The 136,548-nt window shown below is 55.5% G+C and overlaps 8 protein-coding genes and 2 long non-coding RNA genes across 41 annotated transcripts in view; 4 read left to right on the forward strand and 6 right to left on the reverse strand.

Annotated features, from left to right (window-relative positions):
- Positions 1-7,056: 7,056 nt before the first annotated feature.
- On the reverse strand, positions 7,057-17,090 carry Midn (midnolin). 7 transcript variants are annotated; one of them, XM_087557000.1, is made up of 9 exons: positions 17,012-17,090; positions 15,065-15,695; positions 13,944-14,031; positions 13,700-13,762; positions 11,640-11,768; positions 11,226-11,543; positions 10,888-11,026; positions 10,020-10,283; positions 7,057-9,086 (listed from the first exon to the last, which is right to left on the reverse strand). In XM_087557000.1, the coding sequence occupies exons 2-9, from the start codon at positions 15,298-15,300 to the stop codon at positions 8,809-8,811; spliced, it is 1,515 nt and encodes a 504-aa protein (XP_087413126.1). In that variant the 5' UTR covers positions 15,301-15,695; positions 17,012-17,090; the 3' UTR covers positions 7,057-8,808.
- Positions 17,091-19,552: 2,462 nt separating this feature from the next.
- Positions 19,553-22,637, reverse strand: Atp5f1d (ATP synthase F1 subunit delta). The gene is made up of 4 exons (NM_139106.2): positions 22,455-22,637; positions 21,289-21,442; positions 20,067-20,155; positions 19,553-19,925 (listed from the first exon to the last, which is right to left on the reverse strand). The coding sequence occupies exons 1-4, from the start codon at positions 22,593-22,595 to the stop codon at positions 19,803-19,805; spliced, it is 507 nt and encodes a 168-aa protein (NP_620806.2). The 5' UTR covers positions 22,596-22,637; the 3' UTR covers positions 19,553-19,802.
- Positions 22,638-25,641: 3,004 nt separating this feature from the next.
- On the forward strand, positions 25,642-34,141 carry Cbarp (CACN subunit beta associated regulatory protein). Of its 6 annotated transcripts, none has more exon segments than NM_001388507.1 (11): positions 25,642-25,884; positions 27,562-27,661; positions 27,782-27,921; positions 28,021-28,085; positions 28,214-28,267; positions 28,465-28,609; positions 29,262-29,439; positions 29,544-29,672; positions 30,008-30,215; positions 31,495-31,675; positions 32,429-34,141. In NM_001388507.1, coding segments are annotated over 3 exon segments (1,296 nt in total). In that variant the 5' UTR covers positions 25,642-25,884; positions 27,562-27,661; positions 27,782-27,921; positions 28,021-28,085; positions 28,214-28,267; positions 28,465-28,609; positions 29,262-29,439; positions 29,544-29,672; positions 30,008-30,064; the 3' UTR covers positions 33,393-34,141.
- On the reverse strand, positions 33,490-50,265 carry Stk11 (serine/threonine kinase 11). 7 transcript variants are annotated; one of them, XR_015623963.1, is made up of 11 exons: positions 49,155-50,264; positions 39,951-40,034; positions 39,216-39,305; positions 38,645-38,777; positions 38,441-38,577; positions 38,031-38,158; positions 37,678-37,735; positions 36,652-36,848; positions 35,049-36,334; positions 34,662-34,868; positions 34,015-34,464 (listed from the first exon to the last, which is right to left on the reverse strand). XR_015623963.1 is itself a non-coding variant. In NM_001108069.3 (10 exon segments), coding segments are annotated over 9 exon segments (1,311 nt in total). In that variant the 5' UTR covers positions 49,445-50,265; the 3' UTR covers positions 33,490-34,464; positions 34,662-34,674.
- Positions 50,266-50,616: 351 nt separating this feature from the next.
- Positions 50,617-51,543, forward strand: LOC134479811 (uncharacterized). 2 transcript variants are annotated; one of them, XR_015625074.1, is made up of 2 exons: positions 50,617-50,733; positions 51,345-51,543. It is a non-coding gene; the product is annotated as an uncharacterized LOC134479811 (long non-coding RNA). The 2 variants fall into 2 exon arrangements; XR_015625075.1 differs by having other exon boundaries at positions 50,617-50,728.
- Positions 51,544-57,327: 5,784 nt separating this feature from the next.
- On the reverse strand, positions 57,328-61,816 carry LOC148004451 (uncharacterized). Its single transcript, XR_015625076.1, has 4 exons — positions 61,703-61,816; positions 61,397-61,503; positions 59,665-59,893; positions 57,328-59,517 (listed from the first exon to the last, which is right to left on the reverse strand). It is a non-coding gene; the product is annotated as an uncharacterized LOC148004451 (long non-coding RNA).
- A 2,746-nt stretch (positions 61,817-64,562) lies between these two features.
- On the forward strand, positions 64,563-108,376 carry Sbno2 (strawberry notch homolog 2). Of its 5 annotated transcripts, NM_001108068.1 has the most exon segments (33): positions 64,578-64,670; positions 80,081-80,253; positions 81,992-82,065; positions 83,679-83,790; positions 86,271-86,439; positions 94,340-94,501; positions 97,219-97,302; positions 97,525-97,621; positions 97,795-97,949; positions 98,030-98,163; positions 98,242-98,332; positions 98,435-98,578; positions 99,375-99,492; positions 99,846-99,951; positions 100,204-100,357; positions 101,442-101,618; positions 101,702-101,799; positions 102,214-102,293; positions 103,189-103,380; positions 103,614-103,783; positions 104,195-104,326; positions 104,522-104,657; positions 104,737-104,849; positions 104,931-105,002; positions 105,085-105,193; positions 105,347-105,421; positions 105,508-105,651; positions 106,459-106,553; positions 106,624-106,716; positions 106,811-106,942; positions 107,032-107,108; positions 107,220-107,410; positions 107,502-108,375. In NM_001108068.1, coding segments are annotated over 29 exon segments (3,855 nt in total). In that variant the 5' UTR covers positions 64,578-64,670; positions 80,081-80,253; positions 81,992-82,065; positions 83,679-83,790; positions 86,271-86,373; the 3' UTR covers positions 107,960-108,375.
- Positions 108,377-109,025: 649 nt separating this feature from the next.
- Gpx4 (glutathione peroxidase 4) lies at positions 109,026-111,844 on the reverse strand. 3 transcript variants are annotated; one of them, NM_017165.4, is given in 7 exon segments: positions 109,026-109,275; positions 109,358-109,417; positions 109,502-109,526; positions 110,254-110,405; positions 110,566-110,710; positions 110,802-110,896; positions 111,695-111,844. In NM_017165.4, coding segments are annotated over 7 exon segments (594 nt in total). In that variant the 5' UTR covers positions 111,779-111,844; the 3' UTR covers positions 109,026-109,242.
- A 13,676-nt stretch (positions 111,845-125,520) lies between these two features.
- On the forward strand, positions 125,521-129,395 carry Polr2e (RNA polymerase II, I and III subunit E). Of its 4 annotated transcripts, none has more exons than NM_001109614.1 (7): positions 125,521-125,653; positions 126,577-126,751; positions 127,705-127,901; positions 128,165-128,223; positions 128,511-128,589; positions 128,732-128,803; positions 129,029-129,395. In NM_001109614.1, the coding sequence occupies exons 1-6, from the start codon at positions 125,597-125,599 to the stop codon at positions 128,795-128,797; spliced, it is 633 nt and encodes a 210-aa protein (NP_001103084.1). In that variant the 5' UTR covers positions 125,521-125,596; the 3' UTR covers positions 128,798-128,803; positions 129,029-129,395. The 4 variants fall into 4 exon arrangements, with proteins under 4 accessions (NP_001103084.1, XP_087415295.1, XP_087415296.1 ...); XM_087559169.1 differs by having other exon boundaries at positions 125,543-125,766; positions 129,029-129,389; XM_087559170.1 differs by having other exon boundaries at positions 125,543-125,766; positions 129,196-129,389.
- A 4,238-nt stretch (positions 129,396-133,633) lies between these two features.
- Positions 133,634-136,548, reverse strand: part of Arhgap45 (Rho GTPase activating protein 45) — a 15,061-nt gene continuing 12,146 nt past the window's right edge. For 4 of the 5 annotated variants that reach the window (XM_087556986.1, XM_087556987.1, XM_087556988.1 and 1 more), the window contains 3 exons: positions 136,475-136,548; positions 135,541-135,628; positions 133,634-134,407 (listed from right to left, as the gene is read on the reverse strand). The exon at positions 136,475-136,548 is cut by the window's right edge and continues 137 nt beyond it. In XM_087556986.1, coding sequence (XP_087413112.1) covers positions 134,091-134,407; positions 135,541-135,628; positions 136,475-136,548 — 479 coding nt within the window. In that variant the 3' untranslated portion in view covers positions 133,634-134,090. 5 annotated transcript variants of the gene reach the window in all.

The following is a 136,548-nucleotide window of genomic DNA, read 5'->3' on the forward strand; positions in this document are numbered from 1 at the left end:
CGAGGACAGGTGGGTCAGCGTGCCACGATGACCCTTTGTTTCTTTTGGTGGACGTTAAAAGGGGCTGAAGCCCTCTCTTACACACACCCCATTTTCACCAACGCTGTGAACTCCTGAACCACGGGCGAATCAAAATGGGGCTCCCTTCTCGATAAAGACAGGAGAGGGCGCTACAGCCTCGGCTGGAGTGTTCAGGACTCATGTCCCGCCTCTTTCCAGGCCGCCGCCAGCTGAGTGGCCAGGCTATGACCACTAGACGTCGCCATTGTGGACAGTTATCACGGACAGAAACCAGGACTGTCAGTGTCAGTGCTGGTTTAGCTTCGCTGTGCCCAGCTTGCTGGTGGCTGGGATGCACGCTCGAGGTTTGCTCCTGCGCGTCTGGGCAGAGCACTTGGCCCAGAGTCGCCCATCCAGACACTAGTGTCTGCGCGTAATGGGGGGTGTCTTGGATCCCAAGTGTCTTTTATAAATCCGATGGAGGGGGGGTGAAGGGTGTCAACTGTACCTCTAGAAGGCAAGCTGAGTCAATCTGATCTCGGGCTTAGCCTGCACCCCACTCCACCGCTGGGCGTCACTATGGAGACGATGAGAGGCACCGCCTCCACTCCTCACCTCCAGGTCCCGGTCCACCCGCCGGGTCCTCTTGGACCCAGGCTAATGACCGGGCGGGAGACAGTAATAAGCGTCTGGGTTGGGAACGGGCGTGGCCCGGGATGAAAGGCGCGTGGGGGGGCACCCCGGGGCCGGGTAATTACCGCCCCCTTCTCGGCCGGGCGGGGGCCGGGGACACTGCACCTGGTCTCTGCACGGCGGAGGCGCACAAGGGGGACCGTGATGGAACCCGCCCAGTTGGCCCCGATCCTTTGGGACCAGAGCCAGGGTGGAAGATGCAGCCTGTGTATCTGTTGCCAGGTGTAGCGCACATGTGTGCACGTGGACAGGAGACCCGTAGGGACGTAGATGGAAACGTAGGGATTTGGAGAAAACATCTGGAACCAGTAGAGAGAGGAAATGGGTTTGTCAAATATGTGTGAAGAGGACATAGTCATCTTCGAATGACTGCCCTGTGTTCCCTAAGGACAGGATGGGTGGGCAGGGTGCTGGGACGCCAACGTACATGAGCACAACCTGGATGTAGCTGCTCAGGGCAGGGATAGGTGTGCGTGACTGGGTGGGCCAGCACCCACGGAGGGAATGTAGCCATCTATGCCTGGTGGTGTGACTCATGTTCCCGGGTGGGCACGAGAGGGAGCTGTGTCAGAGGCACCTGGGCCCTCCCTCTTAGTGAGTCCAGAGTAAGGGTTAACTTTGCCCTTTCCTGAGTGGGCTGATTCCTCAGGAGGCACCAGGTGTCTGAGGTCTGGCCCCCTGCCACTCAGAGAGACTGTATTCTGCTTCTAGAAGGGGTCTGTGGCCAGGGCGGTCTAGGCTCAAGTTCCTGTGACTCATCCCTCCCGCAGCCCTGAGTCACACCCCAGGAATGGAAATAGGAGAGCTTGGGAGGCCTGGCCCTTCAGGCTCTTGCCCAGACCTGGGCCTGGAGCAGCAGAGGGACGCCTCAGACAACACATGCATCCTATGACACGCCATGCTGTCCACGTGCACACCCACATCCTCTGTAGCAGACTCCTCAGGCTCACAGTCACAAACGCCACATGCTTTTGGTATCTAGTAGGTCTCGTGCATCCTGGAAGGTCCTACAGGTTTCCCATACCTGCTTACCTGCCTTCAGTAGCCAGCTGGGACTGGAAAACAGCCAGTGTTACTGCACTGAAGCCAGGTCAGGGCTGTGCAGAGCACATTCACAAGTCTGTATCAGATAGATGTCCAAAACCCACCAGCGACCCTACCGTGACGCCCAGCAAACCCCGGAAGCTAGGTGGTTCATCATCCTGGGAACTAACCTATGTGGGTTCCTAAAACTAGTGGGAGGGAGGGGTTGGCAGGCATCTACCCCCAGGGGTCTTCAAATGCAGTTGAGCAAGGGCCTCCTCCACCCCCATCACCCCTGGGGCAGGAAGAGTTACCCCCTTTGTCTGCCCTGTCCACTCACAGCATGCCCATGTAAACACCTATCTGACAGATGTGTGGCCTCCCATGCAGGGGTAACACACTAACGGGCTCCCTGGAAACAGAGGCAGCAGCGAGAAGCTTTCGCCTAGGGCTGGAGGCCTGCAGCACTTCCTATGCACTGTCTTCGCACAGGGACAGTCACGTGTGTGCGCAAATTCCCAGGTCACCAAGCATCTGTCCACCGCAGGGTGCCCGGAGGGTCCCCATGCACGCAGACATCCTGGAACACCTGTCCACCCAGCTGCAGAGGGTCAGCTGTAGCCCACGGGCCAGCTGTCTGGGTAGGCGGCACCCAGGCACCTCCCTGGCCCCATTGCTTCATCTGAGGAGTGAGTGGGATCTGGGGAGCCTCCAGGGTCTGACGGGGACTAGGTCAAGGGCGGCAGCTGAGTCGCCTCCTCCTCTGCCATGTCTTCTCTGGCTGTCAACTCTTGAGCTGTCACCTAACTGCCCCAATTTCTATTTCCAAATTCTGAAAAATTCTTCCTTTCTGTCCTTGTGAGACAGGGAAGCCTTAGGCTGTCCCTCACATCGATATGGACAATGACCTAGAACTCTGATCCTCCTGTCTCTACCTCTCCAGTGCTGGGATGACAGGTCAACACGAGTCACTTTCTTAGGCAGAGCAGGGAGCTCCCTGCTTCTCCTTGGCTGGCCTGTGGTTGAGTCTGAGGGGGAGGCTGCCTTTAGTACTGGGTGTCTTGAGTATTTGCTAGGTAAATACGCCAGCTCTTGGGGCAAGAGAGAGATCCCAACAGTCAAGAGCACTGGCTGCTCTTCAGAGGGTCTGGGTGGACTCCTGACACCCACAGTGTGACTTACAACCATTTGTAATTGCTGTCCCAGGGAATTCAACAGAAGTCCTCTTGTGGCTTGCCGGCCCCTAGGCATGAACATGGTACACACACACACACACACACACACACATACTCACAAAGCACTCATACACATGAAAGAAGTCAATGTAAAACAATAAAAATAAACAAACACCAACTCTTTTTCTTCTTCCTTTTTTTCTGTGGGGAACACAGAACTTTAGGCATGCTAGGACAGCACTTACCACAGAGCCATGCACCTAGTCTGCTCAGCTGTAGGCGGGGTGTGTGTGTGCGTGCGTGTGTGTGCGCGTGTGTCACTAATTGCCCAGGCTGGCCTTGAACTAGCCATCTCCAACCTTGTCCTCACATAGGGACACTCACTAGCACATGTACGGCTCTGGATGCTCAAGAACCAAAATGTGGGGTCAGGAGGAGGTACATGGGGTGTCCTGCAATGGGAGCCTGGCCCACAGTCCTCAGTTCCTGGCTGGAACAGCTGCGCTGACTGTCTGGAGGCCTCTTGGTTAGTGGTGTTCTGCTTAAGTATTGTGGGGCATGACAGCTGTCTGCGGCTGCCTGCTGGGGCGAGGGGTGAGCTCCTTCTTCCTTAAGAGCTGTCCCGCCCACATTCCAGAGGGGTTAGGGGCACCATCTCCTGTTCCCCCGCCTGTTCTGAGGACCTCTGACCCAGGGCAGAACCCACCTCCCTACTCGTCCCCTGGACACTCAGAGCAGCAGCTGGCCCTACGACTGTGGGCGGGGGCGGAGGTTGGAATGTGAGGGGGGAAGGGTGAAGAAGGGGGCGGAAGTGGGGGAGGGGAAGGGTGGGACAGCCAGCGAAAAGACGAAAATAAAGGGGCCTGGATGTAGACTGAAATAGGGAAAACCTTGAAGGGACGGCGCCAAGGAACCAGCCAGCCTTGCACTGGAGGAGCAGGGAGTCTTCCCAGGTGACAGCCTTCCTCCGCCACCTGGCAGGCTGAGCGGCTCACCTGCCCCGCGTGACACCGGGGAGGACTAGGTGGCCGTGGGTGGGGCTGGAATCAGACTCTAGGGAAGATCTCCACGCCCAGCCGTCGCTAGCATAGCCTCCTTCCCAAGGCCCGGCAGGAGGGTGGGGCTGTTTGGGGCCCAATGGGGGCGGCTGTGCCCTGCGGGTACCATCTCTGGCCTCCTCCACGGGTTCTGCTCCTCCTAGCTACCCACGCAGAGCCACCTCCAGACCTCTGACATCTCAGAGTTTACTGCCAGGTCCCCAGGTCCCGAATGGAAAGTGGCCACCCCTCCCCCCAGGGGACTCCAGACTCTGGCAGGAAGCCACGACCCGTAGTGACCTCTTTCTGTCCGCCCCCGGCTGCCTGGTCACAGAGATCTGCCCATCTGCGAGGTTACCCTCTTGCGGCTTTGGCAAACACCACCATTCCTTGTCGCCAGCCTCTACCCTCGTCTTCTCACCCTAGGCCAGCCTGGGCATAAGCACCGACTGGCTTTGACCTTGCAGTCATCTTTCTACCTCAGCCTTTTGAATGTTGAGATGACACTTGTGCGCCACCCACCTCTCCCCGACTTCTTTAAGGGGACCACAGGCCAGGACAGTTGATGATCTGGAGTTACTTAACCGGGGGTCGTCCTCAGCTCATCCAAAGTGTGAGCGTGCATTTAAAAATCTTCACCCTCGGGGCTGGGGATTTAGCTCAGTGGTAGAGCGCTTACCTAGGAAGCGCAAGGCCCTGGGTTCGGTTCCCAGCTCCGAAAAAAAAAAAAAAAAATCTTCACCCTCCCCATCCTCCATCCCTGCCATCAGCCCTCGAAGCTTCTTCCGGATGATTGGAATTTCGTGCACTGCAAACCTGTTCTACTGTTTCTGCCTCCACCTTCCAACCGGTGATTATAACCAGGGTCATGGCCAGGCACCCCGCCCCCATCTACTCAAGTCTAGACTTGGGGGATCTCCTTCAAGGCTCTTACCAGATTTGCTTTTTCCTATCTCGCCCACCCCTTCACAACTTGATCTGACTGCAGCCGCAAAACACCCTATCTCTCTCTTCCAACAACACCGGGCAAACTCCTATTCGTCCCGCAAAGCACCCTCCTACAGGTCGCTTTCCAGCTTCAAGTCCTCCCAAGAGGCGGGGAACTGTAGAAGAACCGGGTGAAGGTCAGTCAACTCGAAGTTGATGCGGCAGGAAATGCCAGTGTGCAAAGCGGGGTGCTCGTGGAGTGCCTGTGTTGGGGTCCACGTGCGACGCCCCCAGGGACGCCCCCTCTTCCGTCCAGGCCCAGCAGCAGCCGTCAAGCCTGCGTTGAGAATCCCGCCCCCAAGTTTGCATACACGCGGGCACTGGGGCGGGGCCGCTCCGCCTCCGCGCTCGCGCAGTCGGCTTTGCCAGGCTAAAGCCCGCCTTCAGAAGGCAACCTGGAGCTATTGGTACTTCAAGAAGACGGAAAGGAGACTTCACCAATGAGACCTTTGCATGGGGGGGCGGGGCCTGCGACGAAGCTCAGGCGGGGGCGGACCGGGCCCCCTCCCCGCGATGACGTCGGGAGCCTCTCCCGGCGCGTTGTCCTGACAACTGCGTTTCCATCTCATCGGGTTTCCGGGGGTTGGCCCCCACCCATTCAGCTTTTTCCTCAATGGGGTATTGTGGGGGGAGCGGAAGGAAGCGAAGGTCCGACCCCGCCCCTCTGCGATTTCTGCAACCATTGCTGTCTGAGCCTCAGTTTACCTCTCCTTACTGCCATTCACACTGGGCCTTTCTACTTTGGGGCTAGGGTGAATGTCCCCTGGGGTTGTTGGTCCATACGCACTGAGCACGAGCTGAGTACAGAACGCACTGTGACGCGATGACCTGGGGGTGTCATAACTTCACAGGGTCGTGACATTACACTCTCCAACACATTTAGGACACCTTTAGGACGACCATCTTAAGGATCACACCTTGAGGTCCCCTGGGACATCTCTCGTCGCCCTGCTGGTGAACTTGGTTGGTGGAGTCCTGCCTGATTGTTGACGGCAGGCGCCTCCCTTCCTGGTCCCTCAAGTAGCCCCGAGCTACAAGGGGCAGCTGCCCCTCCCCCAGGCCTGACACACGGATTCTTCCCACCCTCACCTACGTCCTGTGCCCTCAGATGTCCCCAAACATTTGAGCCCAATGACCATGAACTCTCCAGGGATCAGGCTTGACGGGACATCCGTCTTCTTGGCGTGGGCGCGGGACGATTTGGGGTGACTGGGCGGAGGGAGGGGCAGAAAACCCTTAAGGAGTTGTTCTAGGCCACCCTTGGGGAAGACAGCTTTTTCTCACCGGATGAGGCTCTCAGGGAGAGGACTAGCTTCCAACCACAGGCCTATACCTTCAGGTCCAGTGCTGTGTTGCGGGAGGGGGTGAGGGGGGTCAGTTTTCTGGGCTGGAAAATGGGAGTGTAATTACTCGTGACTGTATACGTGGAGAGCACTGAAAAATAAAGAGAATTAACAGGCTGAGTGATAGATAACTGTTTCAGCGCAGCCACAGAGGAATGGAGGTGAGACACCCGAGAAGCACCTTAGGGGGCAGTGGGGAGCGCCAGATTAGCTTGAGGATGGGGGCAGGAAAAGGTGGGCGTCCACCTTGGCAAGTTCCCAGGCGTAACCGAGATTGTCATGCCCAGATGGGGTATGGCAAAGGTCTAGAGGTGCGTGATCCTCAGGGGGCGGAACACGCGCGAAGGTGTGGCCACCAAGAGGCAGGTCACAAGAGCCTGGGGAAGTCTAGCTCCCTGAAAACCTCAAGTCGCGGCTCTCAACCCCCTCCGGCTGGTGCAACTCCCTCTCCAGCCAGGGGCAGAGCGTGCGGCTCCCACAAGCACTTCCAGTTTCTGGGTTGGAGCAACGCCTCCCACTCCTGGAAGCTGGGAAGCCCTGCCTGCCCCAGCACTGACTCCCAAGTTCCCGTCTTCAGCCCACTTCAGAGCCAGGAACTGAGGGTGAAAGCGTCGCCCAGGGCAAGCCCCAACCCCACGCCCAAAGGGACTTCCGGCCTTGGGTAGCAGGAAGTGGCCGGGCCCTCCCTCCCTCCGCCCTAAGTAGCTTCCTGCCAGTCCCAAGCTGGGCAATGGCCTGGGAAACCGTTTGCGGGAACCAGGGCCTGGGGACTCCGAAAGGAGCAAGCCAGGACTAGAGTTCATGTCTCGTTTTCATTTATTTGAAATTCGGTGCTCGTGTAAGGTTTTTCTTTTCCCCTCAAATTTTATTTCAATAAAAGGAGACTTGGGCGAGGTGGATTCCCCATAGCCGGATTCTCCCCCTCCCCCCGAGGGTGGCTAATGCTATCTGGGGATGTCTTCACAGGGAAGAGAGAACTATGGGTGGGCTCCTGCCTGAGGTCTCCACCCTCAGCCCAGCGGACATATCACAGGCAGCTTAAAAAAAAATCCTAAAAAAACCAAAACACACATTTAAATAGGTATTTCAAGACAGCTTAAAAAATGCACCCACTTTCCCCCCTCCCTTTTCTTTTTGGGAAAAAAAATAGAAAAAAAAAAACAAAACAAAAAACCAAACCGAATTCTCACTTGGCCTCTACCATTCAGGATCCCTTTCCCACCCACCCACCCCAAAAACCTTTACAGCTAGTCAACACACGTTCACATCCCAAACCATTAACGGTTTAAACACACAGTGGGGGAAGACAAGGATGGGTTCACAGCCTAGATCAAAGGAACCGTGGACAGGTGGAGTCTAGACAACGTGGACAGGCATCAGGGGTGGGCACACATCCCATTTATCACAAAAATCTCAAAATGTGGAGGAAAAAAACCCCACAAGATCACCCCTGCTGTATGGGCCCCAATCCGAGGGGAGGGCTCTCATCCATGGAGCCAATGTGGATCAGCAGTGCGCCCGCCCTCCCCAGGGTGGGGTTAATGCAGTCACAGCTCAGCACCTCTCTTCCCATCCCCAGCTGCAGGCTGGGACTAGAGAAGAGGTACAGGGGTGTCTCTCTGGGCCCCTCCTCCTACAAGCTACCCCAGTTTCTTTTCTTTCCCCTAGAGGATAGAAACCATTACTGGCTCAGTCAGAAAAATGAAGTCTATAAATAGTCCCTCAAGCCCCATTGGGAAGGAAGGTTAGGGAAATAAGTGGGTGTGTGGAGGGAGGAGACCAAGAGGCCAGTGTCCAGGGAGGGTGGTGCGAGGCCTAGCCTCCTCTCATGAGGAAAAGGAGCATCCCCCACCTGACTAACAAACAGCCCCCCTGCTCCAGCAGTCTCCATCGAATTAGCTTGTGGCAAGAGCAAGGGCGGCCAGGCATAGTGGCAAAGCCTGTCATTGTAGCACTTGGGAGACCGAGGCAGGAGGAAGGCTGTGAGTTAAGTGGGCATTGTGGACAAAGGTATCCTCTGTGAGTGTATCTAGTAGCTTTCCGGGATGGGAGGGGTGGGGGAGCCAGCTGGCCTGGAATGGTGGCCAAGTCTGCAGAGGGGAAGGGGAGGGGGGCGCACTCATCCTGGGGTCCCCAACCCTCATCTGTAAAGTGCTTGGAGAATCTACATTGAGTTTAAAAACCTGAATTGGGTTATGGAAGGGGGTGGGGAGAGCTAGGCAGAGCGGAAGGGCTGGGGTGGGTGGCTTCCTCCGTCTGGGCCATCTGGGAACAGACTGCTACATATTTGGAACTGGAGAAGGTGGGAGGGAAGGGCCCTGTCTCAGAGGCCCTGACCATGGTAAGGGAAGAAAGACAGGTGGGCACGTGACCAGGGATGCAGGGTAGACAACCAGGGGAGGAGCTAAAAAAGAATCAGAAAGGCTGGTAAGTGGCAATGGAGGTGACCTCCTGCCCCTCCCCCCCAGAGCTGGGCCGCTCAGCGTCCAGTCTGTGTCGTCCTCCTGCCCCGTGTATGGGGTAGAGGATGTTCAGGCCCAAGGGGATTCTTTAAGCCACCACAAACTCGGACTGGATGTCTGGGTTGACTTCAGGCTTCCAAACGGAGTCCTCGAAGTCGAGGCCCAAGCCTGTGGCCTCGCTGGGGCTACCTCCACCCCCACTGCTGCTGCTGTCACTACGACCAGCTTTGCGGCTTGGGGTCCAGTGGTAAGGACCCCGGGCGTCCCGCCGTGCCTTCCTTCGCAGGCGCTTCTGCTGCAGCAGGAGCTGGAGGCGTTCCACTTTGCAGCGTGTGGCACGGTTCTCTGTCTGTCGCAGACGGTCTCCTACAAAAGGAGATGGGCACCTGTTAATCTTGAGCCCCCCACCGTTGGCAGCAAGGACCTGGTGATGTGCGGGGAAGCACAGGGCGCCGGCCTATCCTCCAGTCACTGGAGCATGCTGGGAGAGCAGGCAGGGCTGTGGGCTGAGTAAGTGTTGCAGCACAGGGGTTTAGTCACAGAAGAAATGCAGGAAGTAAGCTGGGCTTGGTGGTGCACGCCTTTGATCCCAGCATTGGGAAGGAGAAGCAGAGGCTGGGGGATGGAAGTGAGTTCCATGATGGCTGGAGTCCCATAGCGAGACTCTGTATCAAGAGCAAATGGAGAGAACTATGCAAGGCATGGCCAGGTCACCTGTCACCAATCATTTAGGAAGCAGAGACCCAAACACGCCAAGTTCAAGGAAACCCTTGTGAAAGTAACAGGGTTGAAGGCTTGGCAGAGCAGAAGCAGCCTGCGTGGCCGCTCCCAGTGAAGGCTGGGGGCCTTGCTAACAAAATACAAGAGCCTAACAAACAAAACCTCTACAGGAACCAGCGTCCAGAGTAAGTGGTACAAAGCTTGTACCTCAGTTTCCCTCCTGTGAACAGGGCTCGGAGACAGGTGATCTAGGTGGGGCACGGTGTGCACCACCACCTCACAGCTTGGGTAGGGATGGGGTGGGCATGTCTGGCGAAATCTGGGGGGCCAGAACTAAGTCAGCCATTCATGGAAAGTGCCAAAGGCCATCTGGAGATGGGCCTGGGGGGGGGGGAGGAAGTGGGGTGGGGGGAGCCCTGCAGGGCTCACAAGGAGACACTGTGTAGCAACAGTTGCCTCCTTTTCTCCTAGCTAGGGAAGGTGGGGGGGGGGAGCAGCTGCCAGCTCCAGGGGGTCCCCCCTGAGCCAGCACACAGAGACAGCCTTGAAGAAAGGCAGGCTGGGCGGGGTGGGACTCACCAGGGGGCTTGCACATTCGGATCTGGCTCTGGCCCTGGAGCAGTGATGGGGTTGCCAGCTTTTCACAGGAGGTAGTTTTGGGGGTGAGGTCAGGGGCTGGTGAGGCAGGTGAGCACTGCGCGTGGCAGCGGAGCTGGGTCAGTGAGGCCGGCATGCCCTGGTAATGCCTTGTGGCACTTAGGAGGTCATTGAGTATCTGCAGAATGGTGCCGATGTCACGCCGAGGCCGCCCACTACTATCCTGGCAGTTGGGGTGCAGTGTGCCTGTAGGAGGAAAGGATCATGAGCCCAAGCAATCAAGTTCCAGAGGGATGTCAGCAAGGGGAGGCAGGGTCCAGGTCTGGTGTGTACACCTGTCAGCTTAGCTACTCAGGAGGCTAGGATGGTGTCTCAAACTCCAAGCCACTGCTGGGCTGTGCTGGCATACTCCTTTAATCCCAGCACTTGGGAGGCTGAGGCAGGCAGACAGATCCCTGCAAGTTCAAGGGCTACAGAGAAACCCCATATTGAAAAACAAAAACAAAAACAAAAAACAAAAAAACCCTCCAGCCCAGGAAGATCCTATCTCAAAATACCAAAAAGCAACCAAAAAAACCCCAAAAAACCCAAAGTAGGCTTGGAGCTTGACTCAGGGTAGAGCCTCTGCATAGAGTCCCCATGAGGAAGGGGCTGAGGGTGTGCCTCAGTGGGAGGCTGGCCTAGGCACCATCCCCAATGTACCAGTGAAGCACACGGAACCATGCCCTATACGTCTGGAACCACACAGGTGCATGCCCCAGATTCCAGGGGAAGATGTTTAGTGAGCACAGCCAGCACACAGGATCTCGAGTTTGAGATGCCAATGCCACTCGTGTGTGGTGACACCTACCAGAGAAGGTCCCTGAGAAGACCCCTGGAGCGTGGTTCACGAAGCTCTCAATGACTGCACCGGGTTTGCGGGATCGGGGGGTGGGGCTGCTGCCTGGGGTGGATGTGGTGTTGCTGCTGGCGGGTGGAGAACAGTCCGTCTGCTGGTGGGAGATTGGCAAATGGGTATTGTTGTGATGGGTCCATTCCTCAGCTCAGATTTCCCCAGCCTCTAGGGCAGTCAGTGTGTCAGGGACTGTCCAAGGTTCCAGACGTGCTGTATCAGCTCAACAGCCTTTGATACAAGGCTACAGCTGGAGCCCTCAAAATCTTCCCCTGTGTAAGTATCTGCATCCTCACCTCAGGACAAGTCGTGGAGGCTGCATGGGATTGGAAGGTGCCAGCGGTGACAGGTGAGGGGGACACAGGCGAAGAAGGGCTGCTGGATACTGGGGGGACACGGGCGGCACTGGACACGGGCCGACAAGGTGAGGATACTGGGGTAGCTATGCTGGAATCTCCCCGGGCAGCGGCAGCAGCTGCGGCAGCCGCGGCCAGCACATGGCGGTGCTGGAGTGGGGCGTGTTGGGCTGCCAGTTGCAATTGTACAAACATCATGTGATCCCCAACTCGCAGGGCCAGGGTCAAAGGCGATCGGCCTGACAAAAAGTCACTGACCTGCAGAGAGACGTGGGGGACCTCATCAGCCAAAGGGGCTCTCGTCGACGATGCCCCCAGCCCAACCCAGCCCAGCTCTCCCCCACAGTGTGTGACCTGGGGCCTCTCGCCGCCCCTCTCTGGGCTCTGGGGTCCCTGTCGGTGCCACGGACGCTTAAATAAAATCAATCTGTATTTCCGGAAGCCTCCTCCGGCAGCCCGGCCTGGCCCGGGTGTCGCTGGGGGCTGTGGGGGGACAGAGGTGGGTCAGATTGGAGACTCCGGCTCTTCCCAGCCAACCTGGGTCCTTTAAAGGGGAAACTGAGACCAGGAGGAGCCCAGCTGATGGTCACTGCCCTCCCTGAAGAATCAGTCACTTCTCCCTTTCCCACCTCAGTCCCCAGATCCCGTCTGCAGGTCACACAGCATGACTGTAGCAGAGGAGAATCCTGGCAAGCTATCTTTCACAGCTAAGCCACACCAGAGGCAAGCTGAATCCCGAGGGGACTCCTCAGATAACCTTTGCTTCCCCAAGATAAATATTTGTGTGTCCTGGGCTGTGAGGAGACAAGGGGAAGCCTGGAGAACTGTCTCCAAGGGCCTCCACATGCTCTGGTAAGCAGCTCTCTGACCTTCCAGTCACTCACACCCCCCCCCCATGGGGGCTGATCTGTGGGGTTACTTGACCCCTGGATACACTGGGCACTCTCTCTCCCACCTCTGAGGACCTGGCTATCAGCCTTGTTCTCCCCAGAGGCATTGGGGGGGGGGGGTGAGAGGTTTCTGAGAAGTGACATAGAGGCTGTGAGTCACAGCACACGGCCTGGCAGAACTCCCTCCCCTGGCTCTGCTGACAGGGGGCTGGAGGAACCTTCTCCACTTGGGGCCCCGTGGGGACAAAGAGCTGAGTGGACAAGGAGGCAACCGACCCTGAACTCCCAAATCCTGCCACAGACCCTCAATCCTACCCCCTTTTCCAGGGAAAGGCCTGAAGTAGCTTTCTGAGCACCGGGGGTCGCCCCTTCCTCCCGTGGGGAGGGCAAATGGGAGGCCAGGTGAGAATTTCCACTGTGGGAATCTCAAGGCTCCACCCATCAACCCCCTCTAACTTCCTCATGCCAGGCACACCCCCCACAGGCCGGCAGGCAAATCTGCCCAAAGCTGGCCCGGAAAAAGCGCCTGCGTCTGGTTTCTGGGACCTCCTTGTTCCCAGGATCCTTCCCTGAGAGGCAGGGCCACCCAGCTCCAGAGCCCTTGTGCCCCCTACACGAAGAAGCAGGGCGGGACACGTTTCCAAACAGGGAGTGAAGGCCTTCCGCGGTTAGGTTTCCTGCACTTAGGCCCAAGCAGGGAGTCCAGGGCTCCTGCCCAGTTCCCTCACCAGGCCAAGCCAGCAGTCTGTGCGCCCCACTCCCCAGAGTAAGCTAAGGGCACCCCAGTCACTGTACTAGAAAAGCTAGGGGCTGCTAGAGAGGAGTGCCCTGTTGTGGCCAAGAATATGAGGAAAGTAGGAGGGAGGGGAAAACCGGCAACAAAACTGGGAGTCCTCCTCAGAGCCAGGCCCAGCCTCCCTCCTGGCTGCTTACTAAATATTTTCTTAACATCCTGCGGAGGCCTCCCTGGCCTAGGGCTGGGTGCCCCTGCCTGTCCCTCCCCTGGTTGGGGCAGAGAACAAAGACCAGAGAGAGGAGGAGGGGAAGATGGGTGACTCCCCACCCCTTTGCACTAGCAGTGTAAGTTCTGTCATCCTGCTTCCAGAAAGGTGTGAACGAACGCACCGACTGAGTTTTTATTTTAGGGGGTACATACTTCACAGTGGGAGAGTTTATGGGGCTGTGGAGGATCCAACCTCCAGTGGGGATGGACCAAGGTCACCCACAGTCAGGGCAGGTCGAAAAGATTAGCCCTTCCCCCCACTGTGGCAGCCACCGTGGGAGAGAAAACTTCTCAAGGTCAGGTGGTCAGGTGCTGGGGGAGGCAGGGAGGAAGAGGAAGCGGGGTGACCAGGCCAAGCTGGCACCAAGGCGGGGCTTTTATCCCCTCCCCCACAGGCCACCAGGGAAGCACAAACAACTGGAGGCTCTCTAAGGGTGTCCTGAGAGTTGCCAGGTTCCTAGGCGTGGCCACTGCCTCTAGTCCCCCCATCCCCTGGTTAGGGCGAGGTGGTGGGTCCTTACCTGGGTCTCAGTCAAACTTTCCAGGGCTTGCATAACGGACTGCTCCGGCCTCGAGGCCTGGGACTACAAAGAGAGGGAGAGTAGAGTAACCTCAGAGTGGGTTTAGAGCAGTGAGTGGGGAGGGGGCCTTGCGTGGTAGGGGCGGTGGGAAAGCTATTTGCAAGGGCAAGATGGTTGAGTCTGTGGAGTGGGGTGGCCAGGGGATTATAGAAGCCTCCAGGGCACGCGCCCCTCAGTCATTTACCATGAGGCCAGCTTCCACCGTGGGCACGAGCGTCAACTTGCTCCCATCCCCCACGCCGAATTCCTGCAGCTTCCCCGAACTGAGCCGGCTGGGGGTAGGAAGGAAGAGGGTGAGACGGGAGACAACACAGAGACGCGGAAGCGGAGGCTGAGGAGGAGGAGGGCTGTGCGTGCCCAAGGAGAGGGGAGGACAGAGGAGCGTTTCCCACCCCACTGCTCTCCAGACCCGAGTGTCTGGGGAGGCCTACTGGTCTCGGGAGCCCCCTAAGCCATGACTTAACTTCAGGTGAAAGCACTAACCGCATCTGCAAGGGACAAGAGACTTCTATCACCTGAACCCCCGTGGGCTCTTTGCCACCCTCCCCCGCGCCTCTCTTCAGGCCAGCTCCTGCCTACAACTCTTCAATTCTTGCCCGGGCTCGTCTTTGTGGGCGCCGCGGGGCTCCGGCCCATTTAGTGAGGCCTTCGGGGGCTCTGCCGACCCAGGCTCCCCCTCCTCCCTCCTCGGCGCAGGCCCGCTGCTCAAACAAAGGAGACCCTCCCCCTCTCGCCCCTCCCCCACTGGGGGCCCTCCGCTGGGGATGGACATTGCATGTCCCCAGAGGCCCGCGAGGGGACGAGGGGGGAGACTCCCTGGCCTGGAGGCGATTTAAATACCAGGTGGGGGGTGTGGGGAACCGAGAACAAAGGGGGGGTTGAGAGACGCAAGTGATGGGGAGACAGCCAGACGTAGAGGGGGCCGCCAAGCAGATGCGGAAGCGGCTAGACCGCCGGCACAAGAGGGGGTGGCTCTGCTTCCCCCCACACCCCCCGTCGCGCAGAGAACGGACCCCTCCTCGTGCCGTCCCGGGGGCCCACAACTCCCCTGCCACCCCTGTATTTCCCGTGCACCCTGGAGGCCCGCAGGGCGCTTCTGCCTTTGTGCAGACCCCGGCGGGGGAGGGGGCCCAAGCAAGTAAGGCCGAGCAGAGGGCGCCCGAGAGCGCGCGGCGCGCCCCCGCCCCCCGTCTGGCTGCCCCCTGCTTCCCCGCGCGGCGCGCTCTTTGTTCCCGCCCGGGGCCCGGGCCCGAGGGGGCGGCCCGGTGCCAGGGGGCGCGCAAGCGGGGGCGGCGCTCTACCTACGTGTCTTTGTGAAGCAGCGCCAGGCGTTCCTTGGGTACTTTGAGGCGTTGGGACAGCCTTTTGCGCAGCCCCTCCACGGTCTCGTCGTGGGGCACCGAAAGGTCGTAGCGGGTCCCCGTAGTGCTGTGGATCGCCAGGCTCATGGGTGCGGCCGATTCCGCGGTCGTGCTCAGCTCGCAGGCGCCACCGGGGGCCCCGCGCCGGCAGCTCCGGGCGCCGCCGGGCTGCGGCTCCATCCCCGGCGCGCGCAGGATAACTGGGGGCCTGCGGGTCGCCTCCAATCCTTGCCGGGACTCCCCCGCCAAAACAAGGTCCTCCTCTGCTCCGTGGGCGCCCAGGGACAAGAGCAGTGCGTGCGCCCCTTGGGGAAGGTCCCAACGTTAGCAATAGAGCCGGCAATCAAGAATCCGAATGGTGCTCGGGGTCGCGTGGGATCCTTGGGTTGCGCCCCGGGGTGGGGTCTGCGATCCGGTTTCTAGGGCGTTTGACAGCGACCAGGGTACGGCACGGGGAGGGTCCAACAGAAACGGGGCGAGCTATCCTGGTTCGCACGGTGCCTGGATCCCTCTCGGGTCGTGCTACCCCGCGCGTCCCTTCCCTTAGCAACAGCCGCAGCCGCTGCTCTCAAGATCTGGGGGTGAAAGTACGAAGAAAAAAAAGTTATCATGTATCAACGTTCCAATGGGCGGGACCACCGCCCCCTCCCATTCACTACTTACTCCGCCGGCCAGGCGGCGGCCAATCAACACACACAGACCGCCCAGTTCGTCGCGCTACCGGGCCAATGAGGATCGCCGCGGGGCTACCCCACGTGGCAGCGAGACCCTCCCCTTTGCTCCGCCCCGTCCCTTCTGTGTCCAATGAAGGTGCCAAGAGGGTTGGGCTGATGCCGCTCCTGACCAGCCCCCGCGACCCCCACCCGCGCCCAGAGCCATTCATAAGGCCCAGAGACCTCAACAAAGGGCGGGCGGGACCTCAGGGTTGCGGACCCGAGTTCGAGGACTTAGCACCTTCACTCCCCTCCCCTCCGCGCGAGCATAACCCCTCCTGTACGCCACCGGAGCGGTCTGGAGAAGAGGGAAGGAACCGGCCATTGTTCCCGACTAAGGAACAGGAAATCGTGGGGCCATCCCGCTGGGTCTGTCCGGGAAGCGACAGCCTGCGGAAGCTGTCGCTTGAGCCTGAGCCTCATGGCCAAGGGTCGCGGGCTGGCCTCTCAAGGACAGGACAGTCTTCCGCCCCCGTGGGTGGGTGGATGCAATGATATTGGAGAACCTGGGCGGGACCCACAGCTTGGGCAGGGCCCTGCAGCTCGGTGACGTGGCTTCGATTAGATCCGTCCCTCCCGAACCAGTGCCACTTCGCGTCCCAACCTAACCCACCCTATTTTTTTCTGCCTCCCCCCTCCCAATCACGGGTCGGCCCGTTTCCCGAGGTGCGCCCGCCCAAGCCGTGACGTGACGCGGCGTCCCCGGCTGCGCCCGCGCGCGCCCCGCTCCGGGCAGCGGTGAGTCAGCAGCCCCGGCGCGCCCTCTGCAGTCCCCGCCCGGGAGCGCTGCCCCAGTCCCGGGGGAGGAGTGCTGTGCGTCTTGGCTAAGGAAAGGGCGCGCCTAAAATTGGGGGTCCGCATGTAGGGAGACTCCGTTGAGAACCTTCTTAGACTTACAATGAGAAGACTAAAACTGTACATAAAGGGAAACTGAGTCCATCTACAACTAGTTCAAGGTCACTGGCTGGGAAGGCGGAGTGCAGGGGGGGCGTGGGCTGCGGTCCCGCCAGGGCGGTGCCCATTGCGCGCGGCCCCTCCCACCACACAAGTTGGAGGGCTCTGTCCTGAGGCACCCTAGGTGCGGACGGCTCAAAGAACAAAGAAAGAGTGGGGCACCCTTAGAAGTTCACGGCTGGTGGAGACCCCTTTCCGCTCCGTGCGGCCCCGCCCCTACTCACCGGGTACCGTAGGTCCTGTGTCACCACTGCTCCAGACGACCTGCGTATGGGTCGTGGTGAGAGGTGGCCGTGCCGGTCTGGGGCCGGCCGGGCGGCCCCTGAGCCTTTATCCGCGCCGCCTTCCCTGGGGTGGAGTTTGGGCGGGCAAGGGGCGGGGGGCCGGGCTATGGTGACGCATCTCCCCCACCCCCCGCCTGCTAGCTTGGGACTGGGACACCCGGCCCTAGGGCTTCTCGGCACCCACAGAGCAGTGGCTCGCGGGTGCCACCGGCTTGGGTAACTCCTACCTTCCCAAGTACTGAGGTGCACCTCACATTAGGATGGGGATTGGGGGAGAGTCTGGCCCGCTTCCCTGCTCCGCCCCCTTTCCTGCTGGCCTGGTGCTTCCGCCTGGGGGCGCCCGCGTGTGGAAGTGCGAGGGGGGGCCGAACGGGAAGGGGTTCCTTAGTCAGCAGCCTGGGTCCAGGAAAACAGGGCAGTGTCACCTGCTAGGCAGTGGGGTGCCCCTGACAGCTGCCTGATAGCCTGGCCTCCGCATCCTTTAACGATGACCTCAGAGGCCATCTCTGTGACCATTCAACCATCCCTGGCCTTGCCTAGGCCAGTCACCTGAGTGACCTCTATGAGTAGCCCAGTCCCTAATGCACCCTAACCCTACACCACAGCATAGCTGGTTCTCGCTCTGGCTCATGGGTCCCAGAAGTCAGCTCAGGTCATTGGGCTTGGCAGAACGTGTCTGTATCTCCAGGCTCCTCTGTGTCAATGACAGAGTACCAGATAACCAAAGGAAAGCCTCCTACAGGAGCCTTCTGCAACCCCACACATGTGGGGCCACACCACAGATGGCCTTTACGGTGAACACTCACCCACCCTCTGGACCAGGAAGTCAGTCCTTTGTCACTTGAGTGGCCTCCACCCGCAGCTTCCTGAAGATGACTGAGTGTGGCCGGACCCTCCATCACTGCCCTATCCTACCACCCCCTGTCCACTTATCCAGCCTCCTGCACTTATCGGGGCTGAGCACCCCTACCACCCTGGGTGCCCCTCCCAAGCCAGTTCCTTCCTAGGTCTCCCTCCTGCTCTGGCTGATCACTCTGGACAGGCATGCTGGGCCCCCAGCACACAGGCGTGCCCGACACTCCCAGTCTCCAAGGGTCATGGACAGGCCAGAGAACACTTGGTGGCCCAGACTTTGAGCAAGGGACGAGCAGGGGTTTGCTCAGGCAGTCCAAACTGAAGCTGTGGAGGGCAGAGGTCAGAGGCAGGGTGGGCCTCCCATCGACCACAGGGAAGGGATGGCTGACACCATTCAGACGGAAAGCCGGTGTAATAAATGCAGGGTGCCCAGACTTCCTGCTTCCTGGCTCTTCTTCCTTTGTGGTCCTTTGTCCTTAGTGTGAAGCCCAAGACTCAGTGATCTGTCTAGGCCGTGCCCTCCAGGAAGGCCCAACCTCCGGGACCTCAGTCCCGCCCTACTGCCTGCTGTCCCAGGACACAGCCCAGCCAGGCTGTCCTGAGGTCAGGCAGCAAGGCTCACACTTCCGTGTAGGAGACCCTCCGTGTTTTGGTGGGAAGATATGAGGGATTCACACTACAAGGTATAACAGCCCAGCCTGGGCTGTTCTGAGGGCCTCCTGTTGACATCTATCCAGCCTGGCCACTCAGTCTGGTGACCTCAGTGACCTCTGGGGCCCACACACTGCTAAACTTGAGCAGGGCAAGGTGTGGACCTAGAATGACCGTCCTGTGACTAGCCTGGAATACCCCCAGGCTGCAAGTGTCAGAACGGAAGGGTTCTAGCACACTCATGCCTAGATAGGGCACACGGGGCCACAGCGAGTCACCCACACAGGGTCCTGATGCGGTGTGACAGGCCACCCAGGCCCCAGCCAGCCCGCTGGTCACTGTCCAGGTGTTCCAGATGATCCAGTGATGGCAGGCTCAGACTCACTCACCACCCTGGAAGGCCTCACCCCCACATTCCACACAGGCTCCTGACAGGGGGGACGGGAGGGCAAGCCAGCATCATACCTGGCCACCATGGGGGTGGGGATGGGGATGGGAGGGATGGTTGTACAAAGGGGTGGGTTGCCAAGGCCACCCCCTCCCAAGTCACCCCACCCCACCACCCCACCCAGGGCCAGCTAGGGGCCTAAGTGCCTAAGGAGGGCCTGGGAAGGTAGCCAGCCAGGCTAGGGCCACCCACGGGCTGGGTGTGCCTAGGGCAGGGCCTCTGTGGGAGCAGGTGGTTCCCGCCTCTTCCCAGAGCCTGAGGTGGGGCAGGGGGCCTCAGGGAGGGCCTAGTTGGGCCTGGTTGGTGGTCAGGGCACTTTGCCTGGCCTGCAGTTCTAGCCACACCCACTCTTTCATGCCCTGCCCTCAACCCTTGGCCATCCCACCCATTCTGGCAGGCAGCCCCACAACAGCCAGCCACTATGTATCCTACCCAGAGTCGCAGGGTGCCTCTGGGGACCCAGTCAGATGGGGGTGAGGAGAGGCTTGACTTTGTGCTACCCAGTTAGAGACAGAACACTCTGTTGGTTCCTGGTATTTAATGCAGATAGGCTGGGCCAGCTGACTGTCCGGGTGGCTTTGAGGGGCAATCAAGGCCAGCTCTCCAGAGGCATCCTGGGGATCCCAGACTCTGGAAGCCTGGGGAAGCCCTCCATGACCTGGCAGGCAGCACCAGGGAAGCTTTAAGCCAGTAACCGGAGCACTGCTGCCCCCTGGTGGCGACTTCAGCCCCCCAGGACCTGCCTCTGTTACCCTGTGGGTGACAGACAAAGTACGCCTACTCCAGGGCCTTCACCAGGGCTTCATTGGCCTCGATCCGGATTTGGATCTCAGCCCGTGCTGCCTCATCTGCTGCCCCTGACAGCTCTGACTGCGCCTTCTCCAGGTTTGCCCGGGCTGCCTGCAGAGGAATGGGCCGGTGTGAGGACCAGGCGGGACCAGCAGCAGAGCACCACACTTCCGCAAGCTGCCTCCCGGGTGTCAGGGGACTCCTGAGCAATCCGCCCTGCCCTGAGCCTCAGTTTCCCCGGCCATGGCTCACCCCGAGGTCCAGCATGTCCAGTGTCACGACTTCTTCAGCTAGTAATTGCACAGAGGAGTCCGCATTCACAGTGACGGAGCCGCTGCTCACTGTGGAGGAGAGAAGGTGTGAGCAGCCTCCAGGCAACAACTGCACAGCCTCTGCCTCCCAAGAGTGCTCAGGGTCACCAGTCCGCCTCCCCAGTCTACTCACAGCCACCAGTCCAATGCCCACTCCAGGCCACTTATCCAGGGCGACCCTGCAGGGATCGCTGGGCCTGGTGCACGCCTGTCATCTAGCCCCTGGGGAGGCTGAGCAGGCTACCAGTTCAAAGCCATCCAGAACAGCAGAGAGTTCTTCCCAGGCGAGGTAGGCATTGTGTTTGCCTGGCATGCAGAAGACCCTGGGTTCAATCCCCAGCAAAGCAGAAAGTGGTTGTGCTGACATAAACCTGTCATCCCCACCACCCAGGAGGTGGAGGACTGGGAATTCAAAATCAGCCTGGGCTACAGGAGACCCTACTTTAAAGTCAGAAAGAAAACCAAGAAGGGGAAATTAAAGGGCCCCAGAGGCAGCCTATAGAGAGCATCCGCTGTGCAGTTAGGAGGATCAGAGACCCTGGGGAGCCATGAGGCCAAGGTGCTGTAATTCTAAGGGTAGGGAGAAGGGCGGGAGGATGTCTGTGGCTCACTGGCCAGCCTGGGTAGCTAAGGACATAGCAAATTCAGGTTCTGCCCCCGTCAAAGGAATAAAGAGCACAGCTTATAAAGAGGACACAACCAATGTCCTTCCTACATATGTGCACACCCTTCCCACCTTACCACCACGCCTACTCTGGCACTTGCCCAGACAGAACCAGACCGACTATGCGGGGGGCCTGGCTCAGGGATGGAGCCCTGGGCTGGAACCCCCCCCAGTGATGGCTGCGGGCTGGATCCCCTGCCTGGAAAGCTTCTCAAGGCTCTGGGCTCCATGGATAGTACTGCTAAACAGTGAGATAGGAGAGAAGACAAGACACAGCCCTTCATCTGGAGAAGTGGGTCCTTCAGCCTGGCTCCTGTCCTACCCTGAAGGCAAGTTCCTCGACAGCACTTTCCCATCTCTTCCTTCCCAATGGAGGTGAGGGCAGCTGTTCGATCCCCTCTGTGCCCCACACAACCACATCTTCATGGACACCTATTTCCTTTGCTTTCTCCCTGCCCTTTGAGGACCCGAACCTCTAGACATCCTGGGCCACACTCACCAAAATACTTAGTTGTGGTGCCATCTTCCGCATGAACCACTACCAGCCCAGGCCGTAGGACCTGTAGTGTGGGGACATGGGATGCCAGGATGCCAAAGGCTCCAGTCAGCGTAGGCACATCCACTTGCCGGACATTGGCACCATCAAAGAACACCTGCAGAGAGTGTACCACACAGAGTTGGCATTGCCCCCGTGCCATGGAGACTGGTCTTTCCTTCTGTACAGTGGGCACAGGGAGGATGAAATTCTGATGGGACGTAAAAGCTACCAAGAGCTGCCGTTAGACTCAGTTTGCCGTTAGACTCACCTGTGAAATGGGATGCCATGTCTAACAGAGGGTCTGAAAGAGGTGACTGAAATATATGGCAACCCAGTGCTGTACAAGCATGCCAATCTGGTGTCTGGGATAGGGTTTCTGGGAAACCCTAAGGTTGTCTCATGACTACTCAGGAAGTTGCTATGAGGGAGTCAAAAGTGTAAAACCAGCATAGGCTTACAAACAGCATGGTTATTAAGCTGTTAAAACCCTGGCTAAGGTCTGTACAATTAAGGGTATTAGGCCCAGGGGAAGCCAACATGACAAGGAACTTGGGTCAGTCCCAGGTGACCTTTCAAGATCTGGGTCCAGGCAATCCCCAAGAAGGGATCCAGGCCTGGGTACTGGTGACTCCTGCTTGGACAACATCTTGGGGACTCCCCCACGGACAGAAACTCTGATCCATGTAAACCCCAAAGGGATTAATCTGTGGTCCATTATGACACCATCCAAGCCTTGAGTAGAGCCTGGAGTTCATATGAATCTCGGGGACAACACCCAAGGATGGGGCCTGAGTGACCAAGGTGTGGAGCCTAGGACACCCCAAAAACAGCAGGACTTGTGGTCCAGGTGACACCAGTACATTAGTAAAATCTGGTTTCCAGGTATAGGTGATCCAACCCCCAGAGGGTGGAGCCTTAGGTCCAGGTGACGCCCTTAGGGGTGGGGTATGAAGTTTCAGTGAACACAGAGAGGTCGAGCCCTGGGTCCGGGTGACCCCATCCAGGGGCGAGGCCTGGGGAGGGGGTTCACGCGGCCCCATGGGGGTGAAACCTGAGACCCAATACAAGTGACCCTCTCCCACGGGTAAAGTCAGGGGCTTGACGACTCTGGGGGCTGTGAGTCGTACCTGCGTCGGGGAGGCGAAGGTGAAGGACATCTGTCCAGGCCCAGCGGCGGGGGCAGGTGAGGCGGCGGCCTGGGCGTACGTACGCGCCTGGAGCACCAGACGGCGCAGACCTGGGTGACGAAGCAATGCGGCGGGCAGCATGGTGGCGGAAACGTCAGTGGACTTTAGCTTAGCGGACAGCAGACACACAGGGATAGCGAGGCGGCCTTCAGGGAGGGCGAGGAGGACGACGCGCGGTGTCTTCTGGGAGGCGCAGTTCCCACAAGAACGCACGCGCGCACTGCGATGCTCCGAAGGCTGCGCGGTGCAGAACGCGCTGAGCATACTGGGAGGTATACTTTGCCTTAGCCACACCCCTTGCAGTGCTGCCTAGAAGTGGGACCCTCCTATGCCTCGTGAATCATTCTGGGAACTGTAGTTTTCTTCGCCTTCTAACAGCAAACGGTGCCCTGGGTCCATAGGACCGTGTTCTGCAAACGGACACCTTCCCTCCGGAGAGTACGTTTGAGCTGAAAAGATGCCGGTTTGATGTCAGGTCCCAACCATTGGAGAGAGGCACTTAGCGCGCATTCAGGCCCAAAAGAAGCAAACCTGTAACGTGTTGGGACAGAAGAATTAAAATGTAGATTACCAGTCAGGTGTGGTGACGCACTTTTGCAATCCGCATTCTGGAAATAGGTAAAAATCTATTTCCAAAAGTGCGCAGCCGAATACATTTTTAAAAAAATCAAATATTAGGGCTAGAGAGATGGCTCAGCGGTGAAGAGCACTGACTGCTCTTCCAAAGGTCCTGAGTTCAATTCCCAGCAACCGCATGGTGGCTAGGATCTGTAATAAGGTCCTGTGTGTCTGAAACAGCTACAATGTACTCATATAAATATAATAAATAAATCTTTAAAAAATCAAATATTAGCCAGGCGCTGTTAATCCCAACTCCCCGGAGGAAGACTCAAGCGGGGTTCCGTGAGTTTGTGATCAACCAGGTCTACATCTTGAGAAGCTGCTAAATAAGTAAATGAATAAATAGATAGATAATTAATTAATTAATTTACTCCATGATGCCGCACGCGGTGCGTGCTAGAGAGAGGTCGCACCAGGAGAGCAGCTCACGGAAGAGGTTACTGGGTGGCATGCACGCCGAAGCAGGCAGAGGGCGCGCGAAACCTGGAGATGTACTTGCTCTTCTCCGCAGTCCCCTCCCTGCGGGCCTCCGCCCCTGCCCGCCACTGACGCAGGAGCCCGTGCGCGGGCGGCCAAGGGGCCCCACTGACGCCAGTTGTGTCCGCGCAGCCTCGCTCTCGGCCATGACATCACCACCCTGCCCCCGCATTCACGCAGATTACAGCCTCCGCTCAGCTCTTGGTCCCCAGGTCCCACCACATAGGTTCACAAAAAATACGGGCATAGAGTTGGTGGGACAAGAAGCCATTAGCTTGACTTAAGGATGCATGTTGGATCTTAGAAGAGCAGCTGGCAGCTTTTGGTAGTGGTCAGTCTTGAACCAGAGCCTGGCGGATGCAAGAGTAATTCTTTTCGTCATTCTACAATCAACAGACTCTGGAGCTCAGGCCTGCTCATAAGCCAGCAGTCCTGGGCCTCAATCCGTCTCTGTGAGAGACACCTAGTTCTCAGTCTCTCTAATCTGGGCATTCTTACTTGCACAGTGGCATCTAGAAACTCCATTCCCTTCCCTACTCCAGCACACAGATGCACACGTACAAACACACACACACACACACACACACACACACACACACACACACACACACTTGCGCGCGGGCCCCCGAGATCCCATATCTACAAAAATGTTCCATGAAGCAAGAACTCAAACCTAGATATATCATGCTCGTCCTGTCTTGAGTATTCTCCTCCAACTCCATGGCCACTGTGTCTTACCAGACAAGTCTTTTTAAAAACAAAAACAAAAAAAAAAAAAAAACAAAAAAAAAACAAAAAAAAATTAAACCTAGGGTGCAGGAGAGATGGCTCAGCAGTTAATAACGAGCACTGTTCTTCCCATCGCCCATGCCGGACAGCTAACAGCTGCCAGTAGCTCCAGCTTCAGAAGAACTGACATCCTCCACTGGCCTTCAAAGTAAATCCACCCCCTCTCAACATGCGCGTGTGCACACAGTATTTAGTATTTGAAAAATCCAGGCCTGCAGTGCTGACAAATGCCTGAGCTTGAGGCCAACCTGGCGATCTAGCCTGGGCGGGTGGGCCAGCCTCAAGTACTGAGTCTATGTGTCAATCCCCTTCACTGAAAAAAAAAAAATCAGTGTAAGCGACCCCACCTTCATGATGACACTTGTCTTGACTATGGCGAAGCCGGGAAGAAGGGCCTGGAAGCTTAGGCTCTTATAATAGGACAGTCCCGGGGTTCGAACCCAAGCACCAACAGAAAGAGACCTGTCTGCAAGGGAAAGGGATATGGGTCATTCTGTAACAGACCTTTATGGATGCAAGTCAAAATGTTATTACATTCATTAGTTAGTGGGCAAGAGACAGCAAATCTGTGGGTGTCAAAGGATAACGTGGGAAGAAGCACTCTTCTTTTACTCTAGGGGACCGAGGGATGACACAAGGGTGCTTGGGCTTGGCCGCAGGCTCCCTTGCCCGCTCAGCCCTTTCACCAATTTCCTTGTTTGAGAAGGTCTCATGCGAATCAGGCTGTGAGGCTGACGTTGACCTTGCACTCCTGATCTACTTGATTTCGCCTTCCGAATGCGGGTGTGCACCATCACAACCAGTTCTGAAGGCAAGTTCTAAGTAGGTGTGGGACGGCACTGGCTATCTGGTGGATCCAGAAAAGAACAGAGAGCAGCACAGGAAAAACAGGCATGGTCGGGGTGTGGGAATGTATCTAGATCTCATGGTTTGTAGACCAAGAGGATCCGCAAACTGGAATTGCACATCTGGAGTGACAGGTGACAAAGTAGGTAGACCAGAGTCCCCAAGACCTGGGATACCCCTGTTAGGTTAGGGGCGTAAGGCGCCCCGCCCGCACCGAGTTCAGGGACGTTGCAGCACCAGGTAGGCTGAGTCGCGCAGGGGTGAGGGGGGCGGGGCTGCGCGCCCGCGGGAGGGGGCGCGGGAGCTCAGGCTCCGCCTCCCGCCCCCGCCGGAAGGGAAGGGGAGGCGGTGGCCATCACATCGCCAGCCAGACGCGGCGGCGAGAGCGGCGGGGGCGGTCAGGCTGCGGGACCGGGCGGTTACCGGGTACACAGAGCCAGGGGCCGGAGCGGGCGCATCGCCAACGCGATCACGTGCGCAGCCCCACCTCTCCTGCGTGCCTCCTCCGCGCGCTGCTCTCCCCATTCATAAATTCTCCGTCGGCTCCGCGGCCACCGAGCTCCAGAGCCAACCGGGAGAGCCGTGTATCTGCCGCCCGCCCTCCCGCCGCCCATGGGCCGCACGCCCCGGCGCTGAGGTAGGCGCGGCGGGCCCTGGCGTACGGGGCCGGGCGGGGACGGGCGGGCGGATGCGCGTGGCCAGGGGATGGCGACCAGCTCCAGGGCCCGCCCTGGCCCACCGATCCTGTCGCGCGCGGCTCCGGGGAGGGAGCAGAGCGTGGGAACGGCCTGAGCCGCCCTGCACCCCGCCCACCGCCTGCAGCCTGGAGAGGGATCACGCCCATGCCTGCCCTTGGCCTCAGTTTACCCTAGTGAGAGGGCGAGAGCGATGTCGCCTTGGCCTCCTGGATCCTCACGAGCCTGGCATCGGGTTCTCTGCGCTTTCCCTCACCGTATCCTGCTTGGGGGGGAGGGGGTCCTGGTGGACGTTCTGTGGGGACTCCATGTCTAGGCTCCCATTCTCGCTGGTCCTCATGATCCCGCCTTCCTCGCCTTGGGTCTCCAGCCATCTTCCTTCCCACCTCTCATTACCATCCTCACCGAGCCCCACCCCCCTCCAGCCTGAACTCATTTTCCGACCTACATATGCACCCCTTATCACCCACCAAAACTGATGCCCGTTGTCTCTGCCTCGGAGCGCTGAGGAGACGTAGCCTTCTTGGGGATACATTCGTTTATTCAAGTCCCCCCACACAACTCCAATACCATCCAGTCTAAGAAATACTGGTGACGTTGGAGCCTGTGGGCTCTTCTTCCATGGGAAAGGGGGGGGGGGTTGCATGCTCATGCTGGTGTGGGAATTAGGGATGGATGGCCAGAGCGGCCTCTACTACTACATAATCATCTTCATTCCCGGACTGAGTCAGGTGCAATTTTAACAGTCCCTTTCTGAATCCACCCCACCTCTTGATGTGCCCTAGCCTCAGTTTCTCCACTCGTCTGGCAGAGACCTGGTGAGCAGCCATCTTGGCCAAGCCTTGGGGCGCCCCTGTGGGCGGCCTCCCCTGCGCCCCCGCCCGCCTCCCTCTGCCTGGCAACACACCCTCCCCCCCAGCGCGGCCCTGCGCACTGTCACCATGGGAACCAGATTTTTCAGGCCAGGAACAAATGAGCGTCTTTTGTCCTTTCCACTCCCACCAGTGTAGGGAACAAGGACCTTTCCCTATAGAGTCGTGACTGGGGGTGGGGGAATCATTGGTACAGCCCCTCCCACACCGCAGGTGCACTACCTTCAATTCCTTTTCTGCACCATGAGACCCTGAGACACAAAGGACCCTAGGATGTTGCCTGAGGGTGCTGTGGAGGCTTCCTTCTCCGTTCCTCCAAGGGTGCTTTCCCTTTCCTGGGCATGGCTGCGTTACCTTGCCGGTCCGGCCACTCCAACCAGCCAGGGAGGTGGTTGGCATGTGGAAAAGCCACGCTTATACAGGCGCGCGCACGCGCGCGCGCGGACACACACAAACACACACACATATATATAGACATTTCTGCGCACGCGCGATGCCACCTTTTATGTGATAAAGATGGCGAAAGAAAAGTCCTAGGGAAAAAAAAAGCCTTGGCTACAGGCGCCCCTGCGGGGATGGGGAGTGGGGGGGGCGCTCATATTGTAAGACTGGGCTCCACCTGTCCATGAGTCACCCCAGTGACGGGTGCTGCTGCTGCACGGGGACGATAGGGGCTGATTTGCAGGGGCTCCTGTGGGGAGGGGCAGGCAGAGCTGAACCTGAGCTGGCTTTATGCCCTACTTGTAGCCTCAAAATGCAGCCCACGGCCACCATGGCCACAGCGGCCGCCACTACTGCCACGGTTGCCCTGACGACTTCGTGGGACAATGCCACCAACCGCCCCACGGTGGGTTGGGTGACTCCTGGAGACTGGGGATAGAGGTGGGATGGAAACTCCACTCTGCGGTGGAGCCCTGACACCCCGAGCCCTGACACGCCCCGCCCTGTGCACTCAACCCCGACTCAGGCGGAGCCTGACCCCATCTTGGACAACTATGTGCTGCTGGTGGTGGTGATGTCGCTGTTCGTTGGAGGCACGCTGGTGGTGCTGTCTGGCGTTCTTCTGCTCTGCAAACGCTGCTGGGAGGTGCACCAGCGCTTCAACAGGTGCATGTCCTGGGACCCTCTTGGCGACATGGCCAGGTGCGCTTGCAGAGCCTCACTAGAGCCCCCATCCCTGCTCACCCTTGCCCCTCTCTTCCTCAGGGCCATGGAAGAAACAGAAAAGACCACCACTACCTACCTGGACAACGGCACCCACCCCATACAAGGTGAGGGGCCCGCGCGGCCTGCAGCACCCCTCGCTGCACTTGACTGTGCCTCCCGCCGCGCCCCCCCTCGGCCCCCTGCCCGCCCCCTCGGGCCGCCTGACGGTCTGTCTGTCTGTCTCCCCCACCAGACTGGGCGCAGTTCGAGTCCGACTCATCTCTGTTTCCTTAACGCCCAGGCGTAGGTGCGCACAGGCGCGTGCTGAGAGCGAGTGAGTGTGTGAGCGGATGAGCGAGTGCCCGCCGCCCCGCCCAGCCCGCCCCATCCTGCCCTCACTCGGCCCGTGCCCCCCTCCCAGCCCACCCCACCCAGCGGCCTGCCTGGCAGCCAGACACGCGCGCGGCCCACCCCGGGCCCACCCTCTCTTGGCTCTCCTCACAGACCCCGACTGCAGGGGGGAAGACCCCGAGGGCCAGGACACCGAAACAGAGCGCTTCCTAGCCACCACCTCCACCGGTCGCCGCGTGTCCTTCAACGAGGCTGCCCTGTTTGAACAGAGCCGCAAGGCTCAGGACAAGGGCCGCCGGTGAGAGAAGTCAGGGGGAGGTCACAGCTGCTTGGTGCTGAAAACTGGGGACCCTGGCTCATGTGTCTTGGTATGGGCTGGCAAGGGTGGGTAGTAGAGTAAGTATTCATACTGAGGTCTAAGCAAGGACGGCAGATCTCTCTGGAGTTAGAATTACAGGTGGTTCTGAGTCGGCCCAGTATAAGTAGGTGGTGCTAGGAACCCAACTCAGGCCCTCTCCAAGAGCCGGAAGTGCTCTCAACTCCTGAGCCATGGTTCCAGCCCCAATTGCTACAAATTTGAGCCCAGGCTGGACTGCATAGAAAGTGCCAGGCCAACCGCGGGCGCACTTCACAGACCTGGCTTGGGGAGGGCCAAGGAAAATCGCTGCAAAGCTCAAAGTTCTAGCCAAATCCAGGCTAGAGAGTGAGACCTTGTCTAAAAAACAAACAATGGTGGCGGGGGGCAGAGGCCGGTGGGTGTTCAGTGAGTTCAAGGCCAGCCTGGACTACAGAGAACCTGCCCCCCCCCCCCCCCCCCCCGGTGCTCGATAGGTGAAGGCAGAAGAATCAGAAGTTCAAAGTCTCGAGTACGGAGAGACCTATGTGTGCCGATGTTAAAACATGCTCTGCTAGGGATTGCCAGGGGCTGACTGCTGGGGTCCCCAACATAGGTACACCCTGACAGAAGGGGATTTCCATCACCTCAAGAATGCCCGCCTCACCCACCTCCACCTACCGCCTCTCAAAATCGCTACCATCCATGAGTGTGACTTGGGTGAGGCCAGTGCTGCGGCCACGCCCCACCCCCACCCGGCTTCCACCCCCAAGGACAGCTTGGCTATATTCCAGGTGAGGTCAAGGTTGCTGCCGCCTGTGGCCCTCAGTGGGGCCTTGGCAGGCTGTGTCGGGAATGCGGGACCACCCCTCACCTACATGGACTCTCTGTTTCACAGCCCCCTGGGAAGTCCCTCACTGGCCACTCGGTGGGCCCCAGCTCTGCCCTCCCAGGTGATCCCTACAGCTCCGTGGACTTCTCGGAGATCAGCCCCTCGGCCTCCAGTGACTCTGGGGAGGGCACCTCGGTGAGGGTTCCCTCTGGTTCCCCTACGTCATCCCAAGATCGTGGGACCACGCTGCTCCCAGAACACGGTGGCCTGGGATTCCCAGTAAGAGCCAGGCTGGTGGGAATGGTGACCATCTCCACTTCAGCCCAAGGAAGAGAACTTGTAGGCAGGGTCCTTCCCCCGTGAACGGCAGGATTCAGGACAGGCTGGCGCGGCTGGCCTGTGAGAAGAGGCTGCAAGAAGGGGTGACCAAAGGCACACTTAATGGGGACCCAGGTATTGGGCCAGGGCCAGCTGGGGAGAGGATTCTGTGCCTTCCTGACAATCACCCCTACCTCCCCCACCTCCTCCAGTTAGATGCGGGTACCCGGGGTACCAAGGCTGCTGGGCCCGAGACAGCACCTGGGGAGATGGGCACAGGCTCCTCCGGGGCTGGCACTGTTTTGCAATTCTTCACTCGGCTACGCCGCCATGCCAGCCTGGATGGAGCCAGCCCCTACTTCAAGGTCAAGAAATGGAAGTTGGAGTCCAGCCAGAGAGCGTCCAGTCTGGACACGAGAGGTAAGGCAACCCCGAGTGACTCCAGGGGTCATCTTGACAGAGGCCTCACAAGTGGCCAGGAATCCTAGGGCCTGAGTGTAGGGAAGCCAATGACCCGTCTCCTAAGCAGGTGACCATCCTGTCACCAGAAGTCCCTAGCTTCCCGAGACCTCCACCGCCTCTGCCTGTATGGCTTTGAGTTATTAGAACAAGCCACAGGTAGAGCCCGCTCGAAGCCCTGGCTTCCCCCTCCAGTGTTCGGGTACATGTTCCCGGTTCGTGGGAGGACAGAGGTTCAATGCCAGCCTCAGCTGTGTAGGTTTGAGGCTAGCTTTGACTACAGTGAGAGCCTGTCTCCAACAAAGAAAAGGGAGCACTGGACTGATTTTAGGATTTGTGGATGCCTTTTGGTATTTTGAGTTGTCTCGCCATGTGGCCCAAGTAGACCTTGAACTCCTAGCAACCCTCTTTTTACATACTGGGGATTGTCGATCAGCACACACCATACCCAGCCAATCCCACACACTTTGATAAGGCCCCCGGACAGTAACAATTTGTGCTCTGGCGGTCACACTGTCCCATCCTCAGCCGCTGCTTTAGGAAGTGAGTTCCATATGCAAATCAGTATAGATTGTGCCCATAAAGCAATTTATACAAACCGGTGGTAGCCTACTGGCCCTAAGATACAGGGCTGCTTAACTGTAGGGAGGATACCCTGCCCTTGCTTGGGACAGTGTCAGCTAGGTAGGTACTGGCCTTCCATGTGGAGGGGAAGGGGGAGGACACAGTGTTAGCATCAGGGAGGATCTGGGTGGAAGAGGGCTTACCTTACTTCCTTTCCGGAGTACTACTGTGGGCGTGGCAGTCCTGTTGACTGCCCTGGTGAGAACCGGGGTTCTAAGGTGGAGTCGTGATTCCTGGTGCAGACTACCCATAGTTACTGTTGCAGCCCAGAACTTGTTTGCCTGGTGGCTCCCAGCCCACCTGGAGGCCTGCCCACTGGCAGTTCTATTTGGGGTAAGATCCTGGCTACTGGCCAGAGGCTGGGGGCATGGGTGGTGCTTGGGAAGTTCACCCAAGCTTCCCAGGGCACGGTGCAGCCTGCAGGCGGCATCTTCCTCCTGCCTACGCAGGTTCCCCACCTTGCCCAGGCCATGGCTTCAGCAAGAACTGGGCCTTGTGAGCCACTGGGCATCCTCTCATGACCACACCAGGCCAGCCGGGGCTCTCTGGACTGCTTTCCCCTGAGGTCTTTCAGCTCGTGTGTAATCTCTGGCCCTGGCCTGATCGCCAACTACAGGTTCCCCGAAGCGGCACCACTTTCAGCGACAGCGGGCAGCCAGCGAGAGCATGGAGCAGGAGGGGGATATCCCCCATGCTGACTTCATTCAATACATTGCCAGCGCAGGCGACTCGGTGGCCTTCCCACCCCCCCGCCCCTTTCTGGCCAGCCCCACCAGCCCGCCCCCCACTCTCGGCAGGTATTTTTCAGTAGATAGAGGTGCTAAGGGTGGGCCTGTGGGCCCCTGCCCTGCCCCGTCCCCCATAGGTGGCCCGGGGACTGCCCTTCTGGCCCTGTGGACACGAACTCGAGTCACCCTGGCCACTTCATGGGGGCCACCTCTCCAGCGCAGACCGGAGGAGGAGGAGGGAAGCAGGGAGAGACTGGGTAAGGGTAGGTGGGCAGTTGATGGTCCCAGGGTCTCCAAGATGAGACACCCACCAGAGCAGGGCAGTGGGCTGGGGCCTACCATGGCCCTGCCGATTTGTAGCAGGCTCCGAGGCCTGAAGGGCTCCTCAGTGGTCCCAGCGTCCCTTCTGCCTGCCTGCACTCCTGATGTATGCCTGACCCCAATCAGGGAGCGTCCTTGGTAACGGCTGCTATCAGAAGTAACCTCCCACCCCAAGCCAAAAGCAAAACTCCCAAATGCTAAAAACACTGGGAAACGGGCTGAGGCCTTGCCAACTTGGGGGTGACCTTTGAGCTTCATTGATTCACACCCAGCTTGTACTAGGTCCAGTGGGTGAAGTAACCACCTAGTACAAGGGCCTGATGATTTGGTGTCTAGTTCAGATCCATTCTCTTGGAGTCCCCTTGCACATCAAGAGAATTACTTGAGTGGCCCAGATTCGATGAGTGTCCCTCCATGTCCATAGTCCCTAAAGCACAAACACGTGGCCGGCAGGGCAGGGCAATGCCTGCAGGCTCTGACCACATGGGCCTGGCCTTGCAGGCTAGAGGCAGCTGAGGCGGCGGGAGGAGGAAGCCCCGAGACTCCTCCGGAGCATGGCATCAGTTTGGGGCCCGAGCATGCGCAGCAGCAGGACCCGCAGCAAGAGCAGGACGCCGAGCATGCACAGTGCAGCTACCGTGATCTGTGGAGCCTTCGTGCTTCGCTCGAGCTCCACGCAGCCACTGCATCAGACCACAGCAGTAGCGGCAATGACCGTGACTCAGTGCGCAGCGGCGATAGCTCGGGCTCCGGTTCCGGGGGTGGAGGCGCAGCACCCGCCTTCCCGCCCCCTCCTGAGTCTCCGCCTGCCTTGCGGCCTAAGGACGGCGAAGCCCGACGCCTGTTACAGATGGACAGTGGCTACGCGAGCATCGAGGGACGTGGAGCTGGCGATGAAGTTTCTGAACTTCCTGCTCCAGCTCGGAGCCCTCCCCGCAGCCCGCGAGCCTGGCCACGCAGGCCGCGCCGCGATTATAGCATCGATGAGAAGACGGACGCTCTTTTCCATGAATTCCTGCGCCACGATCCTCATTTTGATGATGCTCCAAGACACCGCGCACGTGCGCATCCTCACACTCATGCGCGGAAGCAATGGCAACAGAGAGGCCGGCAGCACAGCGACCCCGGAGGTGCACGCGTGGCCACGCCCCCTGGGGCTACCCGCCCCACACGTGCCCCCTTACGCCGTGGGGATAGTGTTGATTGTCCTCCTGAAGGCCGTGCGCCGCCCATCACCGGTGATGACCCATCCATTCCCGTCATTGAGGAGGAGCCTGGTGGTGGAGGCAGTGGTTGCCCAGGCTCTGGGTTATGTGTTGAGCCCGCCGGGGCACTGCTGGACAAACTAGCAGCTAGCCTCGACGAGAGACTCTTCTCTCCCCGTCTTGCTGAGCCAGTTGCCTCATCCCCGGTGCTGATTGTCGCTGCTGCCGCCCCTACATCCCCTGACCACAGCCCAGCCTAAGCTCTGTGTACTGGACCTGCCTCTCGGCTGCTTTGCCGGCGGCACGTGGGGCCGCTGTGGGAATGGTGGCGACAGCGGGAGCAACCTGAGGTTGCTGTGCATGGGTACGCGGCCCAAATCCCAAGTGTGCACAAGGAGTGTCCCCTCGGGCACTTAGCAGGGTGCAGTGGGCCTCCGGATGCACAAGGCCTCCGGACCCAGGCTCAGCTGCAGGGAGGATGAAGATCTTGGATTCTCAAGTCCATATACGGTTGACCCCCGGCACCCAGCCTCTGGCCACAGATGCGGGTGGAGCAGGTTCTGAGGTGCGCGTGCAGCCTCCCTCCAGGATCAGCCGAACCTCCACACTCGTGAGCACGTGCTGGCAGTGCCACTGCATGCGTGAACCTACTGGAGGGGAAGTGACTGCGGGGCACTGAGGATCAGAGAGGAACACGCGCCCCAGATCCTTAATCCTTTCCCCTGTCCATGGTATGCACTTTGTAGCAACTGTACCTTTCCTCTCTGAGCAATAACCGACTGCGCCTGCTCGCTCTCTGCATGTGCACAGGCTCCAGCCTGTCCCATCCCTCCCCACGAGCTTTGGGCTTTAAACACAGAGACAGAACAGCCCGGTGGCAGCTTCAAGTTTCCCAAGCTTTATTTATTGCCAAAAGATTGGGCAGCCTCGCCATGAGTGCCTGCCCACTCCCTGCCCTGCGCCCTGTGGTTGGTCGTGTTGTCTGGTTGATCATAAATGTCTCTGCATATTTGTTCGCTCTGGGTTTTCTCTGCAGGCCACCCTGTGCCCCGCCTGCTCCCTATTTCCAAACATCCTCATAGCCACAGCTCAAATCCTCCTGTTTTATTTAAAAAAAAAAAAAAAAAAAAAAAAAAAAAAAGGAAAAAAAAAACCAACCCAAAGACAGCGAGGCTCGCAGGGCGGCATGCAGGCGAGGCCGACCAGTGGTCTCGACATAAAGTGCTTCTGGGGTGGCAGGTCTGCCCTCGGCTCCAATGTCCAGAAGTATGTGGACAGACAGGCCCGGAATCAGTATTGCCGGGACACCTGCCCAAAGATCCTGGCGACACACTGTTGGTAGAATGGGTGGCCACTTAGCACCAGGCCCCAGGTACTGGCCACTCCAGAGCAGAAAGGTCCTTTGTGCACATAGTCGGTAAGGGCTGTGGCCTCACCCCCTGCAGCCCTGCCCTTGGGAAGGAGCTAGGCGCATAGCAGACGCCCACTGTGAACACCAAACATGACTCTGGATCCTGGCCCTTGCCCACCTGTAGGCCTCAGTCACTGCTGCTTGCAGGCCGAGAGCCGGCGGATCTTGTTGCTGGAGCACACCTTGCGTGCAGGGTTGGCAGCGCCAGGCCGGCCTTCTGGCTTCACCTTGCTGCTGAGCTGGGGCTCTGTGCCATTCACACAAACAGCCTTGGGCAGGCTGTGGCTCTGTCCATTCTGACCCACTTCCTCTTCCAGGACCTGTCCTGCGGGAAGATGGCAAGCATAGCTTGAGTCAAGGGCCAGGCAGCTCAAAGTCCCAGGGTCCAGCCAGCCCCAATTGCACCAGAGGCTGGTCTCTGCCACCCCTCAGTAGCTCCAAAGATAGTCAGGCCATACCTTCCCAGTGGTATGCCCTGGCCCTCCTGCAGCACACCCATGCTCACCTGCCTGTCTAGCCTGGGTAGCCCAGCACCAGCTCACAGAGCTCTCCAAGGGAGCCAGGCTCTAGACCCTCAGAACAGGCACAAGGAGATGAAGCCCTCAGCCTGGGGGCTACTAGATGTGCAGAGCATGGGGAAGGAGACCATCCAGCTGGGGGCTGCAGGCCCAGCATGCTCTGCTGGGCTGCACTCATGGTGGAACAAGAGGCGACCTCTTCTGAGCTCCCCAGGCTTCAGTGGGCAGAGTGTACGGGTAACTACATAGCCCAGTGCTCTGCAATGTGGCTGAGAACCCAGCACAAGCCCTACTGCCCTTGTTCCCAGAGCCTCCTACTCAGCCACACTGGCAGCACCCACCCAGGCTCTCATGCTGGACAGGACTAGGCGTGGGGTCAGGTGGACTCTGCCCCTCCTCCATCCACACAAGACACTGAGTAGAAAGGCCCTGTGCTGTTGCTGCAGGCAGAGGAACCAGGCTCCCCTCTGAGTGCCATCACTTCCCTGTACAGCAAGCACTCCCCCAGTTGTCCCTTCCTTCCCAGCAGCCTTGAGGGTCCCTCATGCAGCCAGCATCTCCGTGCGCCTGCTCCCCAGCAGAGGGGCCCACAGCAAGAAAGAGGGCCTTGCCCCGCACCAGCTATCAGCTCAGAGCTGAGCCGGTGGGACAGTGTAGGCAAGGGCTCCAGGTGACAGAGAGAAGACACTATTCCCACATGGGGATGGAAGGGCTGCAGCCAAGGCCCACACTGAACCTCAGGCGCACACCTGTCCTTGTGGGCCGACCTGGCACCCAGCGGGGGCACTGCTTTCAGAACACTGATCTGCTACAGGAGACACAGTAGCCCAAGGTCCTTACCCTCCCCACATGGCTGTTTGAAAGGCCAGGAGCTGAGTGGGGCTGGCCTGAGGGGCACAGGAACAAAGGCTCCACAGCCCTGGCTGGTGGCCACCCTGACGCTGAAACCCTGCCCCAGGCCCTGGGCCCAGGCATGTCCTTTGAAACCCTGGTAGGAAGCCTGTCATGAGGAGCAGTGACGGGGAGGGAGGGAAGGAAGAGGGAGGGAGGGAGGGAGGGAGGGAGGGAGGGAGGGCAGTCGCGGTAAGCATCCCCCTGCAGACACAGTGGACAAAGCTTTATGGAAGACAAGTGGGGCAGCAGACAGGGAGCTACACTACGGCCCCGAAGCCCTCCTCGGGCTCCTCTCCGGGAAGGCCTGCGCCCTGGCTCTTCCACATGCATGTGTCGCATGCGTCCTCGCTAAGCCCTGACTCGGCCGTCTCCTCGACACCTGGGGAAGAAGGCGATAGAAGGTCAGGCATGGCCAGGACTGAGGGCCACTGGACCCTCCCTCAGGCGGCTGTCTCAGGGCACCTACCCGCTGCCCTCCAGGGTCCCCTCCTCCTGCTAGACACAGCCATACGGAGGCCATAAGAAGCTGCAGATGGGCCCAGGGAGCCCTCCAGCCAGCCCAGAGTGAATGCCACAGCCACCAGGATGGCTTTGGCAGTCCTGGGGGCTCGTATCAGCTGGAGCCTTGGGAAGAGGACCAGCCCCAGAGTGCACAAAGGCACAAGCTCCAGCGTGAGCTGCGCCCAGTCAACTCACCAGGCACTGTGAAGTCCTGGGTATAGATGATGCCGTCCTCAATGTCAAACAAGTCCTCGTCCTCCTCCTCCTCTGCACGGCCATGCAGGTCCTCCAGGTAGGGCACTACGGTCATGCTGCGCCAGCGGTCCTTAGTGTCTGGACTTGGGGGGATAGGCACAAGAGCCTCGGCCAGCGGGTGTTTCTTCCGGAACCAGCTGCAGAAGGCAAGTGCGACAGAGACTCAGGCGCTCGGCCTCAGAGGCCATACCATGGCTGCCCTTGGCAAGGCCTCAGTACTCAGGCTACAGACTTGAGGTAGCCTAACACCCACAACACTGACCCTCCCCCCCAAAAAAAACCCCACTGCCTACTGATGACAGCCATAGCACCTTGGACTCGGGTGGGTGATCTGGTCCCTGCACCTACAGTCTGCACCACCCGCCTTGAACAAGGGTAGGCTAAAGCCCTCCCTGGGGAACACCCAGCTGAGCCAGTCTCCGTCTAGCATGGAAGTGGCAAGAGGGCTGGGGACAGCACAAGCGACAACGCCTGGACCCAGGGCCCCGACCAGCTGGTTAATAAACAAAGGGCAGGACAGAGGCTCCCCTGTCACCCAGAAGGCTCTCACCCTTGAGTTGAGCAAAGACACCACGCCTCACGCTTTCTGCTGACCTCCCTAGCTACATCATTCTCATGTCCAGATGGCCAAGGACCAGCTGGGGGCCAGAGTGACACCTCCCTGTCTACACCCTCCCCACCATGAGAGGATCTGCCTCCAAATTCAGGGCCTGAATCTCCAACTTCTTAGCCACACAGCTGCCTGCACTCCTTTACAGATAGATTAAACGTAGGGGAATCTGGAAGGACTTCTTACCCATGGCCTGCCCTGGGCACCCCCTTCGTACCCCATGTTCACACACAGCCTTCTCAGGTCATCAATGCACACAACGCAATGCACAAATCCCAACTCCTGTGACACACACTGAGACCATCCCTCAGCTCACCCCCTAGGCAGGCTGACACAGGCAGGCCAGCCACACTCACCTGTGCTGTCTAATCTGTCGGATGGAGAACCTCTTGGCTGGCTCGTACTCCAACATCCCTGTATGACAGAAGGGATGTCTGAGAGGGTAGCAGGTGCCTGCCTGCCTGCTCTGTGCCACAGCCCCACCCCACCATTTCTCACTGGTGAGCAGCTAGGCCTCAGTGAGCTAGCAATAGGTAGCAGGGACATAGCATTGAGACTCCCAACACCCACTCTGCCCCTGGAGAAGTAAACAATCTTAGAAACCTCCCACCCCAGCAGACAGGCTGTCCTGTCAGTTGGGTCAGAACCCTCCACAGACCAGGGGCTCTGTCCCTGGCTGTCTGACATTGGTGTGATTAGAGATGCCCACCTCGGAGTAGGTCAGAGAGTGGTGGAGCGCAGTCACAAGGGATGGTGAAGTCCCCTCTCCCGATGTTCTCAAAGAGCTTGTAGATATTGTCCCCCTCAAATGGGTACAGGCCCGTGGTGATGTTGTAGCTTCACACAGGAAAAAAGCATCAGTGCTGGCCACACTGGAGACCAGAGGCCAGGTGCTCCCAACTCCCAGAGTGGACACATGTTAACTGGCAGATGTGCAGCCATGGCACTGTACACTGTACACCTGTGGGATGGTGTGTGGAGGGAAACTACACCCACAGACCTGGAATGTCCAACCTACTGGCCACACCCTGTAGGTCGAAAGGCCCAAGAATACTAGAGAACATTCACAGCCCCCTCCCTCTACCCCCTTCTGCTATAGGGTACATACAAGACACTCACAGTGTGACCCCAGCTGACCAGATGTCCACCTTGAAACCTGAAAAGGTGTCCAGTCCATTGGCAATCTCTGGAGGCTGGAAGGCTGGGGAGCCCTGGCTGGTCCGGCAGGTGTCATCCACAGCGAAAGGGTGCAAGGCCTGCAGGGCAGTGAGAGTCAGGGCAGCTCAGGAGAAGCGGCCCAGGATCCCTGCACACGGGGCCTACCTCGGCAACACCGAGGTCGGAGATCTTGAGTGTGCCATTGGTGGTGAGGAGCAGGTTGCCCGGCTTGATGTCCTTGTGAACAATGCCCTGGCTGTGTAGGTACTCCAGGCCGTCAATCAGCTGGCGGAAGTACCTGAATGGGTGGGACTGGCTCAGGCCCCACAGGGTCCCAGCCCACACCACAGTGCCTACATAAGTCTGCTATGAACTTTGGAAGACTCATGAGGCCTGGCCCACAAGGGGATAAGTGTTTAGGGCTCAGGCGGACAGACTTGATAGAAGGCTAGGGCCCACTGAAAATCACACAGGGCAACTAACAGTCACTGCTGTCCAGGCTCAGGGAGCCAGGTTTCCCCTCTGGCTTCATTTCCTCCCCTTCCCTTGATTCTGTTAACCGAACCTGGAAGGGTTGATCAGGCCTCAGAGCCACTATGCCTCTCTGCAGGGCAGTGGGCCCACAGGGCTTACAAGAGCGTAACCCCAAGCACATTGGCTGGGCTAAAAACTAGGGGCCAGAAACATCTGGGTTTCCTGATAATGGCTGGTCCTCCTGCACCCACAGGGCACTCACCCATGAGCTTGGCACACGGGGAAGCGCTTCTCTGGCACACTGTCCAGCATCTCCTGCATGCCACACACGCAGTACTCCATCACCATATACGTAGGGCGCTAAGGAAAGCAGCACACACCAGGCCTGGGAGTCTGGAATGCCCTGAAATCCCAGGGCAACTGAGGCAGAAGATGTTGCTGAGGGTGCAGGGCCCCGCTGGGCTAGCAGACCACCAGCACTCTGATCTCCAGCCATCTTGTGTTCCCTATCAGTACTCAAAAGCCACTGCCACATGCCTATAAGGCTTTGGACCACATGGAGTCAGCACAGGTCACAACAGGACTAGAAATAAGCTGGCCTACTCACTACTGGGAGGGATGGGAACCTGGGAGTTAGGACTGCAGCCAACTACAGGGTACTTGGTTCTCAGAATGCTCCCAGGACTACCCAGACGTGGTATAGGCTGTGCAAACTCTACCTTTGGGAAGGGACAGCATGGAAACCTCTAGAACAGGGGCACTGTCAATGTATGTAGGCCCTCAAGTACCTGTGAGGCCATGCCCAGTTCCAGTCACATTGGTCAGACTAGGCTTGCACAAGGTAGGAGCCCCATGTCTTGTTCACCCTGCCTGCTGAGTTGACAGGCACCACGGGATGACACACAGCACTAAACTGCAGCCATAGGTCTAGCAGAAGGTTCTTCCCAGTCCCTACTGTACAGGGGACCGCCCCACCCTACTCCATCCCACAGGATATATCTTCTGCTTCTCCTCATTGTACAGCACATCCACAAGCTGGATCACATTCCGATGCCGCAGCCGCCGCAGCAGCTGGATCTCCCTGCAACAGAGGACATTGCTCAGCTGACCCTGTTTGCTGTGAGAAGCCTACATCTAGTCATGGCAGAGCTGCCATGTGGGAGCACACTGGACAGTGGGGAAGGTGGGAGTTGAGCTTGTTTGCCTGTGACACCTGGCTCAGTCCCAGGGAGAGAACAGTCACCTGGGCTGTGGTGGTTTCAGGCCATAGCCAAGAGGGACCGTGGGGACACTAAGATTGCTTTGTAGAAGCAAAGCTCCACATAAGGTGGCACAGGTCAGCACCTGATGTGCCTGGAGCTAGGCTAAGAGGGCCACAGGGGCTTCTCCCAATACCGTCCCACCTCACAACCCTGGATTTCCCCCAGCAGAAGGTCAGCCCAGAAACTGGCAACAGCAGCAACAGCCACCACGGTACTATCGAGGAAGGCACTGGTCCCACATGAGAGCTACTGTCCAACAGGTTGATGGGGCCACTGGCTTCCCTTAGCTCAGGTCTGATACCCAGGTACTAACCCAGCACCCCGATATCAGAAGCTCCAAGTACATGCATAGCACCCATCACAGTCTCATCAGAGAAGTCGCCCAGCTGCCAAAGGGGCAGGCCAGCTTTCACACATGGACAGATACCACAACATGACCCACCTACATAATGAAGTATCACACGGGTGTGAACAGGAACAAGGCTCCTACACTTGTCATAGCTTAGAGGGGCCCTGAAGACTTCTCAGCCCAGTGAGAGACCAACACAAGAAGGCCACACAGTATGGGTCTCCACAATAGCAGATGTCTGAACGAGTGATTCCAGAGACAGAACTCACTGGAGCATAGGGCTATGGCTGTAGTGGACAGCTCACAGGGACTTCCTTTAGGGTGATGGAACATATGGACTGGAGAGTGGTGACAGAGACACTGCACACTCTCCAAGAGGCTAGCTAGCATGCCATGATGGGTGAGGGCAGCATGATACTCTGTGGTTTGCACCCTCACCCAAAAGCTCACCTGGGTGGACAGTGCCTCTCCTTAGCCTGCCTTTACCACCCCAGACTCCCCTTCTTTCAGAAGTCTCCCTGAGCACAGCCCTCTGGACGGATGGACGGACATCCATCCTATGTTCTCGGCTGTCTTCTTCCTGGTCTGGCCTGGTCATAGGCCAGAAGGGAAAAGATGCTCTGCTCTGAGCACTGCACTTTCACCCCCCACTCCTGGGCCCAAGTTCAACAGTGCCCCCCCTCCCCCCCACTGAGTGTGGGCACATGGTATTTATGGAGTCAGTCTACATTGGGACACAACTATCCCTCCTCAATGTGGTGGGTACAAGTGGACTTCGGCCTCAACCCTAGTTCACTTTCTGTCCCTAGAAACCACAGCCATGAAAGGGAAACAGCACAGGCTGAATACACACTCAGAGGTGTCTTGGGATTGGGGTTTCTGGGAAGCCAACTCAAAGCCGCCTGGACCAGTGGTCAGGTACAGCATGATGCAACCCACAGACCTCAGCAGTACCCACTTCCACAGTGACTTACAAGCAGTTACTGTAGAAAACAAGGCTCCCTTCTGACAGCCCCACATCGCAGCAGAGACTGTCACAAAGGCAGGGCTTGAAGCCTAAGAGGGAGGTGCAAACTGAGGCAGATGCCACCTCAGTTGACTGTGATAGAGGCCAATACTCATACCAATACAGATGTCAGTCAAGGTAGAGGGGACATTTGAGTGAGTCAGATGACAGCTGTACCCTACAGAGGCACTGCAGTAAGTAAGTAGAAGCCAATAGCCAGCCATGTGGCACACGCCTTTAATCCCCACCCAGAAGGCAGAGGCAGGCGGATCTCTTTGAGTTCAAAGCTAGCCTGGTATACATAGTTAGTTCCAGGACAGCCTGTGTGCTGTGTGTGAGAGCATGCACCTGTGTGTGGTGTGGTCCATCCCCTCCTGTGCACACAAGTTGAGATGGTGTTTTGTGGAATTTTCCTAAACTGAAACACTCCATCCAGCAGGGAATCTAAGATAAAAGGTAAACAACAGGGGTTGGGGATTTAGCTCAGTGGTAGAGCGCTTGCCTAGGAAGCGCAAGGCCCTGGGTTCGGTCCCCAGCTCCAGGGGAAGAAAAAAAAAAAAAAGGTAAACAACATAGCTTGGCATTGGGGGTGGGGGGCACCCCAGCACTTGGGGGAACCAGGAGCAAAGGCAGATGGATCTCAGTTCCAGACTAGCCTGGTCTACAAAGCCAGTTCCAGGATAGCCAGGGCTACACAGAAAAACCTTATCTCCAGAAGCCAACAAAACCAAACCAAAAAATCCAAAAACAAACAAGCAAACAAACCAACCAGAAGGTAGATAACTAACAACACTGAACAGCTTCAGGAAGTCCATGAAACTGACCAGATGCCGGAAGCCCCTTTGTAGCTAGGCTGTTACTTTGTGGGTTCTCCTTCCTCACCTTTTATCTCCCCCACACCACTTTTCACACCCTAACACTGGATAGGAGAGAAGAAAGGGTAGAGGGAAGAGAGTAACTAGGAAACTCCATGAATCTAATTTCTTTCCTTTTGTTTCATCTTCAACCCTGGCTACTAGCAAACTGCAACCAACCTCATTAATTAGATCACCAACCTTGCGTGGGGTTGGGGGTGGGACTCACTTTTGTATACCCACTGAAAAGTCCCCAGAATTCCAAATGTCATACAATCTCAGAAACTGTCTGCAGCTGGCAAAACCACGCCTCTGCTAGAGCTCGAGACAAATCATAGTCAGCTGCTGCGGACAGTCTGAAGCAGCCCCACATCCCACGCCTGGGGTTAAAATGAAAGCACGTTCTTATATGCTCTTAACCACTAAGCCATCCATATCTTCAGTCCCCATTTCTGTGTTTCTTAAACCAAAATGCCAGCATTTTTAAAATGTCACTACTGGAAGACATTTAGAACGAGCCACCTGGAGAGGACACTCTCCAGCCTGTCACAAACTGCCTGCAGGCTGTGCTCCAGGTTCCCAGCTCTGGGAGTCACCCATGCTGGGGAGGGCCTTGGGGATGCAGCTGTCTCCGAGTCACTCTGCTCCTGTAAGTAACCCCAGTGAAACTCACTGGTTCACCACATTAAGACTTTGGTGGTCCTCATACTTGGGTCTGTTGTGGGCTCCCTACCTGGGCTAAGCAGACAGTGCGTAGCATCTCCACAGAAGTTTGTTACACAGCACATGATGTGCTGGTTAATGGTGATCAATTCTACAGGCACTGGCGAAGTCTGAGGGAGTCTCCAGATTAGACTGAGCAAGGACAAAGTCCTACCCCCCAAAAATGGGTTGAGGGGGAGTCTGTCTCCTGCCTGCAGATATGATGTGATGTCATCAGGCGCCTCCCAGTTCTGCTGCCAGGCCTCCCCCACAGGGAGGAACTCTGCCTGCAATCACTTCCTTCCTAAGTGGCCTTAGTCTGGTGTTGGGTGACAGCAAGTAGACAAGTATATGAGACAGTGTCCCAGCATCCTGAGGACTGGACATGGTGCTATGTATCTGTAACCCAACACTTAGGAGGCTGAAACAGGAGAATTATGAGTTTGAGGCTAACCTGGGATGCTGGAGAGATGGCTCAACAGGTAAACGCTCTCTTCCTGATGACCCTGGTTCAGTTCCCAGCACGCACACAATGGCTCACAACCATCCGGAACTCCAGTTCTAGGGGATCTGGTGCCCTCTTCTGGTTCCCCAGGTACATTACAGCATAAATATGGGCAAAACACTCACACATAAAGTTTTCATTAAAACACACACACACACACACACACACACACACACACACACACACACACACACACACACGTTACTGAAACCCCCAGCACCCAACTCTCACCCACAGGAAAGTGCTTGAGAGCATAAGAGAGCCAGAGAGCCCAGGCAGGTTCAGACCAGGAAGGACCCACCACTTGGCTTCAGGGCTTTTGCCACCCTCCCTGTGTTCAGGGTCTCTTTTAGGTAACCAAGAAAAGCAGGTGAGAAGGAAGCCACATGGTGCTGTACACAAGCTTGTAGTCTTCAACAAAGCAGACCCCCAGATCAACCTGGGTCACAGAGCGAGCCCTGTTCAGAAACAACAGGAAACGATGCTAAGAGAAGCCAGCTGTGCACTGGTGTGGGAGGAAGCAGGAGTCCAGCTCAGCACCTCAGAGCCCAGGCCAGGGAGGAAGCCCCAGACTTCCCCTAGGTCCCATCCAAGCTCCTCTCGGGCAGCCCAGTCAAGGCCCAGGCAGGACATGCGCACAGTCCTGCCCTCTGAGCAACTACACAAAGCTGAGACTACAAACCTGCTGGAGCTGACAAAACACCAGGCTGTCACAGGCATCCCACATCCTAGACAGACCCTAAACTCAGGAGAGGGGCACTTCAACTCAGTTCTCAAGGTGGCAAAGCTCAGTGACAGCCACCTGCCTGGCACTGGGAAAGTGTGGCCCACGCAGAGTCCCGAACTCTGCCTGCACAGCAGATGCTAGCGCTCCACCCTACCCCAGTTCAGTGCACTGGCTGCTTGGCAAGGGTCTGTGGAACAACATGGGTCACTCATGGAAGCACCAATTCCCTGCCAAGGAAACCAGCTGACAGGAGACTGCAGAGACAGGAAATCTCTGCAAGCATGCGTGAGAACCTGAGTCTCATCTCCCAACACCATAAAAATCTGACTGCTGGGGCTGGGGATTTAGCTCAGTGGTAGAGCGCTTGCCTAGGAAGCGCAAGGCCCTGGGTTCAATCCCCAGCTCCGAAAAAAAGAACCAAAAAAAAAAAAAAAATAATCTGACTGCTGCTGCACACCTGTGAGTCCTGTCACCTGTCTAGTGACAGGTTCCAGGTCCCAGGCACTGACTGAGAAGTGACACCTGAGGCTGCCCCCTGGATACCACATGCACATACATGTATGCAGGCACACAGGGTCGACTCCCAGCACTGTCCCTCAGGCAGGCAGCATGAGCAGCTGTCGAGTCTGCTTTGGATGCTCTATGAGCTGAGGGCTGAAAACCAACGAGGCTGGTTGTTGGCTATGTTTCCCACAACTCGCTAACGTCCCAACTATGCACAGTCCACATCACACAGCCAGGCAGTCACCATGGAATGGCCTCCAGTTGTCCCTGGATAGCTGCCAGCATCTCCCATGGTCCCAGCAACCCAGACAGGTGCAGATCGGGACAGGCAGTGACAACCAACAGCTGAGCACCCTGACTGCACTGTCTCAGCAACAGTAGCCATCCAGCACAGACACTCTGCCCAGGCAGGTGCTCCCTGTCCCCAAAGAGAGATGGTGGCCAGACAAATTGTAAAGGACAAGCAGCTCAACTAAGCATGATCCATACTGCCAGGACCCAGCTTTTGGCAGCAGGGCCCTCAGCCCTAACCACTGGAGGGCCAGCAGGAGCCACCACCTTAGTGGACTGAAAGAACGCAGGCACAGCTGGCCATCCATAACCTGCAACTAGCAAAGAGCAAGCAAATGGTGATGCCATGGCTGGCCTCAGCCCATGTGCAGAGCAGGAGGAAGCTTGAGGCCCAGAGCTTAAGATCAAGCATTCCGACAAGACCCTGCCTTACAGAAGAAAACTAAATGCCTTACATGATGGTGCCCAGCCATCAGCCCACTGCTCAGGAGACACTGACTGGGTCATCCACAACTACATAGCAAGCTGGAGACCAGCCTGGCCTACATGAGACATCTCTAAGGACTCAAAACATGGCTCGGTGATTAAGAATGTCTTTGGCTCTTGCAGAGAACCTGGGTTCAGTTGCGAGTACCATGTTAGTCAGCTCCCAAGTCCCGCTCCTGCAGCTGATGCTCTTCAGGCCTCCCCAGGCACATGCATCCCCAACCACCAGCCTCTATACGCACACATGCATAAAAGCAAATCCAAATGGTTAGGCAGTGGTGGCCGGACACCTGTCACACCAGCACGCTGGAGGCAGTATATCTTATAAGTTCCAGGCCAGCCTGGGCTACAGAGTGAGCTCCAGGACAGCCAGGGCTACACAGCCTGGGGTGGAGGTGGGGGTGGGGTGGGGCTGGGGGTGCCAGGAGTGAGGGACAAATCTAAAAAAGGAAGACATCAACAACAAAAAACAAAAAATACAAGAAAACAAGAACATAAACAAGAAGCAAACGAGGCTGGAGAGAGCTCAGTGGGTAAGAGCACACTGGCTGCTCTTCCAGAGGTCCTGAGTTCAAGTCCCAGCAACCACATGATGACTCACAACCATCTGTAATGGGATCTGATGCCCTCTTCTGGTGTGTCTGAAGACAGGGACAGTGTGCTTATATATAATAAGTAAATTTTTAAAAACGAAACAAAAAACAAAAAGAGCAAATGTACAAAAGCGTTCTCCTGGGTCACGGTGAGGGCGTCAGGTGGCCAGTTCTCACCTAGGTCTGTGCCTTCCACTGCAGCATGCAGACACGAGGCTGGAAGAGCCTCACCCGCCATCTTCTGGGGTGGCTTTCCAACTTGTCCCATCTGGAGGATCTCAGAAGTCTATGCACAAGCAACAAGGCCCATGCACCCAGGGGGTTCACACGGCCCCCCCTCCCCAGGTAAGGCAGAGCAGAACAACCATAGCACTCTTGAGGGGGGTGGGGTTAAAGCCACAGCTGCAGAGCCAGCAGGTCAGCAGCAACTCCAGCTCTCCCCTTGGCTGGTATAAGAACTTGCTACTTAAGGCTGGAGAGGTGGATCAGCGGCCAAGAGGACTTGGCTACTCTTCCAAGGACCTGGGTTCAGTTCCCACAGAGCAGCTCACAACGGTCTCTAACTCCTGTTCCAGGGAATCTGACACAGATGTCTATGCAGGCAAAACAGCAACGTACATTAAAAAATAAAAATAAACATTAAAAAAAAAAGATCTTGGGGCTGGAGAGATGGCTCAGCGGTTAAGAGCACCCGACTACTCCTCCAGAGGTCCTGAGTTCAATTCCCAGCAACGACATGGTGGCTCACAACCATCTGTAATGAGATCTGATGCCCTTCTCTGGTGTGTCTGAAGACAGCTACAGTGTACTCATATAGAATAAATGAATAAATCTTAAAAAAAAAAAAAAAAGATCTTGCTACTTCTCACGGGTGGATGAGTGTGTGTGTGTGTGACAGGAACCAAAGTGCACAGGTCCCTTCAGCCTTCACAGAAACGAAGGCGCCACACTACTCCACTGGTCCTGAGAGGAGAAAGCTCTGTGTGCAGACTGGATGACAGGACCCCAGAGGCTTGGCTGGAAAGTTCCAGACACTTCACCACAAGAGAGAGACAACATGAGTGCAGTCTATTAAGCTCCTACAGACAAAGGGGCCTTTCTGCCTGCACCAGCTGTCGCCAAGCTGCCCCTTCCATGCTGTGGCTCTGTGCACACCAGCAGGTGCCCGCAACCTTAGGGTTTCCACTGCACGAGTCACTCAGGCAGTGGGTAACACCAGCACTCCCCTAGAAACACCTGGCTTTGTGTCCTGCCATTCAAGGACCTCAGAGCAGGGCAGTTTGCCAGTCCGAAGCTTTTGCCTCAGTTTCTCCTCCTGGCTTTTATCTTTCCTGCCCATGTGTGTGTACGTGTGTGTGTGCCACAGCACACATATGGAGGTCAAAGCAAACTTGTAGGAGCTGGGTCTGCTTTCACCTTCCAGACTTTGGGGCACTTACCTACTGAGCATCCTACCAACCCGTTTTCCTCATGAAACCAAGTTTTCCCATGCATCTGGCTGGTCTACAAACAGAAGCAATGTTCCTCCCTCAGTCTCTCTAGCACTATGACGACTGCATGTACCCATTTGCCCAGACCAACTCCTGGCTTGAGGAACAGTGCAGGCTCCTTATAGCACCCTACTGACGTCCAGTGGGCTGTGTCCAGCGTCTCTCTAAGCTCACACTGTCACTGCTGTACTTCCCCAAAGCGGCCACTTGCCTGGGAGGTCAGCAGTCACCACCCAGAGAGGAGCAGCCTATGGCACCTCCATCTTACAGACAAATTTTCGAACCAGGTTTTCCCCAGCTCAGGCCTCCGAACTCACTGAAGGCACACCTGACGCTGGGTCCCCACGGTTCCCCAGTGCAAGACTAACCTAGGACCACTCCTACAAAGAAGGCAAAGCAGGGGGGCTGGGGATCTAGCTCAGCGGTAGAGCGCTTGCCTAGCGAGCACAAGGCCCTGGGTTCCGTCCCCAGCTCCGGGAAAAAAAAAAAAAAAAAAAAAAAGATGGGGGGCTGGAGAGATGGCTCAGCGGTTAGGAGCACTGACTGCTCTTCCAGAGGTCCCGAGTTCAAATCCCAGCAACCACATGGTGGCTCACAAACATCTGTAATGGGATCTGATGCCCTTCTCTGGTGTGTCTGAAGACAGCTACAGTGTACACACATACATGAAATAAATAAATAAATAAATATTTAAAAAAAAAAAAAAAGGCAAAGCAGATCCTGAGGACACCCCCCACCCGCCTGGCTCCACCGCTGGGTCCACACATCGGTTCCTGAGTATCTGCCTGCCTTCCTGTGGGTACCACTCAGAACAGTGCACAGCTGGCAAAAGCAAGAAGCTGCCAGACAGCCTTTCCTGGGACAGGACCACAGGCAAGGTCAGTTTGACAGCGCGTCGCCAATACAGGCCCCAAAGATAAGGCCCCTTCTCGGAAGCCGGTAGGTGAAGTTTCCCAAGTTCCGCCAAGCCGGGCAGGCGATAAAGAGTCCCCACGGCCCAGCAATGCCAACTAGGCAGGATATTGCAGGGGCCCGGGCCAGCACTGGCTGGCTACCCACCCCCTTTCACCCCAAATCACCATTATTTTTGGCCCTGCCGGTTCCCTCTGTGTAAACAAACGAGCCACCCGCCTGGCAACGCCCGCCAAAGAAGGCAGGCCTGACTTGAGCCAGGACCTGGCCCAAAGAGGAGGGCTGGAGGCACAGGCCACACGACCTCCCGCTAGGACAGTCCTACCGGCTGCCCCAGCACACAGACCCCCGAGGTGACGCTCAGGGAGAGATTGGGTAGATAAGATAGTGAAAGGAAAGGGGAGGAAAAGAGAAGGGAACGAAGGTTAGAGGAAAGTGAAGAGCCAAAAAGTGGAGGAAGGGCTGCCCAAGGAGTTCAAGGCAGCAGCACCCACGTCGGCCCCAGGCCCTTGGCACCTACTTCTTGACGTTGGCCTCGCCATTGGGGATCCTGCGCAGCTTTTTCTTCTTGAGGATCTTGACCGCCCTGCGGCATAAGGTCTCGGAGTCCAGCACCTCCTTCACCTTGCCGTACGAGCCCTCCCCGAGCAGGTCCCCCATCAGGTACTTGCCGATGAGCTTGGCGCGCTTGCGGCGCGGCTGGTAGATCACCTCGGTGGAGTCGATGCGGTGGATGAAGGTGTCCATGCCCACCGACATTAGCTCGCCCTCGGGGAACAGGCCCAACGGCTGGGGGTCAGCCACGTCCATCCTGGCCCACTCTTTGTCCTCGTCCCCTTCGGGAGCGCCAATTCTTTTCAAGTTCAAATTTCCCCCACCCGCTTCTTCCAAATGTTCAAGAAGGGGAAAAAAAGGAATGGGGGGGGGAAAGGAACGACCTCCACAACCCTCCCGGTCCCCACAACCGGGTCCACGTCCGTTTCCTGGGCGCCAATTCTTCACTTTTGATTTTCCCCTTTTCTTCTAGGTGCTCAGGGAGAAAAAAAATGAAAATAAGAATAAAAAAAAAAAAAGCAATGAGCCCCCCCAACCCTCGCGTCCCCCTAATTCGGGTCCCCGGGGACGCTGCTTCCGACGGAGGCGACGGTCCGCCGTCGCGGCGCGCGGGCCGCTAGGTCATGGTCGCCACTTGGGCCCCGCGCTCAGGGGCCCAGGCGGCCGCGTCGAGGACGGTCCGCTCCGTCCATGTCCGGCCCGCGCCGACGCCGCGCGCGGCCCCTTAGTTCCCTTAGTTCCACGACTTCTCGGTGCGCAAACTCCACCCGGACGCGGGACACCCACAAGTCGCGGGCACGAAGTCGGGACAGGAAATCTTCGGGGGACCAATGGGGGGAGAAAACCACCCGGGGCGGCGCGTCCCCCTCGCCGCCTAGCCGCCGCGTGACAGGCAGGAGGCCGGAGCGGCGAGGGGGGAGTCGAACTTCAGGCAGAAAGATGCTGTCCGCGAGAGAAAACTCCACGCCGACACCGCCCTCGGAGGCTCGCGCCTCACTCGCGGGCGCTGTGAGCCGCCTCCCCTTTCCTAGACCGACACGCCGCCGCCATCTTGTTTACCGCCCTGCGCCGCGCCGTCGTCGCACGTCTCAACGGTGGACACGCCCCCTCGCGGAGCCGACGTGCGCGGCAGTTGGCTGTAGCTTTAAACCCCACCCCTCGAACCCGCCGCAATCACCAACGCGGATTGGACTATTTGGATCTGGGTGGGCGCCCGAGCTGACATTGGACAGCTCGGGTTCCACTTGTGAAGGCGTGATCTACATTCTCATTGGTAGTCTCAGACGCCGGTCAATGGGAGTTGGAGTAAGCAAGTGACTGTAAGGGAGCGGCCGTGGGCTGTGGCTTCAAGCCCCGCCCCTCGGCAGTTGGTTGGTGTGTGTGGGCGGGATCTTATCTGTAAGTGGCTGTCCTAGACGCCCGTCGGCAAGTGCGACTGGCCAGCGAAATCTCTGGGCTGCCGGTGGTGACCTCGGAGTTTCGTGCCTCGGGTTAGAGTTCACGCGCGTCAACGTCCTCTGGGAACAGCCGCGACTGGAGGCATGGTGCGGGGGGTGGGGGTGGGGGGAAGAAAGGGACTCCTGGATACCTAAAGTGATCTAGCCACTGCTTGTTCTTAACGGCCTTGGGGGCGGAGTCAAAGGTCAAATAGTAGCCCAAATTTGACACTTCGGAACCTGGAGCCACTGAGATCAGTGTGGGGATAGACCCAAGCTGGTGCCATAGAGAGGAGCGTTTCGTGTGCAAAATAAGAGCCGCTGGGCTGGTGAGATGGCTCAGCGGCTGCGTACGATTGACGTCAAGTCTGACCGCATGAGTTCGAACCCCGTAAATTCACAAGGTGGACAGCAAGAAATGCCTCTCACAGTTTGTCTCTGATCCTAAACGCTCCGTGGCAGGCGCGCGCGTACACACACAACACACAGAGTTTTAAATAACAGTTGTCAAAAAAAGTGGCTGGGTAGGCTGAAGAGGTGGCTCAGTGGTTAAGAACACTGACTGCTTTCCTAAGGGTCCTGAGTTCAATTCCCGGAAACCACATAGTGGCTCGCATCTCATCTGTAATGAGATCTGATGCCCTCTTCTGGTGTGTCTGAAGACAGTGACAGTGTACTCACATACATAAAATAAATAAGAAAATCTTTTTTTTTTAAAGGTGTCTGGGGGCTGGAGAGATGGCTCAGAGGTTAAGAGCATGGACTGCTCTTCCAGAGGTCCTGAGTTCAATTCCCAGCAACCACGTGGTGGCTCACAACCATCTGTAAAGAGATCTGATACCCTCTTCTGGTATGTCTGAAGACAGCTACAGTGTACTTGTATATGATAAATAAATAAATCTTTTAAAAAAAATAAAAGGTGTCTGGGTTGGGGATTTAGCTCAGCGGTAGAGCGCTTGCCTAGGAAGCGCAAGGCCCTGGGTTCGGTCCCCAGCTCCGAAAAAAAGAAAAAAGAAAAAAAAAATGTCTGGGTAAGATTGATGTGGCCGCTGGCCTCATCTCAACTGTGTTGCAGTATTTTGGGGTGGTTTGGGTTTTGGTCACTTTCCTATAAAAATTTAACTTGTTTACTTTTATAGGCGTGTCCTTTTTAACTGCATGTATGAAAATGAGGGTTGTGATATGATTGAACGGCTAGTGCTCACCCTGCGCGACTCCCCTCCACACACTATTCAAACGCGGGTTACAAGGTCCATAGATCCGTGAATCTACGGTTCCCTCTGAGGCCACCAGGGGGCGGGGTGGACTGCCAGAAGGCCAGTCCTGGAGTAAGGAGACATAAGGGACAGAGACGCCACTAGGGGTGGGCAAAAGGCCTTGGTGGTCAAGCTCAACCGACCTCCATTCAAACCCCAGGACTTACATGGAGGAAGGAGAACTGACTCATGCTAGCACATAAATTAAGGAAAAAAAGATCAGAGAAACAGATCTGAAGACAAGTTGAGGGAAAACACAGGCTAGACAAACAGAAAAAAAAGCAGAGCAGGGTCAGAGGTGAGGAGCACTGGTGCTCTTTCAGAGAAGCCACATGGTGGCTCATATGCACTTCTGTTGGATTCAGTACCCTCCTCTGGCCTCAGAAGACACATGGTGCCATACACACATGCAGTCAAAACACTCATACACATGAAAATTGAACTTAAGAAACTAACAAAGCGCTGGAGAGATGGCTCAGCGGTTAAGAGCATCGACTGCTCTTCCAGAGGCCCTGAGTTCGAATCCCGACAACCACATGGTGGCTCACAACCATCTGTAATGAGACCTGATGCCCTCTTCTAGTGAGTCTGAAATATGTGTGTACTCACATAAATGAAATAAATCTTTTAAAAAATTTCACGAAAAAGGAAGGAGAGACAAAGATGAAGGAAACAGCTGGAGGGAATATCGTTCCCCCACCTCCAGAGCTGCAGCCCAAGCAGCTCCTCACAGGGAGACTCTCTGGATTTTCACCTTCCATTGCATGGCAACAATAAGTAAGTCTCTTTTTTTTTTTTCGGAGCTGGGGACCGAACCCAGGGCCTTGCGCTTCCTAGAATAAGTAAGTCTCAAACACCTACACCTACACCCTTCACCTGACAGACACTAAGGCATCCTGGGAGCTTTAGGGGCAATAAGCATCATCCTGGTCCCCACCCATTCTGAACCTGGAGCTCCCGGAGTGGGACAGCCACACCTGACCAAGATGTTACCCTGAATTCTCTAAGAAGAGTCATCACTCTGGTGAGAACTCTGGGTCAGAGACATAGATATATTTAGAGGTTTATTGTATTTACGTACATATATGAGAGAGAGAGAGAGAGAGAGAGAGAGAGAGAGAGAGAGTGTGTGTGTGTGTGTGTGTGTGTGTGTGTGTGTGTGTCTGTTCGTGCACACGCATCACATTCAGGACCTCACAGAGGCCTCAGATCCCCTGGAGCTGGAGTTATAAAGAGTTGTGGCCAGCGGGAACCGAACCCGTGAGTTCTGGTAGTGCAGCTACTTTATAAATTTGGGAACTCAGTACCACTTCAATAATATGACTTTCCCCTCAGAAGTAGCAGATTACAGACCATGGAAGCACATCAGAAATGGCACTGGGACCACATGGTGGCTCACAACCATCTGTAACGATATCTGATGCCCTCTTCTGGTGTGTCTGAAGGCAGCTACAGTGTACTCATATATAATAAATAAATAAAAATTAAAAAAAGATATAAAAAAAAAAAAGAAATGGCACTGGGGGAGGTAATGCCACCAGGAAGAAAAAACCTGCAGATTCCACATCAAGCCTGCAGCCGGCTCAGTGGGTAGGGCACAGTTTGACGGGTCAGGATCCCTGCTTCCATCCCTGGTACCACATAAACCACACTAGCAGTACTGTCATCTGGATCTATCCTCAACTACATAGTGAGTTCAGGCCAGCCTGGGCTACATAGTGATACTTTGTCTGCATTAGTCAGGTTCTCTAGAGCCACAGAGCTTCTGAAATGTCTCTATACAGAAATCTGTTACGAGGACTTACGGGTACTCCAACTCTCCAGCAATCGTCAGCTGAGAAGCAGAGTCCAAGGATCTAGTAATTCTCAGTCCCACAAGGCTGGTAGATTCCAACAGATGTGCTGGCAAGTAAAAAGAGTCTTCCTTCTTCCAATGTCCTTCTGTAGGTCTCCGGCGGAAGGTGTGGCCCAGATTAAGGTGTGCACCACCATGCTTGGGACTTCCTTTGTCCCAGGCTGACCTTGAACTCAGAGATCCTCTTGCTCAGTCTCCTGGGATTAAAGGTGTGTACCACCTTGCCTGGACCTAAGCTTTTCATGGCCACTATGCCTCAAGTTCTCCATGCCAAGATTAGGTCAGAAACTTGTGTCTTCCTGCCTCAAGGTCTGGATCACAGGTGAGCCCTCCAATTCTGGATTTTTAGTTTATTCCAGATATAGTCAAGTTGACAACCAGGAATAGCCATTACAAGTCTCTAAAGAGGGGGGAAAACATAAAAATAAAAATATAAAAACTGGGCTGGAGAGATGGCTCAGCGGTTAAGAGCACTGACTGCTCTTCCAGAGGTCCCGAGTTCAATTTCCAGCAACCACATGGTGGCTCACAACCATCTGTAATGGGATCCGATGCCCTCTTCTGGTGTGTCTGAGGATAGCTACAGTGTACTTATATATAATAAATAAATCTTTTTAAAAATATATATAAAAACTTGGGTTGGGGATTTAGTTCAGTGGTAGAGCGCTTGCCTAGGAAGCACAAGGCCCTGGGTTCAGTCCCCAGCTCCGGAAAAAAAAAAAAAAAAAAAAAAAAAAAAAAAAAAAAAAAAAAAACTTGGCCAGAAGTGGTGGTTCAAGTCTTTAACCCCAGCACTTGGGAGGCAGAGGCGGGGACAGAGGCAGGTGGCTCTCTGACTTCAAGGCAAGCTTGGACTGCAGAGGGCAAGAGTGTCTCAAGAAGAAAAAAGAAGACACTCCAATAAATGTTTGGATAATTTGAGCCAAAACACCCACCGGAAACTGTCCGGTGAAAACCTCTAGACTCTCTGGACTGTAGTGGTACACACATTTTTTTTTAAAATATTTCTTAGGGGCTGGGGATTTAGCTCAGTGGTAGAGCGCTTACCTAGGAAGCGCAAGGCCCTGGGTTCGGTCCCCAGCTCCGAAAAAAAGAATAAAAAAAAAAAAAATTTCTTATATACAGATTTCTGCCTGCATGTAAGCCTCCAGGCCAGAAGAGGGCATTGGATCCCATTACAGATGGTTGTGAGCCACCATGTGGTTGCTGGGAACTGAACTAGGACCTCTGGAAGAGCAGTCAGCGCTCTTAACCACTGAGCCATCTCTCCAGCCAGGTACATACTTTTAATCCCAGAACTCAGGAGGCAGATCTCTGAGTTCAAGGCCAGTCTGATCTTACAAAGTAAGTTCTAGGACAACCAGAGCTACACAGAGAAACAAACAATAGCACTGTATGCACATATGAAAACCTCAAAAAATATTAAATTACAAATCAAGTCCAGTGTCATGGTGAAGCACTCTTTTTTTCCCCCCTCTTAGTTTTTTAAGACAAGGTTTCTCCAAGGAGTCCTGGCTGTCCGAAAACAACTCACTCTGGGCTGGAGAGATGGCTCAGCGGTTAGGAGCACTGACTGCTCTTCCAGAGGTCCTGAGTTCGATTCCCAGCAACCACATGGTGGCTCACAACCATCTGTGATGGAATCCGATGCCCTCTTCTGGTGTGTGTGAAGACAGCTACCGTGTAATCACATAAATAAATATTAAAAATAAATAAATAAACCTTTAAAAAAAAAAAAACCTCACTCTGTAGACCAGGCTGGCCTTGAACTCAGAGATCCACCTGTCTCTGCCTCCTGAGTGCTGAGATTCAAGGTGTGCACACCACACCCAGCTGTAATGCAAACTTTTAACCTCGCCAATAGCGAAGCAGAGGGAGGCAGAGGTCAGTGGGTCTCTGTGAATTTGGGGTGACTCACAACTACTTCCTGTAACTCCATCTTAAGTGGGGTGTGGCTCTGACTCCCTCTCCTCGAGTGCCAGGAGGTCAATGCCTTCTTGGTTACCTCAGGACTTCATGCAAGTGGTGCACATACGTTGCTAGGCAAACGCTCACAGATACGAAAGCAGACGAATAGAATGCCAGCAGCTCGAGAGGGTCAGGACGCGCCTCAGAAGCAGGTGGATGAGCGGGGGCTTATGTGGCCTGGGTCCATCCTCAGCCCCCAACTTGGATAAATTCATGATGTTTAAATAGATGTGGTAGCAGGAGCAGCTCAAGGCCACCCTGCACTGCCTGAAGAGCTGGAGAGCCCAGGTTCTGTGGGGTCTAACCTGTCCTGTGCAATGTCACATGCAGCTCAATTCTGCCACCCCAGGCCCTCATATGGCCTGGCTATGCCTGGGTTTCGCACCATCACCCTGCCCTCATATGGCTCACTGATGATACTCAGCATCCTTGACAATAACTAAATAATTAATGAGTGAGTAAAGACTGTGGTGGATGAATGACTCAGTAAATAGGCGAATGAATGAGTGAATGAATGAGTGAGTGAGTGATGACAGGCAGCCTAGCAACCCATTATGTTAGTGAGCTGGTGTATCCATCAGTCTGAAGCTGCTGCTTTTGGGTTCTTTTATTACGCAGCCATAGCTGACTGATACAAACCGAGCAATACCACTAGCTCGGGACTCAGGGTTCTATTCGTACCATAAGGCCCATTTGAGAAACAGGCAATTCTGTCTTACCTTGTGAGAGGGGGGTACCCTCAGAACTTTCACAGGGGCCTTGGAGAGCTATCTTTCTGCCTGTGGCAGAGTGGGAGTCTGGGACAGGAGACTCAGGGCTAAATCCCCATCCTCTGGTATGGGAACCTGTAGCATAGGAGAGAAAGGATAAAGCCTGCTCCCCAAGTCCACAGCTGGCCTCCAACCTCAGCTGCCTGATGTGGGATAGGGGCTCGAAGTCACCTGATATGCATCTTTTTCATGGTATAATTTCACCTCTAAGAGCAGGACTTTCTCTCCTAGACCCTTGAGTGTTCTTCCTTAAAGGCCCCAGCCCACCCCACCCCACCCCAGCTGGTGCAGCAATCTTAGCACATGGGGCAGAGCCATGTTCGCTGCCCCATGAAGGTCTTCCCTGAGCTTCACGGCTGTTGCAATGCTTGTTTGTTTTGCGACAGGGCTCTCCATTAGCCCAGGCTGATCTAGAATTCATTGTGTGGTCAAGGCTGACCCTGAATTCCTCCTCTGTTGCTTAGCTGCACCTTGTTGCCAGCTTTTTTTCCTTTGTGCTTTTCTCCCTTTCCATCTGTCTGTCCCTCCCTCTGTCTCCCTCCCCCCTCCCTCTCTCCCTCCTTCCCCCCTTCTCTCCTCCTTTCCTCTCCTTCTAAGATTCTACCTATCTGGCACAGGCTACCCTCAAACTTTCCTGGCTTCTCCTTAAAAAAAAAAAAAAAAAAAGCAAAAAGTCCTGTGAATCCCAGGCTTCCTCTACTCTCCACGGGGATGACCCTGTCCCACATTCTCACACAGCTGTCATGAAGTGTCACCCCATCGTTTTCACACACATCTGCAAGAGTGCAAGAGATACTGTCTTCTTAGTCAGGGTTCCTATCCCTGCACAAACACCATGACCAAGAAGCAAGTTGGGGAGGAAAGGGTTTATTCGGCTTACTCTTCCACATTGCTGTTCATCACCAAAGGAAGTCAGGACTGGAACTCAAGCAGGTCAGGAAGCAAGAGCTGATGCAGAGGCCATGGAGGGATGTTACTTACTGGCTTGCTTCCCCTGGCTTGCTCAGCTTGCTTTCTTATAGAACCCAAGACCACCAGCCCAGGGACAGCACCATCCACAATGGGCTGGGCCCTCCCCCTCTTGATCGCTAGTTGAGAAAATGCCTTACAGCTGGGTCTCATGGAGGCATTTCCTCAAGGGAGGCTCCTTTTTCTGTGATAACTCCAGCTAGTGTCACGTTGACACACAAAGCCAGCCAAGTACACACTGTCAGTTCAAAGCTTCTGTCCAGTGAGGTGGAGCACAAAGAAGTCAGGCATGCAGGACATGGCTGTACACGCCTTTGTCCTAGCCCTCCCGAGGCAGAGGCAGATGGAGCTTTGTAAATTCAAGGAAGCCTACTTTGCACAGGGGAGTCCCAGACTAGCCAGGGCCAAATGGTGAGACCAGTGATGAAAGGGTGGGGGCTAGGGAGAGAACTCAATAGTTGAGAGCACTTGTTCTTTATAGAGGACCAGGGTTAGAGTCCCAGCTCCCACATGGTGGCTCACCACCATTGCTAATTCTGGTTCTAGGGGATCTGATGGATTCTTCTGATCTCCGTGGGCACCGGGCTCCTGTGTGGTGCACAGACATACATTTATACACGTAGAACAAACGCCTGTCACATGAACACAACACATGCTGCCATGCCTCTCCCAGCAGACGTCATCGTGAGTACTTTACACACCCAGGGAGCAAACACTGCCCGTGTACAGCAGGATGGGTGGGCTCGCCAGTTGGGTCTCTATAGACTCCCGTCCTGACCGATCCAGCTGTACAGACTTCTCTAATCCAGGGGCATAGTGAGGAACATTCACACCATGGTCACGGCAAGTTGTTACACAGCTGTAGCTAACTAATGCAGGCTGGTGATACAACCAACCAAGGCTGTTCCTCCAGCCCTCTACTGTGTATGTCCCGAATACCTGTCTTTTTTTGGTGTGTGTGGGGGGGAGGGGGGTGGCTATTCTGGAACTTGCTCTGTAGACTACGATAGCCTAGAACTCAGAGATCCGCCTGCCTCTGCCTCTTGAATACTTAGGCTACAAATTTGTACCGCTCATGTCCAGTTATCATAGTTTATTTTTATTCTGTTATTGAAGACCTCTGTGGCCCAGGATACCCTTGAATTAACAGCAATCCTCCTGTCTCAGCCCCTCAAGTGCTGGCATGACATGCCTGGACTTTCATGCCCAACTCTACGTGTGTTTATTGCATAACTTGTAATGAATAAATTTAGGGTCTCACATGCATCAGACCAATCCTCCATCATTGAACTGCATCCCCCAGGTAGCCCAGGCTGGACTTAAACTTGATTCTTCTCTCTTAGTCTCCTGAATGCTGGGATGACAAGCATATGAATCATCTTGCTGTTTACAGACTCCTCTCTTCTGCACATTTCCTTCCAGGGAGTCCCACACTGATCTTTTGTGTCCTCAATGTCCCTCCATATCTGGCCTGTATCAGAGGCTCATCCCTCTTCAGGGCCACATAATACTCCAGTACATATGGCGCACATGGTTTGCACCTGGGACTCCCTCAAGGCCTGGCTATGGGGTCTCACTCTCCAGTTTAGTCATTCCTGACAATAAGGTCATCTGTATAAGGCTGGACATACAGCATCTAGCTTGGTGGGAAAACACTTGCCTAACACACTCAAGGACCCTGGTTCCATCCCCAGCACCAAAAGAATAACAGGGTCCCCATCCTATAGAAGCACAGCACTCCATTCCTGTTGTTTATATAAACCCCTATAAAGCTCCTCTGGTGTCGATGACACCTTTTCTCTTTTCTTTTCTTTTTTTTTCCTGAGACAGTTTCTCTGTGTAGCCCTGGGTGTCCTGGAACTCACTGTGTAGACCAGGCTGGCCTTGAGCTCACAAAGATCCACCTGCCTCTGCTTCCTGAGCGCTGGGATCGAAGGTGTGAGCCAGGGCTACCCGGTGAGTTTTTAAGGTAGTGCAGTGTAAACAGGTTGTCAGCCTTGCCTGGAGCCTCGCAGCATCCGGTGGAAGAGCTGGACTTGGAGTTCTGAGAGGATCCGCAATGGCAAACACACACCTGTGACCAGTCCTCTGATCAGACCCCTTCTCAGACTGCTGGAATCCCAGACTCTGAACCCAGTGGGGACAGCTGAGCTGACGGACCAGCTGGGTTCTATTCCCTCCTCCAAATGCCCCTCTGTCCCCAGGATGGAGAGTGACCCACCTTTCCTGGAATCTCCCTTGGGCTGGGTGGCAACTCCCAGGAATCCCCAGAGCAGGGCTCAAACCCCTTAATACCACTGGTTAGGACCGAGGGGAATAGGATGTGGCTTTGCCACCTCTAGGGACTCCTGTGGCCAGTAGTCAGGGATTCGGCCATTTCTGTCCTCTTCTGTGCTTAGTGTCCCAGTGCCCGACCTGCGGCCTGTCCCCAGGGCAGCCACTAAATACACCTGAGATAAAGAAAAACAAACAGAGTCACATGACTCTGCTCTGTTTGAACCCTCTCTCCCATTCTCCAGACACCCAAGCTCTGAGACCTCACCCCTCCTCCATTACCCTCACCTGCTCCTCCTCCTCTGCCCTCTGCTCCCAGCCCTACCCCCTTTGGTCCCAACTTCTCAGGAATCTGACCAAAGCTCTAGAGCTGACTGGGAGGCCCTCAGTCCAGTCGAGGTTTGGTATTGGGCTGGGAGCTCAATGTGGGGTTAAGGGACCCCTGAGGGGCCTCCTCTCTCCCCCACTATGTTACACATGTCTCCCTATGGGGGTACTGGGTGGTATAGCATTTAGAGTTGGATTCCTCTCTCTCTCTCTCTCTCTCTCTCTCTCTCTCTCTCTCTCTCTCTCAGATTTATTTATTTCAGATATAATATGAGTATATCTTCAGACACACCTGAAGAGGGCATCGGATCCCATTACAGATGGTTGTGAGCCACCATGTGGTTGCTGGGAATTGAACTCAGGACCTCTGGAAGAGACTCTTAACCACTGAGCCATCTCTCCAGCCCTCCATTCTCTTCTCTAGGTCTGTCACTAGCTGAGCCTTTGGCTTTTAGTGTATATTTGTGTGTGTGTGTGTGTGTGTGTGTGTGTGTGTGTGTGTGTCCGTTTGAGTTGTTTGTGTGTGTATGTGCATATATATGTATATGTCTCTGTGTGTGCATATGTATATATACACTGTACATGTATATTTGCATGTGCATACATATGTGTATGTGCACATGTATGTATGTATGTGTATGTGTGCATATATGCATGTGTATGTATGTGTGCATATGTATATACATGTGTACATGTATGTACGCATGTGCATGTATATGTGCATGTGTATGTGCATGTGTACATGAATGTTTGCATGTGTGTATGTGTGTATAGTATGTATGTATGTATGTGTAAATGTGCATGTGCATGTATGGGATGTGTGTATATGTGTGTATATATGCATATGTATGCATGTGTTTATGTATGTTTGCTTCTGTCTGTGTGTCTATGTGTGCCCCCAGGCTTTCAGTCCCTTACTATGGGACTCCAAGCACCAGCTCCACTTGTAAGTCAAGTTCCAGAGCCCTCTTTTTACTTGAAAAACTTCTGTGTGTATGGACATCAGTGTTAGATCCCATGGGACTGGAGTTGCAGGCAGCTCTGAAGGTGGGGGCTAGGACCTGATCTCAGCCAGTGCTCTTGAGTTGCTTCCCCTTCCCCCACTCCTTTATGGTTTAAGACTCCTCAGGCTGGCTTTGCAGTCACACTGTCCTTGCCTCATCTCTAGTGTCCCCGGATAACATACTATGCCACCATGTTTCTGACTGCTGTTTCTGCCCTGGATCCACCATATCCCTGCTCCACAACCTTTTATGGCTTCCTGTTGCCCTTTCCTCAGTCATCCCCACATCCAGTCCTGGACCTCCCCGTCCATGTGCCCGGTGTCTCATTCCGTTACTATTCCCATTGACCTTCTGTTGTCCAGTCTGCAGCTCCCCAACCTCAGGACCCACTCAGGACAAAGTGGAGGTGTGTGGATGAGCGCTTCCACGGATGTCCCAGGTGTCGCAGCCTCTCCCTGTAGAGAAGGAAGGCCCAGACTGGGTGGATCTCAAACCTGTCAGGCAGGTTTGCTTCCCCGAAGCCTTGGCACAGACTACAGCTCTAACAGGGCTTTAGCAGGATCTGACTCTATGTCCTGAGGCAGAGAGCTGGGAGCCCCAGATCCTGGGACAGTGGCCTTAGACACCCGGGGACACCAAGGAAGTAGTTCCTACAGGTGGGTCAGGCGCTGGAGGAGGAGGAGGATGTCTCCACTGGGTGATGCTGGCTATTGGGGTGAGGTCTCTCTGTGCCGCAGCTGCTCCTGCCTCAGTGTCCCCCTCTGCACTGAGGAGAGCTGGGCTAGAGCTTGAGGAAGAGAGATGAAAGGGTGGGGGAGGTGGAGAGGGAAGAGGCGGTGCCAGACTGGGGGCCCCCACCAGGGGAAGTGGGTATAGAAAACAGAAGTGGCCAGGGGGACTGCGAGGAGGAGGAGAAGCTTCGGTGGCAGCCTGGGAACACCGGGACTTTCCAGGCTATAGGGAAACAGGAAGTGAATCCCTAGGTCCAGGCCTGCCTGGCCACACTGCTTCACCTGCTGCTTGGTCTGACTGAGTGCTGGGAATCTGGAGAGGAGCTGGCTGCAGCTGGAAATGGGCAGATCTCCACAGGGAAGCCGGGGCAGGGTACACTGCAGTCTGAGAAGTGAGGGCTGCTGGTCCTTAGCTCTCACTGGCAGGCTTTTCTGTCCTTTGAAATCCTGACAGGGCTGGGCACTTTCCTAGTTAGTCTAAGGTTCTGGGCTTCATCCCTCCCCATGGATCTAGCCCCCCACCCCCTACACCAAATTGTAACTCTAAAACTGGGCTGGGGCTCTAGGGGTAGATTGCCCAGCATGCACTAAGCCCTGGGTCCCATCCCCAGCACCATGTAAACCAGGCACATGCCTATCACCCCAGCACTTGGAAGGTAGAAGCCGGAGGATCAGGAGTACAAGGTCACTGTTGCCTACATTTTGAGTTTGGGGTTGGCCTGAGTGCCTGAGACAGTTCTCAAAACAAAGAGTCCACACTTTGTCAGTGTAGTCAGTGGAACCACCTAGGATATGGCTCATTAGTTTAAAGTCTCAGAGGAGTCAGGTGCCTTTCCTGGGGTCACACAGCAAGTCCATGCTGCTGCATCTTTAAAACTGGGCCATGAACTCAGAGCCAGGTCCCTGATGCTCTTTAAAGCTGACTCCTATGTTTCCTCGGAAATCCCCAAATCTGACTAATTCCCTAGCCATTCCCCTTCTTGGCGAATTCCTTCAGGCTGACAAGGCTAGATACACCCTGGGCTGGGCAAACTGCCTCCGTCTGAGGCAAAATTACCCGTAGTGACCTCATGGCTTCCCGTGCTGGACGTGGCCGAGGTCGCTTCCATCCCTTTCCTTAGGTGACCTGGGGCTAACTGCAGGACAGTCCTCCACTTCCATTTTCTTCCTCTGGGAGGGCAGGTAACACCAATCCTCAGAGGACTGAGAAGAGAGGAAGCTGGTTCCTCAGTGTGGGACTCAGACCTCCCTGTGGCTCTCATACTTCCAAACTCTTTACTCTCTGTGTGTGCATATGAGTGTGTGCATGTGCGTGTGCGTGTGCGTGTGCGTGTGTGTGTGTGTGTGTGTGTGTGTGTGTGTGTGTGTAGGGTAGAAGTTAACCTTGAAAGCTACTCCTCAGGAACCACCTGTATTGCTCTGAGACATGGTCCCTCACAGACCTGAGATGGGCGGGCCCACTAGGCTAGGTCCGCTGGCCATAGAACTCTAGGAACCCTCCTGCCTCTGCCCCCCAGCGCTAGGATTATAATGTAAGCCTGTGCCACCACCCCTAGGGGTGGGGGTGGAGCTTGGGTCCTCAGCACTTTAGCCCAAGCCAGCTCCCCAACTGTACCAGGCTTTTTTATTGTTGTTGTTTGCTTTTGAAGACATTTTTCTCTGTGTAGCTCTGGCTGGCCTTGGACTCACTGAGATGGCCGGTTTCTGCCTCCCCAGAGCCGAGATTGAGTTAAAGGAACGTGTCACCACTGCCCAGTCCCACACCAGGCTTTTAAACGGCTTTTCTTTTACCTGGACTGTCTTTCCTTTTGGTCTATGTGACAAACTCCTGCTTAAACTTCAAACTCAAGTTTCTAGAGCCTTCGTGATCCCCAGTGGTATCCTCACCATTATGCAGGGACTCCTGCCTGGGTCCCTTTCCCTGAGCACCTATGTGAGGATGTATAGTCACGATCCCCTGTCCTCTAGACAGGGGTTTTCTACAGGCACAATAAAGAACCAGGTTCTCATTCAGGGACGGTGGCACATGCCTTTCATTCCAACACTCAGGAGGCAGTGGGAGGAAGATCTCTGAGTCCAAGGCCACGCTAGTATACAGAGGGAGTCCAGGACAGCCAGGGCTACATGGAGATAAAGCAGCATTCCTACAGTTCATTTATTTATCTACAGGCAAATCTAATCTCAGGGTTGCAGGACACAGGCAATGATGGTGGCTCTGGGTCTGAAGTCATGATACCCAGTTGGGAAGGGGATGGTGACTGAACTGGCTTTATCCCCACGGAGGCCAAAGCCCTAGGTCTGGATTGAGAAGGGAGACATTAATTAGGTCTATGGTGGGGGTGAGAAAGGGCTTGGACCAGGCATGCTGGTTTATGCTTTTAACATCAGCACTGGTAGAGTGCTGGTGGATCTTTGGGAGTTCTAGTCCAGCCAAGGCTGTATAAGTGAGACTGTCTAAAAGAAAAAAAAAAGAAAAAAGAAAAAAGAAAAGAAAAGAAAAGAAAAGAAGAAAGAAAAAAAGGAAAGGGCTTCTAGATAGTTCTAAGGGAGCTGAGGAAAGCAAGGGTGGAAGAAGTTGGTGGGATCTGATGTTGCAAGTGTGCCAGGGCATGTGCAAAGACCTGAAGGGGAAACTGAAGATCATACAGCCCAGCATGGTCAAGTTCATTTGTTGAGGCAGGGGACAGTCAAAGGGACCGGTTCCCAGAGGTACCAAGATCCTGTCCTCCCGCCCCCCTTCCCTGAGAAGCCCCGCCCCTAAGGCCGCGCCCCCTTGCAGAAGCGGAAGTGCGCGCCGCCGCCAAGATGGCGTCCAGAACCCGGAAGTGAGCGGCGGCCGCTGAGAGGCTCCGGGAAACTGAGGCGTCGCGGGCTCAGCGACCAGGTCTGAGGTGAGGCGCCGGCCCGAGACACCATTGTGACCCTTCCGCGATCCCCACGCGACTCATGCGGTCAGGCCCCGGTTCCGTAGTTCTCGCGGCCGTTCTGGGGTTGCAGGGCGGGAGCGACTGCGGAGGAGAGTGCGGCACCGCGACCTCTGACCCTCCCCACGACCCCGTGACCCCGCCCCCGGTTACGACCCCCGTTCGCCCCATCTCTCTGTGAGATGTGACCCCACATTCTGCGTGGATCTCAGACTCCGTCTTGCCCCATGAGTCCTGTCCCCATGTCCACCTGTGACCCTTGACCCCGCCCCCGGCCGACAAGCCCCTTGGCTGCACTCCGTGTGAACCTGAACTCTCCCATCCCTGTGGACTTCTTGCTCCCGCTTTGACCCTTCTCTCTGGGAATCCTGACTCCTTTTGCGACCTCCATTGTCCATCTTTGACACTGACCCCAGTTTCCTATGACCCCTCTTCCCCTTTCTGGCAGACCCTGATTCCCCACTCTGGTGATGAGAACCCTTCCTTCCCTGGGAATCTTGACCACAGCCTGTCACTCCTGGCCTTGACCCTGGTATTGGGTCCTGGGACGTACCTCTTATTCTTTCCTGTACCTCGAGTTCCGGACAATCTACTTTGAACCTTGACCCTAACCGACCACTACCCTGTGTCTACAGTTGAACCTTACCCTCACCCCGGGACCCCTGTTCTCCTAGTGAAACTTAACCTCACCCCGGGGACCCCGTTTTCCTTGTGATCCAGATCCTTCCTTCTCCTGAGACTCTGGTTGCTCCCTGGAACCTTGAGCACTGCCTTCCCATGACTCCTGTCCTTGACCCTGGTCCTGGGAGGGAACCCCCAAACCCCATCTTGTACCATGATCCCTTAACCCCAGGCTCAGTCATGACCTCTAACCTTTCTTTTCTGTCTTTTTCTATCAACTTCTGTTCAGTATTCTTTTTGATCCTTTTCTTTTTCTGGTGGTCTTTAACCCTGGCACCCCTGAGGGATTTTTGTCCCTTCCTACCCCACTTGGCAGCCTCAGCGTTGGGGGTTCTCAGGATCCTGACTATCCAGGAAGAGTTTCCTAATTGGGTTTCCTGGGTGGATGCCCAGGCCTGGCCCCACCACTGGTCTCAGGAACGTCCCTCATGTCTGCTCTCCTGGTTTAGGTTGGGGGAATATGCAAAGAGTGACTCTGAAACCAAGGTGCCAGGGAGCTCAGTGAGGGACAGTGGGTGCCACCACCCCAAGTACTAGAGATGCACTGGAGGGACACATCGGAACAAGCCTGGTAGTGAGGTAGGGATCTCAGGATGTCTCCTCAGATGTCATGATTAAAACTCTGAAAAGTTTGAAAAAAAAAAAAAAAGGCCTGAGTGTGTCAAGTGGCTGGGACATCCCCCGGCTCTGCTTCCCGGAATGCCTCTGAGTCCCGCCTGCTCGGGAGCGGCCTTCCTGCCTTGGCCGTCTAGTGCCAGCCACTGCACCTGTGAGTGGGGAGCGACGGGGTGCCTGGCCATGGGGGTGGCATGATTGCTGGCAGCTTGGCGAGTGGTGAGTTTTCCAATGTGGCGAGGGCCTTCGGCTGAGCTGGGACCCCCGTGAACCCCTGTTAGACGAGGCGTTGCCTGGAACCTGGCACAATTGGGTTGGGCTTGGCATAGAGCTCTGCTGTGTGGGACTGGAGACATTTGAAGGAACGAGGGGCATAACCTGGTGGCTGCAAAGATACCACAGATCCAGGGCTGGTGCAGGGGTCTGCACCAGCTTTTTTACCTGGCATCGGCTGTGCTAGGGACCCAAGTCAATAGCAATCAGTGGCTGGAATCTGTGTCTGGGAGGCCTGGCTGGCTGAACCCTGCCTCCTATCCTTTCTCCAGAGCCCTTGGGCCCAGCTCTGCACTTCCGAGGAGCTGGCTCCTGGAGGCCAGTTGCCAAGGCTCTGTTCAGTTGGGAAGGATTAAGGCAGGGACCTGCCAGCCCAGTCTTGGGTATGATGGCAATAGAGAGACACCTCTGTGGCCTTCAGTTGACCCTGACGGACCTCTGCTCTGCTCCCACCTTTAAGGAGAAACTGGGATACACACTGGAGTGGGCAACTTGGCCCCACCAGTGGCAGCTTCTCAGGGCTCTGTAGTGTGAGCGGTTTCCTTCCGAGGGTGGAAGTGGGTGCAGGTACATAAGAGGGAACTGAGGCACTGAGAGCTCACATGCCTTCCTGTGCAGGCCTGACCTTACACACCAGGGCTTCTTGAGCTGGGCCAGCAGGAACACTGACCCAGAAGCAGATTAAAGAGTTGACTGTCCTGTTGCCTCCCCAGACCTCCACGGGGAGGATTGACCGCTTCCCTGCTAGGACTGTGTGTGACATAATCTGAATTATGAGTGGGGAGGTCTGAGTGCAGGTGACGGTCCACAGCTCACACTGCTGACAATGCCCTGTGTCGGTATGTGCCGTCCACTAATTGTGGGAGCAGTCAGGTCTGCTGTGTGCATGTGTGTATTTGCATGCAAGTGTCCTCACTCACATCCTAGGTTCACATGTTTATGCTGCGAATTGTGCACAGTCTATAGCTCTAATCATTGCTTCCATAACTAAGGGCCTGATGGTTACAAGGTGGGAGTGCAGCATAGGGTACAGCCTGAGGACAAGGTCACCAGTTTATCCTGGCCTGTCTCCTGTACACTCCCAGCTGGAGCTACCCCCACTCTCACCCCTGGAGTGCCAAGTCTGCAGCCTGTAAGGGCTTGGGGTGAGGAGCTGACTTCCTTTGGGACCATTGTTGACAGTGACTGCTACCTCTCTGGTTGCCCTGCTTCCTCCCTGGGAGAGGTGGGCAACTCTTTTGGCTGTGGTTTAGGGGACTGCAAAGCTAGGACTCTAGCTGAGACTTTCACCTTTGTGCTTGTGGGCATCTCGTGCTTAGGACAGTGTGGAGAGACCTCAAGGACATCGTATTCAGAGATCCAGACACAGAAGGCCATGCATTCTCTGTGGTGGGAAGGTTCCAGAACAGGAGGATCCAGAGTCAGGAGGAGGGTTTGTAGGGTCTGGGGCAGGGAGGTTAGGATGAGGTGACTGCTGTGTGGACAGGCCTTCCTTTGGGAAGCAGGGTGACATGTTCTGGAGCTCATAGAGGTAATGTTTGAATGGCTTAGTGCATTGGAAACTGTAAATGAACTTGACACATGGGCACTGTTTTCCAAAGCAAGGCGGGCTGTGCACCTCCAAAGCCCATGGGTATGACTGCAAGGTTGGGAATGGGCCATAGGTCTGGCCCCTAGCCAACTCACATCAGGGACACTGGAGAATGGCTGGGAACCTTGTCCTGAGCGCCCTGGATGAGGGCAGGCACAGTGGTCCATATGGCCACAGCCCACTCTGTCTTCGGAGGGCAGCTTCCAGACATCAGACACAGATGCTGTGGTGGGGACTATGTGCTGGCAGCAGTGAAGGGGCTGTGTGCCACAGTGATTAGAGGTAGTCCCGGTATCAGCTGTTGTCTTGCCCTCTTGCTCCCAGTAGTGGACGCTGTGTGGTCAAAGGGACCAAGACAGTCCCTCTGGTCTCTGGAGAACAGCCCACCAGCCTGGGTTAGTGCAGAGATGTTGCCGTATGTGCTGGGGAGGACATTGGCTTGGCCACTGTGTCCACACAGAGGAGATGGATAGGGGTCAGATATAGCACTCCTAGGTGGCTTCAGATCTGCTTCTGTCTGGTCTGGCCTGCCTTCACCCCATCTCTTGTCCCTCAGCCCTGTTGCCCTGTCCCCAGTGAGCACTCGTAGGTTGCTGCCTCCACACTTGCACCACCCACATCCATGTGCTGCTGGTCTGTGGTAAGCAGACGGAAAGGTCTCTCATCAGACTGCCCATCTGGGCTGCTGGAAATCCAGTACAGAGTGAAACTGAAAGGGGCAGTGGCTGGGATGGGGCAAGGTCCCGCCCCAGCTGGAAAGTGACAGTGCAGAGCTTGGAGGAGAGCTGCTCACTTGCCTTTTCCGGAAACCCCCACCCATGGAGGGTCAAAGGCTGCAGGTACAGGCCGGACAGGATGAGGGTCCCGGGAGGTCAGCAGATCTAGTTCTTTATGGTGGTGACTCATCATGACAAGGGTGGGGTGACTGTACCAGGAGTGCCAATAGGTCAGAGAGAAAGTCTCTGCCACACAGAACAGCAGCCACCTACCCCAAAGGCTCTCCAACCATTCTGTAGCCCAGGAAGGCCTTCTGCACATCAGGTAAACCAAGGGCAGCGTGGTCCCCTTATCCCTGCCTCTGTCTGCAGCATGGGGAAAGGGGCCTTATTTCTGGTCTTTGCTCCTCTTCCCATCCTTTATCTCCCCCACCCCATTTTACTTCCTATTATTAGGAGAGAAAGAAGGAGTGGGGGGGGGGATCCCTGAATCTAATTTCTTCTTCAAGCATGACTACTAACAACCCCCATGATCGACTACCAACTACCAACCCTGCCTCTCTGGGCCCCGCATGTATATACCCTCTGAAAAGTTCCCAGGATTCCAAGGATCACACACTCCCAGAAACTGTTGGTGTCTGGCAAACCAGGCCTCTGCTAGAGCACGAGGCAAATCACAGTCAGCTGCTGTGGACATCCAAAGCAGCCCCACATCCCATACCTGAGATTAAAACAAAAACACATTCTTTTAATATTTCTGTGTTTTTTAAAAAAAATTTCCAGAATTCTCTATAGGGTGGGTGCAGTTTTGGCTCTGGGTCCTGGGGAGTGGATACTGTGGGGTCTCATTTGCCTGGCAGGTAGAGGGCCCAGGTAGTGTTACAAATGGTTAAGAGCAGCCAGAGTGTCCTGGGTTGGGCCAGTGAGGGCTCTGTGAATCCCAAGCACAATGAATTGCAGTATCTGAGCCCCAGTGTCCCGGCCAGGGGTGTTCATGTCCAAGCCTGGCTAGAGGCCAGCTGAGGAAACCTGTTGGTATCTTCTGGGCACAGGCATCCTGGAGCCCAGGGAGATGGCCTTTTAAGTTCTGAAGCTTGGCCTTCTGAGCACCAGGTAGAGGTTGGAGACTCAGGGATGCCATTAGGGGTGTCTCTGAGTTGACATTTCTACTCTGGCTTTGTGGGGACCTGGTAGCACCCAGCACTGGGGATTGAGTGTGATGTCCAGTTTCACTCACTTTAGATAGTTAGGGGCTGCCACCCCCAAACTCCAGTCCAAGGCTTCTCCTGAAAAACCAGCCTGTCTGGATACCGAGAGCCACATTCCTTTCTCCTGCCCCCTCCTGCCATGCCTGGGCCTCTTCAGTGTGCCCCGCCCATCTGCTTCCTCTCGACCCCCCCCAAGGGCGGGGCCGGGGAAAGAGCCCCAGAGAGGCTGTGGGACTACGGGCACTCCAACATCTGACACTGTGTCCTTGGAGCCCCGCTGGTCATTCAAGAGTCCGTCCCTGGCCTGTGTAGTGTTAGGATCTCAGGTGTGGTCTAGAGAGCCATTAGAATAGCTGGCCCTGTGGGCATGCTGGCTGTCCTGTCTGTCTGAGGTTTGGGTAAGAGTCCTGGATGAGTGAGGGACTGTAGCTCCAGGGACAGATGCGTGCAGAAAGCTCCAGGTCCCACCTCTGCCACCATATAAACTCTGTGTGGTCGCTCACACCTGTCATCCCAGCCCTCTGCAGTTCTGCTACAGAGTGAATTCTGGGTATGTCTGAGTGGCCATGGTGTCCTTGAGGCCTTCTCAGGCAGAGGCCTCTCTCTCACTTGCAGGCAGATGTGGGCGGCAGTGTCAACCACCCTTACTTGTCCTAGCATGGAGCATGGACCCTCACTCACATAGACACACTCTGCTCCTGTGCCCACAGCCTAACCCCAGGCTACAGCTAGTTAGACTCCACGTCCTCTCAGCATTGGCTAACCCTCATGCCGGGATGACGGTCCTGTGTTGGCGTTGAGACTGGACCAAAGGATCCTAAGGGCAGTGGGGGCCACCACAATCACTAGCCCAGATCACTAGCCCAGCCACCACCTGAGTTCTCTTAGAGGCACTGAACTGTGGTGGGATGGCAGCAGGCTCTCTGTGGACCACAGACACACCAGGCTCTATCAGTGCCAAAGGAACAGGAAGAGAGCCAGGCTCAGGTAGAAAGTGGCTTAACAGGATGACTTGGGAAGCAGACATCATAGCTCAGTACTGAAAGTCTTGCAAAGAGCAGGCCTAAGCTTAAGACCTAAGCTGGAACTTCCCAGGGCTGGAGCTGGGGCTGCGGAGACCCCGCCTGAGGAGGCTCTGCAGTGTTTATGGGACAGGCATCTATAAAGCTAGGTGATATGCACCCTCACCTCCTCGCCCCCTCCGCACTCCTCACCCCCTTACTCCCCTCCCCCTCGTGCTACTACAGAAGGCAGCTCTTCGGATGCCGTCTGCACACAGAGGCTCCTCTGGGTGTGCCTTCAGTACTGACAGACTTTGCCTATGACTAGCTTCTGGATTTTTGGATCATTTGTAGTCAAGGAGTGGACTACTGAAAGACTGGGGTGTAAGTAAAGACTGTCTTCAGAAGATCTCTCCATGTAATTAGTTGTTACTTTAAAAGAAAATTACCTGAAAATATCTTTGTTGTAGAAAAGAAGCTAGGCGTTGTGGATGACTGTGTACCCCAAAGCTGGGCACTGGGGCCATCCTGTCTGCCTGAGCCTCGCTTCCTTCCAGGTCCTTTGGAATTGACATGGCCTGTGTGCCTTGCTCCCTTAGGCTGCTCCTCTCTCTGTGGCCTGGAGAGGGTGTGTGAGCTCATGGGCTCTGGAAGCCAGTTGATACCTCAGTGGGGAGGGACTGTGAGGCCTCCAGTTGTCCCAGCCCTGATGGCACCCGTGAAACTGGTGTCTACAACTTCCTCCTCAGATGAGGTTTTGCTTCCGGTGGTGACAGCTTCATGGGACACTGACTGCAACAGACACCACTGCCCCAGGAGTTGGAAGCTAAGGCAGGAGGGTGAGTTCAAGGCCAGCCTGCAGTAGCCGACGGAGACTGTCCCAAATGACAGAACACACAGCAGCTTGGCCTGTGTCCCACCCTGGCTCTGTGAGGGTGAGGGTTCCATACAACTCTGCCTCATTGTCTGTGTCTCCTGTGCCTCAGCCCTCACTGGCCTCAAGTTCTGCTTGCTCTCCTTGGGTCGAGTCATAGACACAACTGGTAGTCTCCCCTAATCTCTGTTCCCAACTGGGTATTCCTCGAGCCTCGCGGTGACTGGCTCAGTCTCCCCCCATCCCTTGTCAGTGGATCAGATTAGTGCCCTTGAATCCACCACACTGTGCCCAGTCTCCCCTGAGAGAAGGGCCATGACCAGCTGAGGGGATGGCAAACACTGCCCAGCAGGCCTGGGACATTTTAGGCTGCTCCCAGCAGGGCCATCCTTATGGCCAGCTCTGTCAAAGGATATGGGGTCTCCAGCCTGATCACCCACCCCCACCCCTGAGCATACAAGCTGCCACTCCATCCCAGCACGCGGCCCTCTGGACTAGGCGGCCGGCCGGCCAGACCAGAAAGTTTTGCAAGAGAGGGTGGGCAGTTAAGACGTCACTCCAGAATCCTCCCTGCCTCTGGCAATCTTGTCTTCTAATGTTCCCTCCTGCCTATCCCTGTCTCTCAAAAGGTCCGGGAAGGCAATTGTCCCACTCTGTGACCTCCTGTGTGAGTAATCCTGGAAAAGGGCTGTGGTGGCCCTGTGACCATTGTTCCGCAGACCCAAGTACAGCCAGGAGTGAGGGCTTTCCAAGGGGCCAAGAGCCAAGCTCGGGTGTTACACTTTCCCCTGGAAGATGGGAGGAGGTTTGTGGAGCCCTGGCTGTTCTGAAACTCACTCTGTACACCAGGTTGGCCTTGAACTCAGAGATCCACCTGTTTCTCAGTTGCTGGGATTAGAGGTGTGCACCAGCACTGACTCCCACACTTTCTCTCAGGGGATCATGTGAGATTGGTGGAGGGCATCCTGGGTGAGGGGCCTGCAGACCAACCAATGGCTGAGGTGTTAGCTGAGGGTCAGAGCTAGAAGTGAGGCACGGCCCACATCCAGACCCCTGCCTCCTGGCTTCTCCCCAGGGACACTTGTTCTCTTACACAGTTTGGCTCCCCCCAGCGGTCTGCTTGTGATACCCTATGCCCATGTCCAGAAGGACCTGGGGTTAGGCAGGCCATGGCCTCTGCCTATGGTTGGCACCCCCAGTGTTGTGTTTCAGGAGCCTCCAGGGAACTCTGGGAACTCAAGGTCAGCCAGGACAGCCTCTCCTGGGCATAGAGACTTCCAACCTGGGTAATTTTTAACCACAGAGGTAGAGACTGCTGGACCCTGAGCCCAGTTCTGGAGACCCCAGTGCCTCAGTCTCATGCTGTCATCTCCAAGGCTGGGACTGAACTTGGGAATGTCACCTAAACTGTGCAAATCACTGGGCTTGGCATCAGCTACTCCAACCATCTCAGGATTCTCTATTGTGTATTCAAAGTCTCCAAATGAGACTCGTGCCTGCCTTTGCCCATTCCCACTGACAGTGTAGCGGTTCCGACTCCTTCAGACCTAGCCATGTTCATCTGGGTACAGAACAGTGGAGGGCCGTGGGCTGGTCCTGTGCCCACCCCAACCTGCCAGGTAAGGAGAGGTCAGCCTGAGTCCCCTGTGTGTCAGGTGTCAAGATTGACTCTGGGGATCCCGGCCAGGTGAGCTGAGGGCCTGACCACCCAGTTACTTACTTGTTACTCCATTGATTTTGCAGAGTACACACATCACAGTGTGCACACAGAGGTCAGAGCACAACTTGTGTGGTGGCTCTCTCATTCAAGCTTCTGGGTCAGAGACCCCACTTGGTGCCAGGCTTGTCATTCTGCGCCTTTGCTGAACCCCCATACTGGCCGAACCTCACGTGTTAGCTCAGATCTACCTCCTGACAGAGGGGAATGGGTTTAGGGGTCTCTGCTTGGGCCCCTGTCCCAAGCTCCCTCAGAAGCCTTAGGCTTCCTGGCTGTGAGATGGGGAGAGGAGACAAAGCGTGTGGGGCTCTGGCCAGACACCTGATCCTGCAGCCCCTGGCACCAGCCCTGCCTTCCCGCCTTTACCGATGGTTAAGACAGTCCTCAGCACCCACCCCAGTGCTTCTAGCAATCCCAGAGGGGAGACCAGACCTCAGGATCATAAAAGGGAAGGCCGTGCTCTTCTCACCCAGGCTCTCCAGAGCCATTGCCGCCCAAGGTCAAATCGGGTTTACGAGAAGCTCCCAGGCCTTGGGGATACCCAGGTTAACTGTCCCTGACGGCATGGGGAAGAAAGGGCCCAGTTGAACCTTGGAGAGTAAGTGTACATCCTGAGCTCCTGAGAGTGGGTGTCGGAGACATTTGGGTTTGGTGTTGCCTGATTACCCTGGCGGGGTGGGGGTATTCTCTGGGACATAGCCTCTTCCACAGCCAGGCTGACCTCCACAGAGGCCAAAAAGAGGATGTGTTGCTGGGTTTCCTGGCACCCAGGCTCACCTGTCTATTTGGAAAATGTCAGGGTGGACTGGCTGGGACAGACTGCCAGGCTGCTGTCCTTGGCCAAGGTAAAGACTCTGAGCTCTAGAGAGGCAGTACTGAGTCTAGCCGGCTCACGGCCGCCCTCATGCATGGACCAAGGGGACAGCAAGGGGCATTAGGTGTGAGGCAGGGCTGCTGTGGGTGTGGCTGAGTACTGTGCCACTCACTTGCCCTGTGGGTACTTGATGAATGGTGTGCGGGATACACAGCCCTCTGCCCCTCAGCCGTGCACACACAAAATGTGTGTCTGCCCTCGAAGCTGGCTCTTGCCCCTCTAGGCTCTGAGTGCTGACTGTGAGCAGGGACGCTCTGCGGATTAGTCCAGTACTCCTCCAGCCTGCACGGAGCCCTGCTTTCCATGAGACAAGCAGTGCCAAGAGCCAGGTGCTCTCAGCACCAGGCCATTTATTCTGGAACTTTCTGTTTCCAGATCACAACCTTGAATCCAGTGGCTCTCTGCACTTATAGGTCTGCCCATGTTTGTCTGTCACCAAGTTAGCCTGGTTTTGGAGATGGTTAGATTCACTTTCTGTCCTGAGGGATGGTGACAGTATGTCACAGTGTGGTCCTGCCACTCCTGGGGCCTTGCTGTGGGCTGCACACCTGCCTGGCTCCCACTTACGTGTGCACATCCATGTGCACACCCGTGAGCTCCCTCTGCATGCTCACTCTCCGTGACTTGGCAGCCAAGGCTTGTGTGCTAAACCAGTGCACTGATACGGCTATGGTTTTAGTTTTTGTAGCGCTTAGGAAAAAGCTCTTGGCTTCCAGTCACACAAGCCTCAAAGCTCTTAAAATTACCACCATTATGTTACTTGGTTTTTGGTTTTTACATTTCCTGTATGTATGCACAGGTACCATAGAGGCCAGAGGCACAGAAGTCCCTGAGCTGGGCTCACAGGCACGGCTGAGCAGCCTGGGTCTAGGAATCTGTCCTGAGTCCCCTTGACCAGAGGAACATGTGCTCTTAACCGCCGAGCTCTCTCTCCATCTTTGCCCTGGGTTTGTTGGCTTTCGTTTTTCAAGACAGGGTCTCTGTGTAGCCCTGGCTGTGCTGGTACTCACTCTGTAGACCAGACTGGCCGATAACTCAGAGATCCCCCTGCCTCCCCCTCCCGAGTGCTGGGGTTAAGGTGGCCAGTATTATTATTTATAATTTGCCCCCTGTGTTTAGTACACTTTTATAGATTTTTTTGTTTTTAGTTTAAAAATGTTGCATGTGCGTGCTTGGTGCCCATAGGTGTCAGAATAGCATGTCAGGTCTTCTTGAGCTGGAGCTAGGGATGGTTGTAAGCTGCCATGTGGGCTCCGGGAACTGAACCTGTGCCCTTTGGAGGAACAGCTGGTGCTCTAACCATTGAGCTCTCCAGCCTCATGATAATATTTTCAAAGAAGAGGAGGAGAAAGCAAGCAAGGACGACGATGGCACAGATCTTTGTTCCCATCACCTTAGGAGGCTGAAACAGGAAGATTACAAGTTTAAGGCCAGGCAGGGCAAGGTAGTGATTACGTGTGTGTGTGTGTGTGTGTGTGTGTGTATGTCTGTGTGTCTGTGCATCTGTGTGTGTGTGTGCGCATGCGCACACATGCTCAGCCGGTGAGGGAGTTGATTGACAGACACGTGTTGGAAGACAGCTTAAAGGAGTCACTTCTCTTCTCCCACCGTGTGGGTCTCAGGTATTGAAGTCAAGTTGTCAGTCAGTGTTGGTGGTTAGTGCTTTACCTGCTGGGCCATCTTAGAAGTCTCTCAAAAATGTTTTAAAAACTAGGTTATGAGGTTGGAGAGATGGCTCAGGGGTTAAGAGCACTGACTGCTCTTCCAGAGGTCCTGAGTTCAAATCTCAGCAACCACATGGTGGCTCACAACCATCTGTAATGAGATCTGATGCTTTCCTCTGGTGTCTGAGGACAGCTACAGTCTGTACAGACACATACAAAAAATAAATAAATCTAAGAAATAGAAAATAAAAACCAGGTTATGGCTGTGGCTAGACAGTAGAGCCCAGTGTAGAGTTCTCAGTGAGGGGCTGGGGGTGTGGCTTGGGTGGAGCCCCACCTAGAACCCTCATGTTCTCCTTGCCAGTGACTCACTATCAATGGGTTTTGTAGACTTCACCCCATGCCTGCCCAACCCTGGGAGCCCAGGCCATCTCCTCTGGGCCTTTCCCATCTGTGAACGGAAGGGACACACCTCTTAAGTGTGTGGGCAGTGGGCACTGCTTCTAGCAAGGCTCTTCCCCATGTAACTGCCACAAAGGTTCCAAAAAGGCCAATATCTGTACAGAGGAAAAGGCTACCTGACTCTACCTCTGTGACCAAAGGCTGGGTCTCTCGGACCTGAGCGCGACCGTAGTGCTCTCCCCACTAGACATGTTGTATCCTAACTAGGCTCTGATGGCCTAAGACTATACTGCATCTGAGCTAAGCCTTGAGAAACCCACAGCCTCTGCTGCCTGGGCTAGGTCGCATCCACTCACTGGATTTGGGGATGTGAGGCTACCCTTACCCTAAGGAGGCCTGTGGGTCTCAGTCATGCTGAAAGGTGAGCGCCAGGGCTCTTCACTCTCCATCTCTCTGCCCTGGTCCTGCTCCTGCATGTCCCCCAGGATGGTCTGGCTGGTCCCTGTTAGGCAGCAGAGGCCCGGACATCACTTCTGTGGGTGACTCCAGAGCCCGTCACTCACAGCTGAAGCAGCACCCAGAGGCACTGAGGCTCCTGGGGGCCAGAGCAACTGCACAGTACACCGCAGGCTCCCCCTGCTTTAGGTTTGTCTGTTCTCACATAGCCCATGCTGGCCTGGCACTTACAGAGATCCACTTGGCTCTGCCTCTCAGACACTGAGGTTAGATGGGGGTGCCCCACACCTCTCCAGCTCTCGGCACTGTTGTTGCTCACACTGCCAGAATGACAGGTATATACCGCCACTGTGGTCAGACCCAGAGCGTCACACATGTCAAACAGGGCTTTTCACACTGAGCCCTGGTCCCAGATTTTCTGTCTGTCTGTCTTATTTATGTTAATGCAGAGTCTCCATCTGAAGCTCAGTCTGTCTAAGAACTTGGGGGAATCCTCCTGCCTCAGCTTCCTGCGTGTTGAAGCCTGCAGGCACATTTACTGCACTCTGATCGGGTTTCTGAGAACAGAATCAGGACCTAGTCTGGCCTTCTTGAAGCCCTTGTGTCTTCAGCATCCTGGAGGTGCTGGAGAGGCTGCATGCACATGGGTGGGACCCCCCACATCCTCCCTATGTGTACAGGGACCTGAGTCAGGCTCAGAATGGGAGGTTCGGGCCGCTGTGTACCATCCAGGTTGGTTCTCCTCTGACTTCGGCTTCGCCATCCTCAGCTCCTCTGAACACTGGTTATAACGTTGGCTCTGTGCAATGTGGTGGCGGAAGGAAGCCACGTGCTCCTGGAGACTGACCAGATCACTGCTTGGAATCTGTCTCCTATGTGCGGGAGCAGTGTGTCTAGCTTGTGCCACTGCTGCCATGAGACACACACCTACTGTAAACACAGCAGGCTGCCGACAGAAGGCACTTCTGTGCCCTCAGGCCCGCCCCACATGCTGTGTATGCCCCTGTTCAGGAATTTGCTTTCTTTTATGTGTTTGGTGTGTGTGTGTCTACATGCACATGTGCAAAAGACTGTTCTTTGGGTCCAGATGATTCAGCAGGACATGACAGCACAGCCTTTAATCCCAACATTTGGAGACAGATACAAGTGGAGATCTGCGAGTTCAAGGCTAGACACTATTCATAAAAAGTCTTTACCCACTGAGCCATCTTGCTGGTCCCCACCTGAGCTTATTCTGGTTGTGTATGTGTCTGGCTGGGTGCCCTGTGATGTAAGTTCAAGGCAGGAAACAGCATAACTGGGAACAGACTGCAGAGAGAGCAAGGTAGGTGTGGGGGATAGGGTGCCTAGACCCAGATATCTTGTGTGTGTGTGTGTGTGTGTGTGTGTGTGTGTGTGTGTGTGTGCGCACGCGCATGCGTGCGCGCACTCTTATCAGCCTGTGTTCTGCATGTTCTTGTCATGGAGTCCCACACTGGTCTGTGTCTCGTTCTCTCCCTGAGTGTCCCTGTTGTTCATGGCTATGTGGGTAGTACATAATGTGTGCATCATCTCTCGGAGGAGCCTGGCTTTCACATAGAGTTTGTGTGACCATAGCTGGCTCCGTGGGTAAAAGCAGGATTTCTGGGCCTTGTAACAACTCTGTTTAACTCTCAAGGAACCACCAGACCATTTCTAGGGCTTTGCCATGTTGCTAGCTTGCCTGTGCTGTGAGCACCTGGCTACCTCCTCTACAATTCATGGTGCTCAGTGGCTGCCTGGGCAGGTGCCCATGTTGTCCCCGCCCCACCCCAGGTTCAGGTGTGAGTCCTTTGCCTGGTCAGGGGAGCCAGACCCCCAGCTCACCCCTGTTCCTGACTGACCAGGCATGACCCCTGCCTTCCTCCATGGCAGGAGGAAAGCATACAGCACAGTGGGGCCAAGCTGCTGCTGCAGGGTCCTGGGGTGACCCGTCTCTCCACTCTCTGACAGCGGCTGCCAGCCCAGCACATGGTGGGACGGTCCCCTGGACAGGAGAGCAGCCAGCACTACAGGACTGGACTCTCAGGATAAGGGAGGGTCTGGCCCACTTACCCTAGGGAGTTTGGTTGGGAGGCTGGGACTGAGGCTGTGCCTCTCAGCCTCTGCGGCCTGTCAGCTGCCAAGATGGAGCCAGGGCTGGCCTGCCTTGGTCAGTTATCAATCAGTCCTCATGCCTCTACCTCCACAGTGCCCGGACAACAGGTGTGGGACACTACAGCTTCTTTATGGGGCTCTGGGGATCAAACCCAAGGCGTCGCCTGTGCCTGGCAAATAGCCAAGCCACGGCCCTGTAGCCTATGCTTATTTTTTGAGGTAGTCACACTCTAGTCCAGGCTGGCCTTGAACTTGTTACCTTTCTGCCTCAGTTTCCCAAGTGCTGTGGTGACAGGCTTGCAGAACTGTAGGCAAACATTCATCACTGAGCCACATCCCCAGTTCATACCAAAATATGAGGTCAACCAGTCCCCAGATCACACAGTATCCATCCACTGTGAGCCTCTGTGACTGCCATCCAGTTATGACCAGTCTCACAGGCCTGGGCTTGCCGGGCTGATGGCCTTCAGAGCTGGAACCAGTGGAGACAGAGCAAGACTTCTGGCCTTACTGGCAGTAGTCTTGCCTCTGCCCGCTGGGCCTCTTTGCCTCCCTTCTGCCACCATCCCCAGGCAGGCCCTTCCCCTGACTGGATTACACAAGCCGTTGCCTGCTGCTTGTGGCCTCGGCTGTGGGCAATTACTGGAAGGCCCAGCTCCGCTCTAGGGCCTGGCTGGGCGGCGTCCTTCTCCCCTTCCTGCCTCTGGTGATTAACCTGTGTGCTGCCTGCCTGAGTTCCACCTCCCTCCTGGATGGTCAGGGGTCTCTGCTCTAGGCTGGTGGGGAGCCTGTGGACCTCGATCAATGTGCTCCAGTCTGTGTCACAAACCTGGGGCCAAGGCATAGTTGTCCTGTTGAGGCTTAGGGTGGTGAACGCCAGGGACACCCTGTCTGTCTTTGCAGGTTCTGACTCAGAGGGAACTTCTGGGGGTCTCCTGATAGGCTCTGGTTGTCTGCAGTGTCTTCAGAGGTCCTAACTGACCCCCTTCTTGGGTCACAGTGCCAGCCTCAGCCTGTGCTTCCACAGCGGCTTGACCCAATGGGCAGCAGCCATGCTAGGACCAGTGCTTATGGCCACAGTGGGCAGGAGTCACACCTGTGCCTTCTGCCCTGGCACTTTCCCAGATAGGAGCGACAGGAGTTGGGGAACCTACATAGTCCTTTCATGATGGCCTCTTCTCCTACTACAGGATATGACATTACAACTGCTGCCAGCACCACAGAGTGAGCAGCCTCGATAGCCGCCACCCGAGGGTGGCGGAGCGCCGCCTCCACCTGCCTGATGCTGGCAGTGGAACCCACCATGGATGGGGACTTCCCTCCACATGAGCTCCCTCCCCCCGGAGGTGGCATCCAGCTCCAGGTGAGCCCTGTCCTTGATCTTGAAACTATCCCAGGGGACATAGTAGATTTCCCGAGGGCCATGTCAGGTCAGGCTATGACAACACTTCCAGAGCCCTGCTCCCAGCTACCCTGAGACCCTGGACATGGTGTGTCCCCTAAGGGTTGACCTCCAGGTTGATCTTGGCCCACAGCCTATTCCTCTCAGTCTCCTGCCCCACAGTTTGCCATGGGAGGGGGGCTTTTGTTTGTCTTCTTTTTTTTTTTTTTTTTTTTCGGAGCTGGGGACCGAACCCAGGGCCTTGCGCTTCCTAGGTAAGCGCTCTACCACTGAGCTAAATCCCCAGCCCCGCTTTTGTTTGTCTTATTGTTGGTTTTGGGTTTTTGTTTTGTTTTGCTTTTTATTTTGATGCTGGGTTTCCTGTAACCAAGGCTGGCCTCAGGTTTCATGTGTCGGAGAATGGTCTTGAACTCCTAGCTTCATCTTCTGAAAGCCAGGTGACAGGCGTGCTCCCACGTCCCAGGGCTTATGTGCTGCCTCCAGCCTTGCTTCTGGGTTCTTTAAGACAGGTCTCAGTCTATAACCCAGACTGGCCTGGAACTCACAGTTGTCCTCCTGCCTCAGCTCCCTGAGTGCTAGGATCCCTGGCAGGGGCTGCTCTTCAGGGAAACAGTATCCTCTGTCACAGTATCATGCTGTCACAGGTCCTAAGCATACAGGACACAGGAAGGGTGGCTGGTCAGACAGGATAGGGTAAGCCAGAGCTGTGCCATCCATAGCGCAGTCCCTGGGACATAGCGGGGATGACAGGGACTCTTGGGCACTGGAACAGCTAGGTAGGCTGCTGCTGACCCAGGACACACCATGCCCAGCTGCACCATCGAGTGCTCCTGTGCTGGCCCCTGAAGGGAAAGTATCAGTAATGGAGCTTCCAGATCCAAAGCAACAGCGACAGGTACCCAGAATGCTACTCATAACTCGCCAACCCTGCTGGCACCCAGTGACTGTGCCTAGCTGCAGCCAGACCATACCCAGCTCCTGTTCTCTCTGCTTGGCCCTCTCTGCTCCCCGCCCACTGTTCCTTCATCCACAGCCCGTAATTTACTTAATTATCTCCCTATTGTCAGCCTCTGCAGAGGGTCCAGTTTCCTCTGCTATAAATAGTCTGCCTCTGCCTCCCTCCCACCATACCAGTGGTGTGAGTTCTCAGGATTTCAGAGACAGGCCAGGGGTAGTGGGCTGTTAGTGGACTGAGCCGGGATACAGGATGTATCTGCTGTATGGGGACATTCCGGTGATATGCGCTTAGAGCAGGACCAAAGCCACATTAGGGATAGGAGAAGGTCTCTCTCACCAGAGTTTTCTTTGGGCCTCAGAGCCTGGAGCCACACTCCTAGCCCAATCCACCCCCAACCTCTCACTGGGGGATTCTAGATAGGGGCTCCATCTCTGAGCCCCACCCCCATCCTCTCACTGGAGAATTTGGGAGGGGGGCTCAGCTGCTGAGCCATGTCCCCAGCCCCTCCAAGCACAGTCTCCAGGCTCTCTTAGAAGGGGACATACTGAGCCCTCTGGAGCCATGCACCCGTGCTCAGCATGCCCTTCTCTCCCTTTGCCCTCTTTGCAACCCACCATGGCTTCTCCCATGTACATGGGACAGCTGAGACGCTGGCTGATGTCGGGTTCTCCAGGACCCCTGCCTTTTGCACACTGGGGCCTGCTCTCCTCCCCTACCTGATGCCGGTGTTTCTGTTTTCAGAACCGACTCCTGCACTGTCCTTGGTGGGGCAGTTTCTCACCGCCATTGTACCCCACCTTCTCCAGTGAAAATCAGTAAGTGTTACTGTGGGGTCTCACCCCATCTCTGCGTGAGCCCTGTGTCTCATCAGCGGGGCTGGAATGGCAGCAGCTGCTGGAGGACGGGCTCCAGGGCACCCAGAGGTCCTAGGCTTTAAAGGCTCAGAAGGAGTTTGTCTCAGGAGGTGCCCCGTGCAAACAGCTCAGTGCAAGTGCCGTCCAAGCTTCCTGCACGCTTGAGATGGACTCCTTCTGCATGCCTCTGTGCATGCATGCTTGTTTGCACGTGTGCAGATGTGGAGCTGGAGGTCAGTGGGGGCCAGCTTCCTCAGTCACTTCCCACCTTATTTTTTCTTTTGAGAGAGGGTCTCACTCTGTGGCCATGACTAGAGCTTCCTAGAGAGAGCAGGATGGCATGGAACTCAAAGATCCCTCTGCCTCTGCCTCCTGACTGCTGGCATTAAGGGGGCTGTCACATCTAGCTAATGAGCTGGGTATTCTGACTGCACATATGTCTGTACATGACATGCGTGCCACAGAGGACCTCCTAGAACTGGCAATTATAGATGGTCTTGAGCTGCGGGACTACAGCAGCCCGTACTCTTTTTTTTTTTTTTTCTTTTTTTCGGAGCTGAGAACTGAACCCAGGGCATTGCGCTTACTAGGCAAGCGCTCTACCACTGAGCTAAATCCCCAACCCAGCAGCCCGTACTCTTAACCACTGAGTCCTTTCTCCCTGGTCTTTTGTTACTTTGGTTTGTTGTTTGTTTTATTGTTTGTTTGTTTTTGAAGAAGAGGTTCTTTTTCTTTTGGCACAGGGTTTCTCCGTGTAACAGCCCTGGCTCTTGCTCTGTAGACCAGGCTGGTCTCAAACTCAACAGAGATCTGCTTTGCCTCTGCCTCCTTAAAGGTGTAGGTTTCCAGGCCTGACCCACTTTGGTTTTTGAGCCTGGATCTCTCACAGGACCTAGAGCTCACGGCTTTGGCTGCCTCTGCCTGTCCCGGTGCTGAGGTTATAGGCATATGTGGCCACACCCTGCTCTTCAGGGCACAGGTTCTCCCCTGCATGGAGCTGCCTTCCCAGTGCAGGGCTCCGGAATGTATTATGTAAACTCAGCCCTTAGCAGGTGCGCCTGCCTTCACATTTGTCTTAGCAAACCTTTTCAGGTAAGAGGTAGAGACCTAGGGATGACCACTGTCTCTCTGCCCCAGGACCCAAAGAGGACAAGGAATTGGAACTCTGAGCAGAGAGGCTCAGAGGCCTTGTCTCCACTCCCAGGCACAGCCCAGCCACTGAGTCCAACCCTGTCTCCTGCAGGCCATCATTGTCATTTAGCTCTGGGAGCAAGGTGGCCTTGCGCTGGCCACACCCTCCTCATTCTTCTCGGCTATGGAGAAATAGGGTAGGGTGCGGGTGGGCAGGAGAGGACTCAGGTCTTAGTTGTGTTTGTCTGTCCCATCTCCGGAGTCTGATGGGCCATGGAGGAATGGCTGTTTGAAGCCTGGCCCAGGAGGCTCTAAGCTGTGTCTGAGGCACCTGGGCTGGACCCGCATGGCTGCTCGTGCACCCAGCAGTGGAGAAGTGCTTCGATCCCCTGTCCTCGTGCCTCACCCGGGGCCTGTGGTCACCATCTTACTTCTGCTTACAGACAGTTCGTGAGCTCCACCCCATTCCTTGGTGGCCAGTCTTGCCCTGAAACCAGCTACCCCACCACAGCCACCGTCCCCAGCTTCTTCTCCAAGAGCAGCGACTTTCCTCAGGTAACGGCCACTCTCGAGTATGGGGCCCTGAGCTGTCACTGTGGCCACTGGTCTTCAGTGGGGTTGATTGGGGCAGGGATTTGAGGCTGCTTTGGACAAGAAGGACTGACTGTGGCATCCTGGAGTTGAGGCATGTTACTGGCCTTTGGGGCCGTGTCCAGAGCTGTATGGGGAAGCTGAGGGCTGAGGGTATGTGCCCACTGGAGGCCGTCCTCACTAGATGCCATAGGGCCTCAGCCTGCCTCACACCTGGTTTGAATCCTATTCCCCATGGGACACCAGTGAAGGTCTCTGCTTAGTGGCCAGGCAGGGGCACATATCTCTGTCACTAGAAGTGTAAAGAGGCTCCTCAGACCACTGCAAGGAAACCAAGCCTGCTGGCCCCCATGTCGCTGTCTTGTCTTGTTCTGCCCGTCTTTGTCTGTCTCTGTGTGTTAGGTTTCTAAAGGAGTAGAACTGATTGATGAATGAATGTGTAGCATGTAGTACGTATCACACACACACATATACTCACACACACACTCACACACACGCACACACACACAGATACAGACACACACATTCACACACACACTCACATACACACATACACACACACACACACACACACACACACACATATATATACACACACACACACATAGATACACGGTAGCCACTCAATAGAGCGCCTTATGTCTGTGCTCTGGGTAGTTCATCAGCGGTTGTCTTTAGTAGCTGCTCAGTCCTTGAAGCTGATGTCCCAGCACTCCCGATCAGTGCTGGAGCCCTGAAGGATTCCCAGGGCATGCTGGTCTCCAGTCTACATTGGAACCCTGAAGAACAGGGCTCTGACACCAGCGAGGGCGCGCCTCGGCAGCAGGGTAGGTGAGCCTGCCAGCGAGCGTGAGGGCAAGCAGGCAAATGCAAAAGCTTCCTCCTTCCATGCCCTCTTATGTGGGCTGCCACCGAAGGTGTGGCCCAGGGTTTAGGGTGGGTCCAGGCAAGAGCCTCCCCCAGGGGTGTGCCCAGCTGCATGGGAGAGTTGATTCCAGCTGCGAAACTGGCACCCAAGATCAGCCATCAGGCTCTGCCTCTCTGTGTGTGTGTCTCCCTGTCTCTGTCTCTCCCTCTGTATTGGTGTCTCCATTTCTCTTCTGATGCCAGAGGCCCACACCTGCCTCCCTGTGGTCAAAACTCCCAGAGGTGATCTCCCTCACCCCCTCCTGCCAGCTGTGCTCACATGATCTGCTTGTTTGAAACCTGTTTATCCCACACATCTGACAATGTGGTGGCTACCTGTTACCTCTTGCTGGCCGTGGCCACGCCCATCCATTGGGAGAGCGTTTATTGAGCCCTTGGTGTTTTTGTGTCCTACACATGCTGCCCCAGAATGCCTGTGGAAATACCTACCCTCATGCCTGTTGCCCTGACCACAGAAGGTTGGACAGGGGATTCTATTAGAGCCTCTGGCTGTGCTGCCTAAGCTTGTCACCTGCTTCCACCTCCCCAATACTGCCGGACCACGGATGGCCTCAAATTCCACAGAAGAAGGAGCCAGAGCTGAGCCAAGCCTCACGACAGGGCAGAAAGGACATGACCAGTGGTGTAAGTGAGGACCCTGAGCTGGGGACATCTTCCTATGGCCCTCAGAGGGAGGCAGGACAGTAAGAATCAGAGATCCTTCCAGAGGCCATGCTGCATGCCCAAAACTGGGGGAGGGGCTGCGAGTCTACAGGAGATGCTGGGTGTGGTGCCAGCCCCACCTGCTAGGGTGTGGGTCTGCCTTGCCGGTGGCAGGACTCACACTGGCTTCAGGACAGTTTCCCACAGTATGTTCCTGTGGCAAGAAAAGCGGATACCCCAGCCATCATGCTACCTCTGTGCTCCGTGTGGATATGATCGTGACCACGGTGTGAACCAGGAGTCAGAATGGAAAGCCCACCCTGCTTGGACCCAGAGCTAGGAAGGAACATGAGGCCGAGTTTCCTGGCAGAAGCAAAGAGGAAGAGACAAGTCCCGTGGCTGAACTGTACAAGAAGAAAGAAAGCCTGCGGAGGGAGGTCACCCGGCGTTCTCACACTCAGGAAGCCAGGCAGGGGACAGACGAAGAGTTTAAGTGTTCCTGGGCTACACCTGGAGAACCTGTCTCAAAGCAACAAGAAAAGTGTAACAGAAAGAGAAGTAGAAGAAACCAAATATTACCTGCCATTCAGTCCCTTCCCTGTGGGTAGGGCCCCCTGTGCGATGGCATGTTGGAAGTCGCCTCTGCTGTCTGCCATCTTCCACTCAGGCTCCTGTTCTCGTGGCCTCTTCTGTGAGCTGTGGGAGTTCCTCCCCCAACATACATTTCCCACGATGCTGCATGACTTTGACACTTGGGGCCCCAGTAGCTGCTGACTGGACCCGGCAGGGCACACACTGGTGACACACTGGTGACATCAGGCTTCCACAGTGTCTTGAGCGCCTGACAGTGCCTGGAGCCCTGCCTTCCTTTGCAGCTAGCCCCAGCCCTCGACCTCCTGCTTCTCCGAGGACAGGGCCCGTGCACTCCTGGTCTGCCCTCCATCTCTGGTGGCATGGAACCCCTTCCCATGGGCTCTGATGGCCCTGCTTGGTGACCAGAACAGCTTCACAGTCCCCTGTGGGATACCCACCCTGGGCGTGCAGGTGCGTGGCTACCCGACACCTGCTTTTGTCTCCATTGTTGAGTTTTTAGTTGAGACATCATGTGACTCCCAAGCCACCATGTCGCCATCCCATGACCTCCATCTCTCCCTCCTCAGTCCCCAGCACCCAGACTCCTTCCCTGTCTCTGGAGTCTGCTCCGGACAGTTCAGTTTTGGAGCCCCACACAGTGTGCTCTTTGTGTCTGGGTCTCTCACAAGGTCCCCTACACTGTGGCCTGTGTCTCTACCTCTCGTCCTGAGTAACATCCAAGTGTGTGCCATCCACTCATCTTCTGCAGAGCTTGCTTGCCCACCGACCGTCATGGAGGGCAAGAGTTTCCGTGGGGACTTGTCCCTGTGGCTCTTGAGTGCACACCCAGGAGTGGAAGTGGGCGGAGGTACAGCTGTAAACTTTTAGTGACAGCTTTTGTGTACTGGGTATGTGTGTAGGGGGCGTTGGTTCTTACCCCAGGAGGGCAGGTACAGCACACCTGGGGCAAAGCCTGTGTCCAACGAGAGGGATGCTGGAGGCCTGTGGGAAGGACCTGCCACCTAGGGCCATCTCTTCTGCATTCTCCTCAGGCTTCTCCTGGGCTGTCCCTTCCTGGAATGTCCCGGGTGTCCTCAGTGTTCCCGGGGCTCACCCAAGCCCTGCACCTTCCCTGAGGCTCCCTGTATAGATAGATACAGAGCCATTCAGACCCCACATTCCTGGCCATGGTCCTGTGTCTCTTTACCCAGCCCCTGTACAGGGAGGGCAGCCTCCAGGAGCCCGGGGCGCACAGGTGGGCCTGTGCCCCAGGCCCTCTACTTCCCTCCAAGGCCATGTGTCCCGTAACATGCTCACTGGGCCGGCTTCTGGGAAACCAGATGAGCTCACGCTCAGGAAGGAGCGATGCCGCCTCCCACCTCCCACCTCCCACCCAGTGGCCGCATCGACTACTCCAACTTCAGACTCCGCAAATGCTAGTCAGGATCAGAGGTCTGGCCACTGCTGCCCAACAGTTTACCGGCATCAGGAAAGGGGAGCCAGAGAGGGCGCTAGCTTACAGGAAGCCACATCGGCGGCAGCTGCTGCTGCTGCAAGTAGAGGTGGGCAGTGGGACCCTGCACACGGAACTCCGTACACACTGTGGCCCAGGCCTCTCTTTTGGAGAGGTAGGAGTGGGCAGGGTGGTGGGGACTGAGGCCAAAACCATTAAAAACCAGTCTCTCCCAACCGGCGAGCCTGGTGGCCCAGGCAGTCTGCACAGTGCCTCCGGGCCACTCCCACCATCCCAGGCTCCTATGTACCGTACCCCTGAGCCTGCCTCCAACCTTCTGTGTCACCCCTCCTCCTGTGTCTGTCCCTCAATCTCATAGGGACAGCCATTACTACAATTGGGTAAAAGCTCACCCTCATGCTGTGGGACCTCACAGTAGCTCAGTATTTCTACAGTGACTATGCTTTTAGGAGCTGGGGCCAGACATAAGCTATCTTAACAGGACATTTTACTTGTTTATTTATTTATTTACATATACATTTTTTTTTGAGATGGGATCTCATGCAGTGCAGGCTAGCCCTGAACTTGTTATATATCTGAGAATGTCCTTGAACTCCTGATCCTCCCTCCTCTGCCTTGCTGGTTTATGTAGTGTCTGGGATAAAACCCCAGGCTCTGTGCGTGATGAGAACACTGCCCAGCAAGCCCAGCTCCTGTATTATCTCTGTTTGTTTTGTTTTGTGTTGAGACAGGGTCTCTCTCTACGTAGCCCTGACTGTCCTGGGACTCATTATTTAGACCGAGTTGGCCTTGAACTCACACTGATCTGCCTCCTAAGTGCTGAGACTAAAGACATGTGCTACTAGGCCTGGGTTATTTCATTTTTCTTTTTTCTTTTTTTTTTTCTTTTTTTCGGAGCTGGGGACCGAACCCAGGGCCTTGCGCTTGCTAGGCAAGCGCTCTACCACTGAGCTAAATCCCCAACCCCTTCATTTTTCTTAAAACAAAAGTCTCATTATGTAGCCCAGGCTGGCCTTGACCTGGTGACAGGCTCCTGCCTCAGCCTCCAGAGTCACAGGAGCCACTCTGTCGCTTTAGCTGTTGGGATGACCTGCCAGATGCCTGCACCCATCCAGGCCAGCCCTACCTTTGTGCTCTGGAGCCCCTCATGTTAGGCTAGCAGCCCTCCCTCCCTGCCCTGCTCTGTCCCCTCACTGTGGTATAGAGAGGCCTCTGCTATTCCCAGCCTGGCCACATAGCCCTGTACCAAGTGGACAGGAAGATGGGAGTCAAGACAGAACTGATACAGTGGGGAATTAGACCCAAGCTCTGATGGTTCAGGCTGTCCCTGTAAGGGACATCCACCCCTTCTGCCTCTGCCAGATCCAAAGACCAGCTGTGCCCACAATCCCTCCCATGACTCTCGCCCCTGGCTGCCATCAGCCACATGAGCAGATGTGCTTTAGCTTGGCCCTGTCTGTCATCAGGATCAGCACAGGTCACACAGATGACTCTTCTGCTGAAGTCCTCAGGTCCCTCTTTCCCATGTTCCTAGCTCTCCCTCACCCCAGGCTAATTGGTCCCAGCCCTCTGAGCTTGTGTCTTGTGTCCCCTTGGCCCCTAGATCGCCTTTGCCTGATAGCCCACATGCCTGGCCTCCAGGGGCTGTGAGGGGCAGAGTGTCCCCACATCCATGACTGGAGACCCTCTCCTGCCATTCCTGAGTGTACCTCCTCATGCCCACCTGACTCTGACCCCTGGGAGCACCTCAGCCCTCCCTGTACCTCACAGTTGCGGTAATTTGGGGACTTGAGTTTTTCATGTTGGCTCCATCCATCCCTGTATACCCCCAGTGCCTAAGACAGGGTTTCTCTGTAGCCCTGGCTGTCCTGAAACTTACTCTGCAGACCAGGCTGGCCTCTGCCTCCTGAGTCTTGGGATTAAAGTCATGTGCCACCAGCACGGGACCTTCAGTTCTTAGACTTGAGACAGCTGTAAAGATTGTCCCTTCAAAGTACATTCAGCACCCACGGGAGAATCAGGAGTAGAGATTAGCCCTGGCTGCACAGACTGTAGACCCAGACAGCCCTCACCTCTGTCCAGTTCTAGAACATTCTGTCTCCTCCAAGGGAGGCACATCCCCATGGCAGATTATTCCATGTCATTTGGAGCCCCAGACCCTGTGTGCACTGTGTCTGGCTGTCTCTGAGCAGTGTGTCCTCTATGTCCCTCCATGCTGTGTCATGCTGGAGCCATGGCATGTCCACAGCCATGTCTCTCTTGTTCATGGCTGTGGGATACTCCTGCCTGTGGGCACTGGGGGACACTGGATGACCCCACTTTTGGTACTGAGATTCACTGCTGTGGTGCTCCTGGTTTTTCTACGGCTATTTTGGAAAGCAGTTGTCAAGTCGTGGAAGCCAGCGCTTTGTTGTCCGAGGCACTCGGTGCCTGCTTCCCCAGAGGCCGCTCTCCACAGCCTTGCCACAGTTGCTACTGCTGGCTTCGGGGTCACGCTGTCCTTGGTGGTATCCCGCTCTGATATTTGTCTTTCTTTCCTTTTTTTAAAAAAGATTTATTTATTCTATATAAGTACACTGTAGCTATCCTCAGACACACCAGAAGAGGTCATCAGATCCCATTACAGATGGTTGTAAGCCACCATGTGGTTGCTGGGAATTGAACTCAGGACCTCTGGAAGAGCAGTCAGTGCTCTTAACCGCTGAGCCACCTCTCCAGAACTCCTGCTCTGAGTTTTGATTTGAGTTTATTGAGATAGGGTTTTGCAGTGTAGCCCAGGCTGTTCTCACAGTCCTCCTGCCTCAGACTGTCAAGGGCTGTGTCAACAAGGATGCACCACAATGAGTGGCTTCGCTGTGCTGATTGGAATTGAGGCTTTGCTCAGTGCCTGTGCCTGGATAGGGACAGGATGTTGCCAGGGTGAATGAGGGCAGTTCCAGCTGCTGTTTCTGGGGCCTTTGTCCTGGGTGGCTGAGGATGTGAGAGCCTAGTAGAACCCTGCAGCGCTGCTGTCCTGACAGGATGGCCGGGGATCTTCATTGATGGATGGGATCCTGCTGGCTTGGGCTCCTCAGCCTCCTGCCCATGAGTACTGATATAGGATGGCCTTCTTTGTGGGACACCTCATCCCCAACAGGAGAGGCCATGTCCCCAGAGACAGCCACAACTGTGGCCCTGTGCTGCATCCCTGCCTGCCTATAGTGGAAGTGTCTTCTCCTATGTCTTGTGGCCCTAGGCTCTCCCCAGCAGCTCAACTTATTGGAGGATACCAGGGGTGAGCGGTGGGCCCTGGTGTGAGGACTCTGGAGGATGCACTTTGATGAAGGACTGGCGGCCCAGCTCAGCTGGAGGGAGGAGTAGAAGGGTACCCAGGCCTCAGTTCCCCTGGCCCAGCTTCTCAGTTTTGCCTGCAGCCCCTGATCCCTGACTTCCCTGGGGTGGGGTGGGGGGAGTAGGGGGCTGGTGCACAGAACAGCCCGCGCGTCAGTAGTCCCAGGGAAACTGAAGCTTTCTCTTCTTCCCCATGGGATGGCCCAGAGAAGTGGGGTCAGGCCAGGCTCTGAGCCCGGCAGGGTGCGCGTTGTTGACAGCCCTTCTGGGCTGATCCGCCCCCTACAGTAATTCTCCGTGCTCTGCCAGTAACTGCCCTGACTTACCAGGCGGCATCATTTCCTGAAACCCAGCCCAGCCTTAGGGGAAGTCGGGAGGGAGCCGGTGACTAACCCTCATGCAAATGGGGCCAGCAAGATTGCTGCTGCCTCTGTCCCCCACGGAGCCGCTAAGCCTGCGGCTACCGTGGTCATGAGGCTGGTGCTGCCCGGCAGCTCTAACTGGGGGACACGGCGGCCACCGCTCAGCGCCCCGCACCCCGACCATGTCACAGCTGCGCTTCTGGCTGCAGTTCGCCGCGCTCAACAAGGTAACCGGCAGGGACCAGCAGGGCCACCCAGAGCCACCTGTGGCGCCCCTGAGCTTCCACAGGTGGCAGAGCTGTGGCTGGGACGCCCCCAGCCCTGCCCACTCTGTACTTTTCTTATCAAGTCACAGTGAACTTGCCAGAATTTTTTAAGCCAGAGATTTGAGACTCAGCATAGTGGCATGAGGATGGCTGTGGGAGGGAGCCTCAGTATGCAGGTGGCCAGAGCTGTTCCAGCTCCCTGTGCTGGGGAAGGGATGGGTTGGGTTGTCCTCAGTCCAGGTGGGACTATTGGCAACACCTCTGCCTGGGCTAGGGCAGGACTCAGTCTTAGCGAGGTCTAATGGGTTGGGTGAGGCAGGAGCGCATCTTTCCTCTGGGTTTTCAGTCCAGAAGGGGTGGAGGGTGTCTGCGTTTCTGTGCCTTTCTTCTGGGTTTGTCTTCTGGGATTGGGAGATGTCTGCTGTATGACCTGGGACAATGGAGGGCTAGTCCCTGCCGGTTCCCTCCCACCTAGCAGAGCTGTCTGAAATGCTCACAGAGTAACCACAGTGGGGACCCTCCCAACCTCACTGTGTGCCATCCAGTGTGCCCATGCTCTCGCTAGAGACCCAGCCAGAAGGAGCTACAGGGGATAGACCTACCCTAGAGGGGCCTCACTGGGACCCATCCTCAGAGCATCCCACAGGGGCAGCCCAGGGCACAGGGTCCAGGCACCTAGCCTTCCCACACAGGTAGGTACCTCACCAGTGTGGGTCTGTGTGCATGAGCTAGTGACAACTGAGTTGTCCTGGGGCGCTGAGTGAGCCAAGCACAGGGCCAGGCCTGGGCACTCCAGAAGCCCTGTGCCCCAGCGTCCATGGGTGGCTCGGCTGTTGGGAGGTGGTGCCAGGAAGTTTGTCCCTACTGGCCTGGTTGGTAAAAGTTTTAGACTACAATTGAAGGCTCCAGGCGTGGTGCTTGCCTGCCACCCCAGTACTAAAGGTGGAGGTAGGAGGATAAGGGTTCAAGGTCAGCCAAAGCAATGCGAGACTATCTCACCATGTAATCCTCAGGGCCCTCACTTCCTGTCCCTATGTCATGCCCATCACACCGAGTGAGGGGCTTTCCACTACACATGGTACCTTCAACCATAGTGGCCTGTTTCCAGTGCCTCAGTTTCCCCTCATTTCTTTTCTCTGTCTATGACCCCTTAGGACATCAGGCTGCCTCCCTGGGCCAGCCTTAACTGACATTGTCCCATCTTGGACTGAAGCCACTGTAGGAGTCACTGGGTTTGCCTCCCCCAGCCACAGCTGTGGAGACCATCACTCACAGTTTAGAGCCATTGTGAGAGGGTGCTGGGCCTATTGCTGGGCCCTGGGGAGCCCTGAGACATGCGATCCCTGTATCCCAGGACTTCACAACTCCTCTGCTTCCTGGTCCAGCACTGGGTTCTCTTGGGATTTTCTCACTATGTTGGAGAACAAGGATCACAGAGCTGTCCTATGCTGCCAGAGTCTAGACTGGGTTCTGTGCTGGGGATGGCACAGGCTGGGACTGTCCAAGTCTACTCCTAGCATACAATGGAGAAATTGGTCTCAAAAACTTACCATCCCCTATCCTGCCCCCTGAATGCAGGCTGTCACCTCTGCAGTGGGGTCATAGTGCCCTGTGAGGTGGGGATTCAGAAACATATCCCCAGACCAGGGTCATTCAGGGGTCCCTAGGAAGTCACTAGGTACCCAGCCAGTTGTCTTCCCTTCTCTGGGTAAGACCAGATGGCCCTGGACACACTAACCCTCGGAGAAGGCGGCCAGTTCCCCAGGACCCTCCTCAGGACCAAGGAGACTTTTGAGTCTAAGGACATAAGCCTTAGAGATCAGCCTCACACCGGGCTGGGTAGGCTGAGGGCCACCATACTCAGGGGTCTTCTGTCCCTTCTGACCCTGAAGCCTTGAAACCCTGTTGCCTCATCACTTAGCCCTATCTCCTGGGACAGAGCAGGAGACGTGTACCCTTGGTTACCCAGGTTCAGGGACAGCCCTTCACTCAGCACAGCCCTGTCCTCCCTAGCTGCTAGTCACCCATTCTCCAAAGACGTCTCACAGCTAGAGCTTGGATTGTCTATTGTGTACCCTTGAGTGCTCACTGTCAAGGCGAGGGGACAGACAGGATGCGTAAAGGAACAAGCCACAGATTACTGCCGGCTCTAGTTGTAGCCCTAGAGGCCCTCCTGGCCTCCCGCCCTGCCAAGGAAATGTTACCCGGTGCTTCCGAGGCAGATGTCAGCTGGACCCTCTAATTATCTGATACTGGGCTATGCTGGGGCTACTGGCTGGTGTGGAACACAGGCTCAATGAGGCAGGGTGATCCTGCCCGGCCCAGGTCCTCAGGGTCATCACCCTGGCCTCCAGTCCTTTTTGTGGTGGGGGTGGAATGTCAAACTCCCAGCCTACAGGATGCTCACTCTCAGGGTCTCTGGGTGGAGACAGGACTCCTGTCATCTTGGAACTTGGGGGTGGGAGGGGCTGAGGGTGAAGAATTGCCCTGAGTCTGAGGCCAGCCTGGGCTACAGAGTAAACAAACATTGTTACTCAGTTTCATCCATAATCCATATAGTTTACTCATTTAAGCTGTACATTTCTGCTGTTTTAATGTAGTCATGGCTGTGTATTTATGACTTTTAGAACATTCCATCCCATCAAAGAGAACCCCATCCCCACTGGCCATCACCATCCTTACCCAGCTCTGGAAACCCTGAACCACTTGCCATCACTGTGTTCTCCTAGTCTGGACATTTTCTGTTATGGAGTCCCCATTGTGTGGCCTTGTATGTCTTGCTCTCACTGAGACCGTGTCCTCATGGTCACTCCATGCTGTGGTGTATGGGGTCTTCACTCGTCTTCCTGGCTGTGTGACACTCGGAATACATTGTTGCTTGCCTGGACATGTGAGTGCACACACAGCTAGCCACTGTGTCACCACTGTCTGTCTCCTAGGATCCTTCATGCCTCGAGGACCTCTCCAATGCCTCTGTCTTCTCCTCGTCTGTGGATTCCCTGTCAGATATCCCAGACACACCCGACTTCCTGCCGGCCGACAGCCTCAACGAGGTGCCTACCATCTGGGATGTCAGCACCACCTCCACCACCCGGGACAAGGTCAGCATTCAGGGCACCTCCAGGGTCACCCTGGTGACACAGGTGGACAAGGAGGGCTGGCAGAGCTTGAGTATGATGACAGTGTGTTCAGGCCTGGGCTATAAGGGATCCTATACCCCAGAGGCTGGCAGGCCAATCCCCAAAGCTCTAGAGACAGCCCTAGAGGCCTCCCACATTCTTTTTTTTTTTAAGATTTATTCATTTATTATATTTAAGTACACTGTAGCTGTCTTCAGACACACCAGAAGAGGGCATCGGATCTCTTTACAAATGGTTGCGAGCCACCATGTGGTTGCTGGGAATTGAACTCAGGACCTCTGGAAGAGTAGTCGGGTGCTCTTAACCGCTGAGCCATCTCTCCAGCCCCGGCCTCCCACATTCTTCACGTCCCCTCATACCCTGTACTGTGCCCAGATGTTGTATACCTGCTGGGGACACGGATGCTTCCTGCAGAGATGGAGAGCAGTTTGGGGGTTTGTCTTCCTTCAGTTTCTGAGGCAGGGACTCACATAGCCCAATCTGGTCTCAACTTTGCTCAAGGTTACCCTTGAGCTGCTGATCCGCTTCTCTCTGAGTCCTGCGGTGACAGGTGTGTGCCCGCATGTCTGACTCCAAAGGCAATTTGGGTCACCAATTCTCACCCCAAGAACTCTGCCTATAGTGGACTTCAGATGGTGTCTGGAGGCAGACATGTGTGACTGTTGCAGCCAGGGGCAGCTCCTGGCCTACGGTGGGCGATAGTCAGAGATCCTGCTAAGCTCCCCGTGTGGCCCAGAATGCCCGAGCCTTGTGTCCAGGAGGAAGAGACACCTAGCTGATGGTTTCATGCTGGGTCTATTCCCTGACCGCCACAAGCAGTGTCCCTGAAGCAAGCAGTGTCTCTCAGGGACACTTTGTCCACACACTCAGCAGGCAGGTGACTGTAGGACACCGAGGCTTCCGGGTGTGCAGGACTCTGACCCAGAGGGATCTTAGCCAGCAGTGGTTTCCCCCCAGGGGACATTAACAGTGTCTGGGAGATGGGTATGGTTATCCAACTTAGGGAGCTCCTGGGGTAGACAAAGCCTCACTGACCTGACCTGGTCCCCAGTCCCAATGATGCAGGGGACCTAGTCCAGGCCTTGCCAGGGTCTTCCAGATGGAAGCTTCTAGACTTTGAGAGTGTAAGTTAGGATTGCCCCTGGGAGCGTCCAGGAAGGAGGCCCTGGAGCCATACAGCTCCAAGCTAAGGGCTGACAGTGCAGTTGGCACAGAGCCAGCAGGACAGGCAGTCCCGTGTGTCCCTTACTCCCTGCTGTGTGGAGCCATGAGATCAAGGCCACAGGGTACTGCCTACCCTGCCCAGGGCCCCAGGCTGCCTGGACCAAGCAAGCCCATATCTGAAACCCAACACCCTATGCGGCTCCTGCCCGGGGCATGACTCAGCCTTCCAGGAACCTCCAGTCTGTTTGGGTTTTGTTAATTTAAGAAAGGAAAAAAAGACTGGAGGGCTGAGTGTGGACTTCAACCTTCCCCAGCTTCCGCTGGCTTTCAACACCCCTGGCCCTGTGCCCAGCAGAGCAAGGGGCATGTGATAGTGACTGTGCAGTAGTGCCACAGAGGCTCCTGTCCTCCCTCGGATGCCACATCTCAAGCAAGCCCTATAGGTTAGGACTGAAGGCCACTTCCCTCGTGGCCAGTGGCCAGCATGGCCCAGTCGCTGAGCAGCTGCTCCCTGTCCTGCCAACCAGAGGGTCTAGGTTCTCTCCTCCCCACCACATGGCCCAGGTGTGGTATTGTCCCTGTAATCCTAGCACCCAGAAGGAGAGGCAGGAAGATTGGGAGTTCAGGGTCATCCTTGGCTACATCCCTAGGGAGTTTGAGGCCAGCCTGGACTACATGACCCTGGTCTGAAAAAAAAACAAAAACAAAAAACACAAGGGCTGTGATGCCTTTGCAGAGGACACAGGCTCTGTCCCGAGCATCTGCATGGTAGAGCACCACCATCTGTAAGTCCAGTTTCAGGGGGTCTGGCACCCTCTTCTGGCCTCTGAGGGCACTGCCTTCACACAGGGCACTTTTACATACATGTAAGGAAAACACGCAGACACACAAAATATAAAACTTTAAAATCTATCTATATGTCTGTAGATTGAGGATTTGAGAATCAGATCAGTGTGCAAAGGAGAACCCTGTACCCTGCGTGTGTGTACCCTGCGTGTGTGTACCCCGCGTGCGTGTACCCCGCGTGCGTGTACCCTACATGGGCTCAGACTCAGCACACTGGCCAGGCCACACATTTGTCCGGAACTGGTCAGCACTTGTGGCCCATCCATGTCTCCTACAGAGGAATATTTGGAGTCTGGTCATGCGTTGGGGACATTCTCACCCTGTCACCCATAGAGGAACCTTTACCCTGGGGAGGTCCTCGGCTTCCCCCACAGGTGGTATGGCCACTCATTAGCTCAAGGACATTTACCCAGCCCTCAGGGCCCAAGTCTGCATCCTGGGACTGGCTGGCTGGCCTTTGTCCACTTTTCCCTGGACCGGGTGCTACATCTTGGGGTCTCCCATATGCCACAGGGTCATAGACTGTTGTCAGCCCTCCCTACCGGGGCCTGCCAAGTCACAGTATGAGTCAGGCAGGGCTTTGCCCCTGAGACTGAGCATCCCCTGCCTAAGGACACAGACACTGGCATAGGAGGCATGGCTCACGCCCTGCCCTGCTGTCCCCACAGCTGTTCCTACCGAGTGTGCCATTCTCGGCTCTGGAAGACCCGGTGACCGCAGTTTCCAGTACCCCGCTTCTCGTCAGCTATCAGGTGAGCCGAGTGGCGGGGGTCTCCTGGGGCTCGAGAGGCTCAAGCTCAGTGTGCAAGGCCCTAGGAGCCTGGATGCTGGAATGCCCTACCTGTTGTCCAGTCGCAAACACCGGGCCCCACGTGGGGCTGAGGGCAGAGCCACTTGGTGCAGCCCTCTGCTGCCCCTGGGGAGGTTCGGTCAACACAGTGTGGGACAGACCCCTGAACTGTCGCACCCTGCAGTCACACAGCCAGCCTGAGGAGGAGGAAGGCGAAGACGAGGAGGAGGCTGAGGAACTGGGCCATGCTGAGACCTATGCCGACTATGTACCTTCCAAGTGTGAGTGTCCCGGCCAGGGACGGCATGGAGACACCCACTAAGATGAGGTCGAGTTCCCGATCCGTAGTGTGAAGGCATCAGGAGCAGGTTCTGTGAACAGGGTGGAAGACTGGCATGCTGCTGGCCTCTCTTCCTCTGTCATGTGCCAACTCTGCCCTCTGTCCCATCACCAGCCAAGATTGGAAAGCAGCACCCAGACCGTGTAGTGGAGACCAGCACACTGTCCAGCGTTCCGCCCCCAGACATCACCTACACCCTGGCACTACCCACCTCAGACAACGGGACCCTGTCTGCCCTACAGCTGGAAGCCATCACCTATGCCTGCCAGGTAGCTGCCCCACCCGCCCTTCCTGGCTCATAAGGAGAGTGCCAGGTACACAGGCCTGACCCGCCTCTATTCACCCACAGCAACACGAGGTCCTGCTGCCCAGTGGGCAGCGTGCTGGTTTCCTGATTGGGGATGGGGCCGGCGTGGGCAAGGGCCGCACGGTGGCTGGCATCATAGTGGAGAATTACCTGCGGGGCCGGAAGAAGGCTTTGTGGTGAGTAACCTGCCAGTGGAGGGGGTAGGGGGCATAGGGTGGGTCAGGGAGGCCTTCCTGACCAGGCGTCTCCTGTAGGTTCAGTGCCTCCAATGACCTCAAGTATGATGCAGAACGGGACCTGAGAGACATCGAGGCCCCCGGCATTGCGGTGCATGCACTAAGCAAGGTGGGCTGGGCACAGGGGGCTGAATCCAGACCCCTGAGCAAGGAAGGAACTGAGGCAGGGGCATCCCTGAACACATCCCCGTGTCTGAACCTGTGTCCACAGATCAAGTACGGTGACAACACTACCTCAGAGGGTGTCCTCTTTGCCACCTACTCTGCCCTGATTGGAGAAAGCCAGGCGGGTGGGCAGCATCGCACACGCCTACGCCAGATCCTGCAGTGGTGTGGAGAGGCCTTTGATGGTGTGGTATCCTGTGGCCAGGGGTGGGTGGGTGGGCATGGAGAAGGGCAGAGCTGAAGCACTAGGGCTGTACTAAGTAGGTGTTGAATGGGAGGGGCCCAAGGCCAGACATACATAGCTACGAGTGCGCCGCCATACTAGGCCTGGGTCTTCACCCCCGCCTGGCACAGCCTCTTTCAGAGCCATTCTGATATTGGGGATTACGCATGGAGCAGGACTCACAAGTCATCCTCATGTCCTCCTGGCCTGCTTCCAGCCAGCATGTGAGTAACCAGGTTCCATACAGCGTTAGGGGTGACTGTTGGGAATATTGTGGCTACTCTGCATGACAAAGGCTGGCCGTGGGAGACGCTGGGTCTCCTCCTCTGTATGGGCAGCCCGCAAGACCCAGAGCAGTCTGTGCCATGGCCAGTGCCTCTGGCCCTCAGGGATGTGCCCAGGGACCCAACGGTGGTGGACGTGGAGACCCACAGGATCTGCACTGCTGGGGCAAGACCCTCAGCACAGCTCTCTTGCTGTCTTTCTCTTCTTGGCATTTTGTCCTTTGGTCTTGAGAGTCTTTCTGTGTAGTGCATCCCTCTTTGGTGTCTCCCCTTGACCCGTTTTTTTGAGACAGAGTCTGCCACAGCAGTTCGTCATGGCGAGGTGGGCCCAGACCTGGCTTTGTGGTGCTGAGGACAGAACCCTTAGGTTCATGCTAAGCAAGTCTGCCTGCTGCTGAGCCCCCCTGCTGCATTGTGGGATAGTTGGTTAGGGACACCTTCTGTGCTTCCGGAACATTCCTTAACCCAGCGTATCTCAGATTGTGTTTGACGAGTGTCACAAAGCCAAGAACGCCAGCTCCACCAAGATGGGCAAGGCCGTGCTGGACCTGCAGAACAAGCTGCCCCAGGCCAGGGTGGTGTATGCCAGCGCCACAGGTGAGATGAGGGCGGCAGCTGAGCTCACACCAGCGGCCTGCTTTTAGTGCCGTCATCTGCACAGGGAGGGGGGTCCTGCCATGCTAGATTGCAAAGATTTGGGTCTGTATCATTTTTGCCTGGCACCTGGGGCAGATGTAGCACTTGCTGTCTCTCAGCCAGCCTCCCCTTTACTCGTGGCTCTCTGACCTTGATGGTACCCCATCAAGACAGTTTCCTCAGAGCCTCAGTTCCCTCCCTTGGCCCGTGAGTCTCTGGGGCTGCCACACTGTACCCCAGGTTCCATTAGACCTACAGTACTTCCATATGGTGTGGTGAGTTCCTGGCCTCAGCTTCCTGCCTCCAACCCCTAGGCGCCTCTGAGCCCCGCAACATGATATACATGAGCCGCTTGGGCATCTGGGGCGAGGGCACACCCTTCCGGACCTTCGAGGAGTTCCTGCATGCCATTGAGAAGAGGTGAGCCCTGTCTCTGTCTCTGGGCTGGCTATCCTGGCCAGGTCTCCAGAGGGCCCATCTCTCCTAGCCCCTCCTGTCCCCTCGGAAAGATGAGCTTCCTCTCATGGTCCCTCTGCTCTGCCCCTCTCTGCCACACAAATTTCTCTCAGGCCGGGCCTCAACTGTCTTCCCCCGAGCCCAGGCCTGTGCTTAGTGGTGTGCTCTGCCTCCCGGCTCGTGGGTGAAGCGCTCAGAGGCTCTATGTGTCTGCAGGGGCGTGGGTGCCATGGAGATTGTGGCCATGGACATGAAGGTCAGTGGCATGTACATCGCCCGCCAGCTCAGCTTCTCAGGGGTCACATTCCGAATCGAGGAGATCCCACTGTCTCCTGTCTTCGAGCAGGTCTATAATCGGGCAGCCCGGCTGGTAAGATTGTCTGCAGGGACCCCTGTTTCTCGTAGGCCTGTGACACAGCATCACACCGTGGGATGTGTGGGAGGGAGCAGAAGCTTCCCAGGGTGTGCCAGAGCCACTCAGCATTAGTTTATCTGGAGCAAGTCTTTACAGATTTACTTAGTTATTATATATGAGCACACTGTAGCTGTCCTCAGACGCACCAGAAGAGGGCATCATATCCATTACAGATGGGTGTGAGCCACCATGTGGTTGCTGGGATTTGAACTCAGGACCCCTAGAAGAGCAATCCATGCTCTTAACTGACTCATGGTGCCCACGAGGCCTTGAGTTCAGCTGCCCTGTAGAGACTCTGAAACTAGGGGTGGGGACTCGTGCCTGTCATTCCAGCACTTGGGAGGTAGAGGCAGGATGATCAGAAATTGAAGGTTATCCGGCTAGAGAGATGGCTCAGTGGTTAAGACCACTGACTATTCTAGGAGTCCTGAGTTCAAATCCCAGCAACCACATAGTGGCTCACAACCATCTGTAATGGGATTTGATGCCCTCTTCTGGTGTGTCTGAAGACAGCTACAGTGTACTCATAAATAAAATAAATCTGGGGTTGGGGGTTTGGCTCAGTGGTAGAGCGCTTGACTAGGAAGCGCAAAGTCCTGGGTTCGGTCCCCAGCCCCGGAAAAAAAAAAAAAAAGAATAAAATAAATCTTTAAAAATAAAAAGAAATTGAAGGTTATCATAGACTTTATATCCAGCTCAAAGCCAGCCCTCTCCCCCAGTAAGTTAGACATAGAGTGCACATCTGTTGTCGCGTGTCCTGGAGCCTGGAAGTCTAAAGCAAGGGGATCAGGAATTCAAGGCCAGCCTGGGCTACCTGAGATTCTTAATCAAATAACAGTGATGGCCCTTGCCCAGCCCGTACTTTTTCCCCTATGAGCAGTTCTTTGACAGCCGTGGGTGTGGATGGAGCATGTTCTTGCTCACACTCACCCTGTCCGTCCTCAACTGTGCTCCCGTCTTCACTGGTGCTCCCCCACATGCTGCCCTAGTCCCTGCCAGAGACTGCCCGCCATCCTCAGCACGGGCCTTGCTTTTGCAGTGGGCCGAGGCCCTGAGTGTGTTCCAGCAGGCGGCTGACTGGATCGGTCTGGAGTCTCGGAAGTCCCTGTGGGGTCAGTTCTGGTCCGCACACCAGCGCTTCTTTAAATACCTGTGCATTGCGGCCAAGGTGCACCGGCTGGTGGAGCTGGCACAGCAGGAGCTGAGCAGGGACAAGGTGAGTCTAGACACCAGTCTGGGGAGGGGCAGTCATTTTAGAGACTGATGGAGCCCAGACACCCCATCTCCCCATCCCTGTAGTGCGTGGTCATCGGGCTGCAGTCCACAGGGGAGGCGCGGACCCGAGAGGTGCTAGACGAGAATGAGGGCCGCCTGGACTGCTTCGTCTCTGCAGCAGAGTAAGTGATGGACTTACTGGCTGGCTGGCCAGCTGGTCCTCACCCTGCTGTGCCTGTTGCTGTCCAGTGCCCCTCAGCAGCTGGGGAAAGGCCACCAGGGCGCAGGACCAGACAGGAATCTTGTGGGTCTGGAGGCACATGGGTTTTTGATCCTGGGACCTCAAAAGCAGACTTCTGGACATCTGCCCCCCACACAGTGGTGCTATTTCACCACAGTTCCATGGGCTTCTCAGGCCTGGCATCCACAGACCTACAGATCCCTCTCAGGAGTCACCTCAGTTTACCCCAGCGAGGCTCCTTCCTGCTGATCCTACCCAGGGACCCCAACCTGGGAGCCACTGTGTCCTGCTGCTCATCTCCTTGAAACTGCAAGGCCATGGCTGGCCCATGTGCTGAGCCCTCTCTCCCTTGCAGAGGCGTCTTCCTGTCCCTGATCCAGAAGCACTTCCCTTCCACCAGGAGGAGGCGTGACCGGGGAGGAGGAAAGAGGAAACGTAAATGCCCGCCCATCTCCTCCTCTGCTTCCCTCTCTACTCTCTACCCTGCCCTCCCTGCGGACCTGCCACTCTAGTGTCCTGCACTCTAGTGTCCCAGCTGGGAGTTTCCACAAGTACCCCAGGCAGTGCATGTGTGTAGAGCTGACCATTTCCCTGCAGGCTGCTCAGAGAAGCAAAGATCTGGGCAAAACCGTGGCCGACTCTAACCTCAGGCTACCCAGCCTGTCCATCCAGCCCCACTAGCCAAGGCCCTGGGAACCCCAGCTCCAGCCCCCACTGGTTGGCAGGCAGGCAGGCAGGCAGGCCTCTGCACTGCTCAGCTGTGCACATGCTGACCACAAGGACCGCCAGTGCCTGGAGCACTCGGGTCAGCGCCAGGGTCTCCTACCTTCCTTCCGGTTCACAGACCTCCCGAGCCAGGCTCAGAGAAGCCAGGTTCCTCACCCGCAGGCACACTGGTGGTGAAGGGCAGTGCAGCCTCCTCCTCTCCAGATGCCCCAAGACACTCACAGGCCCCACACCCTCCACACATCATTCTGTCTGACAAGACAGCACTGTCACATGAAGTGGCGGGACTTGTCCTTGGAGGAGGCTCTGATGTCTTCTGAGCCTCTCACCTACCACTAGGTCCAAACATGAAGCCATCATGGCTGGAGATGGGGACATGGTACCCCACGTTGCCTCTCCCTGCCAGAGAGGGGCTGAAGGGCTTCGTGGAAGGGATTCAAGACACATGCAACAGAGGAAGCCAGCCAGCCTTAGACCGGTGCCATACCAGAGTCAAGCCAGCTCCTAGCTTCAGCCCCTCTTGCTCTCTCTACCCTGCCACCCCAGCTTCACCCACTTCTGCAGCCTCCACTTCAGAAAGCTGACCCATGGCTCCTTCCTGCAGGGCGGCCTCGGGGTCGTGGTCCCAAGGCTTCCAGACTGACACTGGAGGCAGCAGGAGTTATCCGTATTAGTGATGGCAGCAGCACAGAGTCAGATGCTGGCCTGGATAGCGACTTCAATTCATCCCCAGAGTCCCTGGTAGATGATGATGTGGTCATCGTAGACGCCCCCACGCTCCCCACAGATGACCGAGGTGAGTGTCCATCATCCAACCAGACTTAGTCAGCAGCAGACATTACCACATGAGGACCTTTCTACCACATACCCTGTTACAGATGGGGAGGCTGAGGCTCACAGCCCTGCTCAGGGCTGAGCTATCACACACAGCTGAGTGACTGCTATACCCATGGGCCTCCATTCCCCTGCTGGGAGGCTCCTTACGCTGCTCCTGCAAGGCCACCTCACTGACCCTCTGCCCACCCCCAGGTCCCCTGTACCCACTTCAGAGAGACCTACAGGGCCCTGGTGTCCTGGAGCGGGTGGAACGGCTGAAACAGGGCCTGCTGGCAAAGGTGCGAGCACTGGGCCGGGAGCTGCCTGTGAACACATTGGACCAGCTCATCCACCAGCTTGGGGGCCCGGAGTGTGTGGCTGAGGTGAGCCTGGCAGCCCATAGACTGCTCTGAGGGCCCTATGTCAACCCCTGGGGACAGGGGCAGAACCTGGCTGCAGAGGGTCATGTGCGTGTGTTCCACCCCAACCCACATTGGCCAGCCTCTTCTACATGAGATCCCGTCTCAAAAAAGGGAAAGGGCTGGAGAGAGGGCTCACCAGCTAAGCACACTTCCTACTCTTCCAAGTAGACTTGAGGGCACCAGTATGTGCGTGTCACACACATACATGGACCTGAGGGGGCAGGAATTCTCTCAGCTACTGAAGCCACACTGCAAACCAAGGGTCCCAGCCGAGCCACCTTGTACCTCGGACAAGGACACAGTGCACTGGGCCCCTGGCCACCACACTGACCCTATGGGGAACCTCCTTTCTTCCTCCATCCCCAACCACAGATGACTGGCAGGAAAGGCCGAGTGGTATCGAGGCCCGACGGGTCAGTGGTCTTTGAGTCCAGAGCAGAGCAGGGCCTGTCCATCGACCATGTGAACCTCAGGGAGAAGCAGCGTTTCATGAGCGGCGAGAAGGTGGGGCCAGCGTGGACAGCTAGGGACAGCTAGGGGTGGGGGCTGTTCCCAGTGCATGGAGTGTATGAGTGCAAGGTGGGGAGGGGGTGTGGCTGCACTCCTGGAGGTGTACACCTTTCTCCCTGGGTACCCAGAGTTGGGCAGTGAAGAGGGCAACCCCCAAGCACCCTGACCCCTCTCACCCCCAACCTCCAGCTCGTGGCTATTATCTCTGAGGCCTCCAGCTCTGGTGTCTCCCTCCAAGCCGACCGGCGAGTCCAGAACCAGAGACGCCGGGTACACATGACCTTGGAGCTGCCTTGGAGCGCAGACCGAGCCATCCAACAGTTTGGTGAGGCCCCCAGCCCTAGTCCAATTATCCCTTCCCTGTAACCCCCTATCTCAGTCTCTTAGAGCCTTTCTGCCCTCAGGCCGCACCCACAGATCCAACCAGGTCTCAGCGCCCGAGTATGTCTTCCTTATCTCCGAGCTGGCAGGGGAGCGCAGGTTCGCCTCCATTGTGGCCAAGCGGCTGGAGAGTCTGGTGAGCAGGCCAGCCTGAGGCAGGGGCTGGGTCAGGTATGCTGGGGTCTGACTCACAAATTGTCCTTTGCTACCCTGACAGGGTGCTCTGACCCATGGAGATCGACGGGCCACTGAGTCCCGGGACCTGAGCAAGTATAACTTCGAGAACAAGGTAAGTCAAGGGGAGTGGGGAGGCTGCCATGTGAGGGAAGGCCACCCTCTACCTGGGCCTCATTCTCTCATCTGCCCCACAGTATGGCGCCCGTGCGCTCAGCCGTGTCCTTGCCACAATCATGGGCCAGACAAACAACAGGGTGCCCCTGCCCCAGGGCTATCCAGGAGGGGATGCTGCCTTTTTTCGGGGTGAGCCAGGGCTCATGAATGTGTCTGGGAGGTGTGGGACTACAGCAGGGCTGGTCCTGTCAGACTTTGGGGATGGGTGTAGGTGGATTTCTAGGGAGAGGCGAGGCATGGTGCCCTGGGACCCCAGGGTCATCGGTTGGTTTTCCTTCACAGACATGAAGCAGGGCCTGCTGTCTGTGGGCATCGGTAGCCGGGAGTCACGCTCTGGCTGCTTGGATGTGGAGAAGGGTGAGTCCCGGAATCACTGGAAGATGGTGATCCAGGGGCAGGGGAGAGGGTGGCGCCAGCAGCCTGAGACGCAGCTCCGCCCACAGACTGCTCCATCACCAAGTTTCTGAACCGCATCCTTGGGCTGGAGGTGCACAAGCAGAACGCGCTGTTCCAGTATTTCTCCGACACGTTTGACCACCTCATCGAGATCGACAAGAAGGAGGGCAGATACGACATGGGCATTCTGGGTAGGCCTCAAGGGCAGGGCTGGGCTCTACACCTTGTGCCCAGGGCCCACTGGAGCCCTGGTGACATCTGAGGCCCACTGTGTCCGTTATGTGAAGTCCATCACTGAGTGGCTACAGATGAGGGCTGGTTGATGTTCTAACAGTGGTCGCCTGGGGAGGCTCTTGCTCAAGACTCACGCTGTGCAGTTACAGAGAACAGTGCTTTGGGAATGTTGTCTCTGTCAGGATGCACTGAGAGGCAGCCTCGGCTGTACGCGGCCTGCAGGCTGTACTCACGCACAGGCTGTTGCCACCCCAGGCTAAGGCTTTAGGCCCTGAAACAGATGGTCATTTGTGAGTGTGGTGGCACTTGCCTGCCAACCCAGCTCTCAGAGGCAGAAAGAGCAGAAGTTCAGGCTCCTCCACTACATGTTGGATTAAAAGCTAGCCTGAGCTACCTGAGATCTTGTCTCAAGGCAAACAAAATAGCAAGGCTCCCTGCCCCTCGTCCAGACATAGTCAGGTTTCACCCTGTGCCTCAACTCACTCCAGCCCCAGCGGACCTGACACTTCCTTCTGCATAATGTGCATGCAGATAGAACTCTCATACAAAAAATAAATAAATCAAAAGCCCGCAATCCCTCTGGTAACCATGCACAGCAGGACACCGGGGGCCCCAGGCCACAGGGTTACCTGACACCCACCCGCAGGACATCTGACCTCCGGGCTTTTGGGTCTTCTGCTCAGTGATGGGTTAGTCACCTCTTATGGGGTACATCAGAGAAGAAGCCCCCTCGGGGTGGCCCTGACCTCCTACCCTCTCCTCAGACCTGGCCCCCGGCATCAATGAAATACATGAAGAGAGCCAGCAGGTGTTCCTGGCACCCGGGCACCCACAGGACGGGCAGGTGGTCTTCTACAAGGTGAGCAGGGAGCCGCCCGGCACCAGCCCGAGCTCCGCCCCAAACCTGCTAATACCCCCACTTACCACAGATTAGCGTGGACCGCGGTATGAAGTGGGAAGAGGCATTCACTAGGTCGCTGGAGCTAAAAGGCCCCTATGACGGCTTCTACCTCTCCTACAAGGTGAGTGAGTAGTCCCACCCCAGACAGCAGGTGCCCTGCCAGCCACCTACCCAGAAATCCCGGTGGCAGTCGACCTCACCACTCTGGCCCTTAGGTACGAGGCAGCAAAACGAGCTGCCTTCTGGCAGAACAGAATCGAGGCGATTATTTCACCGTGTACAAGCCAAACATTGGCCGGCAGAGCCAGCTGGAGACCCTGGACAACCTGTGCCGGAAGTTCCACCGGGTAGGGAAGAGCCTACCCTCTCATGGCGGCTGGGAATGCATGGGGAACTGAGCCTCTTCCCCTACTAATGTGTAGATTTGCGTCCCCAGGTCACCCCGGAAGAGGCGCGGGAACCCTGGGAGAGCAGCTATGCGCTGTCGCTGGAGCACTGCAGCCACACTACCTGGTGAGGCCGGGCACGAAGTCACAAGGAGGGCGGAGCTGGGCGGCCAGTATCCCAGGGCCTCGTGGTATGGGAAAGTGCAGACTATGAGCTGACCAGCGGTCCCTGGTACAGGAACCAGCGCTGCCGACTGGCACAGGAGGGCAAGTGCTGTGCCCAGGGCCTGCGCCTCCGCCACCACTACATGCTGTGCGGGGCGCTGCTGCGCGTGTGGGGCCGCATCGCTGCTGTCATGGCGGACGTCAGCAGTAGCAGCTACCTACAGATCGTGCGCCTCAAGACCAAGGACAAAAAGAAGCAAGTGGGTGAGTGGGGCAGCGGGCGTGGGGTTCCTGGAGAAAGGGTTCCCAAGCATGGTCCCCAGGAGGACCTGACTGCGTGTCCACACCACCACAGGCATCAAGATCCCGGAGGGCTGCGTTCACCGCGTACTGCAGGAACTGCAGCTCATGGATGCAGAAGTGAAGCGCCGCAGCGCTCATGGGTTGGCTGCGCGCCCGCCTACTCCTCGTGCGATTACACTTCCATGCGGTCCTGGTGAGGTGCTGGACTTGACCTACAGTCCCCCGGCCGAGCCTTTCCCAGCGCCTCCACGCTTCGCCTTCCCTTCGTTGCCACCCCCAGACCCCAGCTCTCTGATGCTGGGTACCAGGGACAACGCTACCAACCCTGTGGAGCTGGCACACCAGGGCTGCGACATCAATTTCAGGGAAGTGCTGGAGGACATGCTCCGCTCTTTGCGCGCGGGGCCCACTGAGACCCCTGCGCCTCTGGTGGGCGTGGGCGGCGGCGGAGGCGGTGGCACAGAGCGGCAGAGCGTTATCCACTTCAGTCCACCCTTCCCAAACTCTTAGGCTGCTACATCAGCCTCTGGATTACACTGCACTGGGCAGTAAGGCCTATGGGCTCCTCTGCTAGCAGGGGTTCCCATGACTACTGAGGGTGACTGGCCACGGTGCCTTCCCAACCAGTGGGGCGTGGGGCCCCTGTGCCTCCCCTGCTACAGCCATGCCCAGCCTAGAAGCCGTGGGGCTTGGTTGTCCCAGAGAGCTGGTAACTCAGGAAATCGGTGCTCGGGCCCCGCTGGCTATGGGGGCTCCACGGGGTAGACCCCGTTAATATATGCAATCCCCTGCCCCCTAAATTATTGTCACCTGCCCCTCCCCAGCCCCGGAATCTGTGGGCAGCCGGCAGGCCCTGGTTTCTATGTATTTATAACGAACTGTGTACATATGTAAAGACCTTTTCTAAAATATACATGCCTTTGCCTACTTCCCGTGTGCTGTGGCCTAAAGGTCAACAGAAGGGGGAACCGAAGGGTCCCAGCTGTGGCTGCCACCCACCTGTCCCGGGTTGGCTGGTAGGAACCAGCTGGGGAGACGGGATTCATCCCAGACAGTGGCAGCTGCAGTCCTGGCTGGGCTGAGGATCCTGGTCTCAGGCCTTGCACAGAGGTTGGGGAGGGGCAAGTCCGCAGAAGGGATGACAGGGAAGACCAGAGGCAGGCAGCCTCTATGACATACGGTTACTTAAGCTCAAGGCTCACAGTTCCACAGGGAGTGAAAAGGCCAGTAGCACAGGACAGGAGCAGAGACACTCTCAGACCCAATGACACTAGCTCAACCCACCATAGGCAGGCATCCCACAGTCCCCAGAGAACATGGGACAACTTACACACACTTAAACACACACAGACACACGGCCCTGCGGCGACCCTGACTCAAGTGTCCCAGACCTCAGGCCTCCTAGCAGGTTACTGCCCTCCTAAGCGGCCCACATCCTGGTCCTTCCTGCTGGCCTGGGCAGAGCTTAGGATGAGCAGGGACCTGTGAGCAGCTGAGCCAGCCCCACACCTGCAGTTGGAGGACGGACACTGCCTTCTGAGCCCACGTCTGTTCCCCACTGAGGACACACATGCAGCACATTTCTACATTTTATTCCCACAAGGCAGCCAAGGTGAAGCTCGAGCCCGGGGCCACAGGCCTCTGGACCTTCCTCCGGCGGGGATGCACGCCAGGTCCTCGGGACTGCCCCACCAGCGGGCTGGTTTTCAGGCAGACCGTCATGAGTGCCGGGGTGGAAGGCTCCAGGGGTCACAGGGCAGGGGGGCTCGGTGCAGGGGCACACACTTGTAGGGCTAGAGATAGCACGGCAGGTCCTTCTCTATCACCTGTAGGGAGACAACTCGTTCAGACTTGCCCCTCAGCAACCACACACAGCCCTTGCTCCGGCTGCTTGGCAAAGATGCTCACCTGGGGCTCCTCCATGGGACCATAGCGCTTCACCACGCAGCCGTTCTTATCAATGAGAAACTGGAGGACAGAGGAACATGTTGACAGGGCATGGCAGGGGTGGGAGGGAGCGGGGCCACACCGCCCACACTGTATGGCACTTACCTTGGTAAAGTTCCATTTGATGGCACTGTGAGAGACAGAGAGAGGGGAGGGAAAATGGGTTTAGAAGTGGTGCCTGCCAGGGCACATCTTTAATCCCAGCATTTAGAAAACACTGGTAAGTGGAGTTCTAAGCCAACCTGGTCGACATAGTCAGTTCCAGGCCAGCCAGGGATATATGGTGAGACCCTGCCTCAAACGGCGGAGGCTCACTCAGTGGTTAGAGGAACGAAGTGTTCTTCTGGAGAATGGGGTGGCACTACCAGTGCCCACATCACACGCTGGCTCACAAAAGTCTATTAACTCCACTTCCAGGCCCTTGGGGGCATCAGGCGCGGATGGGCTACAGACTTGCGTGCAGATAAAACCCACACACAAAACAATCCAGAGCAGCGGCGGGGTGGACAGACAGGCCAACGATTGTGAGCACTCAAGTGCAGCCCCCAGTCCCCACTTGCAACCCACCAAGCCCAGCTTCAGGAGAGTCCATGCCCTCTTCTGGCCTCTGCAGGCACCATACCTATGTGCTACACATAAATACACTCGGGCAAAACACCCATCTTTGAGGCGGCTTGGCCAGGTGGTGTACTCCTTTAATCCCGGCACTTTAGTAGGGCAGGCAGATCTCTGTGAGTTCTGGGCCATCTAGAGCTACACAATGAGTCAACCCCCTCAAAACATACTAAAAAATTGGCACTCCCTCCCTACCCTGGTCCAGAGCCATCTGCCTCCCTCCTTCCCCCAGGGCCACTTACTTTCCCAGCATGCCCCTGCCCTTGGGCTGGACTTTCATCCATTTCCACAGTGGGTGGGCATCGTCCCCATTTACACAGATCTTGCTGTACATGTCAAACCTGACATTGTAGCCGGCTGCAAACTCCTTGATTTCTTGATTACTTCCTGGCTCCTGCGGGCAGCAACAGATTTACTTGGAAGGTGCACTACACTGTACGCACAGACAGACAGACAGACAGACAGACACACACACACACACACACACACACACACACACACACATACACACACACACACACACACTGACACAGCACCCGGGAACAGCCACGGACCTGCCTCCCGAACTGGTTGCAAGGGAAGGCCAGGATTCGTAAACCACACTCGGCGTATCGGGCATGCAGATCGACTAGCTGAGTGTAGTTTACGTCGGTTTTGCCTCATTGCGAGGCCACGTTGGTGACGATGCACACGCAACCCCTACGGAGGGAAAGGGTGGGAATGAGGCCACAGTCAGGAGAGGCCCCGTTTTCAGACCAGCCATGTACCTCCCATATGATCAGACATCCACCTGTACTTATCCAGGCAAACCATGTGCCCATCGATGTCCTTGGCTGCGAATTCGTGCATGGAGCGCGCACAGCGCCAATCATCGCGGGATGCACACTGTAAAAAACAGGGAAACTGAGTGTCCTACCCCAGGTTCCCCAGGGGAGGAATATCCGACCCAAGGAAAAGTCCTGGGGCACTGAGTGGAGAGTCACGAGGCTCCTCCTTCTTCCATTAAGTACGCCCCTTTCAGGTCCTCCAGAAACATCTCTGGACATCCCTTAATATGCTACCAGGGAAGAGGACGGCAGGGGTATCCCTGGCCGCACACCAAGCCCAGGAACTCGTGGCTGTTGCTGGTCTGGGGAAGGTCCTGCAGCAGAGGCCGCGGGTTGAAAGGCTCGGGAATGGGCTCCATCCGGCGAGGGCGCGCCCTCCTGCGGCGGCGCGCGCGAGCTCTCCTCCTCCGAGGGCCTGGGCGCTTCCTAGGACTTTGGCGTCCAGGTTCACGCCGTCGCCGGCCTCCCGGGGACCGGCCGCGCTGTCTGCAGCGTCCCCGCTTGCGGGCGGCCGCGCGGCCCATGCCCGCCCGTCTGTGCGTCCCAAGCACAGCGCGGGGACAAAGAGCCGGTAGCCAAGGAGCCGCCGACTGTGACGCACCAAGCCAGGCGGGGCGCGTGACCAGGTCAGAGCCCGCTACAGTGACCCCGACACCGGTTCCCACCCCCCAGGAACCTCCCCGGCCGAGGCCTGGCCTTGTTCAGCCCCGGGGATGCCTATCAGACTCCGCTTTCCCACCTGGGTGCCCCCTACTCTAGCTAACCGATCCCACGACCCCCCGACCTCCACCCTGGACACAGTGACCCGACTCCAACCCTGCCCCCTCCCGCGATCCCCTAGGTCCCAGTAACCCACCATGGTGCCAGCCAGGCCAGGCACAGCCAGAGCCCCGCACAGCAGCGCTGGCTTCAATAAGCGGCTCAGACGGCCCCAGCTCATCTCGGCGGCCGGAGCCAGCGGCTCCTCCCCTCACGCAGCCGACCAATGGACGCGCGAGGCCGAGTCTGGCTTGCCCGCCCTCGGCCACGCCCACTGACGTCTCTTATTGGCCGGGTGCGCCTGCGCCGAAGACGCGAGACCCCTGCAGCCAATGGGAAGCCTGAATGAAGGGGCGGCTTGGGCGGGGCGGGGCTTGGAGTTTGTTGTTGTCAGCAACTGCGCATGCTCAGTGATGGGAAAGACGGAGAAACGGGAGTAGCGTCCACGCGGGCTACGCGTTGGAGGGCTGCAGACAGTTATCCGCGAGGTTGCCCGCAGCGGAGCAGGGTGCCAGGGCGCTTTGGGGAAATCCCTGGGAATAGAAAGCATGGCAAAATCATCTCCCTAAACATCCCCTTGAATACAGGAGTCTCTTTTTTTCTTCTGGAAACAGAATCTCATGTAGCCCAGGCTAGCCTTAAACGGTTTATGTAGCAGAGGATGACCTTGAACCTCTGGGCCTCCAGCCTCAGCTTTCTGGTGCTGGGATCGCGGAAGTCGGCTAGTCCCTTCATTCCCTTCCATTTCTATTTTTTTTTTCAGAGGTTGTCTTCATGTAGCTCAGGCTAGCCTAAACTATTGTGTAGCCAGCACAACCTAAAACTCTTGATCCTCCTGCCTTCACCTAAGAGTTGGAATGGCAAAAGTGTCCAGCCATGCAGTGCAGAGATGGAAGCCAGAACCTGAAGCGTGCCAGGGAGGGTTCTCAACCCACTGATTCCCCACTGAACCCCAGATGTAGCTAGAACTCACAGCAATCCTCCTGCCTTAGGTTCCTGGGTACTAGGATGATATAGGTCGATGACACCAGGCCTGGTCCTGTCCGCTGTAGGTACTGATGTGAAGGAGATGATCTGAGGGGTGGTAGGAGGGCTTGGCGGAGAAAGCCACTGCCAAGCAAACACACAGGACTCCAGATCACAGCACCCACACCAACTGCGCACAAGGATGCTCTTGTCATTCCAGAACCTGGGATTCCGAAGACTGGAGGATCCCAGGGGCTCAGTTAGGTCCGCCAAATGCTTGTGCTCAGTGAGGGAGCCTGCCTCAAAACCAAGACAGATGGGCCTGCTAGCCAGCCATACCCTGAGCCCCAGCCCTTGGAGGCTGAGAGGGCAGCCTGGCCTAGTTAGCAATTTCCAGGTGGGCCAGGGCTACACAGTGAACCCTGGATCAGAAACACAACAGTTCCTGGGACCGCAGAGGTCCCTGTCCATATGTAAGAAGCTACAGGTCTTGAAGACTGTGTGAGAAACTAAAGGCCCGAGGTTCCTCCCTGCAACTTTCCTTGTGACCTTGTCTAGGCCCCACTGCTCTCAGCCCAGCACTGTGGGCCCTTTGCCCTCTCTGTGTCACAGGAGTGACTCAGAAATTCCTCAGCCCAGTTGCCTGTCCAACACGCCCTCCCCTGGACTCTAATCCCTTAAATCCTCCCTATTTTTCTGACCCCTGGAGGAGACCATCTGCTGCTGAGACAGATCAGGAGCCCTCCCCAGGAGAGGATCTAGGTCTAGGGGAGCTCAGGAGCACCTTCCTTCTACTCCAGTCCTAAACGCACCTTGGACAAACCCCCAGAAGGTTAAGATGACCAGAGATCTGGGTCCTCAAGATCCATTCTTGAACAACCCTGTTCTGTAGGTTCACAGTAGCTCCGAGGGCCCCTCCCACCTCAGGAAGTCGCTGTTTCCTCCCAGTCCCTAGACTGGGGTGACATGGCCTCTGAGGGACTAGTGTGAAGTTGTAAATACCAGTGCCCAAAGGCTTACAGCCACACCCTCACAGGGCGTCTGAAAGGCCCCTGCTTCTGGGCTACTGTTAACCTCGATAAACGCTGGACTGAGAAAGAGGCCCAGGGCTGGGGCTGAAGGTGGCCGCACTGGAGGATCTGGGAGGGATTTGCATGTGGGGTGCCTGCCTCTCCCAAGGAACCCCAACTTTACCCTAATTTAACCAGTTGGGAAATGAAAACCTGAGCCACTTAGTGCCTTCCGAGAAGCCACAACTCCAGGAAGGACCAAGACAGAGCCTGGCTTTTACCTTTCTTATTGTGGAGACCGGGTTGGGGTGGGGGTGAGAGGGTGGGGTGGGTGTCTCATATAGCCCAGGCTGGCCTGGAACTCACTTTGTAGCCAAGGATGACCTTGAACTCCTGATCTTCCACCTTACCTCCTGAATGTTAGGATGACAGGTTTGTTGGTTTGTTCGGCCTGTTTTTGGGGTGCTGGGTGTGGACCCTGGGTTTTGCAAATACCAAGTGAGCCCTTGAGTCCCAGCCTTTGACTCTAATTTCCTTTGTTTTCTGAGACCTTTGTTTCCATTCCCCCAGGCCAGCCTCAGCTCCTTGGAGCTTCCCTCTTCTTGCTTCCTAAGCACTCGAAATACAGAGGCACAGCCACCAACTGGGGACACTGGGAATAAGAAATTGACGTCATGGATGACCTGCTGAAAGGATTTAGGAAAGATTAAGTTATGCAAAGTGGAATTTAGCCAAGGGAGTGCTCTCAGAGGCTTGCAGCCTTGACCTGGACAGTAGGAAGAGAACTCTAGAACAGAGTACTCTGATTCATTACTAAGATTGGCCAGTTAGGCTTCCTTCCCATAACAAACGGAGCCCCAGTCCAGGCTCACAGCTGGCCCTTGCCGGATATCGAAGCCCTGGAGTTCAAAGTCAGCCCATGGACTCCTGCAGCCAGTCAGTCCGGTCTTTCCTCAATTCCACTCTCAGGAAGGGCTGGATTCTGTCAAGCAACAGGCCCCTAGGCTGTGTCCAAAGGACTGAGATTCTATTTAAACCGGAAATCTCCCCCTTCGTCCAAACAGCCTTGGATTGTTTCTGCCTCTATCAAACATGTTTAACTGATCAAAGTTGGGGCCGTGAAGCCATAGAAGCTAAGACAACCTTGGGTCAAGACCCCTTTGGGGACCCTTTTACAGAGGTCCTTCCTTATCAGATCATCTGCACACTAAATACTTAGAATTAAGTCATAACTCACAAACCTACAGTTATGAAGTAGCAATGAAAATAATTGGTTGGGGGGTCACCATGACATAAGGCCCTGTATTAAGGGATGGCAGCATCAGGAAGATTGAGAGGGTTGTTGTCGCTGGCTGCACCCTTTGTGCCTTGAGCAGAGCTGGTCAGGTGCTCTTGGGAATTTCCCTTCGGTGATCTGTAAGTGTTGGAGAGATTTCTCACTGTGCAAGTGTCGGGAGCCAAACCAGCCCAAGCTCTCAAATCTCAATCGAAGGACAAAGGCAATGATAGTTCTTTTTTTTTTTTTTTTTTCCGGAGCTGGGGACCGAACCCAGGGCCTAGGCAAGCGCTCTACCACTGAGTTAAATCCCCAACCCGGCAATGATAGTTCTGAGTCCTTATCTAGGGGCTCACATGACAAGGTACAGCCTGGGTTTGGGGCTTAAACCTCAAGAGTCAAGGTTTTGTTTCCCAAGAAGTCTGATTTCTCCCCTGAAGGGCTGTGATGATTGACTGGTCCTAAGGCAAGCTGCGTCTGAGGTGTCCCAAGTTCTCTTTGCCAACATTGTCTGATTTAACTCTCTGCTGTCCTAGACCATTCCCCACCTACAAATTGGATGCTGGATTTCAAAAGTTTCTTTGAAACAGGGTTTTTCCATATAGCCCAAGCTGGCCTCAAACTCACAGAGATCCTCCTGCCTCTGCCTCCAGGATCGAAGGTGTGTGCCACCACTGCATGGAGGATGTGGTGCTCTTTAATAACCTTGCTTGGCCTAAGGCATCAGTTTATGCAAGAGCTCCTAGGCCTAGCTATTGCTTTTGCCTTTCTCCTTCAATCCCCACTCCTCTCATACACCCCACCGTTGCGTTTTGAGACCTTTATTCCTTTGTGCTTGGTCAGGAAGACATGTTAGTTCTAGAAGCGCACACTCCCAGAGAAACACCTTCTCCTTTACATTTATTTATTTTTTTAAAAGATGTTATTTATTTTATGTGTATGAGTACACTGTAGCTATCTTCAGACACACCAGAAGAGGGCATCGGATCCCCGTTACAGATGGTTGTGAGCCACCATGTGGTTGCTGGGAATTGAACTCAGGACCTCTGGAAGAGCAGTCAGTGCGCTTAACCGCTGAGCCATCTCTCCAGCCCTCTCCTTTACATTTATGTAGTCAATTCACATTTATCGTTCGTTTGTGTATGAGTGTCTTTTCTGCATATAGTCTGTAAACTATATGTGTTCCTGGAGTCTAGGTCAGAAGGAGACACGGAGCCTCTGGAAGTTGATATTTATGAGGCTGCTGGGCATTAAACTTAGGCCCTGTGCAGCAACAAGTGTTCTAAAGCTCCATCTCTCCAGTCATTGTGCTTCCTCCCTCCCTTCCTTCCCTCCTTCCTTCCTTCCTTCCTTCCTTCCTTCCTTCCTTCCTTCCTTCCTTCTTTCTGACACTCTTACTATGCAGACTAGACTGACCTCTTTCCTCCAGTGCTGGGTGTAGTGAAAATCCTGGAATTTTGGTTTCTTTAAAAAAAAAAAAAACAAAAAAAAACAGGTGTAAGAATGTGTTTTCATGGGGAGGGCGGTAATGGGGGAGGATGGGGAGGGGAACACCCGTAGAGAAGGGGAGGGGGAGGGGTTAGGGAGATGTTGGCCCGGAAATCGGGAAAGGGAATAACAATCGAAATGTAAATAAGATAAGAAACACCCAAGTTAATAAAGATGAGAAAGAAAGAAAGAAAGAAAGAAAGAAAGAAAGGGAGAAAGAAAGAAAGTGTTTTTGTTAATCCCAGGCATGGGATGTGAGGCTGCTTCATACCGTCTGCAGCAACTGACTATGAGTTGCCTCGTGCTCTAGCAGAGGTGTGGTTTTGCCAGCCAAAGACAGTGTCTGAGAGTGTGTGATGTTTGGAATTCTGGGAACTTTTCAGAGGGTACATACATGCTGGGCCCCAAGAGGTGGGGTTGATGGCTGTTGGCTTGGTTGTAATTTGTTAGCAGTTGTGCTCTAAGAAGAAACACGGAGAAAGAAATTAGATTCAGGTCTCTCTCTCTCTCCCCTCCTTTCTTCTCTTCCACCTAGTGATAGGAGGTGAAACCGAGGGGATACATGGTGGGAAAAGGAGGAACCCACGAAGTAGTTAAGGTCCAAGGCCTTGCTGTCTCCATGCCTGTCACATGATCCTTTTTAAAGAGGGGGGGCTGTGAAGTTAAGTGGACAGAGCTCACCACCCTCACTGCCAAAACCCCCGGTTTCCAACCCCAGCAGAGGAGGGACAGTGTGTGCACGGTCACCAGCACTCCAAAGCTGAGGGCAGGAGGTCATGCATTGGAGGTCATGCTGGGCTACAAAGACCTGGTATCAAAACAGGACAAGGAAAATAGAGGAGCAAAGTGGTGTCTCCGGAGACCTCACTGAGACCCAATGTGGGTTACTTGGAGGTGGCTTCTGCTTGCAGATAGTGGTTCCTTTGTGTGCTAGTCAGTGGCCCTTGCTTAGAAGAAAACCAGAGCCACACCCTCCACCCTCAGACTTGTTTGCACCAGGAATTCCAGGCAGCCCCCTGACTGAGGTTGTCACCTCTGTAACACAGATAACAACTAACTGTGGTGGTGATTTTTCTTTCTGTATTTTCCTCTCAACTGTAACATATGACTGCAGTTTCCCCTCCCTTCTCCCCGCCTCCATCTACCTCCCCTTAGAAAAATGCAGGCTTCCCAGGGACTTAAACCAAATACAGCATAACAAGCTACAATAAGACCCAGTACATACCAGCACACCAACGTAAGGCCGTAAGGAGGAAAAGAGTCCTTCTACAAAGCAGACAAAAGTTTTCATTTTGTGTGCATTTGGTGTTTTGCTTGTATGTATGTTTATGGGGGTGTCAGATCCCCTGGAACTGGAGTTACAGGCAGAATACTGTACACATGGGTGCTGGGAGTTGAACCTGGATCCTCTGAGAGAGCAGCCAGTGCTCTAACCACTGAACCATCTGTCCGGTCCTTTTTTTTCTTTTCTTTTCTTTCTTTTTTTTTTTTCTTTTTTCTTTTTTTCGGAGCTGGGGACTGAACCCAGGGCCTTGCGCTCACTAAACAAGCGCTGTACCGCTGAGCTAAATCCTCAGCCCCCCCCCCTTTTTTTTAGACCAAGCTGAGCTTGAACTCAGAGGAATCCTCCTGCAGAGCTCCTGGGATTAAAGTATGTGCTTTTCCAAGATTTATTGTTCTTGTATGTGCACCTGTGTTTTCTTGTGCTGTTCCTACAATGGAATCACTAGGTACCACAGTAATTGTTCAGCCTTTGACTCTTCTCTGTCTGTGTTACGTACGCGTGCACCATGGAAGTGAGCGTCAGATCCCTGGCGCTGAAGTTACAGGTGGTTGTGGACCACCACATGGGTGCCAGGAACCAAGCCCAGGTTCCCGTCCACAACAGCTTAGGCTCCTACCCAGGAACCCGCTCTCCAGCCCCCCCCCCACCGCCCCCACCCGTTCATTCAAAGCACCCTCTACCTTCCCTCCCACAAGCCCTGAGTTGTTTCTGGCAGGGCGGTGAGTTCAGGTGCCAAGGCCACAGTCTGAGTCATTGCTCAGGGCCCTGGGATCACACTCCAGACAACACCTGTCTTCCCTCTGCTTGCCACGGTCCCTACCACTCATTGGGCCGAGCAGTGCCATTACCCCACCCTGCCACCCATGCCAAGCCCTTGGGCTGCTCCCATTCCGCTCACCCTGTCACCTGGCCCAGGGCCCTTTCCCCAGGCCTCCTCCTCTCTCCTCCCAGCTGCTCCCCTCCCTGGGCCTGCCCAGTGTTGGATTCTCACACCCTAACACCCTGTCTTCCCACCTCCAACATCTGCCATTTCTTCCTGCCCTGATATTGTGCCTGGGTCCAGCTCAGGCTGCAGGCCTAGGTCATGGCAACCTTGCCCAACTTGGCAGTTGGTGGCTCCCTCGCCTCCAGACACCTCTTCCTCCTGGTTGCTGAGACACCCGGCTCCTCTGGCCCTGTGTTCTAGTTCAGGAACAATGGCAGCATGTTGGTCTGGGATGGGATGACTGCTTGCTGCAGACACAGCCAGGACTGGAGCCCAGGGAGGAGCCATCCTGTGCGCTGGGGTGCCCCTCCCTGACCCCTGCCGAGGTGCCCGCCCCCGGGGTGGGCGGCGCCAATTACAACTGTGGCCACAAAGAAACCCACAGAGTTAGCTTGGCTGTAGTTACCTGGTAGGTATAGAACTCGTTATGTATCCTAGACGGGATGAAAAGTTAAAGCAATCCTCCTGCCTCAGCTCCCCAGTTCTGAGAGGACACCCAACTGTGCCTCCTGTACCTGGTGGAGCTGGGACCCAGAGCTTCTGACAGTGCTGCTACAGTGCGTTATTCACTGAGCCCCAGCCGCCCTCCTGCTGATTATGAGGCTTGTTTTTGTTTTATTGAGACGGGGTCTATCTTAGTTAATTAGGGTTTTACTGCGTGAACAGACACCAGGACCAAGGTAACTCTTGTTAGGACAACATTTAATTGGGGCCGCTTACAGGTTCAGAGGTTCTGTCCATTGTCATCGAGGCCAGAGCATGGCAGCATCCAGGCAGGCATAGTGCAGGAGGAGCTGAAAGTTCTACATCTTCATCTGAAAGAAGCCAGGCACAGACTGGGTATCTTCAGGTAGTTAGGAGGAGGGTCTTAAAGTCCACACTCACAGTGACACACCTACTCCAACAGGGCCATACCTTCTAATAGTGCTGGGGCACTATTAGTATGGGGCAAACACAAACCATCACAGGGTCTTACTATGTAGCCTGGGCTGGCCTGGAACTTGCTATGTAGACCAGGCTGCCTCCTGAGAGTTTATTTATTTATGTCTATTAATTATGTCTTCGTGTGTTTATGCGTGTGAGTTCAGTCAGATACATGCAAAGACCAGAGGCCTTGGGTCCCCCTGAAGCTGGAATTGCGGGTGGTTCTGAGTCACCTGACATAGGTGTCAACAATGGAGCCACATCTCCTGCCTTGACTGTTTGACAGGGTTTTGCTAAGGGGTCCAGGCTGGCCTTATGGCAACCGCCTCTCCTCTCCTCTCCACAGTACCAGACGCTGCATGTTCCCTCCGTGTTCGTGGACAATACATTCCCATTAGCGTTACACGGGGAAACATGGGTTACCATTAAGGGGGGTAAGGCAGCAGCAGAGGGCCAGCTGGCCAGTGTGGGGACCAGAGAGAGGGGATGGGGCTTCTGCAACTGCACACATGCACGTATACATACATCTGTGACAGGAGGGATCCTCACTCGACAACAAAGCTAAGAGACTTCAGAGTGAAAGCCAGATGGATTCATTCTGCAAGATCCAGCATCAGACTGGACAGAAGGCAGGCAGCCGCAGCTGGCATGCCTGGTGGCCAGGGAACAATGGCCCCACCCCCACCCCCACTCCCCGCCCACACTCCAGCCCCACACCTCGAACCCCACACACTCCCACCCCCTCCACCCCAGCCCCACACTCCCACCCCCTCACCCACACCTCCACCCCCAGCCCCACCCCCACTCCCACTTCCTCCATACTCACTCCCACCCCCTCCAGCCCCCCAGCCCCACCCTCCCACCCCCCCATATCCACACCCACACCCCACACCCCCAGCCCCACATCCTCACCCCCTCCAGACATTCTTCCCAGGGGTCCCTCCTCAATTCTGCATCCTCCCCTGGGCTCAGAGTATCTGCAAGTTTCCAGCCTTAGACTGAACCGAGAGTGGACTCAGGAAGCAGTCTGCACTCTGAGCACCCCGATTCTCCCGTGAGCTCCAACACACCTCATACTGGAAATGAGTCTCTTTCACAGTCTCTTATTCCGTTAAGTCTTTACTCCTTTCTGCGTTCAGAGGTTCTCTTTTCAGTTTTATTTTTATTTCTCGAATTGACCTAAAGTTCTTCGATTCTGTTCTGTTATAGGACGGACGTGCAGTCGGTGAGGAGCAGTACTGCTGTGCTGTGTGCTTTTGTCTGTTGACTGCTTTGACCATTGTCTGTCTGTCTGTCTGTCTTCCTCCTTTCCTTCCTCTTCTTTCTTTTGTTTGTGTTTTTGTTTCTCAAGTCATTTTCTCTGTGTAGCCCTGGCTGCCCTGAAACTCGCTCTATAGACCAGGCTGGCCTCGAACTCACAGAGATAGGTTCTCCCACCTCTCCTCTAGTGCTGGGATTAAAGGTGTGCGGTTGCTTTTGTATTTTTTTTTTTAATTTGGTTTGAGTTATCGAGCTATTACATCAGCAGAGAAACCTATTAGGCGTGAAACCCATCCGCTGTCATGTGACACACGGAGATTAATTCACACTGCAGGCTGAGAGAAAGAGTTCCTTTGTGTTGGTCTACACAGCCGGCCGGGAGCAGGAGCAGACTTTGCCTCATTCACCCGCTGTCTTAATCTGGAAACAAGGCCAGCTTGTAAGGTGCCCCAGATGGCATCCTGTCCCAGTGGGAAAGAAAGGGCACTTTTTAGCCTGGGGCTTTGTCAAGGGAATACAGCAATTGCTGCTGCCGAGTCCTGCATTGGACCTCCTATTCCTGTAAGGTCTCAAATCCCTTAGCCCACTCTTTCTACCCTGTTTGGGATCCCGTGAGGACTATGTTCTCCCTTGGCTCACTAGGACACATCCAGTACCTGCTTGCTAGGCTTGACAAAGACATGGAACCGTGTAAGCCAATCCAATCCTGGTGTGCTCCCACCCCACCCCTCACTTCTCCACCTGCTCTGTAGGCCATGAAGAGGATCACATCGTGCGGACCGCATTCTGGGCCTGTAGACCCTTTTACAGCACTGATCTCTGGGGTGAGAGGTTTATTCTGAGAGCAGGCTGGGCTGGCTCCACTATACGTCAACCACTTGGGGGGCGTCCCCGGTATCTAGGGTCTTGGGGTTCAGCGCAGAAGTGTTTACTCAAACAGTTAAGAGCTCTCAGATTACTTCTGTATCCACTGTTTCGAATCGGTCAAGTGTCTACTTTAATTTTTTCTAATTGAAAAATATTTTCACACAATGCATATCTGTCATATTCTCTCTGTTGAGGCTTAAATCTCGGCTGGCATCCAGACAGAACACACCAAACCAACATGGTTCCACGAGGAGAGGTTTAATGAGAGAAGAGTAGAAAGGGGAAGAAGAAAAGACCGGCCATGGGTGTGTGGAGGGAAGGGGTGGGGGGGGGATGGGGGGGAGAAGAGACAGGGTTAAAAGGAAAGGGGGGGGGGTTGGGGATTTAGCTCAGTGGTAGAGCGCTTGCCTAGCAAGCTCAAGGTGCTAGGTTCGGTCCTCAGCTCCGAAGGAAAAAAAAAGGGAAGAGGGGAAGAGAGAAGAGCAAAGAGAGTGAGGAAGGGGCAAGCAGCCCCTTATATAGTGTCTGGCAAGCTGGCTGTCGCCAAGCAACTGTGGGGCAGAGCATGCCTGGCTGTTGCCAGGCAACTGTGGGGGTGGAGCTTAGACAGACCGCCAACACCCTCTTCCTCAGTTCTTCCCAGACCATCCCCTTCGCCACCTCCTCCCAGCTTCCTGCTCTTTCTCTCTTTTTACAACAAATGAATAAATAAACAACGAAGGTGTGGTGGCTGAAACCTTTGATCCTGGCACTCAGGAGGCAGAGGCATGTGGATCTCTGAGTTCAGGGCCAACCTGAGCTACACAGAGAGTTCCAGGACAGCCAGGGTTACACAGAGAAATCCTGTTTAAAACCAAACCCAGTAAAACAAAACCAAAGAAAACTCCAAGAAACACACACCAATTCCACAAAAGCAAAAATGATTTTCATTTTTTTTAAAGATTTATTTATTTTATGTACAGGAGCACACTGCAGCTGTCTTCAGACACACCAGAAGAGGGCATCAGATCTCATTACAGATGGTTGTGAGCCACCAAGTGGTTGCTGGGATTTGAACTCAGGACCTCAGGAAGAGCAGTCAGTGCTCTTAACCGCTGAGCCACCTCTCCAGCCCTTAACTTTATTTTAGACGTGGTTTTCTTTAGTGATTTTATTTACTTGTTTCTTTATTTTAAAGACAGGGTCTCTCTGTGTAACTCTGGCTGTCCTGGAACTCTCTCTGTAGACCAGGCTGGCCCTGAATTTCCAGAGTTCTGCCCGCCTTCTGAGTGCTGGGGCCAAAGGAGCACGCGCTGCACCGGCTGGATTTTCTCTGTCCCTGAGCTTCTACCTCCCTGTCCTCAGTTATTTTCGTTACGTCATCCACCTGTTTGTATCAGCCAGACTTCAGGATTCATTCCTACCCCTTTAAGGTCCTTGAACAAAGTCATAATTACTGCTTTAATGCCATCTTCGGCCTCAGCCACCTTGTCTCTCTTGGGGCCTACCGCAACAGGGTTGCTGGCCCCAGGAGGAACTCTGTTATCTTGCCTGTGCATGTTCCTGTGTTTGCCCTGGTGTTCTGGGGTGTCCACCAGAGAAGCCAATAGAAAGTCTTTATGATCCAGCCAGTGACTACGCCTGCATGTTTGGGATCCCAGTGTAGCCTGGAGCCTTTCTCTGGGTGAGCTTTTATGCATCTTCAGTTATCAAGAACAGTTACCCAGAGGCAGAACTACAGAAGCCAAAAAGCAAGGTTGTGTGTTTAGAGACTTTCTCAGAGCTATGGGCTTTGACAACAGAGTAGGCCTTTGTTTTCTTCTTGGAAGCTGGTGCTGCCGATGCTGAGTTTTACAGCCCAGATTATGCTTCACCAGCTGTGCTAAGGTCAGGGAGCCCAGGCCTGGTGGCCTCACACTGGTCTCTAGGCATGTGCAGTTCTAATAGTTGAGGTCTTTCTTTTTTTTTGGGGGGGGGGGGCTGGGGACCAAACCCAGGACCTTGCGCCTCCTAGGCAAGCGCTCTACCACTGAGCCAAATCCCCAACCAGTTGAGGTCTTTCTTGGTATTAAGTCTGCTTTTATCTCTGTTGGGTGGGTGTTCAATTTTTTTGCTTGCTACAAGAAGGAAGATGGGTTAGGAGTACAGGCTGAGAGGGACCCAGGAAAGGGGTTAGGGACAGGCTTCACACCAAGAGGCAGGATCCCAGGCACAGAGGAGGTAGGAGAAGAGGCTCCTTCAGGCAGGTTCTGATTTATGCTCTCTCACCTGGAGGCTGGAGGCTGGCTCTCAGTGGCACTTATCCACATGGCTGCTGGGAAGCTCCTGTCTTTTTTTTTTTAATTTAATTTTATTTTTTCGGAGCTGGGGACTGAACCCAGGGCCTTGCGCTTGCTAGGCAAGCGCTCTACCACTGAGCCAAATCCCCAACCCCTGGAAAGCTCCTGTCTTATACCCAGCTATTTTCCTAAATCCCAAGTATACATACTTAGGCTTTGATAGTCCATTACCATCAACAATGAGAGGCTCATGTCTCCTCCTGAAAGTGGATGTCAGGGGCTCCCCTGCTAGAGCAAGGGAGAGGGAGAGGGTAGAGGGAGAGAGAGAGAAACACAGGCTCCATCCCAGAACTCAGAGATCTACCCACTTTGCCTCCAGAGTGGTGCTAGAATCAAATGCCTCTCTCTCTCTCTCTCTCTATATATATATATATATATATATATATATATATACATATACACTGTCACTGTCTTTGGACACACCAGAAGAGGGCATCGGATCTCTTTACAGATGGTTGTGAGCCACCATGTGGTTGCTGGGAATTGAACTCAGGACCTCTGGAAGAGCAGTCAGTGCTCTTAACCACTTAGCCATCTCTCCAGCCCCTCAAACTCTCTCATTCCCCATGCCCACATCCCCTTACTTTGCACCCACAGCTCTTAGCCAACTGTAGCAACCACAGCCCCTCAGCCCTGGTCTACAGGGCATATGGTGGGTTCAGTGATCAGGTGCCCTTGGCCAAAACTTGTCTTTCCAAGTCAGGATCAGCCTAAGTTTCCATACCAGAACCGGTCATGATCTGTAGACCTCAGTCAGACTCACATCAGGACAGAATGGAGGGTACAGTCCGCATCTAGATTTCCAACGACAGCCCTTGCCAGTTGCGATGGTACAAGCTTTCAATCCCAGCACTGCGGAGGCAGAGGCAGGGCATGCTCTGCGCTGTTGAGACCTGGTTTACATTCTAACTTTCAAGGCAGCACGAGTAGCCCACCACATACACACTTGTTTGTCGATTGTCTATATGCCTATATGTCCATTTTTTCCTTCTAGTTTTTAGGATTTTAATCATGTGTGTGGGTCTGCATGTGGGTTTAGACATACCCAGAGGCCAGAGGCCCCAGATCCTCTGGAGCTGGAGTTACAGATGGCTGGGGGCGCTGGAATCCGATTTCTCATACAAAGTGCAAATATATTAATAAAAACTTATATAAAAAGGGAAACTGAGGCACATGAACCTGGCTTTTCATCATCGGGCTCCCCCTTTCTTTCTTTCCTTTTCTTTTTCGAGACAGGATGTCCCTGGCTATAGACCAGGCTCGCCTCAAACTCATCGACTGCTTGCCTCGGTCCGGGATTAAAGGCGTGAACTACAGCCAAGTTTTCTTTTGCAAACGCCTAGTGGGAAAATACTAAGGCAGGTCAAGTATCGCGCGATCTTCCCGTGTGCGATCTCGCGCAGACACCGCCGCGGTAAATGCTGGGATTGCCCACCGCTCAACCTATCCTGGAAAGTTGGTGTATTCCGGCGATCACCTAAACCAAACCTGGGCGGGGCCTTCTCCGCATTCCGCGCAGGCGCACTGTGCTGGGGGCGTGCACTTTATGCTGTCCCGCGCAGGCTCAGTCCTGGTAGGTCTACGAGCGCGCGTGCAGAGTTGTTTGTGAAGTGCGACAACATGGACGACGAGGAGGAAACGTATCGGCTGTGGAAGATCCGCAAGACTATCATGCAGGCGAGTTGCATGGGGAGGTTTTGAGCGAGCGCTGAGCTGTGGACTAACTGCGGTTGTCTGTCCGCTCAGCCCAGCCTCCAATGGGGGCTAATCCTCTTGCTTCAGCCTCCCAGGTAATAGGATGCATCCCCTCTTAAAGTGTGGAGTCCACCCACCTCAGTTGTTGGCAATCCTCCTGCTTCAGCCTCCTCCCCCTGCCCCAGAGGAAAAGTCCTAGCTGGACTCTCTGCTTCGGAAACGGGATACATGGCTGCTACACGGTCACACCTGGTTTACGGGGTGTTGGGAACGAATGGTTTCCTCAGTACTAGGGAGCCTCACCATCGACACCCACATGGTAGTTCACAACCATCTGTAACCCCAGTTCCAGGGCATCTGTGGCCCTTTTCTGGTCTCTTGGACACACGTAGGATTAAAAGAAGCTATTTAAAAAAATAAAACAAGCCGGCATGACGGCGCACGCCTTTAATCCCAGCACTCTGGAGTTAGAAAGAGGCGGATCTCTGAGTTAGAGGTCAGCCTGGTCTACATGGTAATTTCCCGGATAGACAGGGTCACATTCACGCAGAGAAACCCTGTCTGGAAAGAAAAGGGAAAAAAGGAAGACATTTTGGTTGTTCGAGTTGAGTAGATAAGACCCCAGTGGAGAAAGAGGTATTAATAGTTTTAATTTATGCTGTGTTGGGTGGAGCCCAGGACCTGATCTAGGCCTCCTCAGGCCTGTTCTCAGCCCTCATTAGGAGGGTCCAAGACAGGAAGGTTGCCAGGTCATTGACCCCAGCCTTCTCTGGTGAGGCTGGAGGGAAGGGAGGAGGCTTGGCTGGGGCCTCTGTAGTCTCAGCCTATGCAGAATTTGGGTACTGCGGGTCAGTCAGTGTTAGTCCCCAGCTGTCCTCTAGCTGAGTACTCTTCTCTCTCTACAGCTGTGTCATGACCGAGGCTACCTGGTGACCCAGGATGAGCTGGACCAGACACTTGAAGAGTTCAAGGCACAGTTTGGGGACAAGCCCAGCGAAGGACGGCCGAGGCGCACAGACCTCACCGTGCTGGTGGCCCACAACGATGATCCCACAGACCAGATGTTTGTCTTCTTCCCAGGTGAGGGTCCTTGGGCTGGCAGTAGTGGCATCCTCTGGGGGCCTCCAGTTCTGGTGGCAGCTGCCTGCTTTGTCTCTGTCTTCCCCTGGGAAGCTTCCATTTCACCGGTGTCCTTTTTGCCCCTGAGTCCGCAGACCAGTGCTCAGTCCCCCTGCTCCTGTTGCTGTAGTCTACAGTTGCTGTCTGAGGCCCAGGCGGCTCTCGGAGGTTTGTGGTGCTCTGCAGCTCCTCCAGTCTCCGCAGGCAGCTTGTTTCCTTTAATACCTGATGTTGATGCCTGGGGCCTGGGGTTTTAGTGTGAGAATTGGGGGTGCAGGGATGGGCATGGTAGCATGTGTTTATAAATCCAGGAGGCGGAGGCAGGCAGCCGAGGCCAGCCTGGGCTACACAGTGACTTCTAGGACAGCCAGAACTATGTAAGGCAGTGGCTGTCAGCCTTCCCGACAATGGGACTCTCCATGTTGTGGTGACCTACAGCCATAAAATTTTCATTGCTGCTTCCTAACTAATTTTGCCACTGTTATCATAATGTAAAAAGGTGTGTAGAGTCTGGATAAGGTCCGATAATTTGCAGACTAGGTGACTAGGTGACCTGGACCTGCTCTTGTGCTCTGCGTCCTAATGCTCCAGTAAACCCCACTCTGCCTGAGGAGAGAAGGCTTAGCCCCATGTTAGGCACAGGGTCCACCTCCTGGTCAGACAGTTTCTCCTTGAGGCTGCCCAAGCTGACAATACCATATTCCACAAATCTCAGAGCTGCTGAGAATTTCACCCCCTGGATCAGGAGGGGCGGACAGTGCAGCTTTCTTCCGCCATGGCTGCCCCGTGATAGCCCCACCGCGGCTGGCTTTGCGTTCTGGTCTTCCTTTGTGAGCGGAGAAGCTAAGTCCACAGGCAGCAGGACATCGGGGACTCTAGTGGTGGGTGTGAGGGTCACACTTGTGTGCCTGCAGAGGAGCCCAAGGTGGGCATCAAGACCATCAAGGTGTACTGCCAGCGCATGCAGGAGGAGAACATCACACGGGCGCTGATCGTGGTGCAGCAGGGCATGACACCCTCCGCCAAGCAGTCCCTGGTAGACATGGCCCCTAAGTACGTGCTAGAACAGTTTCTACAGCAGGAGCTGCTCATCAATATCACAGAACATGAGGTGCGTGTGTCCCAGGGAAGGTCTGGGTGGCATGGCGTGGTCTGGACAGGATACGGGAGGGCCCTGGATCTTCCCAGTCTCAGGCCGTGCCATTCATAAGCTGGGCAGGGTCGTTCCCCAGTTTTAGTGCAGTGGCCTTGAGCATCCAACTTGGTGATATTAGTAGCCTGGTTGTGTCCTCTGTCCCAGCCCTGTGGCAGTACCCATTAGCCTGTTGAGTCTGTCGGTTTCTGATGGCCGCGGGTGGGTCTCTGTTTCCACAGCTAGTCCCTGAGCACGTGGTCATGACCAAGGAGGAGGTGACGGAACTGCTGGCGCGATAGTATCCTTTTTTTTTTTTTTTTTTTTTTTTTAAGATTTATTTTATTTATTATATATAAGTACACTGTAGCTGTCTCCAGATACACCAGAAGGGGGCATCAGATCTCTTTACAGATGGTTGTGAGCCACCATGTGGTTGCTGGGAATTGAACTCATGACCTCTGGAAGAGCAGTCGGGTGCTCTTAACCGCTGAGCCATCTCTCCAGCCCAGATAGTATCCTTTTTACCCTGTCCCCGCATCCCCTCACTCCCAGCACTGCCTTCCAGCGCTTCCTTGACTGTTCTAGCAAGCTCCGTGAGAGCCAGCTGCCCAGGATCCAGGCTGGGGACCCGGTGGCACGGTACTTCGGGATCAAGCGAGGGCAGGTGAGAAGCCATAGCCGTTGTTCCCCTCGCTCTCGCTCTCTCTCTCTCTCTCTGAAGCCAGCGTCACTATGGCCAGAGGACAGTCGTCCCTCGCCACTGATGCCCAAGGCCCTGCCACTCCCCGCTCTACCTGCTCCCACAGGTTGTGAAGATTATCCGCCCCAGTGAGACAGCCGGCCGGTACATCACCTACCGCCTGGTGCAGTAGCTGCAGGTGAGCCCCAGCAGAATGAGGGTTTGGTGCTGGATGACCCCGCTGCCTACCCTCGATGCGGTAGAGGGTCTGAGCTGCACCCACAAAAATAAAATAACAGAAAGGCAGGCTTGAATCCTAGTGCCCAGGGTGGGTAGAGCCAGGCAGATTTCTGAGGTCCAGGCCAGCCAGGGCTACAGAGTAAAGAAGAAAAAGAAAAAACAAAAAAACCTGTACTATTACCAGGGGAAATCTAGTACTCTGGAGACTGAAGCAGGAGGATTGCTGCAATTGAAGGCAAGTTTGTGGACTCTTCGGTGTTGGGAGAGTCTCTTCTGGAAAACTGTGGAAAAGAGTCCGCGCGGCACAGTGCGCAGGGAGACCCCAGGAACCTTCTGCTCTGCCCTTCACAGCTCACCAGCAACCTCACAGAGGACCAGGCCAGAGCCGCTGCTCCCATGAGCCCCAGCGTGTGGGTCATGGCTTTCATCCTGCAGGATGAGCAACTTCAGAGCTTCAGCCCCACCCCCACTCCTCGCCCTGAGGTCACTGCTCTGTTAAGAGTTCTCCATGACTCCCCGGAGAATTAAAAGCTACTTTGGGATAAGTTACTGTGGCTGTGGTGGTGATGGTTCTGGTACCCTGCAGGGTGGGTCCTAAAGAGCCTCTGGCTTGGGGTGGACTCTGAGCTTTGCGTCCGTTACCATATAGCAGCCTCGTTGCTCGTGAGGCTGGAAGAACTTGTGCCACACAATCGCCAGGCCCCTGGGTCACCCTGCCCTTCTCTCCACTCTGAGACTTGAGACAGGGCAGTATGGTGGGCCTCCAGCTTCCAGGGTAGCTGGGGTCCATGTTCTTCTGCTCACCTCAGTGCCGAGGTGACAAGGTCATGTCTCGGCCTGTGTCAGGCTGGCCGGCTCCTCTGTGCTGTCCCCCGGGTACCTGCTGTTGCTTCAAGCAGCACCTGGCCACAGGCAGTGACCCCATCCTCCCCAGCTCAGTAGTGCTGGCCAGGTTCCTGAGGTCCTGCAGCAGTCTTGACTCCAGGAGTGTGTCAGCCATGTTAGTGGCCTCGGCCGGCCGGCCAGCCCTACCTCTGCAGCATCCAGGAGTTCATTCCTTGTTCCCGCATCCTGTCCTTCATGTTTCCTGCCTTTCTCCCACACTGTTGCCTTTGGGTCTCACAGAGCTGGTTGTCCTTAGGGTTTCGCCACACTGGCTGCTGTTGGAGCCTCATGCTTGTTGATGGCTGCGTGACACTGGGCTCATTGTCCCTGTAGTTGCTGTGTCCGGCACACACCAGGAGTGGAGTGTGTGGTTCATGTGTTGAACTCAAATGACTCCATTTTGGGACAGGGTCTCCCTGTATGTGTAACCCAGGCTGCCCTGAGTCCCTGCCTCAGCCTCTTGTGTGCTGAGCTGAAAGGTGTGCGCTACCACAGCTAGGTTAGAAACATTTGTTTTTGCCTGCCTGCTTATGTGTGGTGAGGATAGCCTATACCCCAGGCTGTCAGCCAGGGAGCTTCCTGGGTACCTTCTACCTCCCCTATGAGCTGCTCATAGGAAGCTGGGATCGGATGTTCAATATGGCTCCCACCCACTTCCACATGTCTTATGGAGACAAGAGCCAGGCCTGTGTGGGTTGGAACTGCCTCTGCTCCACCACGCCCAGTTGTCTACCTTTTGTGATTTGGGTTTCTGAGCATGCCAGCCGTTCACATCCCCTGGAACTTCAGTTCCAGGCGGTTGTGGGCCACCATATGGGTGCTGGGAGCTGAACCTACCCAACTCCATCTCTCTCTCTCTCTTTTTTAAGATTTATTATACACACTGTAGCTGTCTTCAGACACAGAAGAGGGCATCAGGTCTCATTACAGGTGGTTGTGAGCCACCACGTGGTTGCCAGGATTTGAACTCATGACCTCTGGAAGAGCAGTCAGTGCTCTTCCACTGAACCATCTCTCCAACCCAGTATTTATGTATCTTCATATACACCAGAAGAGGGCATCAGATTCCATTCTAGGTGGTTGTGAACAGATGGTTGGGAGCCTCTGTGGATTCTGGGAATTGAACTCAGGATATCTGGAAGAGCAGTCAGTGCTTTTCACCACTAAGCCCACTCAGTTTTTTTCTTACACATTGGTCACATCCACACTCCAGTTCAACTGACCCATTGTCCTGCAACCCTGTGGGCTCCTGAAAGGCAGCCTGAGACACTGCTGACCGCTGATTTCTGTTCCCCCTCCTGTAGAGCTGTGGGCGCCTCGGGTCACAAGATGAGTGTTTTCTGGACTTCCCAGCAGAACACGGAGGCTTCCCTCTGTCTGCTCTCCAGAGGGACACTGAAAAGTCATCCTGGTGGAAGCCTGCCAGACTGAGAAGGGTCTGGAAGTCTCCCAGAGGCCCCTGAGGGTGCAGGGGAGGGATGGAGTTCGTGCCTCCACGGCTTCAGTGTGGGCAGACGAAGAGTGGTGACAGGTGACATTGAAAGTTCTGTTATTTGTCACCATAGGCTGAGAGCCTGAAGCAAGCTTGGCCCAAGTTCGCCTCCTGTATTAAGTCACAGTGAAGAGCCACGAAGCCCACTGTCACTTGGGGAGTTTGGTGGGGGTGGCCGTGGCTTGAACACCCATCTAGCAGTGGGAAGCCCTAGGTTTCACATCCAGCACAGCATAGCTAACTTTCCTAGCTGCACCACCTTGGTGGCTTTTTGTGACCTATACTGTTTGACCAACTGTGAATTGGGCATACCACTTCTCGTGACTTCTTATAAATGTAAATCAGAATCAGGGTGTGGCTCAGTGGGTCTGTCCCAGTGTGGGGAGGGCTTGTTTCAATTCCGAAGTGGGGCAGTGCATGAGCCATATCTAATCTCAGCACTTGGGAGGGGCTCTGTGAGCTCCAGACCACCCAGGGCCCTGCATAAAAATGGACACTTTAGAAAAAAAAAAGCCAAATCCCTATGTACAGGCGGTTAACATGCATTCGTCACATTCGCCGGCAACCAACCCTGCCATAGTTCCTCTCTTGAAGAACTAAGTCCAGACTACCTTCATGTCTGGGTCCTGGCCTGGGGCCAAGATATCTTGTTTACCGACATCAGGGCTGTCCCTGAAGTGCTGACCGCAACTCTGTCTGTCCAGACCATCTCTGAGTCACCCTCAGGCATTTTATCTGTGCCTGTGGTTTGCTGCAGGCTTCTGGCTGACCCCTCATCAGGAAGCCCCGCCCCAGGAAGGAAGGCCCCTTCCCTTCTCACTGATACCAGAGTAGCTGAGAATTCTTTTGACTCCTGTCCTGGGATAAGAAGCTGACCTCTCCTTCCCAGTGTCTCTGTGTAGTCTTCAGTTCATGAGCTTCTGATCTCTGCCCCCTGCCTGCCCGTGTCCACCGTGCTGGAATAACAGGCGTGCTCTACCCCTTGTTTCTGAGGACCCGGGGATTCCCTTAGGTCAGGCAAGCACAATACTCGTTGGGGCCTCAGTCCCTGCCTGCAAGTGGCCTTTCTTCTGAGGGGCTGTACACTGAGTTCATGTGGGTAGTGTCCCAGGGCCACCGTTGTGCAAGGATCAGCGCTGAGGAGGGTAGCAGGAGCTTCCCTCCTGAGGCTGAAGCTCTGCAGGACGGGTCGTTTCACAGAACTACAAAAACAAAATCCACAAAATATTGGCATGGTGGCGATATGCCTTTGATCCTAGCACTCAGGAGGCAGAGACAGGCCAGCCTGGTCTACAGTGAATTCCAGGACAGCCAAAGCTATGTAGAGAGACCCTGTCTCCAAAAGCCACAAACTAAAAATATGCTGTTGGGAGACAGGGTCTAGCCTGTAGACAGCTGTCATCCCCACACCTGGGATGCTCAACCTGGAAGATGCTGTGAGTCAAGGTTAGCCCGGACTACAGGCTAGACTTCAAGACATTAAAGACAAGGCCGGCAAGAGGGCTCAGCATGTAAAAGGGCTCACTGCCAGCCTGACCACCCACATTTGATCCTCCGGACCAACACAGTGGAAGTAGAGAACTGCAAGTTGTCCTCTGACCTGTCCATGATGAGACAGCGTCTGTAAGGACAGCATACACCACATAATAAAAACAAGGTTAAGAGACAGAGAGAGCCCTGCATCGCACGGTCAGGAGATCACAGAGGAACCTGGAACCCTGGTCAAACTCAAGAGCCTAAACTACTAAACCAAAAAACTAATGCAAGTACCTGAGCCTGGGCTCATGTGTGGAGCTATGGTTCACCCCAGGACCACAGAAACCGGCTTGAAGGGGCAAGCCTGTAATCGCAGCCATCTGGTGGTACAGGCAGGAGCATTGGTCATGCAAGGTCGTCTTTGGCCACACAGCAAGTTCGAGGCCAACAAAGCGAAACCATACTTGTACACTCTTCTGAGGAGCTCTGCCCTGAGTGACAGTAAACGGTCACAGTGTGTGTTCAGGACAGCCTGGCTTGATACCTTCCCAGAGTTCTTGTCACAGGGTGGTCCCCACAGCCTGGGCCACCTCCGGAGCCTTGGCTTGAACCAGACTCAGAAACCACACCGAGGAAGACATATGTAAAGCACAGGCCAGTCCCTCGAGAGCACTGGCTGCTCTTGCACAGGTCCAGGATCTGAGCCCTCTGCTCGCCTCTGCAGGCATGGCATGGACATGACTCACACACCCACAAGCAAAAGGCAAAATTCACAAAATAAATTTTACCCAAGTACTGTGCAGTTGGGTCATGGCACGCGCCTTTCATCCCAATGGCCGGGATGCTGAAGGAGGTGGATCTCTGGGAGTTCAAGGCCAGCCTGATCCACATAAGGAGCTCCGAAAGGAGACCCTGAATGAGAAGCAGGCAGCAGGGTTGGGGTGTGGCCCAGTCAGTGACGTTTATTCAAGCAAATTGGGGGTGCACGTGCAAAGCTCTTTCACTGCTCCTTGGGAGAGACCCACTGTGTACCCCCACCTGTCTTTCCATGCCCAGACTCCTGCAAGATTCCTGAAGCCAGAGCCAGGACTGCACACCACACAGCATCCTGTCCTGGTGCTGTGCCCACTCAGACACATCCAGACTGATGGGGGCCGTGGGAGAGACGAAGGCATCATGGGACTCGGCGGCTGCATCAGGCACAGGCACAGGCACACGAAGGCCAGGCAAGTCCACCTGGGACCACTATCCATCTGAGTCCATGGTGCCAGGGTGCCCTGAGCTCCCTCAAGCTTCTCGGCATTGTGAGAAAACCCCCAAAACAAGTCAAGGGCCCATAGTGACCCTTAAGAGTAGCTGGCAGTCATCAACATCACCAACATCACCACCCAGCTCAGACAAACTGTGGCTGCCGCTTCCGACCGCTGCCACCTGTGATCTGCCCATCTCGGAGTCGCATGGTGGGCAGAGAGGCTTGTGTGGTGTTGTTGGACTGGTTGGTGTTGAAGGAACACAGCTGATGGCCTGGGGCTGCATCCTCACTCTCCAGCTGTTCCTCACTGCCACTGTGGCTCTGGGGACCTTCCTCCAGGCCTGCCTCGGTCTGCTCCAGGAAACTGAGGCGGTGCAGGGCGCTGGCGTCCGAGGACGAAAGGAGGTCAGAAGCCTCTTCCAGCTCTGAGTCTGAGTCATTGGATGCCACCTGGGATTCTGGGGCAGAGAGAAGGTGTCAGAGGGATGAGGGGAGACAAAAGTGAAAACACACACATACGAACAGACACACTCACAGACACACAGACACAGACACACACACACTCACAGACACACAGATACACACACACACTCACAGAAACACAGATACACACACACAGACACTCACATACAGACACACACACAGACACACATACACAGACACACAGATACAGACACACTCACACACAGACACACAGATACAGACGCACACACACTCAGACACACAGATACACACAGACACACAGATACACACACATACAGACACACAGATACACACACACTCACAGACACTCACATACAGACACACACACAGACACACATACACAGACACACAGATACAGACACACTCACACACAGACACACAGATACAGACGCACACACACTCAGACACACAGATACACACACACTCACAGACACACAGATACACACACACATACAGACACACACAGGCACACACACAGACACACACACTCAGACACACAGATACACACACACTCACAGACACACACTCACAGACACACGCACAGACACTCTCACAGACACACACACAAACACACAGATACAGACACACACACTCAGACACGCAGATACACACACACTCAGACACACAGATACACACACTCTCACAGACACACACACACAGACACACAGATACAGACACACACATACAGACACACACACACACACAAAGACACACAGATACAGACACACAGAGACACACAGAGAGACACACACACTCTCACAGACACACAGACACACAGATACAGACACACACTCTCACAGACACACAGACACACACACACACACACACACACACACACACAGAAATGTGTCCTGTGACCAAGACGAAGCCATCTGGGACTGCAATGCTGACCCCAGCCCTTTCTTTCTGGTGCCATCCCCTCGCTGGCCTTGCTATGGGTCTACAGACAAAGGTCTCTCTGCTCTCTGTCCCCTCCCTGGGGTGAGTGGCCACTGACACAGTATAGGAAGAGTCAGCTCATGAGCTATCACGAGCCCATCACAACAGTCTCATGGCCTGACTGACCACCCTGGATCACCGACCAGGAGCTGTGGGCCCCACGACTCACCTCGGTTTCCATCGTCCGCCTCCTCCTGCTGGGGGAAGACAATGCCCTCAGCAGTCTCCAGCTGGGCACACTGGGCGGACGCCCCCTCCTGGATTGGGAGACAGTGTGGGCTCACTCCAGCATGCCCACCTCCACCTCCGGCCTTTATGTGTGTGATCTTTATTTCTAGTTTATGTGTCTGGTGTTTCGCCTGCACAGACCTGTGGGTACTGTGTGCCTGCTCTCTGCTCACAGGGCCAAGAAAGGAGGCGAGATCCACCAAAACTAGTCACATTACAGGCTGACGTGTGAGAGCTGAGGAGAGGACCCAGGTCACCTGCAACCCGGGCTTTGGTGCTGAGCCTGACCGTCTCCTGCCCCTTCCCTCTGTGGACTTATTGACGAGTTGGTTTTGTGAGACAGGGTTTCCCTGTGGAGCCCTGGCTGGCCTGGAACTCTCTGTATATCAGAGTGGTCTGGTTCGGAGTTGAGCCTCTGCCTCTGCCTCTGCAGTGCTGGAGTTAAAAGTGTTTTTATGGGGTTGGGGATTTAGCTCAGTGGTAGAGCGCTTGCCTAAGAAGCACAAGGCCCTGGGTTCGGTCCCCAGCTCCGAAAAAAAGAACCAAAAAAAAAAAAAGTGTTTTTATGTTTTGTTTTGTTTTGTCGTCTCTTTTGGATAGAGCTACATAAATTCTCATGTAGCCCAGGCTAGCTTCAAACCTGCTCTGTAGCTGACACTGGCCTGGAAGCCCTTGGTCTCCTCCCTCCACCTCTGAGTGCTGGGATGAGAAGCCCACACAGCAACCTGACTTATTGGTGCTGGGGATTGAACCAGAACCAGGGCTTCCTGGACGCTAGTCAGCTCTACTACTGAGATGTACCCAGAGCCCTCTGAGCATTTTTTGTGTCACTTCCCCACAACCTAAGCGGCTCCCATCCACCAACACTCCCTTACTTGGCTGCCAGCTGCTTCTTCTGGCTCCTCCTCAAAGACCAGGCCATAGTGGACAATCAGAGTCTCAATGACAC

Source organism: Rattus norvegicus, chromosome 7 (assembly GCF_021556685.1).
Source record: "Rattus norvegicus strain SHRSP/BbbUtx chromosome 7, alternate assembly SHRSP_T2T, whole genome shotgun sequence".
Classification (NCBI taxonomy): domain Eukaryota; kingdom Metazoa; phylum Chordata; class Mammalia; order Rodentia; family Muridae; genus Rattus; species Rattus norvegicus.

What these genes read in the sequence shown, in the direction of transcription:
- Midn (XM_087556999.1), bottom strand. Translation starts at nt 15,300, where the DNA reads ATGGAGCCGCAGCCCGGCGGCGCCCGGAGCTGCCGGCGCGGGGCCCCC. An exon ending in GGGGCGGCGAGAGGCCCCAG is followed by an intron (nt 11,544 to 11,639) that starts GTCACACACTGT and finishes GTCTCTCTGCAG; the next exon opens with GTCAGTGACTTTTTGTCAGG. An exon ending in CTTCTCAGGGACCTTCTCTG is followed by an intron (nt 10,284 to 10,887) that starts GTAGGTGTCACC and finishes TTCCTCCTACAG; the next exon opens with GCACACTGCACCCCAACTGC.
- Atp5f1d (NM_139106.2), bottom strand. Translation starts at nt 22,595, where the DNA reads ATGCTGCCCGCCGCATTGCTTCGTCACCCAGGTCTGCGCCGTCTGGTG. An exon ending in CACCACAACTAAGTATTTTG is followed by an intron (nt 20,156 to 21,288) that starts GTGAGTGTGGCC and finishes TCTCCTCCACAG; the next exon opens with TGAGCAGCGGCTCCGTCACT. An exon ending in TGGACATGCTGGACCTCGGG is followed by an intron (nt 19,926 to 20,066) that starts GTGAGCCATGGC and finishes ATTCCTCTGCAG; the next exon opens with GCAGCCCGGGCAAACCTGGA.
- Cbarp (XM_087556995.1), top strand. Translation starts at nt 27,569, where the DNA reads ATGCAGCCCACGGCCACCATGGCCACAGCGGCCGCCACTACTGCCACG. An exon ending in GTGCACCAGCGCTTCAACAG is followed by an intron (nt 27,922 to 28,020) that starts GTGCATGTCCTG and finishes TCTCTTCCTCAG; the next exon opens with GGCCATGGAAGAAACAGAAA. An exon ending in GTCCAGTCTGGACACGAGAG is followed by an intron (nt 30,216 to 31,494) that starts GTAAGGCAACCC and finishes CGCCAACTACAG; the next exon opens with GTTCCCCGAAGCGGCACCAC.
- Stk11 (XM_087556994.1), bottom strand. Translation starts at nt 49,444, where the DNA reads ATGGACGTGGCTGACCCCCAGCCGTTGGGCCTGTTCCCCGAGGGCGAG. An exon ending in GGCGAGGCCAACGTCAAGAA is followed by an intron (nt 40,035 to 49,154) that starts GTAGGTGCCAAG and finishes CCTCTGTTGCAG; the next exon opens with GGAGATCCAGCTGCTGCGGC. An exon ending in ACTCTCTGACCTACTCCGAG is followed by an intron (nt 37,736 to 38,030) that starts GTGGGCATCTCT and finishes TCTGTCATACAG; the next exon opens with GGATGTTGGAGTACGAGCCA.
- Sbno2 (XM_087556992.1), top strand. Translation starts at nt 86,374, where the DNA reads ATGGCCCTGCTTGGTGACCAGAACAGCTTCACAGTCCCCTGTGGGATA. An exon ending in CCTCCACCACCCGGGACAAG is followed by an intron (nt 94,502 to 97,218) that starts GTCAGCATTCAG and finishes CTGTCCCCACAG; the next exon opens with CTGTTCCTACCGAGTGTGCC. An exon ending in TGTGCCGGAAGTTCCACCGG is followed by an intron (nt 106,943 to 107,031) that starts GTAGGGAAGAGC and finishes TTGCGTCCCCAG; the next exon opens with GTCACCCCGGAAGAGGCGCG.
- Polr2e (NM_001109614.1), top strand. Translation starts at nt 125,597, where the DNA reads ATGGACGACGAGGAGGAAACGTATCGGCTGTGGAAGATCCGCAAGACT. An exon ending in TCAATATCACAGAACATGAG is followed by an intron (nt 127,902 to 128,164) that starts GTGCGTGTGTCC and finishes CTGTTTCCACAG; the next exon opens with CTAGTCCCTGAGCACGTGGT. An exon ending in ACGGAACTGCTGGCGCGATA is followed by an intron (nt 128,224 to 128,510) that starts GTATCCTTTTTT and finishes TGACTGTTCTAG; the next exon opens with CAAGCTCCGTGAGAGCCAGC.